This window comes from Eucalyptus grandis, chromosome 11 (genome assembly GCF_016545825.1).
Source record: "Eucalyptus grandis isolate ANBG69807.140 chromosome 11, ASM1654582v1, whole genome shotgun sequence".
NCBI lineage: Eukaryota > Viridiplantae > Streptophyta > Magnoliopsida > Myrtales > Myrtaceae > Eucalyptus > Eucalyptus grandis.
This window is the reverse complement of record NC_052622.1, coordinates 18,481,643-18,622,403: the sequence shown is the minus strand read 5'-3', so window position 1 is coordinate 18,622,403 and position 140,761 is coordinate 18,481,643. Positions and strand designations below refer to the sequence as shown.

Genomic DNA, 140,761 nt, shown 5'->3' with positions numbered 1-140,761 from the left:
AGGGGGCCGGAGCCGTTACCGCGCCCTTTCATTTCTGCCCGACGGCAGGGGTGCCGAGGAGGCTGGCCTGCTGGAGATCGAGCTCGTTGAGCTGCTGCTCGCGGTCCATCTCGATGATGAGGGGGACGACGAGGACGAGGAAGGTCGTGCCGGCGATCCAGGCCGCCTTCCCCGTGCTCTTCAGGAGCTTCTTCGTCACGAACGCCGCGTCGCCGGCCGCCCGCTTCCCCCGGGCGACGATCGGCGACTCCGAGATTCTGGAGACGATGCCGCTCCCGGCGGCGCCAGCGCCGGCGCCACCCCTAGGGTTCCGCTTGTCGGGGAGGGAGACCCCGCCTTTGCGCGCCGTGGACGCCATTGATCTCGCGGCGACGAACGGCAGCGATGAAGAGAGAGAAAGAAATGTGAGAGAGAGAGGAGGAGGAGGAGGAGGAGGAGAACAGAAGTGTGGAACGAGGGTTTTGAAGGGGGCCGACGCTTGAGAGGAAGAGAGGGTTTGGGCCGGTTCGAATGATGGGAATCGGTCCGTCCGGTTCGCTGGAGTGAAGAGACCGGGGCCGAAAAGTGTCACCGGTCGGACCGGTTCGCTGATGTGTGACGTACTGGGCCGGACAGGTGTCCTTGTCCTGCGGTTGTATGCCGAACCCTACTCGACCCTGGGAATGAAATCGAATCGAATCAATCCGAATGTATCATAGTAAACTTTGGTATGAATTGGTGCGGTTGTGCCTTTTTGCATGACGCACATGTGAAAGAATCATGACGTATCACAAAATACGTAACATTGTATAATGTGAAATACGTTATTAACATCGTGGAAATTATGATGGAGTGATTATTTTTTTAAATTGATTTTAATTGAAACAAATTTAATAGCTGATATTGATATGAAGCAAAATATATTTTTTCGTGCAATTTTGTCTCACAGAAGAGTGTAATTTTTAAGTACGTATGTCTCAATAATTGTTTATTTTTATGATAATGGATAAATTTCGCAACAACGATATGTCACTGGGGTGTTACTCTTCGAGATGTGTTGTCTTGCTAGAGATTCGTAGATTTTCTTCTTTGGTGCTAGGATTCTCGATTACTTTTTTTTTTTTTTTTTGGTGAAGTGGGATTCTTGATTACTTGTTCCTTGCAAATGTTAATTTCGGCATAAATTTAGTATGTATATATATGGAAATAAATCAAAGTTTTGACTCTGATTTGAAAACTCTGAACGTACTTATTTTAAAATATGGAGGACATGTAAAAAAGTTGTTACCTGTTTGAACGAAGATAAATATAAGTGTGTCATTTTTAATATATATTTTTAGGACATGTAATACTGATGTAATGCCAACTCAGCATAGTATCAGAAAAAAAAAAATCCTAAATTATAAGTTTCATTTATTTTGTGAAAAATATTTTCCTAAATTATGGCATTTGTCTTATGAAGAATGAATTGATTTGGAGAAAATATGTTCAATGAAAAAAAAATCTTCTAAAATAAGAGAAGATATTTTCTAGTTTTTAATTAAGAAAGAACATTGCACTGTCTGTTCTCTCTATTTTATTTCACACCCCTACTAGCCCACACTTAAAAAAAAATTGAAATTTTATTCTTTATGCTTTTTCTTTTTTTATTCATTCTTTCTTTTTATTTTTCTTCTTTCTTAGGTGGTCATTGACCATTGTTGGCCATGGTGACGACTAGCAACGGTTGATGATTAGCCATTAGGCGAGCCTAGCTCGCCAATCGCTAGATTGACAAACGTAAACCTTTGGCGAGGCCCAAGGTTGGTGAGCTTGGAGTTCACTTGATTTGGCTTGATTTGGCAAGGCTTGTGACTAACGAGCAATTGAAGAAGGAAGGGGAAAAGAAAACATAAAAGGAAAAAAATAGAAAGGAAAAAGGAACAAGTTGAAAAATAAAAAATAAAAATTGATTTCTTAGAAAAATAGAGTGCATATAGGAAAATTGAATTGAACTTTTTACGTTGAATGTCGAAAAATATTTTCTAATTTATTCTCAAGTTTTAGCCACATCATGGAAAAATATTATTATTTTCTTGCAAATTGACTTTTTGGAATGTCATATTTTTCATGAGATGAATAAAGCCTAAAAAAAAAAAGTAAAAGAAAACCAGTGACAGAGAAAAAAAAACTAGCCAAAGAGAGACTGCAGAGGGTGGGGGGATCGTCAATGGTCCTCTCACCTCACCAGTCGCGTGGTGGTGGATTTATTATCAATTGACTTTAACCAGCCGCGTAATCCACTAGTAAATATAATTTTGGAAATGGGGAAAAATCAGATTTGATCATCTTACTTGTCCTTCTCTCTTCAATATCGCCATCAAAATTGTAATTTACGAAATCAATTGGAAAGCCGATGTAAAAAACAACTACCATCACTACAAAATAAAGATAGCCATGGGAAATTTTGGCTAAATGCGTCACTATGCATTATTGCTCAATGGCGGCATAGGTCTTTCTCACGTCAACCTTTCAATTGGTGCCAATCCGATAGTAAGTTTTAATTCGTTGGTATTAAATATTCGAGTAATTATAATTGAAAATACTCTACAATCTGGGGAATTCAATTTAAAAATAACATGCCGAAGAATCGCATTAGAAAAGCAATGCAAAGAGATGCATGATATCAGCAATCCAAAATGGATGTCACGAGTTTGATTCAAATTGCATGCGATTTTTTGGACCGACTCATGCTACATCACCTAATTCCAGCGTTTGATGGGACTACCATGACAGGGGCAGCCACCCTCGTGAGTTGTTCGGGAGTAACCGTCGCTTAAGTTTTTTTCAGGGGTTTAGCTGGTGCGAAATTTTTACGGCAAGGGGCCGCTAAAATAAAATAAAATAAAAAGCATCTGCGAGAAAAATTAGAAAAAAGGAAAAGAAAGTACCTCTTTTTTTTTTTTTCCCATTATTTTAAATTCGGTAAAGAAAAATAAAATAAAAATGTGAGAGCTCTGTATTTGCGTCTGCCACACTCCCCCACCCCACCCTTTCGCATCCGTTCCAGAGAAGCCACTGCTGCGTATAACTTCCCTCCCAAAACCTCCGAAAGAAAAAAATAAAAAGAGGAAAGCAAACCCTAATCCTCAAAATCCTCTCTCTCTCTCTCTCCTCGCGGCCTTCGTTCCGGCTCTCTCCCGGTTCTCTCCCGGCGCTGCTCGGCCCCGCTCCTCTCCTCGCCGCCGACCTCCGACCGGTCCTCCTTCGGGGTCGGCGCGGTGCTCCGCGACGGTAATCTCGGTCTCTCTAACACGTCTCTCTCTCTCTCTCTCTCTCTCTCTCTGTGTCGGGACTGCGCTCGGGGTGTCTCGGCAGCTTAATTTGTGCGCGCGATTTCCGGATTCGTCGCGCCGCTCCTCTGCTTGCGGCTGTAGCCGCCGCAATGGTGGCCGTGTTGTGCTTGAGCATTTTGCGAGTTCTTTCCCGGTGATCGGCGCCGAGGAATTCTTTGGCCGGTTTTGGTTTTTCCCCAGAGGAGCCGAGTGAGGTGGGGATTCTTTAGTGTGATTGCTAGGTGTCGTGTTTTTTAGTATTGGGGATCTTTTCCTTGATGTCGAGGGCGGCTGGGGTGTCGAACTTTATGGCGTTTAGTTAGCCGAGGAGCTCTACATTCGTCATTCTATATGTGGGGCGCCCTTACCGTGTCACAGTTTGAGCACTCCTGCATTTAGCTTCTGTGCTAGAAAGATATGAAAGCGATGCGCTAGAAACTCTGCAATACAAGCAATTATGCGACCCTCATGTAATTCACTATCATCCTTTGGGTCCTGGTACCATCTCGCATCCTCGGCACTCTTGTATAAATGTGCTACTTTTATTGTTGCCGTGGAGTTTGTTTAAGCTCGGTGGTTTCATTGCGCGAGTTTCGCTCAATCTATTTTGTTCTATCAGAATTTCTCCGCATTCCTTTTAAGTAATCTTTCGGTAATAGGATGAGTTATGTTTCTGGTTTCCCTTTCTGTCAGCTATTTATTGTTAGCGTGTCTAGCGATGAATTTATGAAAAGAGTCATGCAAATACAAATTTGAGTTACAATCGGTCATATGCACTTTGTCTTTTGAAAATGACTGTCGTATGGTGCGATCCTCCAAACAAATTTCTGGACTAACTTTGCTACCGAAGGTGGTACTTACACGAAATTTATTTTGCAGTTTACTCCATACAGTCTAAAATTTGTCCATAAGCATGGGAGATAGTGAAACGCTGATTGCCCAAACATCTAGTACCATGGGATATTCAACTGCTGGGCACAATTCTATTGCTAGTGTTGATGGGGCTTCGAATATCATCCAGGAAGCTAATGCCATCAGTGGGGTTACAGGAGATTTTCCAGCATCTGCAACTTCAGCTAATGCTGTCAACATGGATTTGAATGCTTCTACTCAGGGACCATATGGGAATAAGACATACGAGGGTAAACCAACTGTTGGGATGGCTAATATAAATCAGGGTGTTGCTAACTTTGAGAATGCGGGAGTTGTTTCGTCTGGAGCTTCTGGTTATGATTCCTTTGCTAATGGTAGTATTACTAGTGAGGCTGTGTCCGCTGAGAATGGCAACAGTTCCCATGACGCAGGCGCAAGTGCAGCGGAGCCACCATTAGAAGATGGTTCTGGTATGTTCTCTTCTGCCTTTCTTATATTGATGTTTGGACTATTGGATGTTGTGTATTGGCCACTTGTGGGCGTCCATTGGTTTCTGTTATCATCTGCAGTCTCATGCAGTGCAGTGCTCTTTCTTGAGCATACGAACTAGCAAGAATTATTTTTGAGAAATGCCTATTCTTTACGGGGATTTAGTGGCACAAAAGTTTTTATGCTGTACACTTATGAAGGTTGTAAGGTATTCAGTAGCCCCAAATTGGTGTTAATCAATAGTCAGGAATGTTGTTTGCAGACATGTACTCTTTAGGACCAGGTTCAAGAATTCAACTTTTTCACATCATAATAGTGAGGTTTACATATGCTGGTGTAATGGTAATTGAGGTGCTTTTTGCTTGAATGAGCCTTAAGAGTACTAATTTATTGAAAGTTGTGTTAGCGTCTGTGGATCTTGCAAAGCAACTAGCTTGCATATCCTTTACCAGATAAAGCTTTCTAGCAGAATGTGAAATCAATGAGATGGAGTCCGTTTAAGGATCAGGTGAACTATGGCATCTAATAACTGATCTTTCCAGGAAGGTTTAGCTTTAATAAATTTTTTTGTATTGGGTCAAATTTAGAGTTTATGCCAAATTTTTTCTTTTACTGATCTTAAGTTTATTCATTTCTGTTGATCTTAAGTTTGAATGGCCTGTGTTAGTGAACTTGCTGGCATTGACATCTACCTTTCGATTCAACTGGCACTTTTTCTTTACTTCAGATGTGGCTTGTGTATATTGTTCATTCATTTATTTATTTTTTTCCTCGTAGATCCCTTTTAAATGTTTTTGGTGGTCTCTCTCCTCATGGCTTTCAATTTCTCTCCTAAAATGCCGTCAAAAGTTTTTGCATTCATTAGCTGAGGAGAAAATGAGTTACATTATTCCTATTCACACACGGATGTATTATATAATGGTTAATGATTTTGGATATCATTGCAACTCTACCCCTTTTCTTTACACTTGAATACCCCTTGAAATATGACAAGCATTGTTCTAATTCATTACTCTCCTCAATCTTCTCCTTCTGGGTGCATATATATAGCTAGAACATGGTGTTCTGAGAATTTGTATCATGAAGTTTTTTTCTGTTTGTTCTACAGTTCAGTATTCCTTCTATTGGGCATAGTTTATTCTTGATTTCATTATTGTTCTGGCTTTCTTCTGGTTCTGATATGCATCGTCTCTCCTTTTATCTGTAGTGCTTCCTATGTCTGGGGAAGAAGATCGATTATGGAGCATTGTGAGGACAAATTCTCTAGATTTTGATGCTTGGGTTGCTTTGATTGAAGAGACAGAGAAGGTTGCTGAGGTAAATTCACGGCATACTGGATATCGTAGGTTTTGACAGTGTCCATCTTTTTTATTGCATTGGTCTGAGTGAATTTTGCTGGACAGATCTGACAAGGCATAGTAGAAGCGTTTATTTATATTAGGACTGTCCCAGAGGTAAGAAAATGTTCTGTATCTGAGGGGCTTGTGAATGAATGATAAGTGAAACTTTAGCGAAACTTTAGCAAAACTATAGCCCCACCTAAAAGGGAAAAATTCATGAAAAAGGATTCACCAATGTAAGTATTTTTTGCCAAATGTTATTGTTCTCAAAGGACACCTCAAAATGCCCTTCCGAATTAAAGGAATATTGAACTTGAAACCCAAATCTTTTGGAATTCATACCCCTGGCTTAGGGGCTGCGGTCATTCTTTCAGTGCACCTACTGATATTTGGCATCGCGCAATTTCCATAACCTTTTTTGTCAGAAGGCCACTGGCTAAATAAAGCCATTGTGTAAATGCCTTTTTCTACCTTGATTTGATTCCCATCCCACCATCTCCTATGGCTGCAGCCAGACACGATTTACTAAGTTATTTTGGCTGTAGCCCATTGACTGTTTTTTCTCATTTTCCTAATAAGAAGACAAGTCCATAAGCCTTAAGGGAAAGGTATTACTTTTCTACTTTCCCGGAGGTCTATTTGCAATGTATTTTGACTTTTGAGCTCTCTTTTTGTACTAAATCCCAAAATTGACTTGATAGTATGAGGATCCAAAAGGCTTGTGTAAAAGGGGTAATCCTATTTAGAATTCTCCTTTATGCTAAACCAGATTATCCACGTGTAGCTTATTCTTCATGAGTAAAATTACGACACTTCTGTTTGTTTTTGCATTTTAAAATGTTACTATGCTAAGTCATTGGTATATTGTTCCGTGGTTAGTAAGTTTAGAAAACATAATACTTTGTACTTATTGTTGCTTGATCGAGGGGGATTGGATTCCTACTATTTGAAGCACTTATTTGTTGTTTATAATTGGGTATTGATCTGCTATTGGGACAGCCTTATGCATGCTTATGCACTTGGATATTTGCATATCAGTTTCAATCCTAGCCTTCTGTTAACTTATTATTCGTGACCTCTGCTTTGGGACTGCTACTATTCTTAGTGATTTGCCATGATATGATTTGCATTTAGTCTTTTTGTCCTGCCCTTTACCTGGTAAAGAATTTCCAACTTTGTTGGCTTAACCATTGTAATGATCAAATTAAAGAAGGTTTCTTTCCCTAATCTTTTATTTTTATCTCAAATGTAGGGAAATTTACTGAAAATTCGGAGAGTCTACGATTCCTTTTTGGCAGAATTTCCACTGTGCTATGGTTACTGGAAGAAGTATGCAGAGCATGAGGCAGCCAGCTCTACTGAAAAAGCTGTGGAGGTTTATGAGAGAGCTGTGCTGGGGGTGACTTATTCTGTTGACATCTGGTTGCACTTTTGCCGATTTGCCATCAGCAAGTATGAAGATCCAGAGGTCATAAGAAGGTAAAGCTCTTTTTTTTGTCTATCTGTTTCTGTGCTTTTGGGTTAGTTTTTTCCATTCCTTTCCTTTCCTTTCCTTTCTTGGTCACCTTGGTCATTTCCTTTTTTCTCACCATGTCTTAATATGCCTGGAACAGTGATGCCCACGTGTATGGAGGAACGATGGAATAAGAGTCATTTATTTTGTCACTATCTTTATTATAGATTGTGAATTTTAGGACATGTCTCTTAAATGACCTTTGGTATGCCTAAGTCTTGGTGTTCTTTCTTTGGAAGAAATGAGTCATAGTCATCTAGTGCCCAACTTATGGCTGTATTTAGCTTTCATATCGGTGCATCGATATGCAAATCGCTGCTGGGAAGATTCATCCAGTTATGGGCTAAGATGACCTTATCTCTCCTCAATTTGACGGACATTATATGATTTGTTTGAGGAAGGTAAATGTGGCATTTGTCAGCATTACACGCTGTTAGAATGAATTGTTCCTTCAATGTTAGTGCCGTGGTCGACCTTTTTTTTAATTTTGGAGTCAACAATTCTACTTATGTCAAGTCATTTTGCTTGTTTTGCAGGCTCTTTGAACGGGGATTAACTTATGTTGGAACTGATTACCTCTCTTACTCTCTTTGGGATGAATACATAGAATACGAGTATAGACAGCAGGACTGGTGCCGGATAGCAATGATCTACACAAGGATATTTGAGAGTCCAATTTTGTACCTGGATAAATACTATAACAGGTAGTCTTAATTCACCTTAATTTTTTTTTTTTGTAATATCACGTATACAAGTGTTTATACTATAACGTTATAAACTATATAGTACAATATATGATAATACGTGGTAGTAAAGGGATGCCAACCCATATACAAATTCAAGTACCGGGGAAGGAGTCCTCTAGGTCTAGAAAAGCGTTTAGATCAATACTCAGATGTTGCGCATACCAGAAGTTCAAAGCAAAAAGCCAAGAATCCGTGATTTTTTCAAGAAGGCTTTCTGCATTTGTGGAAAATTCTTTCCCTCCAAATCAGCCCCAAAGTTGCTAGAGGGATCATAACTCAATAAGGCTTGAGTTTGTTCATATCGATCCTTTGAGCAACATTTACTGCCTTTAGTTTTTCTAGCTTGATTGGGGACCCTTTTACTTCAGGTTGTGGGATCATTCTTTTTGATGCAGCTGAATCATCTGTCGTTCGTCTAATAATCAAAGCAGAGAGTGGTAAATAAAATAGAAAAGCCTGGAGAGAAGCATGTCTGGATCATTGCATTATCAAGTCAGAAGATAAGAATTTTCTTATGATTGAAAGACCTGTCGTCATAATTCAGGAGGAAGTTACTAAAGGAAGAGGATACAACATGTTGACATCGATTGTTAGCTCAGAGATGGTTGGCTTTTGTAGAGTTTTATAAACCCATTAATTACTCTCAAGGCTTTTTGAGTTATTAGTGTATGTTTTCTCCATAACAAAGATTATGATGAAGGATCAAAAGCATGATTTTCATTTAAAAAAAGAAAAGAAAAAAGAAAAGAAAAGAATGTTGTCTAGCATGCCTTCACCTGTGCCGGTCAATTTTTACTCCAAAATGGTTCTTTTTTCTCTTGCTTGGTTTTCTCTATCAGATGAATTGGTCGTCTATTTTTTGAGCAGCAAGTAATTTTGTATATTTGATCCTTATTGGATACTAGTTTTCTTGTTGAGCTTATATATTAAAATAATTAGCATTTATATGTTAGCTTTCCTCAAAAACAGTAGGAATTTCATTTTGGTTGCCATAACCGCATGTATGATTTTTTTCTTTTGTCTTGTGAGTCATTACTATTTGGCATGTCTTGAGATTGTCTTAGGTCCATGTGAAGCTTCTTTTCCTTTTATATTAAAATTTTTGTATTGTGGGCAGTAGGCTCTAATAATTTTTAACTAATTTGGTAACTTTTAGAAATTTTTTAGTGGAAAGATCTGCATTTTAGCTGGTAGTAAGCACTGTACTGGTTAAACGTTGTAAACTCTGTTCAAGGTATGCTGGTTGAGCCTTGACTGCAGTTCCTTATTTTTCGGAGTTTTTATTGATGCTTCATCTTAGTCCTTTATATGTAAGTTGTAGACGTCTGGCTTGTCAAAAAAAGTTTGTGGTTAATTTATGTTGAATATTCTTTTTGATTAAAAATGGATTTCTTGGGGTTCTATGCCATCCAAAGTGTGAATTCCTACAGTTACTGAAAATTTTGGGGTGACTGTTTCTTGAGCCCGTGTTTGTTAATTTTCTTTTCCTTCTTATTTTCATCTGATCATTTTAAATTTTCCAATTTGATATCCTGTCACTTTTTTAACAAATGAATGGATTAGCGACAAGCATATAACTTCCATTGATTTGTTTATCTGGCTTGAATGATGCTGCAGCTTTAAGGAATTGGCTGCCAATCGGCCTCTATCCGAGTTAAGGACTGCTGAGGAAGCAGCAGCAGCAGCCAGTATAGTATCAGAGGTTGTTGACCAAGTGAATGAAGGGGAAGTTCCTCCTGATGCTAGTGGGCAGTCTCCTAAACTTGTAAGTGCTGGCTTAACAGAAGCAGAGGAGTTGGAGAAGTATATCGCCATTAGAGAAGAGATGTATAAGAAAGCTAAAGAGTTCGATTCTAAGATCGTTGGTTTTGAAACAGCTATTGGGAGGCCGTACTTCCATGTGAAGCCCCTGAATGTGACAGAACTTGAAAATTGGCATAACTATCTGAATTTTATAGAAAGAGAAGGCGACTTTAGCAAGGTATTGTGATCTCTTGTCAATTTGATTATCACTATCATTTGATTTTTTAGTTGTGTTTTATGCATTGGCTTACAGTCAGTAATATCTGCTGCATGATATGCTTTTTTGGGTAAACCGTTGGATGAAGCTACTTTTTAAACGGCAAATTGTACTGAGACTAAAGCATGGGCCTACCATTTGGTTTCTTTGAGGCTAAGTATTTCAAACCCTCATTTGTCAGTGGACATATTAGGTTTGTGATGTCTTCCATAAATTCTGTTATTTTTAAAGTTCCAATGTTATGCATGCAGGTGTCTACTTATCTTCCTAACCATCTGTCTGTCAGGCAAGGAGGTTCCCTCCTTTCCTATTTGAGGGGCCTCTCTATTCTGCAACGGAGTACTTCTTATGCATATCTCCCCGTGCTTTGTGTTATTTGTCTCTTTCTCTGGCGTAGCATGCGGCGACGTGATAACATTATAATGTTTTGTGGTTGTCAGGTGGTAAAGCTGTATGAAAGATGTCTAATAGCATGTGCCAACTACCCTGAGTATTGGATAAGATATGTTAAATGCATGGAAGCACATGGAAGTATGGATCTTGCGGAAAATGCTCTCATCCGTGCTACTCAAGTTTTTGTAAAGGTATGAAAACATACTTCTTAGGGTCTAGTGGTGGAAACTTGCTCCTGCGTGATAGGATTTTCAGTTCAGCAACATATTCTCTATATAAAATGGTCTTAGCTATCAATTTTGGTCATGTACATCAAAGATATTTAGCAGTTTGACTCTTCAATCATTAGCATGTCTTTCGGCACATCTTATGTCCTATATATGCAGTGATGATTAATTGTGAGATCTGTGATGTGGATAATTCTTATTTCGGTCTTCTCTCAACTCCTGTCAGTCCTTGTCTGTGTTGCTAGTCCATATCCGAGTGCTCTTATGTGTTATTGTGTGCATGTGCTTGAGTACGTTAGCTTTTTAATGAACTCCCAATTCCATGTCTACACATGTGGATTTCCAGGCTGTTATAGGCCTGCTAAGTGCATGGGTTCCAGTGCTTATCCCAGCTCACTTTTTTTCTTTCTTTTTCTTCTCTCTTCCAAAACTTGGACACTTTTGCACCTTATGTGAGACTGTGCCAGCGTGTTGCATTCTTGTGGATTACTAAAGTATCTGTGCTAAAGGTCTAGGCAAGTAGAAATTGGTGATCTTATTTTTGAAAGTTACATGATTTGGAAGTTAGTGTGCTATTAGCAGTTTAAATGGAGTTATCTAGATTTCTTAATGGATTCATCTCATCTAGTTTCATATGACTCGTTTCATATGATCTGTGAAACAAGCTCCAGCAGCAATGTTAATGTATTGGATTTGAATTGCCTTGTTCTAAAAGAAGGGGCCTATCGACTAAAAAAGAACTGGGGGGCTCTATCTTGCTACTGGACATTAGTGCCCTCTATGAATCAGGGAGGGGAGGGAACAGCCATCCCTTGCCACCTCTCTATTTATCTCTGTCAACAAACAAACTTTCCTTGAATTTAGGAGCTGTATCCTGAAATTTATGAACTCTTGCAAATATTGAGGTTCAATAGAGTAAAACACCATTGCTAGTGACAATTTTGTGCAATGAGATGTTGGAGTTGTATTATGATGTGGAAAGGTAGTAATTCGACTTAAAGTTAGTTGATTTCTATAGTTAACTGGTAAGATACTTTGATTTAGGTTCTTTCTATTGGATATGATAATATCTTACTGCATAAAGACTACTAGAATCTAGATATAGGGAAAGGCAGGGAGTATATTATGGAAAGTAAATACAAAAAAAAATTGACGACTGCAAAAGGATTTTGATTTTAGAAGTAGACTGCTGTGAGCTTCCTATACTCCAGTTGAGCTTTCTGTACACCTGTTGACCAAGTGAGCTCTATAATTTAGAACTTCTATGCTGTATCTGTGTAGTTGGGTTATCCACTTGCGACTTATCATCGAGTAAATTTGCAGAGACAACCGGAGATCCACCTTTTTGCTGCTTGGTTTAAGGAACATAATGGTGACATAGTGGCTGCTAGAGCTGCTTATCAACTAGTCCACACTGAAATTTCACCAGGTCTTCTTGAGGCCATAATAAAGCATGCCAATATGGAAAGAAGGGTGGTAAGTTCATGGTTGTGTGTTTGGGTTGACTTATGCTTGGAACAATAAATTTTTTAGGCCTTTTCAGCATTACGAACTCCAGTTTCAATTGTATTAAACATCCGTCACCTTTTAATAAAAGTTTGAAGAAATTTAAAGTCTATATTTTTTGCTAATATATTTTATTTTGTTGAAAATTCAAGATAGAAATTAATTTTTTTTAGATTACCCCAAACTCGATCCTTATTTTTTTTGGTTGAATGGTGTCAAAATTTGTTTCTGTTTACCTCCCAACTTCAAAAAGCTGCATTTTTTGGTGAAGGGGGAAAGGGGGGACTGTTCAAAGAACTGTGAAAATTTATCTTTCAAACCTTAGCAACAAACTGTCTTTAGGTCTGTTTGCTAGACCATTGTTTTGAGGGTTCAGGTTCTCTCTCAAATAGATTCTGCAGAAATGCATGAATCATGTTTCTAGTAACCTGCAAACTTGGTATTTCACGCAACCATGTGAGATTTCTGGGATGAAATTAACTATTTTCCTTTTGATGAGCGTTAGTAGATTGACAACTTGCTGTATTAGAATAGAGCTTTGAACTCTTTAACAAGGTCGATTATACCATTTTTCTTTTGTGCAGTTTTGTGTAACATCAGTGTTGTTAAACATTCTTATGGTGATTGTGATAAGCATTTTATGGCTTCTGGTATTTCAGGGGAACTTGGATGATGCTTTGGCGGTTTATGAGCAGGCAATTGCTATTGAGAAAGGAAAGGAACACTCACAAGCTTTACCAGTGTTGTTTGCTCAGTATGCGCGTTTTCTGTTCTTGGTAGGTCTCTTGTACTATACATTTCTGCTTTTCTTACGACATAGTGCTGCTTATAATATGAATGAGTGCTGGGCCTCTCTGACAGGAAAAAATTAATTTTTTTGCACTCATAGGGAAGGGATATTTTCACTCAGCTTCTGTTTCTGTCAATTTTTAAATTTCCATTTAAATCAAATGATTGAAAATGGAGCAGAAAGGACTTATATGACTGAGGATGAGCTGATCGAACACATTATGTTAGACCTTGCTATCATCATTTTAATAACTGTCACTTGGTTTTGGAGCCTGTCTGAAATCATGCAGTGTGGAATCATGGGTTATTTATCCTTTGTCTCGAGCAAGAATATTCTTGTTTTCTTAAAGGGTGAGATAATCCAATTTACCTAGCTTTTGTATTCCTTTAGGGTGTTGTCAGGGCCTTAAAATTGCATTCAAATTTAGATGGAAAAGTGAGGCTCCAACTAGCCTGTTGACCAGAAACCTAGCAGATAAGGTTCTGAGTCATTGACATTTTTCACCTTTCTTGGTGTAGTCATTGAGAGAATTGGTCCATAGTGTGCAAACATAGTGTACTCTACACGTTTGATAATCTTAGTCTATGGAGCAGCTGATCCTTATGAAGCAGCTGTTGCCAGTCTGGTAGTGTTGCAATGTAATGGTCTTGTTTGCCGATAAATTCTGAGAAAGCTATTTTTCTGCTGTGTAGGTATGTGCAAATACATCCATGTTTGCTGTCACTGAATTTCACCTGTTTGTCCTTTCTTTGGAGTGCATATCTCTTCTTAACAGTTTATCTATTTCTTCTGATTCTCTCTCTCCTTTGGTAGGCCATGGGCAAAGTGGAAAAGGCTAGGGAAGTTCTAGATGAGGCTTCTGAACATGTCCAGCTGTCAAAGCCATTTCTTGAGGTGCTCCTGCTTGCCCTGTAACCGTGTAATTTTGAGGATCTTTTTAATCGTTTACTCTTAAACCAATACTAGTGCTGATTATTGCCTTTTTGGTTTGGGCAGATATTAATTTTTATGGAGACAGTGATGCCATTGCCGAAAAGAATTGATCACTTAGATACCTTGGTCGAGAAGTTCATTAATCCCAACATTGACAGCCCTAATACTGCAAGTATAGCTGAGAGAGAGGATGTATCTTCCATTTTTTTGGAGGTAAAAGTTTTAAGATTCTGCTGAACAGTGCATTTGTTGGATTGATTGTTGTCATTCTGGTACATTGTACTTGTTTTCTTTTTTGGTAGGATTTTCTGGAATTGTTCTAATATTGAAACTCAGGAAACTTACCATCAAAGTCTTTGTTTTTCATCGTCAATTTTCTGGAAATGACCTTTTCACTTGAAGCACCAGAAACGGGTTTTGTATTTCAGTTATCATTTTGAAATTTGCAAATGAACCACCACACCAAGAACTTCAATCATTTGACACCATGGACTCTAAAACTTAATATTGTGATACTGTTTCCTTGCTTTAATCTATTATATTTAAATCTTTATAAATTGTTTTGGCTAGCTTTCATTTGTTGAGAAATCAGAGATATAGTTTTTTGGAAAATGATTCTGATTGAATTCCTAATGGCTGAACATGGTGAAATTTTTTTATAATTTGGTTCGGTGATTTTCCTTTTATCAGGGCATGTTGGTTACTAGTTAAGCTGGAACACTGTAGGTGCTTATTTAATGCATTTGTTTTGCTCATTCTTGTACAAACCAAGATATCGCCATACGTCATGTTTCTATATTCAATTTGACCCCTGATTGGATTGGGTGGAAAAACCTACAAGGATCCTTTGCTTGGGTTTTTTGTTTGTTTATTCTCTTTTCAGCATCATCTCTCTTTCAAATTATGCAAACATGTTATGCATTTGCACAGGAGATTGAGAAGGGAATGCTCTGTTTTTTTATTGTTGTAACATTTAGGGAATATGACACAAATGGTCCCTTAACTTTGTCCCATTGTCCAATGTCGTTCTTGCATTTTTAACACATTCAATATGGTCCATGAACTATTGGTAAATATTTAATGTAGTCATTTCGTTTGCTCAAACAACAAATCAAACGTTATTTTGATGACGTAGATTATTATATGCCAAATTGGATTTTTAAAAATGATTAGTCAATAAATCCATCTTTTTATCCATCTACTTTAGACAAGGAAAAACAATTAGGCATTAATATGTCCATCTTTATTTGATGACATAGGATTATTATATCTTGATTAGAAATGAATATCTTACGTGTAGCTTTTATTTTTGTTCACTGTCCAGACTTGACGGATTCGAAGCCACTTCAGCAGATTTCATTAACTTGAATTAACAGAAGAACAATATTGAACATTTTCATATAGTTCAGGGACTAAATTGATCATGACTGATAGTTCAAGGATCACATTGAACACAATAAAAGTTTAGAGACCACATTACATCTTGGACCAAAGTTAAGTGTCCATTTGTGTCATTTTCTTTTATATTTAGGCTTGCGATTGAATGATTTCAAGGGTCAAAGGTGATGCTGGAGAGATTGTAGTCTGATTTATGAGTTATGCTGATCAAGGTCATTTTTTTGCCATTTTCTGCTGCAGTTTCTGGATTTAGTGGGAGATGCCGAGGCTATAAAGAAGGCTCATGATAGACATCTTAAAATCTTCCTGCACAATAGGATGGCTTCACAGTTGAAAAAACGTCAGGCGGAGGATGTTCTAGCTTCAGACAAATCTAAGCTAATGAAACCCGATGCTTCTGTTCCTTCATCTGTCCAGTCTTTGATGGGTGCATATCCAGGTGTACAGAACCAATGGACAGCTGGATATGGTGTACAACCACAAACTTGGCCACATGCTACCCAAGCACCAGCGCAACAGTGGAACCCCGCCTATGCTCAGCAGACGGTAATATACACGCACACAACCTATATCTTGCTCTGTCTGATATTGCAATTCGATTACTGTGGTGCTTGTTGGTCAATTTGTGACAAAGTACACGTTTACCTTTGGTTAAAAATACACTCATTCGCATCTCTGATCAGTCCCTCGGCTTGCTTGATGTAGTGTGCTGTATCCATATGATCTTTTTGTTGCTTTACAATATAAAACAAAAACCTTGGTGTAAAGATTTGTTGGTTGAAGAGATATGGACGTGCATGACATTTGAAATATTCCTTTTTCTGTTATACTTGCCTTTAGATGGGAACACAGGGCCTTTCGTGTGGACCAATCCTTTTTATCTGCTCCATAAGTATTTTGATTTTTAGTAATTTACCTTTTACCTACGAGGCAAAGCATTTGTTGAAAATGACGGAAGATAGACAATAAAATGTTGAATGCTGTATTGAGCTTTCGTAATGTGTAACTTGCATCGTCCTTGTCACGTATTGGCTGAATTCCAGTGAGTGCTTCAGTAATTAGATGGCAACTATGACCTTGCTGTTTTAAATGTTCTGCTTATTATAGTAATGCGGTATTGGCTCTTGGTATCCTTCTCATGGTATGAAATTTCTCCACCATAAAACAACATGATCATTTTGATCCTCACTGTCCTGGAATTAGGCTGCATATGGTGGTTACACAGCAAGCTATGCCACTCCACAAGCATCAACATCGGTGGCACAAAGTGCCTCATATGGGGCTTATCCTCCAACTTATCCTGCGCAGGTAGTGAAAACTTTAGCATTAAATATTGCAGTTTCTGCATATTTTGCTTGCTTATTCTTTATATCTGCAAGATTATAACGTCTAGAATTTAGTATGGAAACAAGTGGGCAGAAGATGCTTATGATGATCAATTGTATTGGTGGTTGCTTTTTGTTCTCTGATTTTGGGGTTTGTCATTAAGTCACATGTCAGTGTTACTAGTTTGAGTTTTATTAAATTTAATTGTTGGTATTTACAGTCTGTACTCCTCGTCTTGAACGTTATATGTTATTTCACGGGACATTATGACTTTGGAAGCAGCTGTCTAGGTAGCTTATCCTTGATTTGGAAGATGAGGCAATTGCTATTGGTTGTGCTTTGTCGGTGATGATGAACCACCAAATTGTATTTTGCTCACCTTCATAAGCTCTAGATTCCCGAAGTGTATTTGCTGGTTTTGTGTTCTTTTGAACAGTGAAGTCTCGGAGTAGTAGAAACGGCAGTTTCTCATGGGTAAATTAGTTGAAAGTCGTTTTTAATACTTTTGAGTTTGCTTGGAAGTGTCTGCCATGTGAAAAGACGCAATCATTCAAGAGATGTGATTATTCAGGAGAGTGACAATAGCATCGCTGTTCATTAACTACAGTCTGACTAAACAATATCGCTGGAAAGGGATATAAAGCCGTGGTCAATATTTTCTTTTTGTCTGTAAATTTATGGTGGTATTAGGAGCTGACATTTTGTGACAACGTAATCAGGCCGCTCCACAGCAGAGTTATGCACAACCAGTTGCCACAGCTGCAGCAGCCCCATCTCAGCAAGCAGCGGCAGCGCCTCAGGCTTATTATGGGACTTACTACTGAACAGGGATAGCAGCTGCAGCAGCATTCTTGTTTGCATGATTGTTGTATAGAACACCTCTTCCCTAGGTCTCACGAGAAGTACTGCACCTGTGGTTTTTCGAACACAGCAAGGGGGGAGAGCTAATGATGTCGATGGTAGAGAGCAGAAGAGCAAACTCTTGTTCTAGATCATGTTCGGATCTGAATGATTGCTGCGATCTGGTCATTTTCTTTTGATAGCAGTATCTGAGTTAGGCTGTACTTCGATATTCGTGGGGATGGATGGTCAATCAGTTCCTCCTCTTATTTTCTTTTTCTTTTTTCTAAGTTCCCGGATTGTTTAGCTACTGTTAGTTTATGTTTTTTCTGTTTCTTCCACATTTATGATTATTAGTGTATTTGATCCAAAAAGAGCGATGCACTTTTAACGTCGTGCTCGGTTCTTTTTTACATGTGCCGATGCTTTCTCTGGTTACGACTCTTTGCAGCCTATGTCTTCTCATGATCCAGAGAACTTTCAGGGAGAACTGAATTTCGGGACAGGTGGTAACGAGACGATAGATACGCGAGATGTAGATTCTTCATGGAGTGGCTCACGCTAGTGAGTATCTGACTGCTGATCTGACTGCCATCTTCTCGAAATGGGGTAGCCCTCGCTATAGAAGTCTCGGCTCATCTTCACATCGGAGATTGGAGCTCGGTACGGAAAAATCCAGAGCATCCAGTGACCAAATAAGAATACCGTACTCGAAATTAGGGTTTTGGGGGGACGGTCTACCACCCCGTCTTTCTCCACGACAGTGTCGGGAAACGGCAGAGGCTAGCTACGCGGGATTTGTCTCGAGCAAATAGGAACGTGTTCTAAAACATTCAAAATCACTGGTCAGAAGATAGCCCTGTCGCCCCGCCGAACGAAATGTACGGGACAATTAGCGCAAAAATCGTACCTAAGCCCTGCATCGTTCGACATCGGAGGGGGAATGCGCGGGCTTCATTTTTTCGCAATGGCAAAAGGGCAAAAATCCAACTCCTCTAAGATCTGTCTTGCCCAATTACGGAAAAATCAAAGGTCAGCACATGTCAGAGATTGACCGACCCCCTCTCCAATGAGATCCCAGATCCCTCCCCCTCCAAAAAAGGAAAAATTAAATGATATAAGAAATTTGCCTTTTTTCTGGGTCTGCCTCTTATGAAGTTATGGTAAACTCCAGATGGATTCCGATTTTAGGCCGGTTCCGCGAGCCCAAAACCCTCCCCAATTTCGTAATATTTATAAAAATTAGATTTTGCGCAGGGCCCGTAAAAAAAAAAAAAAACAAAAAACAAAAAGGGTCCGGATCTCCCCTCTCCCCTTCCTTTTTTTCCTCTTTTCCTTTTTTTTTTTGTTTAAATTATCTTTTCGCCTCATTTGGTTATCGCACGCCCAACGCTTTCTTTTTGAGAGCTGCTACTCTCTCTCTCTCTCTCCCTCCATCTCTGCACCTATCAACCCTAACCATCTCTCTTTTCTCTCTCTTCTCTCTCTCTGAGATTTTTAGGGTTTTTGCCTCTCTGCTGTCGCCCCCCTCCCCGGGCTCGATCTGGTCGTCTGGTCGGGCCTCTGAGCTCGAGCTCGAGCTCTTCACACCCCCTTCCCTTCCCCCTTTTTTATTTTTAATATTTTTTTTTGTGGTTTTGATGCTTCTGTTGGAGGCTGGGGAGGACTGAGATTCAGTGACGCCGGTATCGGTTCTGCAATGGCGACTTCTTACCCCGCTCCCGTCACCGCGATGCAGGTGATTCCACCCCCCCCTCCCTCGACGTCTTCTCCGTTGGCTGCGTCGGCGGCGGCGGCGGCGGCGGCGGCGGCCGCGGCGAGAGATTCCGGTTGATGCTTATTGAAAGGAGGGTTCTTTTTTTTTTGGGTTGCGCGCAGGTTGGTTCTTACTTCGTCGGCCAGTACTACCAGGTGCTGAAGGAGCGTCCCGAGCTGGCGCATCAGTTCTACACGGAGACCAGCTCCATGGTCCGGGTCGACGGCGAGAGCAGCGAGTCCGGGTCGACCATGCTGGTGAGTGGTGGATGCGCTCCAATCTCGTCCGTCGTTAGCGGCTCGTTCCTTCGTTCTATGCAGTCGTCGGAGCTCGTTTTCTGCTGATTGCGGTAGCTTTTGGCTAGTCATGTTCACCCCCCCTCCTCTCTCTCTATCTATATATATGCCTGGGACGCCCAAGTTCTGCTTTTTGCTGTTGTTGAGTGGTCCTCGTTCGGAGGTTTGTGCGGGGGTGTGATTTCATCTTTTCTCCCGAGTGCGGCGTGATTCCCTTTGCGGAGATCTGTAAATGTCCGCCGTAGGTTAAGACGTTCGGATACTTCAGATGGGCGCTTCTAGTTCATAAAAAAGTCGAGGATTTTAGTGGCTGAGAAATGGTCTTTGGCAGTTCCCTCTATGTTAGGCTGTCAGTGTCGCTTCTTTGTGGGGATGTCATTCTACTCTTCATCCGGATGGTTCCGTTATTTACTTGGTAAGTGGAGAAATCCCACATAAGGGAACGGAAGAATGTAGCGATCTGCGTAGAAAATAATCTTAAGATGTAGTCATACATACAATCCCCAGAGGTCTGTACATAAATTTTCGTACACAAAGTAGGAGCACAGAACCTTCTTCATACTCTCTATCTTGAAAATTGATGTGAAGTTGTTCTTGACAGAGTTTTTCTAGTGAGAAACATTACCCGTGTTTAAATTCTTTGTTCGTAAAGGTGGCAATGGCTGCTGGCTGTTTTTGAAGTCTTAACACTACCCATGGCACTTATGACCATATCTTCTTGGATCATTTTTGGCTGTGACAGGGTTTCTATTAATTCCTATTATCAACAGTAGTGGCTAAACCTTGAAAATCAATTTTCTTCCCCTTTTGCTTTATTCAACTTATGCTGAATTTCATTATTTTAAACTCGAGCATTATGGTATTGATATAGTTGAATTTGCTGACAATCTTCTCCTTTTCATGTGCAGCAAATCCATTCTCTTCTCATGTCACTAAACTTGGCTACGATTGAGGTCAAGACAATAAACTCTCTTGAATCTTGGAATGGAGGTATCGTGGTGATGGTCTCTGGTCTGGTTAAAACTAAGGACTCCATCGTCCGGAGGAAGTTTGTGCAAACCTTCTTTCTCGCACCTCAGGATAAGGGTTTCTTTGTCCTTAACGATATCTTTCAATTCTTCGAAGATGCAACAGTACCTCAGCACTCTGCTCCCATGGTATCGGAAAGCAGAATTGACGTGCAGTTAAACGCATCTAGCCCTGTCATGGATCCACCAGGTAAATATTAATTTCTTGTTGGGACATGATACATGCTATTTGGAATGTGTCAAAGTAGTGACTGCCAGACTCCCTCTGCCTTGGAGTTGCGGTGTGGTTGATAGGGTCTCCTTGTAACCATTAATGTCCCTGCTTGCTATCCTAGAATATTGCCCTTTATCTTATCCAAAATGTCAAATGTGTGTGCCTTTATATCATCGACATGAACAATGATTTTGATCCTGTCATTAATAAAGTAGGTGTATTCAGAAGATGTATACAGTATGGAAAAGGATAAAATCTTGGATCGGAAAATCTTTATATAAAAAGTTTGTGATTCTTGCAAATGATTTTCCCATAGTTAACGAAAAGTCTGTCACACTTGTTTAGAGGTGGTTTTACATGAAGAATTCCTGAGCCTTTGTTTTCAGATAGGCTTAATTCTTTTCTCTTGCTTTGGCGCATCTAATATGGGTGTTGGCAGTTCACAACTATGTTTTGGAGGAAGAGCCAAGGGAATACGTAAACTCAGTAAATATAGAAGATAATCTGGATGATGAATACAACCTCCAAGAACAACAGCACTACGATGAAGCTGAAGCTGAAGCTGCGTTAGAAAATGCCTATGCGGAGGACAATTCGATTTCGATTCATACTTTGGATGCTGTCCCTGTTACTCCAGATGTTCTGGATGAACCGGCGGAAGAACCTCAGAGGAAAACCTACGCTTCTATTGTATGGATCTGCTCTATTGTTGCTGCTTATCTTTGCTTGTCCTCTTATCCCGCTTTTATTTCTACTACTCATTTGATGCTATTTAGAGCTTGTGCATTATATGTAAGAATTTATAAAGTAATCACACAGGAAGTTTGAATCTAGTCATATCTGGTCTGCATGAAATGGTGACTAGATGGTATTTGGCAGAAGATTGTGGTTGTGCTTATCTTTATAGGTGTATAGTTGATTGAGCTGACTATTAAGTTAAGTACCTGTCAGGAGGTAGACCCAATTTGCATCTCTGACCCATTTTATTGTCAGCTTAATTTTTCTGAAGAGTTCGAATGTGGACTTTGAATCAAGTATTTCATCTGCATAAATGAAAGGATCGCTTTTCTGTGGTTGTAAATTTTTTTATAACTCTTGGTATCTGAAATTTCATTTAGCAATAAATTATTCTGCGGATCATGTTAAGTTGATGGTAAATGGTTAACGCCCTCATGTATGTGAGACATTCTGGGGTCACCAATTGGGAGCGGAGTGCTCATTAAGGAATTGTTTATAACTTGTGCTTTAGATTGGCTGGTTTTATGTTCAGGGCACGAGAAAATAAACTTGTCAAATACATGATGCAAGTCCAAATTAAGGGCTGAAGATGTAGCCGATATGTTCTTCTTCTTCTCTTTCTCTCTCTCTCTCTCTCTCTCTTTTTTCCATAATATAATTTTTACTATTTCTTTTTTTAATTAAAGTCATATTCTTTTGTTTTTGCTTGATGTGGTCTCAATTGGTCTATATGTTGTATGCTTGCCAGTTACGAGCTGCGAAAGCGCAGTCTGCTGCAGCAGCAGCAGCCACTGCACAGCCATCTTATGGCAGGACTCTTCCCAACATGTCAGATTGGGAATATAACCCACAGCCCGCAGCTCCAGCTCAGCTACCAAAACCCACACCTTATGTTGAGCCTGTATCAGTTGTTGAGGCAGCAGATGAGGGTTATGGTGAAGATGAAGGTTGTATTCTTATAATTTTTCATGCTGTTGCTTAATCATGTCATGTAATTGTGATTTCCTATTTCGTTCTAGGCTGCTTGGTGTTGATCATTTTGGTGAAGATGAAGGCTACTGTCTTTTTCTTTTTTCTTTTTTTTTTTTTTTGTTGGGGTTGGGGGGATCATAGGTTGCCATTATGTTTCTACAAGGGATTAGTTAAAGTTTACTGGGTTTTTGGTGAACTTTTACATTTAGACCATGGGAAAATTACTTATGCATTGTTTTGCTTTACTATGAAAAATATATTACATGTGATTTATCCAGTGAGTCATGATAGTTTTCTTTGAAGGTGTCTGCATTGTGGTGAATTGTATTTTTTTGAAGATTACATCTTTATTTGAGAAATGTATACCACTGTCCTACTTTATAGTGAAGTGTATATTAGATGTTGAAAACAACTATGTGGAAATGGGGCATTTCATCCAGTCTTAAAGAATATCTGGAAAACAGATAAAACTTCCTTGTGATTTGGAATTTTGATTTTCTACTTTACATCTGATTGTATATTTAGATAAGTTAGCTGGGAGGTATTGAATGTTTATCTACGTAGACCATTATTGTGCATTATCACTGGAGTCTTGTAGCAAGGCCCATTTTGAAGTTGGCCTTTATCATTTCTGACAGGTCTGTCGAAATCTGTCTACGTAAGGAATTTGCCCCCAACCGTTACGAATGCGGACATTGAGGAGGTTTTCAGGAACTTTGGCACCATCCGACCAGATGGTGTTGCTATCAAGATACGGAAGGTTCTGTCCCACTTAGCATTGACCTTTTTCTTTTGCTATGAGCCACTTGGCTTTGACTTAATATGTAATGTTGGAGGAGGCTAAAATTGGAAGCAACGTGCAGGAAATTGGTGTTTGTTATGCCTTTGTTGAGTTTGAAGACCTTTTTGGAGTCCAGAATGCATTAAAGGTAGCTCATCTATAACGCATTGCATGCGCCTTACAGAATATTTTTTTATTTAGTTATTTGCTTAGCATAGATGTGTTATTGTGGATCTATGTTTTTGGCTGTCATCCTTCTGTCCTTATATTAAGACCCAAATATTTCTCCACAACGCATTCTATTTCATCTGTTAAGAAACATGCTTGGTACACTTTATAGATGCGTTCCCCAGAACCGCTGTTGGGAAACCGGTTTGTTCACATGGTGTCCAACCTTTGGGTCTAGTGTTCAAATTTTTTCATCTCTGTTGTCGTGATAATGTCTCCCAACTCTTTTCTGTCTTCCAGTTGTCATCCAGTCTATTAGATGCCTAAGTTCTGGCTCTGGCTTACATTTGTGTAATGTTAAGAAATATACTCGATATAAATGATATATTCTTTTATTGAAATCTTAAACTTATGGGCATAATGGTTAGCTTTCTAATCCCTGATTATTGTGATGCATACAAGTGGCATAGGAACATATCAATTAAAATTGACCATGTAAGAATCAGAGGGGACAAATGTTTTCGTGCATGCTGTTGTGTATCTTATAATTGATTTGGTTACACATATAATTTACTTCAAAAAGTACATATGTTTGGAAAATAACATAGTTATAGTTTTTGTTTTGTTTTTAATTTGTAGGCTTCTCCTGTTATGGTGGCTGGAAAGCCAGTTTACGTTGAAGAGAGAAGAGCAAACACCACGGGCGGTGTTCGAGGTGGAAGTATGTGGTCTTATCTTTTTTGTTTTTCATGCCTTATATAACTAGCTGCTTTATTGTTTTTTCCTTCCTTAGTGGAAGTGTTCCATGATGATATGGTTAACATTTCAAAGTGTCTTCCAACATTGGTAGCAGTAGCTGTGCCTATTCATGGACCTTGGTGTATTCGGCTTTTTAATGTTCATGATTTTTATGTTATCCTAGAGGTTTTGCTTAGAGATGAGTCTTTTGCAGCATCTTCACCATCTGTGTGCAGGCTTGATCTCTCAGACTATTTGTAGGGTTTGTGTGTTTCACAGAGTGAGAGTATAGATTTTATGGGGTAACTATAGTTTACAGGTGAGTGGGTATGTGCAATAAAATTGGTTTGCAATATAATTTCCTGTTCATTTGGAGATAGAAATAAAGATATTGGTGATGTCACAATTAAACTGTTAAAGTGATGTTTGGGGTTTGAGTGACATTTCTCTGCAAGTGCTTGTAAATTTGGAACAGCTAAAGTCTTGATTATGTTTGACGAGTATCTTTTTGGAGAACATGAAGATAAGATTATGCTTATAAATCATCGTTACTTCTGCATTTGACACTTTCTTCGAATGAATGCCAGGACGAGGAAGAGGCAGAGGCGGATACCAATCAGAGGGCCTAAGGGGACGCCTGGGTGGTCAGAGTTTGGGCAGGGGAAGCAACCTGGATAATGACTACAGCCGTCCGAGGGGCAATGGCTCCTACTTCCGTGGTTCGCAATGAGTTATTCGTTCGACCTTTTCGAACCGTTATAGCTGTGGCCAAAGGCTCGTTAGGTTGCTATGGGTGATTCCATGTACGATGGTTTCCTGAAGTCGTGGTCTGTGCTTCTTGAGGTGTGTTTCTTCCTTTTTGGCATGATTAGATTGTTAAGACCTTTTTTACCTTTTGGCCCTTGCGGAGAGCTTAGATGAGCCTTTCCCCTTGAATGGTTTTTGTGATGCAATTCAAGCGGGAGTTTTGGGCCCCATTGAGCCTTTACACTGTGAGGGGTGTAACAAGATCCTGGAGTTATGGTCAACATCAAGCCCTTATAGGGTTTTTTCTTCTTCTTTTATTTCCTCGTATGTCTCCAGCAATATGCTCTTCTCATCTTCATCGCTGCGACTGTTTGTAGAGGGTACCTCTACAATGGAGAACAAGAGATTCTCAATTCTCGAGTGGTGTATGTGAGGTACTTACTGTGCTGTTTTTAATTATTAATGGAAACTGTTGATTTGACCTCTTCACGGAGTCGAGAGGCTGATGGAATTCCTACCTTGGCCAATAAGTAGCGAGCCTTTTGCTTGGCTAGCGCTGCAATCAATCTTTCGACTTTTTCACTGATTTTTCTGAAAGATCCCTTGAGAGCTCTGCCGCAGATTTGCTTTCCATCTTGTGCATGCGCATAAAAATCGTAATTAGAAGGCCCTTTCGTGCTTTACCAATCGGCGCGCAAGATTGTATGATCTTTACTATGATGCTTACGGAGTTTTTCGTTACAAAATTTTGAAGTGTGGGAGGATACAAGTGATTGTGATCGTACTTATTTCCTTGCCGAAATCAAAATTCACCGGTAAAGGGCCTTGCAGGCCCTATGTGCTGGGCTGGGCGAGGGAGCCGCAGCCCTCACCCGATCCGGGCAAGGCCGCGATGCCTAGAACCGGCGAGGCTGTTGTGGCCCTCGCTTGGTGTTGGTGAGGTTAGGCCGACAAACCTTATCGGCCTTCAGCCCCCCTATAAAGAACAAAAGGAAACAAATGGAAGACGTTAACGCCGCCCGCACCAGTACCCTTGATCCGTCCATTAGCATCGCGTTCGATATCCTGTTAAAAGTGCATCTGCGTTAACACGAGTTGGAGATGAGTGCACAGCAGATGTAACGTGGGGATTGACAAATTTGATAAATCAGAAGATGGATTTGAGTTAAGGGTACTGAAAGTTGGGGTGAATGTGCCGTGGAGCATGGTTCGGGATTTTTGTGAGATGAAAATTCATTTAGAGATAATATGTCGAGTGAAGTTGGACAATTCTGACCAAAAAGAAAAGTTCTACCATTGCATATTGATATACCTGTATATTTTGAGAAGAGCGCTCAATATTTCGATTAAGGATGGACATGGTTCAAATAGGTAGTTTCCACATTAGAACCATAAATTGTCCACTAAGGATATTGAAATCGTTAACCACCCTTTGATTCTATGGATCCACTCGAGAATTGGACCGCTAGTTCGATCTAATTCTCATGCGAGTCCATGAAACCGGTTCTATCAAACTTTACACAATTAGTGTGACATTTTTTAGCAAGCTGGAAGTAAAGCAAGAAACAAAGAATTTGCATATTCTTAGTTGCAATATCAATAAAAAAGATTGAACTCATATTAAAAGTTAAGAGTCGAGATTGTGAGTCTTGTTAAGATTAAGAGTTGAGGCTACAAGTGAGAGATAGTTAGACGACTTAGATGAGATAATAGTGAGATGAAATTAGCACTCAATTAATGGGTGAACTCCAAATTAAGGGTTTTAGGGTTTTATTTTCTTAAATTCTTTTTTGATCGGAAACTTTTCTTAAAAAATTAAATATGATCTTGTCCGGATGGGCGAATAAGTAATTTCACATTTAATCTATTGGTTCCAAGAACCAAACCGACTCCTTTGGAAACCTCCGCCGGTTCCGAGCCGGCTTCGGGCGATTCAGGAGATTCCTCGACATCATTAGGCCGACATTGGAGCCGAACACTCTCGATGGCTCAGCTGTAAGTTACACAACACCGACGGGTACAATAATTATAATAACGCGAGGGAATCGGAATCCTTTTTCCTTTTTGCAGGGCCAACACCGACCCCCGTGTCTTTTCCGTGTCATGTCGACGAAAAGGTAGATGGCGCTGCACAGCCTTGCCCCCTACAATGGCGCGCGTCACGTCCCTCTTCCCTTCTCTCTCTCGCAATGCCTCCTCATGGGCTCGGCCCAGATCCAGACGGCGGGGCGCGCTTCTGATCCGGCGCCGCGCCGCCGCGAAAGCCAGGGAGGATGGTCGGATGCAGGTGCCTGTCTTGGACCGGGGCCGCCGCCGGCGGCCGCCCCCATCGCCGGCCCGAGCCCTTCTCTCTGCCCGCCCCGATCCCCGAATGGCCGCCAGGTTGGTTGGTGGGTTGGTGCGGCGTCGTTTTTGCTCTGTTGGGTCGAATGTCGAGACTGCGAAGCGGTTTCTTGCTTCGTAATGCGATGGCGATGGATGATCGGCTCGTTTTCTCTGACTTTTCTCCTTGAGCATTTTGTTTTTATTCTATTTTAAATGTATATCTTTTTTGTTTGTTTCTTGGTTGGGTCATGGCAAATCTCCGGTGGCCTCTTAGCTTTGCTGGGATTGGTTCGTGGGTTGGTAATTTTGCCGATTGCTATTCTTCGATTTTTAAGTGGACGGTTGGATGAGGGCCGGGAGTGATCGCCCGGGACGAGAGACCCGGCCAATGAGCTGCTCCCAGCAGGCGTCTAGGATGGTGAAGAAGTCTGGGGATGAACTGAATTGTACACCAAATACGAGGAAACTGGAATTTATTCATTAAAGAAGTCGGGGATGAATCAAATTGTGCACCAAATACGGGAAACTGGAATTAATTCATAAAAGATGCTTTTTTTACATTGTTTTGTTTAGCATTGGAACAAGATACAAAATTGTAAGTCTTGGTATGACATGGGTTAAAGTGTATAATATCTCGAGTGAATTAATGGTGTCGCAATAATGATAGTCACTTTGCATTGTTGGAGGAGAAATGGGTTATTGGAGATGTTATTGATTCCAGAATGCGGAAACTTCCTTCAGCTTCTAGATAATGCCCATGGATTTTGATGGCTTTTTTGGGTCTACGAGTCAAGAGTGTTAAAACAGAACAAGAGCACACAAATGTCAAGAGTTTCTAGTTATATGTGAGATCGTCGCAACACTGCCTGTCAAATGTCAATGCCGACGTGCTTTGTTATATATAGCTAGAATCTGAAGATTTTTTGCTTTACTCCCGTTGCAATTTTCCACATGTGATTTGATTTCCAAGCACCTGAATGTATGTTCTTTCCCAAATCCTGTTTAGTAATTTGCTTGATTGTTTGCTGGTTAGTTATTGGCATGCTGTATGAAGAAAGCTGCTAGTTGCTGGTATAGCTATCTTGCTGTTTTTATCATGCTCGAGAAGTTGGTTCTCTGATGATGTTAGTAGTGGTGTGCCGCACTCTGTATCAAGTATTGCAGAAAATTGTTGCATTGTTATCGCACGTCTTATGGCATTCTGGCTTATTGACAAAAGAGCTTAACCTTTTCTCATTTCCTTTTCATCTCTTCATGTTTTGCTTATGATCCCAGGTCATGAATTTGCCAGTGGAAGTATAAATCTTGGGGAAATTGAAGTCTGTAAAGTCAAAAGGTTTGAATTTATCTGGGGTTGGGATTGGTCAAGTGATGAGAGAAAAGGTGTCAGTTTCTATAGGCCTGTGGCAATACCTGATGGATTTTTTTGTCTGGGGCACTACTGCCAATCAAATGATCGACCTTTGCGAGGCTTCGTGCTAGTGGCAAGGGAAGTTATTTCTTCTGGTATAAAACCTCCTGAATGCACATCTGGTAAATCACCAGCTCTTAAGGAGCCAGTCGATTACACGCTTATTTGGAGTTCAGATGATGGTGGCGCAGATGGTGGGGAAGGTGGTTATTTCTGGCTACCTCAGGCGCCTGAGGGGTACAAGCCTATGGGAATTTTGGTCACTAACCAGCCGGCTAAGCCTGCATTGGAGGAAGTCAGAGTTGTTCGGTCTGACTTGACAGATACGTGTGAAAATCATCACGTGATTCTCAGCATTTCAAAATATCCACTATTGCCATTGACAGTATGTAGCATTAGACCAACTCACAGGGGAATGCTGGGTAAAGGTGTCTCAGTTGGGACTTTTTCCTGCAGCAGCTGCTGGAGTTCTGGTGACGAACAATGTATTTCGTGCCTAAAGAACTGTAACCCTGTGCTGAATGCGATGCCAAACCTTGATCAGGTCCACACACTCATCAAGCACTATGGGCCAACCGTGTTCTTTCACCCAGATGAGGTGTTCTTGCCATCTTCTGTTTCATGGTTCTTTGAAAATGGATCGCTATTACACAGAAAAGGAGATCCCGTAGGGGAGCCCATAGACATAAGTGGTTCAAACTTGCCTAGCGGTGGGAAAAACGATGGGGAGTATTGGATTGATTTGCCTAGTGATCGGCGTAACAATAGCATCAAGAATGGGAACTTGGATTCAGCTAAGCTCTATGTCCATGTGAAGCCAGCTTTGGGTGGTACATTTACAGACATTGTGATGTGGATCTTTTGCCCCTTCAATGGGCCAGCCACTGTCAAAGTTGGCATGAATATTCCTTTGAGCATTGGACAGCATGTAGGTGACTGGGAACATTTTACTCTCCGTATAAGCAACTTCAGTGGAGAGCTGTGGAGCATCTACTTCTCACAGCACAGCGGTGGCCAGTGGGTGGATGCGTGTGATTTGGAATTTATAGATGGAAACAAAGCGGCTATTTACTCATCAAAAAGTGGGCACGCTAGCTACCCTCGTCCCGGAACCTACATTCAGGGATCGAAAATGCTTAGGATTGGGATAAGGAATGACGCAGCTCGGAGTGATTTTAAAGTGGACTCGAGCACCAGCTATGAGATTGTAGCTGCCGAATATCTGGGAGATGGTGTTGTTGGCGAGCCTTGCTGGTTGCAATATATGAGAAAATGGGGTCCGACTGTCGTCTACAATTCAAGAACCAAGCTGGACAAAGTAATCAAATCCTTGCCGGATATGTTCGGACACGCGGTGGCATACATATTTGACAAGCTTCCGATTGAGCTTTACGGCGAAGACGGTCCTACGGGGCCGAAGGAAAAGAACAACTGGGTTGGCGACGAAAGAAGCTAGAGGTTCAAATCTCCAACCCATATATGCAATTCTTTTTTGAATTGGTGCTGTTTGGGCAGCAAATGTCCTGGAGGCCATGCACCATTTTTAAGTGTAAACTGGCTTACAGAATCGTTGATGTCACTAGGTTGCATACGGAAGTAGTTGTTTTACATCAGCACGGTGAATATTATCAAAGTGAGTAGGAGTTTTAGAATGCTTTGCATGGTCGGTACAGTGCTGTCCAGAGCGGATAATGTAATGTAACATGAGACTCAAAGATAGGTGAGAAATATGATATCTGTATTTTGCGCTCGAGGTTACTTGTGTCAGCCATTGTAATGATTTCTCTTATAGTGGCGCCACTTTCTTAGCTTCCCTCTTTTCTTTTCTTTTAGATTTAATACTACGAAAACCCAAAGTGATTTACTTATGATAAATTTAGTTCAAATTAATTTTTGATAAAAAAAAACCTAAATTGATATATCAATGACAAATTTATCTTTAGTTAATTTTTCGTAAAATTTATTGTTAAATTATTGAGGTGGAGTTGATACCTATATTTTGGCGTTCTAATCATTCATTTATTGTATAAAAAATTGGAGATCGATTTTTAATCCATAAATAAAAATATTAAAATTAAATGGCATATAGCATATAGCATATAATTTTAGGAGCATATTGCTTTTATAATTTTAGAGCATATATTATATAATTTATATTTTCATTAATTGCATTAGACCGACGGATGGTTTTGAGCTTGAAATTCGACAAGTTGAGCCCGCAAGAGAAGCCGAAATTCGGCTGGCACTAAGGGGTTGTGGTGGCTGAAAATCACATGAGAAGGGCTTTAATTGGCCTAATTTTAACTTAATTCAGCCCATTCAGAGTTTAATTAGGGACAATCTTTAGGTTACTAGAGCCCATCACAGTAGAAAAGGCTTAAGTCAAGCTCATGATATTGAAGTTAACTTAGGTTCGCATCATAAATAGAGCGTTATGCCTTAGAAATTGGAGGTCGGCAAATTCTTTCTCAAACCAAAATAGAGACACACACATTGGGACACACATTGAGAGAGAGAGAGAGAGGAAGCTCATGGTCACACCTTGGCCAAGACATCTTGTTGCCGCACCGCCCTCCGTCGCGTCATCGTTTCCGCCGTTAGCTGCCTTGCGGAGCTCGACGGCGGCAAACCTTTTGCCTCGCCACGACAACTATCCACTGCCCCCGTTGCTGATCTGCTGCTCTTTCAACTGAGAACGTGAGTTTTGGTGCTGCACTCCACACCCATCAACCAGCATTCCGGCGAGAACTAGCATCCCAGCTCTAGAGACCAACATAGCAAAGCTTCTGCCGAGTTTGGCGCTGGTCTTTAGGCCCACCGTTGCTGTCCAGAACGATCGCAATTGGTCGAGCCTCCAACGAAGAACTTGTCTTCACGTCCCCGAAGGAGTGCGGAGCCGGAGATGACACCAACAGAGGAGAAGTCAGAGAGAGCGAGCGCCAAGTCGTGGAAATTGGGTGAAGGAGGACTTTGACCACCGTTCAAATGAGGAGCACGTTCTGTGCATTCTAAGACGACTCCAAAAGGGGCACGCCTCCACTATGAAGCCACGCTCGTCAACCGGTGCCGACACGCTAGCCTTGTCATGCCAAGCCGCCTGCCGCCTGCCGCCGCCGTGCACGAGTCGTTGCCGCTGCTCGCCGTTCATCGCTGAGGAGCTGGTTGCGATCCGGTCCAATTGTGCTTTGTCCAAGTTTGGAAAGAGTATCCTCAAATTAGGTAAGGTGCTTATCTTTATTGCTTTATTTGAGTGATTTGGTATATTTTGATATATCTTGTTAGACATTATACATATTCTATTGGTTTTTTAGAATATTACGTTAGATATTTACTTAAATAATGTAATATCTACAAAATCTTAAAATACTCCTCAAGTTAGGAAACTTTCTGAACTCAACAATGTACTTGGACAGCCATTTGATCTCTAACTACGAGATACGATGCACGGGATATGGAAAATCTCCCATTCTATCCAAAATTATTTGAACAAGACATTAATTTAAATGTGTGACCTATTAGGATAGTTGCATCAATAATTGTATGTCATTAGATTATGTTAATGTCGCATGACATAGGGATTGCATATTAAATTGCACGTTGCATGTTATGTTAATATAGATACATTTTTATGCATAATTACATTGTATTGCATGTAAATTATGTTTCATTAAATAAGGAAAAATCGTAAAAGATTGAGTAATTACATGCTAATTAAAAATCATATTTAGGGTTATTGATGTGAAGTTTAAGCTAACATTGCAGATCATTTTGTTGTTATGAGATAAGTATTGCAATTTATTTATTATTTTATTGGGTGTTAAATTGAAGAGTGCCCATCAGTATAATTACTTCACATGTTAGGGAGTAATAAATTGAACTCAAGTTGCTTGATAAACATTTTTAAAGTGCATTAATTGACTCAAAATCTCTTGTTTGTAAGAATAAAATAATTCCATTGTTAATTTACTTTGGGAGAGCCAAAACTAAGTTTAGGCTTAGTAATTTATTAGCTAAATCTAGGTATTTCACTTGAGGTTAGGTTGCGATAGGTGGAAGATGTGATAGTTGACGGATTTACCGGATTGGGGTTTTACTTTTCATTTGTCACAGGTTTATCGATCTGTAGTTTCTTATGGTATTAATCAAATTTAATGGAAACTAATTGAAAGTAAATTCATCACAAATATATCATTATGAGATTTTTTATAGTCAAAAAAATTAATTTAAGTTAAATATGTCACGGGTGCATCAATTTGGGATTTTTGATAATAAAAAATTAATTCAAAATATATTTGTTATAAATATATTAGTTTTGGATTGTTTTTTGGGATATTAACTGTAAAAGTTATCGTGATAATATTCTTGTGGCTAAGTAGTTTCGCCTTAACTAAAAACGGTTTTATTAACGCGTGTTCCTTCGTCAATGGACAGCGCTTTTTCCCTCCATACGAAGAAGACCTTCGCGTCTTTCCCAACCGCAACTGAATTCGGGTTTATTATTCTATTTCACTTGTCGGCAGAGCGCACGAAAGAACCGAATAAGTTCAAGACAGCGACGCAGGCGATTGATTTCTACGCTCACCGGCTGTACATTCGATTATTCATAAAATGTAATCCTACTCTCCCCTGACCTGGAGTCCCTCTTGTAACCGGCAAGTTTTTAGACACCACCACTTATTTTAATGAGAAAACCTCAGTCATGCGCAAAATGGACACGTAACGAAAAGTCATTGCGTGAATTCAAAATCATACGTGGATAATACCGCGGCCACTATCGTCGTGTAAGTTCGATTCTTTTTTTTTTTTATGAGATCCACAGGATCAAACGGTTCGGACGGGGCGGACAAATATCGCCCGTCGCCGTCTCGGACGCGTCGAGCTGTGGGGGAAATGGAAATGGCGGGCCCGCCCTGTCGGATTGTAGGTGGAATCACGTTAGTGTGCTGGTTGCTTTGCTGGTCCCCGCTCCTCCTAGTCCTGCTTTCTCAACTTTCTTTTCTGTCCCTATTTTGGCATCTTCCAGATGCTCCACTTCGTGACGACAAATGATCACATTTTGGAGCTCCTCCAAGGTTTCATGATTTGTCTTTTCTCTATTTATTTTTTATAAATTATAGACCATAAACCCCCGATTTACTAAAGTAAGTCGAAAAACGAGAGATTAATTCCATGCTAGGTTTCATCGAGTGTTTTTGTTTCCGAGCCAACTGGTAGTTTATGTTAAGCTCGATTTTCGAGCGATTAAGTATCATTAACAGATGTCTTGTAATTTGATGAGAAAAAAAAGGTGTTGGGTATGAACGCGGTGGCAATGTCATGAAAGTGGGGTTAGTCGTTCACCCTCCTTGTTCCAATCTTGATAAAATAAGTGGAATATAAAACACGCATTTTATTATTGAGATAGCTAAATAAGTACTTTTAGTTTATAGAATCTCGGGAATATTCGTTAATAAAAATAGTTAATGTTATGAAAAATCTCAAATTGGTAAATATATAATAATTTCACCTCAAATTAATTTTTTGACGACCAAAAACGTCAAAACATCTACATATATGAAAAATTTATCTCAATTAAGTTCTTGACTACAAAAAATCTCAAACTAATATATCTTTGACAAATTTATCTTTGCTAATTTTCATTAAATTGGATTAATACTACAAAAATCACAAATTAATACATCTATGACAAACATATGGTAAAACACTAAATCGGTATATCTGCTAACTCTTGTATGTCATCTAATTTTGTAATTTGATAGAAAAATTTAATGAAAAATTAAGTATTAATTTTGAATTTTCAAGGATAAAATTATCAATTTGGAGTTTTCTTTTTTTTTGGCATTTCAACTTTTAATAAAATAAAACTTGAAGTGGAGATGGAGCGACTCTTGGAACCGCCAGAGTCGATGAGGAAAAGAATGGGCAAACAAGACCAATCGATTTCGGGGGGGCGCATTGAGGAGACAAGGAGGCCCCACTCCCCCCCCCCAAAACATCACCCCCATCAATCTTCCCAACCCCACCATCTCTCCACCTAACTTCCTTCTCTTTCTCCATAATTCAATTATATATATATATATATATACATACATACATATATATATATATATTATATCATATCATATGCTACTTCACCAATTTGAAGCATCAACTTCTTTTTTATTTTTTATTTACTTTATATCTCACTACACTACATATGTTCTTTGATTTCTTTTCCTTATCCTGAATCAAGTTTTTCACACCCTATAAAGCTTGGCACATAACTTTACATAAAAATTGGACAGAATTTTAGAATTTTCGGTGGTGCTTGGTTATACATGGCATTTCAGCTCGTATCTACAAATAGTTTTTGAAAGTTACTTATAAAGGCAGCTCAACAACTTTTATGAGTCGCGTTTCTCATTCGTCGAAACGATTTCAATGATTGATGTATTCGATGTTTAATTGACCAAGTAAAAGGGTTACAGTATCGCACAAGGAACACGAGGGCAAACATTCCGTTGCTCGCTATCGGACTACCGTACGTTGAAGCAACAGTCTAGCCTAACAAATAAGTCTCCCTAAAAGGAATCGACATGACTTATGTCGAAGAAAGCTTTTTCTACCAGTTTGGTGATATGTCCATCTAGTGTAAAATCACGACTTAATGGAGCAATATTTGAGCTCCGACTTTTTGGCAAATTTTTGCTTAGATGGGGCATTTCTAGCTGTCTCCTCTCTCTTATCATTAATGATCACATCACTATTTTTTTTTCTCCTTTTCACTTTCTTATTAATGATCACTTTACTTGGAAAAAATATCCATGACTTTTTATCAATTCTATTTGAATTTTATCTATTCATTCATAATCAGATATTTTTTTTTTCCTTTCGACTTTGGGGAGACCCGTGTTGTCGGCAAACAGCCGTGCGACAACCATAACATCTTATCGTGTAGCAGTTCCATCCAAGAAAGAATTGAGCTTAGATAGCGGAACAGGATATTCCAAACCCAGTCAAAAAAGGGCGATCTTTAAAAAAGTTTAAATGATTCGGGTATATAAAATGATTAACGATGGAGAATTCTTTTACGTTATTCATCAAAAAAATATTTTTACATAACATAAAAAAGAATCGCAATACGAAATAATTTTAATTTTTTTTTGAAACCCCTAAAGAAAAAGAAAAAAAAAAAAAAAAAGAGAGCAAAAGAGAAGAAAGAATTCTCCTTGTTCGTTTCCGTCGCCCGTCGTTTCCCTCTCTCTTTCCTGTCACCTGCTTGCAGCTGCCTGCTTCTCCTCCTCCTCCTCCTCCTCCTCCTCCTCCTCGCCTTCAAATTCACTTCTCTCTCTAAAGTCCTCTCTCTTTCTCTCTCTAAACGCGTTCTTCTCCGCATCTCTGCAAGTCTCTCTCTCTCTCTATCTCCCTTCCTCCGCCGTCGAAGAAATGCAAGGAGACAGCGCCGGCGAGGCGGCGTCGCCGGCGGCGGAGCTGACCGGGTCAAAGGGGGACGACGACTACGTCGCCTCCTCGTCGGAGGGCTCCTCGACCCCGGACGAGCTGGCCCTCGGGCTGACCCTCGGGGTCGGCGACTCCCGCCCCTTCAAGTCCCCGCGGCCCGGCCCCGTCATCCTGACCGCCAGGACCTGCCTTCCTTCGTCCCCGCCTCCCCCTCGCCGCCCCCGCCGCCGCTGCCGGCGTCGGCGTCGGCGTCGTCGTCGTCGTCTTGTTCGTCCACGCTCAGCCGGGCGGAGGGCGGCGCGGGGACTAAGAGGGGCGCGGATTCCGTGGCCGCTCCTACTGCTTCCAGGTACTTGCTTCTGTGCTACTTCCGACGCGCGTGTCGGTGACAATTTGTGCGAGTCCTCGGCATGTAGGTCCGGTTCCGTGCAGTATGCTTGCCGATCGTTTCCGCTTGTAGTGCGTTTCGTCGAGCTGATGGTTGTCTGTTTTGGTTTTGGCATGTTGTGTATGATCTTTGATGAGATGAATCTCGTGGGTTGTAAATTCACATTTCTTGTGGCATTTCTGCCTATTTTTCTGTCACATGAGCGATGAAGGAACCGAGCCTCAAGGCTAGTTGTTAAAAAAATCATGATCATGCTGCGTTCAGGTAGCGAGTTCGTCTATTCAAGTTCTAGCGAAGGTCCCGGTAATTGCCCGATTGTTGTGGGACGGGCAACTGTCATGATCTTGTGAAATTAGGGGAGTCCTCCCCGGACACCAGTAGTCATGGGGCATTGGTTTTCCTTCTCTGATTTTGATAGATTCCTTGGGAGGAAAAGAATTTTTTTTTTTTTTTTTTGGTCGGGGGCAGCAGGTCTTTGGTACTTATCATTCGTGTCTCTGTGCTTGGTTTAAAGAAGTTGGAAGATCAGTCCAAGTGGAAACATTTCTTGAGCAATTTGGATATACCCTCAAAATGAAAGATTGCGGCTGTTTATCCCTTGTCTATAACAGTTATAGCTTTGGTTGCTGGAAAGGCCAGATTGAAGGGTGTATAATTGTTGTCCATTTCCTTCTGCGACTTTAGAGATAACCAAGGAGATAACGGAAAATGGAAATTAATGTAATGGGAAGATAAATCTAATAATTGAAATATGATATTTTCCACAAAAGTTTGCAGAACGTTGCGTTTGGACCAGGGGGATGTTCAAGGGAAGGAAAAAAAACGGAACTATTTTTAGGTATTTAAGTTGCAAGGGAAGAGGAGGGATAAAAACACATTTCCACTCTTTTCCTTCCTTTTGTTCTTCTGTATTCTTGATGAGAAATTCAGAAAGGTAATGACGAAGGAAGGCTAGAACCGCCTATGTTGAGTTCGGAAACCAGTACTCTGCACGTAGAAATCAGCATATCTTCCCTTCTACTTCTGAGAGTGAAATATAAGCTTGGTTATGAGGGGTTTTACTTGGGATCTAGTTTTTTTTTTTTTTTTTTTTTTCTTGTGTGGTTTCACTTTGCTGCAGAGTTGCCAAGTACAGGAGTAAACTAGCTCCAGTTAAATTTTCTTTCTTTGCTTCAGTTCCCAAAATTGAAACATAGAAATTCAATAGGAAGTAGCTCATTCATTTGTGGGAATCAAATTCTTGACCAGAGAAAATGGTGATATATTACTGGCCAAAATAACTACAGGGACATCTTATCTTTATTTTGATCTGTCATGTTTTCATTGCTGCATTTTAGTTGCAATAGCTGTTGACTATCGGAGACCATGAAATGTTCTTTGGACATTAATGCGGTATCTGATCTAGCAATTGAGCTAGTGTGTTTGAGTGGTTCATGCAAGCTTCCTTTCCCTTTTGTTCTACTTGTTTTCCCTGAAAAGTTTTTCGCCCTTGCCAAGAGGGCAGAGTCCATAAAATTGCAGCATAGGTGACCTTTCTTGGCCATGTATGAATATTGAGAGTTAGATGAATGGATGATCTTTGCATTTTTCATTTACATTAGAGAGATTTCTTATTGCATATATAGTTGACCATTCTGTTGGAGTTTGATATCGTGCACAGTTCTATCACTTATGTATGTATGTTTCCTGCTGTTACACAATTCTTGAGCAGTCAGGTAGTGGGATGGCCTCCCCTCAAAACTCACAGAATGAACGTCTTTATTAACACTCCAAAATCTACTTCAACTGGAGAGTTTGACCCCGTAGTTGAGAAAAATGATAGCAAGCTTGCTGTGTTAGAGAAGATCAATAATGCCAGAAATGACAAAAGCAGTAACTCCATGAAGGTATCGTGCCCCAAAACTTCTCCTTTTGTAAAGGTCAATATGGATGGAGTTGCAATTGGAAGGAAGGTAGATCTAAATGCACATCAATGCTATGAGAGTTTAGCAGAGACATTGGAGGATATGTTTGATCATCCCACTACAAAAGTCAACGCACCACGTAAGTTTTTCTTCTGTTGCTTGCTGATTTTGCATCAGGGCATTATGAATTCTAATAGTTGGTGGTCATTATTGGTCATCTTCCTATTGAAACTATTTTGAAGTATCAATACTTTCCACGTGATCCATTGCACCTTGATTGGGTCTCAACAATAGCCAATATAATGAGTTCAATTGGAGTTTGGGTTTATAGACCCTTTGAAGATCCTTGATCGGAACTACATGGACTTAGTATTGGTATATGGTTTGCAACCTGTGTAAATGTGGTGTGTTTGGATTATAGGTTCAAATAGGTTGATGTATCATGGATTGGTACGAGCAACAAGTGCCTCAAAATTGTTGGATGGTTCATCTGGTTATGTTCTTACTTATGAAGACAAAGATGGAGATTGGATGCTTATTGGAGATGTTCCTTGGAGGTATGTAGCCCGGTGGTACTTTCATTTTGATTGTTTATATTGTGTGTTACCTTATGCAAGTCCTGCACCAATTCATTTTGGCATTTGGCATTTTTCATATTTAAGCTTTGAAGCCCAAGTGGAAATATTTAATCATTCTTGCTGAGACCATGCCGCATCGGAACCATTGCCAGAAGCACTTTATGAACAAATTAAGTTGAATGAAGAGAAAGATTTCTTGAAAAAAGAAAAATAGTGCGCTCCTTTTGCAATTCACTATATTACACATAGGAGAAGGAGAAGCATTCCTTACTAATAATTCTTCTTTACGGTTCCCGCTCTTTTTTTTTTTTTTTTTTTCCTTTTGTGCATTTACTATTATCTTATTTTGTTGGCACTGTGCATAAGTTCTGTTTCGCATCTTTATTTTCATTCTACCCTGGCATATGATGGTGCGAGCAATTTTTGTTTCTTATGCAAAGGAGCAGCCTTCATATGAGTCAACAGGCCAAATCCTAGGAGAGAAAAGTATTCAGGAATTATTTATCATCTTAGATTCTGCATATTACATCAAGTGCCCAGATTGTTTGAGCTCTCTGGCAGCAAATTCAAGCTGCAGCATGTTAAAATTTGTATCGAGGACAGTTCTTTGACCATGAAAGTTGTGGTCCTCCCAATAAATTCTGTAAACGTAGTCTTTAAGTCATTACCCCTGTCACATCATTGTGAGTACTTTTGCAGAGCACAATTGAGAAATGACTAGTTGGTTGGGATTATTGGTACTTTGGCAAAGCACTATTGAGGATTGGCTGATTGGTGCCAGTACATACAAGAAAAGAATGGGAGTTGTATAGCCCATAGATACTTTCCTGGCTTCAGTATTTGTACAGTGCTTGTCTGGAATCTACTTGCTATCCTGCAGATTATGGATATCTTAGATTTTTTCCAGTAGTTCTGATGCTGTCAGTGGTTTTTGTTGCCAATTTGATGGCAATAAGAGCTGCTTCTTTCCTTTCTCCATCTAGAAAAGGTTTCATGGTGGATACATGTTGATTGATCCTACAAAGTTCTAGCAAAAGTAGTGACAAATCAACCTCAGGATTAGCTTCTGTTTTCCGCATCACCTCATAGATTAAGAGAAGAAGAGAACCATTATTTTAATACTCTATGGCTTTTCTTCTGGGATATTTGGGGTTGTGTGGATAAAAGCGGTTAGTGCATGACATTAGAAGAGCACCGACTAGGCGATGTAGTGACAAAAAATGTTCAACAAATTGATATCTATGTATGTGTTCTCGGTTAAGTTGTTCTCTATGCATGCCATCCTTTCTATCTGATTCTGGAATTAAACTTTTTATATCAGGATGTTCGTGAATTCTGTGAAGAGACTTCGAATTATGAGGACTTCTGAGGCTAATGGACTTGGTACTGAATTACAGAGTCAATTTTCTGAGACTTGATCATGTACATGGTTTTGTATGATCATGATATTTACAGCATTGTTGATGAGTGCTAACCTTAAGCTGGGTAGCTCTGAAGCTATCCAGGTCCCTGTAGAGCATGGTTGTGAACTTTTGAGTGAACGGTGTGTATAGCTTGCCCATTATACGGTTGTGGAAATGAAAAGACTGGATAAATGGAGCATTTTGAAAATCATGGTTGCTCCTCTTGGTGTCCCTTTTCTTTTTTCTTTTTTGTTGAGGTGACACTACCCTTTCCCAACTTTTGTCACTGCCGGTTAAATCAAACTTTGGAATGTCCTATGTATGTTGTGTGTACATATATTCTCGCAACTTATTTCTTGTTGATATGAGTGAGAGAGAGTGAGAGAGCGAATGAAGTTTTATTTGCTCTAAAAACGTACTGCTGCAAGAGGAGCAACCATGATTTAACTTTTGACACTACCCTTTCTTGTTGATATGGTTGCTCTAAAAATGTACTGCTGCAGTGATTCTGGACACGGACATATAAAATGAAGTTTTATTTGCAAAAAAGGGTACCTAGATCATATACCGGTGATCTCTACAGATATCAGAACCAGTAGCTACAAGCATTCAATTAAGAAATTCTACATACAGAGAAAAATTGAAGGAACTATTAGCCAAAAGGAACTCAAATGCTCAGAACTCAGTCCCTAGAGAAGGCCATTTACAGGTGACGTGCTGAAAACTGGCTTGTCTTTGCTAGCTTCATATATTGCGGCGCCATTGCTACTGCTCTTCCTCCGAGGCTTTGCCTCTCCGAGCATGGTTATGACATCCCTCATGGAGGGCCTATCTCTTGGTAGCTTTGCCGTACAAAGGAGCGCTATTCTGAGCACCAAAAGCATCTCTTCCTGCACATGCTTGCAGTTTCCTACATTGGGGTCTAGAGCTTCTTCCAGAGCTCTGTTGTCCCTGATTTTCCTCCGTATCCACTCGGCAATGTCAATGGATTCTCCGAACTCGGGGTCTAGAGGCCTTTTGCCTGTGATGAGCTCCAACAGTACGACACCGAAGCTGTATATGTCTATCTTTTCATCAACCTTCATGGTGTATCCGTACTCTGTCGGGGAACATCAAAAAATTGCAGCATTGTTAGCCAGAGGAAAGGTGATGAGCATATGTGATACTTTCATCACTTTTTAGCATTGACTAGTAGCTGTTTTGCAAGGGTAATACGATTATTAACTGGGACGCTGGAAAGATCTGATAGTTGATCAATTCAATGGAAGATTATGAGAGTAATAATCAACTTACCGGGCGCAATGTATCCATAGGACCCTGCCACTACCGATACTGTTTCGTTCTTCCGGAGCATCATTCTTGCCAAGCCAAAATCTGCAATTCTGGCTTCTAGGTTTGCATCGAGCAAAATGTTGGTCGACTTGACATCTCGATGAATGATCGGGGGATGGCAATCATGGTGGAGATAAGCAAGCCCTTGGGCGACACCAAGCGCTATATTGTACCTTGAGACCCAATCCACAAGCAGATTCCCCGCTTGTTTCCCGTGCAATGCTTCTCCAAGATTTCCATTTTGCATGAACTCATACACGATCATCATATTAGTCTTGTTGTGAAGAAACCCGAGCAAACGTACTATGTTCCGGTGCCTTAATCTCCCAAGTAGTCTCACTTCCCTGACAAGATCATCGTCGCTTGCTGCTTCAATATCTGTTCCAGATCTCCAGAGCTTTTTAACGGCCACAACAATGTTAGACCTCGGTATCTCGGCCTTGTAAACAGTTCCTGTGGCGCCGGCCCCGATGATGTTCGATTCCTTAAGGCTAGCTAGGATATCAGTACTCGTGAACCTGAGCTTTTGGAATGCCATGAGTCGCCATGGCCACTCTCCGCTTTCCAACTCAAGCTTTTCGCCAAAGCAACTTCCTTTTGACAAGTACCACCTTCTATAGAGAGTTCTCATGCCGAAAAGAGCTATGACAATCGCCAGAGCTGTCGATATACCGATGATCCACCCGGCAATGATGTGCTTTGTGTGTGAGCTCCTTCGACTCGACGTCAATGCCATACTTCCTGAGCAAGGAGGGAGGACCCCGCCACAGAGACCGGCATTTCCCACAAGATCTTCGGTATTTATGGTCCTTAACACGCCATTTTCCGGAACCGGACCTTTTAGCTGGTTGTAGGAAACATTCATCACTTCCAAGGCAGGCGACATCCCAAAATTCTTAGGTATTCCACCCGTCAAAGAGTTGTTTGACAGATCTAAAACTGCCAAAGTGGGCATCATTGCGATGGCGGTTGGGATCTCTCCAGTTAATAGATTGTTCCTCAGGTTCAACTTGACCAACCTTTCGCAGGAAGCAATGCTTGATGGGATGGTGCCAGATAACTGGTTTGAAGAGAGATCCAGCTCCGAAAGGGAAGGGCAATCTTGGAACTGGTCTGGGACTTCTCCCACGAAATTATTGTGCGAGGCCTTGAAGGTTTGGAGGTTGGGGAGGGAGAGAATTGTGGAGGGTAAGGAAGATTGGAAATTGTTCATGGAGAGATCAATGAAAGAAAGCAATGGAGAAGAGGCGATGTCATTAGGTATTTGACCTGTAAGACTGTTATTTGCCAGCTCCAACCTTTCAAGCTTCTCTAGCTTTCCAAATCCTCCCGGAATTGTCCCTGATAGAAGATTATTCTGCATACGAACCCGAACTAGGGAGGCGCAACTCGAAAGGCTAACTGGGATTGGACCTGAGAGGGCATTGTTGAAGAGGATGAGTTTGGTGAGATTCCCCCCGCTGCACAAGTTTCCCGGCACCTCGCCGGAGAAAGAGTTGGATGAGATGTCCAGCTGTTGCAAGGGCGAGTTCTTGCCAAGATCACTTGGCAATGGACCAGATAAAGAATTGTTCCAGAGCTTAAGAGCCTTCAATTGTGTCAACCCACCTATGCCCGGGGGTACCAGCCCAGACAAGTTGTTGCACATGAGATTCAAGAGCTGTAAGTTCTTCAGTTGAGCTATTTCAGCAGGAACTTCTCCTGATAACAGGTTGTCAGAGAGATCAAGCAATTGCAATGATGCAATGCTTCCTATCTCTGGTGGGATACTACCTTCGAAATTGTTGTTGAACAAGAGCATAGTTTCTAGCCGCCTAAGCTGCCCTAGTGTGGCAGGAATATGACCGCCAAGAGTCCCGACCGCCAGATCGAGACACCTTAAACTCGTGAGATTTCCGAACTCTGCTGGGATTCCACCGGTGAATTCGTTGTACCCAAGAATAATGCTTTCCAGAGAAGTGAGTTGGCCGAGCTCTCCTGGAATCTGGTCGGTGAGATTGTTCCCCGAAAGGCCGAGAAACTTCAGCTTCTGCAGGTTCTTGAAAGACTTCGGTATCGACCCTTGAAAGAAATTCCCTCTAAGGTCTAAGCTCTGCAATGTGCTCACATTGCCAAGATCCTCGGGAATCAATCCCGAGAAGTTGTTGCTCGAGGCATTGAGCATTGTCAATCCAGCTATTCTTCCGAAACCAGCCGGAAAGCTAGTAATGAAGAAATTCTGGCTGACATCAATAATCTTTAGCGACGACAGATTCGTCAGAGACTCCGGGAACAAAGTGAAGCTATTGCAAGAAATGTTGAGGAGGGAAAGACTCTGCAGTCTCTGTATGTCGTCCGAGATGTTCCCGCTCAGATTCATCCGTGAAAGATCTAGTCCTTCGACAGCTCCATTTGAGTTGCAGTGGACACCAGTCCAGTTACAGTGACCTGCACTGTTGCCTGCCGAGTTGTTGGGCAATTCCCAATCTCGAAGACTATTTATCGGATCGATGAGGCTGGCTTTTATCGATAACAAGGTCGCCGCTTCATCGGTGGAGGCAGAACCCAAACAAGAGAAGAGAATGCAGCAACAGCAGAAGAAGAACGGCTGCAAAAACTGAGCCTTAATCCGCATTTTCTTTTCTTTTCCTTTGCTGTTCACTGCACTCTCTCAAAACTTTCACTGCTTAATCGTATTCCACCATAATGGTTCGATGTTTTGGTGAAGCAGCTAGTGAAGGGGGACTGAGAAGTGGAGGTGGGAGGACTGCGAGTGATCAGTGAGTGCTTTGAAGCTTAGCTCCAAAGAGAAGACATTGCTTAAAGCAGATGGAGTTGGTATGTCGGGATCATGAATGTGAGGAAAAGATAATGATGATTGATTAGTTTTAATGCACAGAGAGAGAGAGAGAGAGAGAGAGCTCGTGAGGTCTTGGGTCGTGCAAACAGGCTGTTCATGTGCAAATAATGGACTGCGGAAGATTTTTGGACTCATTTGAAGCTTCCCCGACATTAAACATGGTTTGAGAATGTGTTTTTCTTACCACTGAGTGCTCTGTCCTTTTCAACCACCTCCTCCTTCTTCTTCTTCTTCTTCTTCTTCTGTCATGGTAATTAGTCAACTCATTGAAATGGCAATAAAGAAATCCCGTGTTCTACGCTTGTCTTTTGCCATTTTGTGGTGGTTTTTCCCAGTCAATTAGACAAAACAGCAATATAAAATATCAAAAGGAAGTGCTAGCGTTTGCCATATTATTAAAATCAGAAAAATGATCTCACCTTGTTTTTCTTTTGCTGCTAAAACGAAATTCAAGTGATTGAATAGATATGGGTTAACTACTTAATTCCGCTTTTAGAGAACTTGATTGTACAAAATAAGAATTGGAGGACTAAATAATTACATGAACAACAAAAGTTTGAGAGGACTAAAAATGGACTCTAATCCAAAAACAATATTAGTGACTTTGGTTTGTTCTTGGGTTTTCGGATGAATTTTGTTAACATCTTTTTTTGTTGTTGCCGCCATTGTCATCGTTAGATGGTAATAATATTTTATTAGTACATCTCTCACAATAAACTGAATTTATCTCTTTGATCCAATCAAAAGCAGGTTATCCGTGCAAAATACCAATAATTTACCAGAATTACTTAAGAACTGGTCGAGCAGGGTGTAGTAGCCCTAACAAAACTGCTAGTGTCTAGGGTGTCCTTTTCTAGATGCAGCAAATAATAGCATTTTCTATTATGGCAAAACAAAGTGAAAAATAGCATTTTCTGGCTGCCGTGATTTTGAAGCATGGAATGGCTGCTTCATGGACTGCCGTGATTGTTCTTATGTTCCCTTTAGACACCATAAAATGTGCGTAAAATTGGAATTCCAATCAGAGCCGCATCACCAAATGATTAAAGGTTTGTTACTATTGTTTAATCTTTCTTAAACTTTTTTCCCTATCAAAGGGTAACTTCTAAGTATGACAAGGATTCATTCAGGAATCATTGGACACAGATCTAACATTCCCATTAAAATAATTGGAGGGGCTTTGATATGTGATGATTTCTTTATTAGAGTAAAAGCAAACGGAGCCATTATCTTCGAGTGTCAATAATTCCACCGAAAACAGTTAGACTCTCAGGCACTGATTGAAATGATCACGTTGTGCTGAGGTTATTTTAATTCGCCCAGATCGGAGCCACAACCTTTTGATTACTGTTAATTTAGCTCCAAAAAATAAATAGAAATAAAAAAAGGGTGACTTTTGTTTGATTATCATTTTATAGTTGTCTGGCAAAAGATGGGAATCTATCCATGTTAAACAGGCAAAACCCCCAACAAGAGAAATACCTACGTCTATAATTTCCACTATTGTCTTTTCATGCGTATTACTGTAATTTAGCCTCCTTTTAAAATGCTAATTATTTGAGTTTTTAGAGGAACGCCGTCTAGTAACATATGTAATTACACATGATGAAGGAGAATCTAGAAAATGAGACATTGAATGGCAAGGTTTTGTATGCTTTGAGGGGGGAAAATGAAAAAGTACATCGCATTCCTCACCAGTATGTAAAGGAGGTATTTTCATTTGATATAATATGGCAGATTTAGCAAGGTTTAAAGGGGGGGAAACTCTAACAAATACAGATCTTTTCAGATTGATTAATTCAGTTTGCATCTAGTAAGTAGAGTGTTTATTAGCTACAGTGAGGCACGACCTAGGCAATGCTGGTTCAACATATACTTGCAGCTAATGTATAAATGATACCATTTTTTTTTTTTTTGCTAAAACATATATTGATGATTCCCAGAGGGATAGAAACTGAGAAATCCAATCTCAGGTTTGTTCTTAAAGTAGAAGGCAGCAGAAAGCAGGAAAGTGAGCTTCTAATTTCTCTTTTTTTCCTGAAAAATCAGCTAAATACATATAAAAATTAAAGAAAGAGAGGAAAGAAATGGAGAAAGTGATGCCTGCCCACCAACAGCCATCTTCTCCAAGGTTAGTTCTGAGAAAGTGGGTGACAAAAGAAACATCTTTTCCTTTATTTTGTTTTTAAAGAAAAGGATTGAGATTCACATGCACACATGTGGGTTAGTGCAGTTACAATTTAATATGCGAATTGATTTTCTGGGGTTGAAGGGTGGGATGTGCAATGGAGTGGATGGGGGCCATGTGAGGCCACGGCTGGGATCAACATTTCTGCAATTCCTATTATTGGAGAGAGACTCTTTCATCTGACATTCACTATAGATTATTAATTTTCCCCCCTTCTTTTTCCTGTCATTTACAGTTTATGATTGTATTTGTAGATCAAAAAATAATGGAAGGGAAAAAGAAGAGTTGGCCATGAACATTGAACCCCTTGTGATGTGCTTCTACACATGGCATTATACCCACAACCGGGCCTTTTAGTACTCGAGACAGCCTTTCATGATCCTAGGAAAAAAATGGGTATTTTATACTGTGGATGGATGTTCATGTTCTCACCACATCACAGAGAGAGAGAGAGAGAGAGAGAGAGAGAGAGAGAGAGAGAGAGAGAGAGAGAGGAGGCACATGCAAGGGAAGGAACTAACTGGTTTCGTATTACACTAGTAGGATTGATCAGATACCAAGAACAAGGGCCTTCTTGTCCTGTCTTTTGGCTTGTCTTTCTTGTGTTAGAAACCACTGTTGTAAACTCTACACCCTTCGACAAAGTAAAATAAAAAAAGAAAAAAGGCCTCTATACCCACATTCACAAATCTCTTTTCTATAGTAGTTTGGATCATATTGATACTAGACTTGAGCTAGGTCCACTAGGGAGAGATTTTTCAATAGGGAAAATCATTAAAAAAAAGTCCTAAATTTATTACAATTTTACCAATTTAATTATAAACTTTTTTTAGTTGTGCCAATTAAAGTATAAACCTTTTACTTTTTGTCAATTGAGTCTATTTAACTAATTTTGGCTGAAAATCATGGATGTTGGCCATCTTGACATGGCCGGCACATGTGTAGAAATTTTTAATAATTTTTTTGAATTTTTATTACCTTATTTTTTATTTTATTCTTCTCTTTTCCTTCTTTACTTTTTTTTTTATAATTATTATAATGGCTAGTGAGGGTCGCCAAGCTCTCACCTAGATCTATGTGAGGCTAGCCTTGCCATGGCCTTGCCTGCAGCCGCGATAGTTTAGGGAAGGCAACCTTGCTCAAATTTTGGTGAGTTTGGCCTTGCCCACAGCTATAATGGCCTTGCCTAGATCTAGGCAAGGGTGGGTGAGGGTGTCGTGGCCCTTGTCAGCCACAATAAAAAAGAAAAGGAAAATGGAAGAGAGAAGAGAAAAAAATAATTCAAAAAAAAAATAATTCATGTCAGCACTGGCCATACTATGTAGGATGACATGTATTTACGTAAGTGATTTTTAATCAAAATTGGTTGGATAGACTTAATTGGTATAACTAAAAAGGTTAATGACTAAATTTGACAAAATTATAATAAGTTTAAAAAATTTTAAATAATTTTCCCTTTCTCGGTACGTGCACATTTTTTTTTGCTAAATACCAATGGAAGTTTTTCTATATGGTTTTGTGGTTTATAATCTAGATGACCATCTAACATGAATCTCCTGAAATTTATTTACATACTTAACTTTCATCCATAGTGATCTCGAAGTTCGCATAAGTTGAATCTTTGCTATATTAACTTTTACCTGGACGAAGCTGGCTCCCGATTTGACACGGAATCAAGTGAGACCTAGGACCAAACAAGAGGGGCCTCCATGCCATTGCAAGTTCATGACAGAAAAGGTTGGTCCAACATCTGGAAGAGAGAAAGACACCAACATGGGGACATGTTCCTTGATTAACTTGGTATATCTGGGATTTGAAATATGGGGAAGTTGTTGCCTTGAAACCATTTCTGAGCATCTCAGTGAGTGAGACCGGTGGGTTTCCAGGCCCAATGAGACGGCCCACATCCCACAAGCCCCTTGTTTTTCCAGGTAGAGCATGGTGCACGCTGAGCAGAGAATCCCAGTGGCCAGATTTTATCTTCTCCACTCAATCTATCCAGAATCTAAGAACGTCTTTGAAGTTGAGTGAATGGTTGACAATTCTACAACAAGACAATTCCTCCTAAATCCCACACCCTTTCAAGACAAATCTCCCTCTCTCCCTCTTCCTCTCCCTCTTCCTCTCTCACATCAATGGCATCTCTCCAGTCTCTTTCTTTCTCTTCCCCAGTCTCTTACTACCATCAGCAACAGCCACGCACCCACTCAGGTAAATTCTTCACTCTTGTTCCTGGACTTCCCTTCCTCTTTGGAAATTTGAGTGCCGCATGTGGCGGTTCAGCTTTTCTCAAAGTGATATTTGGAGTGTCCTCTTTATCTTCTATGATTCTATTTGTGCTTCTGTGTTCAGTATCCGGTGACTGATCAATGCGGTTCAATTTTCATGTGATGTGCATGTTTTCATGAAAAGGAACAAGATTTCTGCTCATCTGAGAAGATGTTCTATATTTCCTTTTCATTTGCATTTAAAACTTTAGGCTTGGCATTACACTTTTTTAACTGAATTTAAGAGAGGCCTCTAGATGTGCTGGTGAACCAAGCAATGTCAGAGCTTAAGGTATCAGCTGAATGAGAATTTCGCACTTTTGTTGAAGATATAGTGGGTAAGCAAGGACTGTGGATGCTCCTGAAAGAAGAATAGTGCAAATGTAATGCGGCTCCATTGCAGCAGATGATTGCTTTCGTAAGAGTATCAACATTTCTCAAAAATACTAAAATAGGGGACATTGCTTTAACATTATAGAAGATAGAGATGGTGAAGCATTATACAATGCATTATGCTTGGAATTTTTTTGCCCTCGTCTGAAGTGGTAGAAATAGGATAATTGTAAACCTGGACTTTTAAAAACATAAAATTCTCATATTGAGAACTTCTTCTGACCAAGATTGTTCAAAATGTATGTGAATTTGTGCATATTGTAAGCCTCCTTGAGTCTAGATTTGCATGATGCCTGTAAATTTTGATTAATATGAACCTGAGATCTCAGGAAGGGAAAATTTTCTTGAATTGTGGATGGCAAGTGCTTGGAGAATGACATCATGTACCAAGAAAAAGAAAGGACAAATTAAATCTACCACAAAGTACAAACAACGGATAGAAGTTGTGACTATTAAAATGGAGTTACTTTTCTTAACAGATCATTGTCTTTTTATTGTGGTCGATCATCAATCCTTATCGATTGATCAGTCCATGAGTCATTTTTGTACCTCTCTCTCTCTCTCTCTCTCTGTGAGGATAAAACACCTATTGGTTGTACTTGGTATTACCTGATTTTTTGGACTCCTAACATGATCTACTTCATGAAGGGAACCTATTTTCATTGTGGGAATTTCACCTAGGCTTTACTGTTTTTGCTCCTGAAAGGTGTTGAAGTTGAAGTTGCATTGTATACCTTACTTAATGGATCCAATTCCTCTAAGAATCCTAAAAGACAAGGCTGCTGCAATTTTTGGCTGGAAAGGCTTTAATCATTTTGATTTCGAAATCCTGTTCTGCAATTCGTCACTGTTAATGACAAAATCATATGACAGTTTCTTTGTGACTGACTAAGAGTGACACTGTCATGGTTTGGTCCTTATCTCACTCTATTTTAAGCCGTATCACATTTAGTACAGCAGTTCTTCTTTCTCTTTTATATTACGTGACATACATTCAGTAGGATCAGAGAATTATTATACAAACTTTAAAGCATATAATGTAATGGAACCAGCTGATAGATACTTCTGTACACTACCCAGATGATTTTTTATGCTTGAAGATCATTAAGTGAAAAAGCTGAAATACAGTATTTTCTGGATCCGTACCCTACCAGTTCAGTCTTAACTTTGTCAATATTTTGAGCAATAAAAAGTTTGGGATTTAACTGTTAAAATATTTGAAAAATGCCAAGGAGCTCGAAAATATATATGAAGTGGTAGAAATAAGCTAGTTGTCATTAATGCGATAATTCTAACTATGTTCTGCTTTGGTCTCCAGGTTTCATATCTTCACCTCTTCATCGGAGTGCAAGCTCCACATTCCATGGCCAGACTTTGCATCTGCCTCACACTCAACGGGCCTCTTTAAAAGTGAATGGGAGGACATCTCGACCTGTTATTATGATGGTAAAACCCACTATTCAGTTCATTCAAGGGACAGACGAGCAGACAATTCCTGATGTTAGGCTGACCAAATCAAGAGACGGTACAAATGGTGTTGCTACATTCAGGTTTGAGCAGCCCTCTGTCTTCGATGCATCTGGTGATGTTGGCGACATCACTGGCTTTTACATGATTGATGAGGAAGGGGTTCTTCAGTCGGTCGATGTAAATGCTAAATTTGTCAATGGGAAACCAGCCGGGATCGAGGCAAAGTACATAATGCGGTCGCCTAGAGAGTGGGATAGATTCATGAGATTCATGGAGCGATATTCCAACCAGAACGGCTTGCAATTTATCAAAAAGTGAAACTCCTCATTTCTTCTCTCTGAAGGCCCCATTTGTCTTCATTTTGGCATCCTGTTTTTGGGTAGTGATTAAGGCAGTACTTAAGCAGATTGTTCCCGTGCGTATTGGCTCATGCAAAAGCAATATCCTGAATGTACGGTTTCCTTGCATGCTTCAGTGTATTTGAATTCACCGTGCATCAGGAACTCCTCTCCTTGCATCGGTAGCAATTGATGTAAGATCTCTCGAGAGAAGATTCGAATCAATGGGGGAGATGATGAGGAATCGACTGATGAATTTTTGTTACTGAGTTGTGCACTCCTTAATTGATCGTAGATGTTGCAAGATGGAGGGAAGCTTGAAACACTGAATATATGTTAGTTCCACTGAAAATGGTCATTGAAGCTGAAGTTGAACGGCTCATGCAGACCTTCCCAACCATACTTTTTAAGAGAAAATCACATAGGAAATTGAGGAAAGACTGTTACCACAACAACTGCAAAATGTTCTTTAGTGTCTCTCGCCTTCCTCTGTTTGCTTCTCTTCTTCATGGACACGGTGGTGCTAATATTGTTAGGGTAATCACAGTGCATAGCGTATACATCTTCCATGTCTTTTACGTAGAATCCAGTTCGGATCCTACTAGAATGAGTCTCGACAGTGCCATTTTCCCAAACTAGGCCTTGCCAATGACCAAAGGAGAGCGAAACCTCTGTTGTTCCATGACGATCCTGCGCATTAAGATTGGCGGTGTCACTGTCATTGATTTGCCTTTACGAAATTCCCTTAGAATCTCCATTTCTCAATCCCTGGGCTCTGGAAAATAGGCCATCCAATTGCTTGTTCCCCTCCACGAAATCATCATGCTCATTGAGTTCAACAACCATGTTCCTTCTCAGCCTTGCCACTGTCTCAATCACCGCCTCCACGGCCATGTCAAACGCGTCCTCTACGAACTCCAACTTCGCCCTTGGATCCGCGTACACCATCCCCGGAATAAGACTAATTACTTCCTCCCACCACGTTCTTCTTCTTTATGTCATCCTCGGGGATGGTAAACCAAGTACTTGGTACATTCTTTCCGCAGGCGCCGCGTGTATCGAGCGGAGGCAGACTCAGGATGGGGAAAGACGGCTACACAGCCTGCCAGGATCAAGTCGAAGGCCGACCTTCAGGTGTAGGAATTCCCCTGAGAATGCAGGCAGAACCGCAAGCCCTGGAAGACCACTAGACATACGGGAATAAGATGCAGCTTTCGGGTTTTGCCTATTTCTTATATCTCATAAGATGGGGACTAGTATTGTGCCCAGTCGGCCTGCGTTATATGTCTCTGGCTAAAGTCCGGGTCCGGGAGTCATATGAAGGAATGGAAAGGAACTTATTCTTGTAGAAAGTGGTGATCATACATATAATGGCAATGGTTTGCAAGGGCAACCGTACGCAGAAGAAAATAAAAAAATGAAAAGAGACGACATCGATCATTGATCTATAAGGGAATGAAAATGAAGTTTACATAGAGACATTCGACTAGAAAGAGCATAATGGGAGGGGATATGGAGTAAGACACATATAAGCAAGTATATCCGAAAAAGAAAAAAAAAATGCAGAGAATTAGATGAGAAGCGTAGTAAAACTCCATTTGTTTTGCAAAAAATGAATGATTAAATCTCGTGTTGCTTACAAAACTGAATGAACAAAAAAAAAATGTTTATCGTGCATGAAGATGGTTGACATACATTACTGTCGATAATGAAAATATTTTTAGTGGCTAAATCCTCCGTGCCAAAAGTGTTGGTATTAGGTTCAAAGCTTTCTTGAGGAACTTCTTGTATTATTGTCAAGAGCTTAGAAAACATTGACAATCGACCAACACAATGCGTACTTTTAACACGAGAAGAGTGTGTGACACGAAATGAAATATCCATGATGATAGATGAATATAATGAGGTATGATTACGTCCTAGTTATATCCCAAAAATGTCGGACAGAGTGGTGTATTTACAAAGAAAACTGATTATTCTGCTTTGCCTGATGTGCTGAGGACTTGTTGACTTGGGGGGGCTCAACGGACTGCTGGGATCATGATCAGTTGTATTATGAAGGTAGTAATCATGATGATCTATGTTTATCATGAGGTCACTGTATTTGCTTATACTTTGGTTGGTATGAAGGTAGTAATCATGATGATCTATGTTTATCATGAGGTCACTGTATTTGCTTATACTTTGGTTGGTATGAAGGTAGTAATCATGATGATCTATGTTTATCATGATGTCACTCTATTTTTATACTTTGGTTGGTATGAAGGTCACTAATCATGATGATCTATGTTTATCATGGGGTCACTGTATTTGCTTATACTTTGGTTGGTATACACGATAGTGATTATGATCCACATATATCTAAAAGTTAAAGAGATGATCACTCGGCACGTCCATACCGGCCCTCCAATTGTGGCTAATTTGTTGACCAGACGTCCCCTTCCCTAAAAAAAATTGTATTACATTTTCTCAAGCTAATGGTCCTAGACTCATCGGGACAAAATGCACTATATAACCGAAAGCCCTTCCCCAAGTTCAGCCAAATTTATCGTCAGAACCTTGCGGCGCAGGTTAGTATGGGCGGGCTGTGGTCTAGTAAATGTAACAGATTGAACTTCGAACGCTTCTCGTCGACGCAATCCATGTCTCACCAAAATTTCCCGTGCCCTCCCTTTGTGGTTGGCTAGGCGTTGCAGACGTGACGAACCCATTTTGTCAATACTAAAGAAAATGCCAATACCCTTCTTCACTGCACGCCTTGACGATAGGATAATGTTTGGAGAAAAGCAACTATGAGCTCTCTTACACATACACATTTTCATGTTTTATGACTCACTACCAATCTATTACTTTAGAAAGCAAGGCCTTTCTGCTTTTTCAAGGATCAGCCGAGTTGGTTAAGATTCAAAATTAAACTGTATCTCAAGAAGCGTGGTCATAGTTAAGTCTCATTCAAAAGAACATTTTTGGGCTCCTTAAGGGCAGTGGCCCAATCGGATCACTTAAAGTGCTTTAGAAGGTTTAGAGACCCGGCCGTCATACGAAAGGAAAAGAAAAAACAAGCACTTTCTCTGAATCTCCCAGGAGCAGGTGCACCGCCATTCATCTGTGTATGTAGCCTCAACTTTATTTCTTTCCTAAAACTGTGATTTCAATATGAACAAATGCAGCTCAGGGAGACGGTGTCGACTCTTCACAGTAACGAAACATCATTCGACATCAAGAGAAGAAACCGAGAACGATAAGCACACGATGAGAAACTGAAAAGGTGAAGAAACAAGACTCGAGAATGAATAGCCCCTACTTCTTTTTGTGGTAAAGTGTAGACTACAGCATCAGAAGTAGCAACAAGAGGAGCAATGCAAACACTAGTAACGAGACCACAAAACTACCAAGCCCAAACCTCCACTTAATTCTCTGATGCCTCCCCCTCTTCTTGTGCGCATTTGTCGGTTTTACGTCTCCAAAATACAGAGAAACGCCCGGGTCACCCATCCTCACATCGCTCCCGACCAAAATGGAATTGCTCACCCCCTGAACGTTGCTGTTTATGTAGATGTTGACGCAGCAGTTGTCTTTGGACTCGCCCGTGCAGCCGCGGTGCACGAACATTGCTGCCCCGAAACCCATCTCTTCCAATTTGACATGGTCGAACGAAGCGCGGCTCGTCTCCGGTGCCATCACCAGAGTTCTCTAGATAGCATGACTTCGATCTCACTCCCTGTCGATAAGCCCGTGTCTATTTCTCTTTATACTCATCTTGCAGAAGGCGATTAATATTGTGCAATTTTACTTTGCTCCAATCACAAGAAAAGCCTGATGCTTCCTTGAATGACTTGGAGCACACTCCTGCTCCAATAATATATAATCAGAAGATGAGCCAAGAAACTGGCGAGCAAATGAACGCACGTTAGATGGAGAGGGCGGTTCGGTCATTACCCGACTATCCGATTGAATTGTGCATTATCTGGCCGTCCCACATTTCATAAGTCCATCGAAATGTTCCTTTTTGGGTTTATGATTTTTCTTAACTGTTTCCAGTGGCGGTTAACTTCAGTCGCTCGTTCACAGCAATCTTCTTCTCTTTGAACCAATTTCCTCTCTCTCTCTCTCTCTCTCTCTCTCTCTCTCTCTCTCCATCCGCCAAACCGAACAAATTATCGAATTGATTGTAAACCTGCCTGACGTAAATCTGCCCACCACTACTATGAGAAACTTTGTCCCAATGTCCAGGGAGCCATTATACAAACTTAAAGTGACTCTTATTGAAGTGGTTGGAAAGACAAAGCGGCTGGTTAACACTCAGTAAAGGATCAAAACTAGAAGAGGCCACAATGCCTTCCATAATTTACAAAATCAAACTACTGGAATGAGGTTCAGATATCATGTTCCCCAAAATCTTATTGACACGTCATCTTATGATTGCAGGAGACGGGTAGTGTTCTTCCATTCAGAATCTCTCGGCTATTATGAATAAATTGAGGTGGAAAGACATGTTGAAAGATTTCCGCCGGGTTTTTGGCAAAAGAAACATTCAGAAATAATACAGTGAAAATGCCTCAGGGGTATGCATCTGGAGATACTCTTTCACTGACAGTAGAGCCGAAGTTTGGGCCACCCTTACGGTATGAGATAAGAAACTCGACAGGGTATCCTTTCACCTTGTGCGGCACAATTCCAAGATCATTGAAAGTTAGAGCTGCAAAATCCACCAACACATGATTATAACACATACATTATTAAGCAATGAAATAAGCTAAATCTGGCAAACACAATGAATGATACGAAATGCATAGAGAACTAACCATCTTTGGATACAACCGTATCCTCAGTGAGAGCATTTATTTGATCTAGATTGAAGATGTCAGGATTAGGCAGAGGAAACGGAACTTTTTTCAGTAGTAGTTCTCGAGGCATCGCAAAGGCCTGAAATCATGAAGATACCACAAGTTAGAATTAAGTCAAATTGATTAATTAGCACCACAAACAAAGAATGAAAAGAGAAAAATTAAAGGCCAGAAACTAGTCTTTTTCTTGTACAGTAAGCCAGAGCAATCATTTAAGATGGCATAGAAAAATAAACATCATCAGGTGAAACTCTGCACAATAGTCGAGTATTCAACTTATTTTCCCCATCAATTCTGCAGAAGTTACATCAATGTGCCAATATGGCTAAAAGATCTAAAGAGAGACCACTTAAATGGGACATCGTCAGTGCCAAATATCTGCAGCTGAAAATAGCACCATGCCATAACAATGCTAAATGTCATGAAAAATGCAAGGATAAGTTAAGAAAAGAGCTCAAACATATACGATATATTTAGCTGGGAATGTAAAACTGTGCAAATAGGACCTTGTGAACTTTTATTTCATGCATTTGAAAACATAATCGGGTAGAAATGATTAAGCATAGTGGACTTGCAGATAATTGGAACTGATTGATTCATGCATCCATGTTAACAAGCACATACATTCTGACATAACAAATAGGAAAGTAAGGTAATCCATAGTTCTTGTCCATATATTTCCTTATCGAGATACAACATGAAGGAAATGGTTATTCTGCGGCAATACCTTAGCAATGGGGAAAGGAACTGATACATAACGAGGCCATTCACGGATCATATCATACATTAGCTCCGCCTGCAGGGTGCTTGACTTTCAGTAAACTAGCAAGCATTCTCAAATCTTAATAACCGTAGAAAAATGGAGAAAGATTACCAGTTCACGAACAGTAAACACGTCAGGCCCACCAAGCTCATATATCTTGCCCATGCTACTGCCATCATCTTTCAAGGCCGAAACAACAGCAGCAGCCACATCAAAAACATATACAGGTTGAATTCTGCAAAAGCAAATGACCAGTAGCAAAATCAGATTTATTAAAGTACAGATCCAGGAATCTCTTTAAAAGGCATTGCATCATGAGCGAGAAGATCACTATAATCAAGTCTTACTTGGTAGATCCACCCCCAATAAGTGGAAGAAAGCTGTACTTTTTGGCAAAATGTGCCCAAGTATTCAAAATACGATCCTCTGTGCCAATCATGACAGCAGGTCTCAAAATTGTTGCCTGCAGATCAAATCTCAGATCTACTGATAAAAAAAATAAAAATTGATAAAGCTCATATCTCTATGTTTTCTATGGGGTGTATCTGGAAACAAGAAAGAGCAGAATGAAGACTGTACAACATCATTCAACAACCCTGAAGCTCACATTATTTTTTCAGGAAATAGAAAATTATTGCCAAGGATCAAAACATGCATAGCTTCTACTAATAAACAAGTATCCCTCCAACCAATGCGGCAACTTGAGGTATAATTCTTTTTTTCTTTTTACAAGAAAGAATATATATTAAAGAAGTAGCAAAACTAGAAAAACTAAAGAAAGGAGAAAGGAGGTAATGAAAACAGCTCCACATAATAGAACATTCAAAAGCAGTTTTTGATTTGTTGACGTAAACTAAGGTACCTACTATTCTGTCTGGCACCAATTCTTCAACAGCTTCCTAAACTAAAATTTGTACGATTCATTAAGAAATTAGATGCCATCATCTTTCATTGACTTTGAGGGTCTTGCAGGCATTCCCAGCACTTCAAAAGCAGACAATTATGCCCTATAACATTGTACACTATTTAAGGGAAGCCAAAAATCCCCAGCCAAAAGTTTAAGATAATATCCAAAAACCTATGTATTAAGACTGTCTCAAAGAGTAAGCAAGATTGGTCATAAGTAGGTTTTACTTATTTATTTATTTTCCTGGGCATAGGTTTGATTGTACTTGACACCATCATAAAAAAGTTGATTTAACAAAGACAAATATATGGTTGATCAATGACAAGGGCGCACATCATATACACAAAGGGTTTGACTCTCCCAAGCACAACACATTTTCATTTTCGAAAGCAACAATGACTGAGCAGAAGTTAATTCAATGGTCTAACTCTGCATCCTCCGACAAAGCTTACTATTAGAAAATTTCAGAACACTATTAGCATTTATCAGCAATTGCCCTTTGCATAAAATGTTGTTCAGAACATCCAAGTCTCAACGTCAATTCTTGGTTGTATTATTTGAACATAATAGGTTGGAAAACTGAGCAACAGAATTATGAAAGGAAAATAAAGTTTGGGTAGTTATTGATGCAGCAGGTTGTTCAAGTAGGAAACAGTGTGCTCACCTCAGGTAGCTCTCTCAAAAGAGCTGCCTCCCCAGCAGCTTTAGTCTGAAGAAATTTTGATGGGGAGGAAGATGAAGCACCCAAGCAAGAGACTTGAATATATCTCATGATACCACCATGTTCTTTAGCGATCTGCAGTGAATAAGGCAGATGATATACAGAAGCAGAAAAAAGTTCATAAAAAAGTTCACGGCGGCAAACCACCCACCCACCCACACCCACACACACAAACACAGAGCGACCGAGGGAGGAAAAAGAAGAGGGAGGGAGCGGGTTTGGGTTTCGCAAAGGTCTGCATTGGGGTCGGATCATTAGAAGTCAGGTTTAAATCACGACACTGATATGTTGATCATGTCAGACTCACAAGCCCTGGAAATAGGCCCCCACAATTTGTGCGAGAATAAGTTTAGGCGTAGGGGGGAGATGACTCATATAAAAGCAAAACTCCTAGGAAAGCTGTCATACAAAGCATTGAAGGTTTTAAAACAATTCAAGCACTACCACAATGCATCAACATCCTTTATAAAATGACAAGGGAATCATAACAATAAATTGCCTTGTCACAGGACTAAAGCATCAAAATAGGACCCTAGTAATGTAATTTGAGAGCTTACATTTGCAAGTACTTCAGCCATAGAATGGTTCACTTCTTCAAAACTATAATTTCTTGTCTCATATTCCCTTCCTGCCAAATGGAAGATTTATATGTAAAAGAAACCCCAGGATATGCATTATTCACAAGGCAAAGAAACAAGGAAATGCGCAAGTACCAATGAGATTTATAACAACGTTAGCTTTTGCCATAACTGCCTTGATAGAGCCTTCGTCTCTTGGATTGAATTGCATCGGCACTATCTGAGCAAATCAAATACAAAGATATATAAGATTCAATATCTGAGAAGGACAAAAAGGTGAAAGACCAAAAAAAAAATGTTAACTTTGATGAACATAAAATATCAGTGTGTACCTGCCCCAAATCACCCATCAACTTGAGATGACGATGGGAATCCTCAGAACAACGAAAAGGGACCAACACTTGTGACCCCATTTTTGCTGGAAAAAAGAGATAAATTTATCACCTAGGAAACTCCAGATATTGTTAATTAAGCACGTCCTCATAATCTTTAAAAGAGTATAACAACCAGTTCCTAGCTGACCCTACTTTGACGTTGAAACCAATCAATTTTGACTGCTTCGACCATGTGAATGAATGTAAAATAATGCAGCATACCCAGTGCCAGCAAACATTTACTTGACATGAATTGTCTAAGAAGCTACTGTTTTGTGAACTCACCAAGTTGTTGCACAACATAACGACCCAGAAAGCCGGTTGCTCCAAAAACCGTAGCCACTATGCCACTGCAAAAATTCCAGGTCAAATGACCAGGATGATGAAACACATCAGAAAAATGTAATGATAACTGAGCATGGTGAAAAGGTATGCTCACTGCAACAGAAGATTGTCTAACTACAAGCCCTAAAAGATTTCCACCATCTGATCATGGCAATAGTTCATTTACCCTATCCTGTAAATACTCCGTACATGAGCATAAGTATCGTGCCAAGAAAGAATGGACTTTTTATCTTGCCCTTCATAAACTCGACAAAACATGAGATGATGAACGAATCAAAATTAGTTTTTGGAATGCCATACTGCGCCTCATTTGCTGGACATAGTGGATTCAGTGTAAAACACTTAGCATAAAATCGGCCCACAGAAGAAATTCTATGGAAATCCACAGTTTCTCTAGAAATCACTTAAAAGCCAACGGGAAATGCATGCTTCCATCAATGCCGGAAGCACACAATTTCAGTATCGACAATCCCAATATGCACCGCCTATAATCTAAAATAAGGACTGCACTGACTTCCGCAGATGCTCCTCGCATTTTCCTATCGCCCACAGCAAAAACATCCTCCTCCACCCCAATTTTTCACACACTACCCCTCACAAACCAAACAGAAAACGAACGAGAGCACGACCGGAGGATAGAGCAATCACCTGACGGAAGATCTCCCGCCGGTCCCCTTCCGCACCAGGTGCCCCACGCCCTTGGTAGCGACCGTGGACACGTACCGCCCGTCATCGGCTCCGTAATCTGCAAAAGAAAAAGACCAAATTTCCGATCCAGCGAACTTCCGGAAAGCTCCAACCGCACTAATCGGAACCGCCGCCGGCGAAGATCGGAGGACCGACGGGACGACGGGCCGGCGAGGAAGGAAGGAAGGAAGGGGAATGCGGGTTCTTACAGTGGTTGCAGAGCGGGTAGACCGATTTGAGGGAGTGGACCGAGGATTGGTGCCCTAGGCGCCGCGAGATGGCCTGCATCGTGCTCCTCCTGCCACACCGCGACTGCAGAAATGGAAGGCGAAGAGAGAGAAAGAGAGAGAGAGAGAGAGAGAGAGAGCACTGAGAATCGAAGCAGAGACCAAAGCGAAGCTCAGAATCGAGGAGGGGCTGGTTGGATTTGGGCCTGCGAGTTGCGGGCTTGCTTCAATGGAATGGGCCTCCGACCAAAGAAAAAGAAAGAACGAGATGGTTCTTTTTTTGGGGTCGGTACAATGATTTATCTATGATAAATTCAGGATTACCTTCCGTGAATTCCCATTAAATTTTACATTCAAAATTGCTGAATTGAATGATACAAAAAAGTTGACGGCTATTGGCTATACTAGTTTGTGGCTTCGATGGCAACTAGATCAACGCGTTATTGCTTCAAGAGAAGTTCTTATCGAGATTCACTATGAATCTTTGGGAACTTATTATGAAATTTATGGGCACTATCTAATACTCATTGGTGCCAAGCGTGAGGGAATACTAGATGTTTGGTAATCTCTCCACCGACCAGAATAAAAGATCCCATTGAAGCGGGTAATCCCATGCATATTGTATGCACATCGGGCTGTACAAATTGCATAGTATCATAAATAGCTATTCTGGGGATTACCCATCCATAAGAGAGTTTATAAACATATATAGATCCTTGTTATCATTCTCTATACTGAGATAAATCGATTTTCGCCGGAATGAAAAAGACATATATGGTAGATTCGTAAGCATAGAATATGACCCTAATCAAAATGCATCCATTTATCTCATACACTATTTTACATCCTAAAGGGGCTATAATTGGAGATAACATTGTTTCTAGTACAGATGAAAATGGGAAATGCCCTACCTTTGAGTGTGGTTGGTCCATAACGATCAAAGTCAAATCGTGAGCCTATTAATGAAGCAAATTCAATGAAGCAACAACTGGTACCATAAAGAAGCTGGCCATAAACTAGAAAGCCTTGACCAATTTGAAAAATCATATCACAAATGTACTAGTTGTGGTGTTTCATGGTATAATGGAAATTAATAAAATATAAATTTGTTATAGGTGTATCAATTTGAGATTTTTGATGATCAGATAAATTTATCATATGTATATCAATTTGAGATTTTTTTATGATATTAACATTTTTTAACATTAGTGTCGATGTTGTTTCGTGGTATAACAGAAAATAACTAAAGGTAAATTCATCACATATGTACTAATTTAGGATTTTTGGTGGACAAAAGATCAATTTAGAATAAATTTATTACATATGTATCATTTTATGATTTTTCATAATATTAACATTTTTTTTTGGTATAAGGGAAATTAATAATATCATATGTGAATCAATTTGAGATTTTTGGTGGTTAGAAAATTAATTTGAAATAAATTTCTTACGTATGTATCAATTTGAGATTTTTCATTATGTCAACATTTTTTTTTCTTTAACATACATCTTCTTAACATACGTGTCGGAGTGTAGTGCTAATATTGAAACATGATTGCTCTTTAACTCGTGTCGGTACGCGAGTCAAACATAACGCGTCGTGTCGGGGGGGTCCAGGCTTATCTCCTGCAGTCCGTGCCGTGTGGGAGCATTACACCCCTTACGACTGGTCGGTCACGTCACGATTCACGTTCTTTATCCACCCAGATCAGCCACTGCCGTGCAATCCGACTGTGATGTCTGGTGCGCAGAGGGGTATGCCAATGCCAACTAGGACTCTTCTTCTTTCCCTGCTCGATAGTCAACGATTCGTGTTTGTTAATGCTTTCCTTATGAACGCCCTATGACGGAATCGAAATGCCACCGGGCTTCGCTATCCTCCCCGTCCCATCCCATCCCATCCCATCCCACCAGACGTGCCGGCTTTCTTCATCGTTTTTCGTTTTGAAGGAAGTTCATCATCGACCCAATCTAATGCGTTTGTTCTAGCTTTTGAGTTCTGTCAAGAACACGCGATTGGGCTGAGGTTAGCCAGTCAAGCCAACTTCCTTAGGCTGTCGCAAAGATGCAGATGATGGACTTCACAGTATGCTCAGCTTGAAGTTCCCGTCGCGCCTTATGACATACATGCAAACTTAAACACAAGAAAGTGGACGAGAATCATAGTTGCCCCAGCGAAATGACGGTGACGTCTCGGACGGGAAAGATTGGAAAGGAAAAAGCGGATTCACTGAGTTGCCATACAAAGCACAATTAAGCAGGGCACAAGATCAGAAAGACTGAAAAAAAAAACTGTACTGTACTACCCTCAAAATGGGTTTCTGGCCACTGGACTCTAGTGTATTCACAATGACTAATCCAGCACTACAAAATTTCGTTGCAATATTGGAACGACATCGTGCACCAATTTACAATCTACTTTTATTGCAAGATCTCAATAATTACCCCCCTCCTACTCTCTCCCAATTATTACCCTGCCTCCGACCGATCCTTCTTATTTCGGTAGCCATTGGAACGAACATGCACGAACTTCCCCATGCTGCCGCTCCAAAGAATGACTTTCGTGTGATTTTTCCTGGCCACATGTGATAAGTTGGAACCAGAAAAGCCCCCCCCTTTTGATCCTTCTCAGTTGCATGTTCTTATGGGCTGAATGAAGCAGCGCCACCAAATGGAGAAGAATCGGGTGAGTCAGTCTGGATTACCATTTTTGATGCTCCAAGTCCTTTCAAGGCCTCCAGGCATGCTGCGCAAACTAAAACTCGGGTATGCCACTCGACCTTGATGAATATTCAGTTACCAACTTTAGAAACATGGATGATCTGTCCTCTAATAGTCGTGCTGGAGTGTCAAACTCTGCTACTCGACCTGGAGAAAATCTCAGAAGGTAAGTACTGAACTGCGGAGACACTGCTAATGATTATCTTGCTTATGGTACACTGATGATTTCAACTGTGAATGCATGTCCTGACAGAGAGAAACACCAATACCCCAAAAAGAAAAAATAAATGTAAGGTGTCTTCATGTTTCCTAGTATCTAGTCACTGATAAAAGGTCCTCGTCAAAATTTAACAGTTCATTCTTGATTATTCAGACTGAAGCAGGATCACAATTGTGGGCAACAAGTGCTAGAAGTCTCTATGTGGATGCATTCTTGTTTCCCATTATTGGATTTTCCATTGCATTGGAGATAATATGAGGCGATGGCATCTTCTACTTTGCTATGTTGAGGGGATTCAACTTGGCGGGATCAGTTCACTAGAGACATCAATGATTAGAACTGTGCAGTAGGGTTTTGCTATTCCTTGGGAAATTGCACTCCCCCTATATCATAGGATGCTCTTGACTCTCTGTCAAAGACTCAAGGTGCCATAAGATGCAAAACCCTTCTACACGGTTGTAAATGTGAACGTTCCTCTAATGGTTCCTTAGAAACAAATATACATGTTAAAGCCTTGAGCATCCTCTGGGTTCTTAACTTGAAATATAAAAAGTTGACATATTTAACGCGGCTTAAGCATTGCTAGTCAGATGCCGTGACTTTCTCTTTCTTTTGTATTCACTGTTTGTTCTTGCCTTCTTTTTCCTTAAAGTGGATGATCAAGAGAAAAAAGGGCTTTGAGAGAACCTGGACATACCTTCATTGAGGACTAAAACCAGATCACTGTCAATAACTGTTGGAATACGATGTGCTATGGTGCACACGGTGCAATCCTTAAACTCTGTCCGGAGAATTCCCTGGATGAGGTTATCAGTGGCTGTGTCGACTGAAGCAGTAGCTTCATCAAGAACCAATATCCTTGCCTGCTTAAGCAAAGCCCGACCAAGAGAAACTAATTGCCTTTGCCCCACACTCCAGTTATCTCCACTTTCAAGAACTGAATTGAGATTGAGCAGATTGATCATCTGAATACAAATCGAAATAAAAAAGTCGCAAATACTTCTATGGTGGCTACCCACCTGGAGTATCAAGCTTTAGCTCTTTCTCACGCACTATCTCCCCAAGCTGAGATTTATCCAAGGCCTGCACTAAATCAAGTTTAAGGGTTATTAACTCTAGCCTCAAGAAGTGAAAATTCAAAGGTTATTGCAGTGTTGATGCTTCACAAGCATATAATTCATATTCAAAACTGGATTTGACTGATGAATGGATGGACACACAAATTATGAACAAGTGCTCGCAATCAGAATGATAGATCATGAGCCTTAACAGGAGCTACTACAGGAGCATAGAAAATAGCACAGAAAGTCATGGGAGTGAAATCAATTTGCATCATTTATTGCAAGCAAATTTTTTATGGTACAATGAGGTCACTCCAATCTGATCGAGATGTAATGTGGCACCTTACCTATGTGCCCACATCCATGCTATGTCAGTTTCCAGTCGGGGTTTTAGATGACGGTCATTGCTACCAATCATATGAAGTAAAATTCAACAAGCAAAGTCATAAGCATCAAGTATAATGGTGACTTCTGTTTACATGAAAATTTCAGAGCTTTACATTCACAATGATTAGTTATGGGCCATGCAGATATGAGATTAACCTTAAAAAAGATATGGCAAGCAAAAAGAACAGAACCTGCCAAATTTCAACATCTGAATGCTCCTCAAGGGGATCGAGATTGCCCCTTATAGTTCCTTCAAATAATGTCGGATCCTGGGGTATGATACTCAAGCGACTTCGAAGGTCATGGAGCCCTACTTTAGATATATCGATCTTGTCTATAATGATTCTCCCACTAGATGGTTCAATCAAGCGAAACAGGGCCTGAATTAAGGTTGATTTGCCGCTTCCAGTACGCCCGACAATGCCGATCCTTTTTCCCCCAGGAAATGTGCAGTTTATGTCATGGAGCACCAAGGGAAGACTCTCCTTGTAACGTACCTGCAGAAAGTTGTGACAATCAGCATCTCGTGATCAACATTAGGATACTCGGGAGTTAGAAGAAGCTTGCTTAAAAAGTTGAAACCTTTTAGGCTAGAAAATTCCACTAGCGGATACCTTCCCTGCTCACTCTCCCCTCACACTTTCCAGTATAAGATCAAGATGGTCACATTTTAGTAAATATTTCAAAGACAACGAAGTCTAATATTAGCAGTCAGATCGAACACGACAACCTATTTTTTATGTATCGCCAAATAATCACAATAAAAGGGTAAAGGCAACTGACACCATCCTTTTGGTTTTTTAAGATACAAGCTTCAAATAAAGTTTCGACAAGCAAATTATAATATAATCAACAAGGTTTTCTTAAATTACAGACTGCTTTATGGACACAATAAAAGACAGATTAAATGCAATATCAGTCTAGGTGATATTATATTTTACAAGCAATGGGGGCCAGTGGCCCTCACAAGCAATTGCCTGTTGGTCAAACCTGTCTCGTAAGTTTTCCAATATTAGCTGATCAAATAGGAATAGGGCAGGAGTAATATTTAACACCACATACTCCCAAGCTTCTTGGAAAATTCTAAATGAACTATGCATAGGACCAATTCCACAAAAAATTAATTCTAAATATCATTTAAGCCTATAATAACCCGTTTTATGAGACAACCAGACACAAACTCACAAGGGTGGATTTCTTTCTTTCTTTCTTTCTTTTTTTTTGGGCTCATGGTTGGATTTAGACCCAGCCTTTGTGCACCCAACACAAACCCCCGGCAACCGGGCTGATGGCCAGTTGGTTGATGAAAATAGTGTATATATGTGGCCCCACCAAACATCAGCAGATAAAAACTCAAAACTCTGAAAATAGAATGTTAACAAGAAATGTAGGTTCTGTATACCTTCAAATCAATTAGTTCAATCATCCCACACTCTGGCCATGTAGATGGAGGGCGAGAGTCCTCTATAACTGGCGGAGCTTCACTTGGGATTTGACAGTACTGGTATATTCTTTCTATGGAAATTATTTTGTTCTCAAGCTTGCAAAAGCTAAGTATCCATCTTGAGAGGCGGGCATTCAAGTTTAGACCATAAGTCACAGCAAGGCCAGCCATGCCTATGAAAATAAGAGAGAAGCAAAGTATGTCAAAATCACATCTTTATAATACGTCCCAAAATCCTATCCTACCTATTAAAGTTCCATTTAAGCCACTCAACATAAGAGTGCATAATAGTTTTCCCAGCATTAAAACCTCTTTTTCTCTAACAGCATTGGATTGATGGGACTAAAGGATACACAAAAGGAAACTTTTTAATCTAAGTTGAAAATCCACTGAAAATCAGGAAAGACAAAATCTACAGAGAACTTAATCAGTCTCAAGATTTTACTGGTTCAAAGACACCACAGGTTAATGGTTGATGCTGAAAATGTGCTCAAGCCACCACTTGTAAAGCATTGTTTTGTCTGATCCACACATGCTCCAAAAGAAAATCTTCAAAAACTACGTAAGATTGATTGGGGATAAGAAGAAAAATTCAATACTTACTAGGATCAATAGTTCCATGTGGAAAGCTGATTAGTAGAATCATGCAAAAAGCGAACACAAAAGTGGAGAGTAATTCCATGCGAAGGCAAAGCCACTCTATTGCTGCAATACTGTAAAAGAATGGGCGACCAAAACAGTCAAGAAGATGAAGATTCCTCTTCATAAATCTCTTCTCTTGCCCAAAACCTCTTATTGTGGCGGCTCCAGCAATTGATTCCCCAAAAAGATGCATGATTGGAGATTTCTGGATGCTTACAATACGGACAAGTTCCCTTGATGAAGCCATGTAGTATTTCTGCATTCAGATACTCTTCAGTTAAAGTGACATCAATCGCTCAATCTTGTTTCTTCAGAAGAACAAGAACTTCTATTCAAATTGGCACAAAGGGGGTGCCATCTGAATCTGAACCTATCTATGTATAATCACAATAATAACAAGGGAAAATTCACCTGCTTCTGTTATTTACTCATGACTTCCCCTCTCTTAGAAAAAGATCATATAAACGAGCTCAACGTCAGTCGCATATGTTCAGAACACAAAAATGTGCGACAGGGTTAGGACTTAGCAGGAGAGAACAAAATGTTAAGTCGATCAGTGCCAGGTAGGCCTGGGTTGAGATATTGTTTAGATTTCATGCCACCATGAGACAACTTTGAACAATCCAATTTCTTTGAGGCCTTAAAAATCTCTTGCCATCACATTCTTGTAACATCATAGGAAAAGGGTTATAATTGTAATGGCCACTGGACTAGCAGATACAAATAACTTTGCATTCCTCTGTTTGGTACTCAAAAAATAAGGCAAAAGTTGTAAGTAAATGTTAAAGCAGAACTCAAGGTCACCTGCATCCACAAGCAAGCCACCGCCATTGGGATGACAAGAAGAATCACTTGCCAGGTAACTTTAGCCATTACACATACAATGCCAATAAGCTGTATGGTTGTTGAAGCAAAACCGCCAAGTCTAAAGGGAATGTCAAGATCCACGACACTTTGATCAACCGACACCTAAAAAGAAAGTATGAATCCCATTCATCAGTCGGCAAATACACCAACAGTAATAACCAAGCAGGAGAGTCTCTCAAGTCTCAAGGTCTAACTCTCTAGAAGGTACGTAACAACAGTCAAAGGGCATGCAAGTTTCTTGTAAGAAAAGGAAACATACACGATTCAAAATCCGTCCGGCTGGTGTAGAGTCAAAGAAAGACATTGGAGCACGAAACACACTTGTCAGCATCCTCGAGAAGAGCTTCTGAGCTGCAGCAAGCCCAAATGTAGCCACGAGAACAGCCCTTACAAATATAAACCAAGAACTCCCAAAAGCAAGTGCCATATAAACGATCAGGAGCACCATGGGTCTGACTTTTGGTTGGTCTCCTTCTGTTTGGGGATTTGCCCAAGCCATCCACCAGTTACTTCCAATTTGAAGAAATTGAAATAACGATTGTGCAATAATTATAAGTGGAATCAGTAAGCCTTTATATGCAGCAGCCATATATGAGAGATAAACTGTCATACTGACTCGTCCCCGCTCTCTTTCCTCTTCCTGAACAAGCTGCTTTTTTCGTGACCGCTTTGCTTTCTTTTTCTCTTTGATTGCTTTCTGTTCAGGGGCTGATATACCCTCGTGTACTTCTTTTGCCAAAATATCAACGTCATTGCCTCCTGCGTTGCATTTTTTCCCAAGTATGATAGAGCCAGGCAAATTCTCATCTGAATCTTCTGATGAGTGGTTTGGAATGTCTAATGCTCCAATTGCTTCATGGTGAGCTGAGACCAGTGTTTCAAAATCAGTTCCTGCCTGTAGAAGATCATCATATTTTCCAGCTTGAATGATGCGCCCCTCCTTTAGGACCTGCAGAAAAGAAAAACGAACGTACAAATAAATGTGATGATCGGAGATCCATCAAGAGTTGACATTCTAATATGTATAAAATGCTAATAAGCATGTCCTTTCCACCAAGCGCAGGAAGTGCTTCAACAATCCTTCTCCAGTGATGACAAGCTATTATTGCTCCTTCCCAATAAAGAAAGAGAAATCACAAAACAAGTATTTTTCACTCGACGGGAAAGGTGTTTTAACCCACTCACAGGAAAAAAGGCTTGTAGCTTCATGTAAAGCAATTTAAAGTTAAAAGTAGTTGTAAAGCAATTTTATACAGTAACAAAGTTAAGTGCAAAACCTAGAGAAGAGACAAACACAGTTAAACAACAATTTCATACCAGTATCATATCTGCAGCAGGCAAAAATTCAACTTGATGGGTCACAAATATCACAGTCTTTGTAGCTAGTGCTGTTAAAATGTATTCCTGCAGTGAGATCAACATGTTCAATAAAGATCCATCAGCTTAAAGCAAAGGAAAGGCAATGCACTCGAGAATTTCAACCTTAAACAACTCTGATCCTGTATGCACATCAACTGCACTGAATGGATCGTCAAGTAGATAAATGTCCGCATCTTGATAGAGCGCCCGAGCAAGCTGTACTCGCTGCTTCTGCCCACCGCTCAAATTTATGCCTCTATCACCAATGATGGTCTGATCTCCATGGGATAAGAGCTCCAAATCCTTCTTTAGTGAACAAGCATGGATCACACTTTTATATCTTGCTTTATCCATAGGGCTACCGAAAAGAATGTTCTCTTCAATATTTCCAGATTGTATCCAAGCTGACTGAGAGACATAAGCTGCAGAACCGCAAATTCTGACCTGAAAAATCATCCATCATGCAACAATTAGCACAAAGTTTCCAACATAATGTGAGCATTTGAAAGAATCTTAGAAATATCAGTAGCTAGTCATACTTCACCGGCAACTTTTGGAACCTCTCCGAGGATACAGGAGAGAAAACTTGACTTTCCGGAGCCAACCATGCCACAGACAGCCACCCGCATCCCTGCTTCCACTTTCAATTGAATTCCCGATAGAGTTGGTCTTGCGGAAGAGGGGTCCCAGCAGAATTCGCCATTTTTTATTTCCACAGCAATCTTAGTGGTACCTTGTGGAAGGACTATAGTTGCGTCCTCCTGCAATTCTTCATCCTGGAGGAACCCAGAAATCCTGTCAAGTGAAACTTTTGTCTGAGCCATCATTGACACCAAGTCTGGAAAATTTCTAAGAGGGTCTTGGAGAATTCTGAAGGTCGCCAATGCAGAAAGAACACTGCCAGCAGTGAGCTGCTGAGACATCAATATAGAAGTACCAAAAGTGACGGCACCAACAAATATGGGAGAGCTCCAAAATATGAATGTGATAAAAGCTTGAGAGTAGAGCGCTTTGCGGAGCCACTTGAACTCAACATTCCTCATCTCCTCCAGCTTAACTCGATATCTGTCCTCCCAAGCCTGCAACTTGAGAATCCTCATGTTCCTAAGACATTCTGATGTCTTCCTCATTCTATCATCCTTGGCAGCCATGAGTTTATCTTGATAATCTTCTTGGATCCTAGCCACTGGGACGGTGACAATGATGGACACGATGGTGGCAACCAGAGCAGCAACAGAAGCAATTCCAACGTTCTTATATAAAATAGCTAAGGCAAGAGCAATTTGCATTGGAAGCATCCATATGTCATGGAGATACCATGAGAAGTCCCCAACTCTCTGGACATCTACTGCCATGTAGTTAACAATTTCCCCACTGGTATGGCTTTGCTTTGCAGCACTAGAGAGCCGAAGGCCTTTTCGGTACACCATTGCTGTTAAAGCTGATCTCACATGCATTCCCAGGATATCAACCCCGAGATACCATTGCCGGGTCGTTAAAGTCTCCACTAGCTTCGCACCAAAGAATATCCCGGCCAGGATGTAACCTTCATGACGGAAAGTCTCCTTTCCAACAAGGTAATCCACGAAGTAGCTTATCAAGAATGGACCAACGTATGAAACTAGAGTGTTCAAGCCAGCAAAAATGGCATTACATGCTGCTTCTCTCCAAAATGACTTGAGTATCGCCCAAGCCAAGGAAGGCTGCTTCGAAGGATTTTCAGCCTTCAGTTTCTCCCAGTTTGATTTTAACACCTTATAATTGGTCTTGGCTCGATCATTTGGGGCGAGAAGGGGGATGTCCCTAAGCTCAAGTGGTCGCTTGGCACCAATAGAAAGAAGTGGGTTCAGCCAAGAAAGAGTGGCCAAACTAAACAAGCCGGCATCATTGTACGGGGTAACTTTCGCAGGCCCAGCTTCTTCCTCGAGAAGCAATGGCTCCCGAATATCAGAATTTCTACTTGTTTGCACCCCAGTATCGCCCTTAGCTGCAACGTAACAAAGGAAAGCGAGAGCAGGGGCACAAGCGAAATTTGCCACGACATGTGAACTCCAATGCGCAGAGCCCTCTACCAAGAATGCTCTCACATCAGCATGCAGAGTCAACAGACAAATAAAAAATGAGGCCAGCCACCATACCCTCAACAACAGAGGGAATTTCTCGGGCACATTCAATTTACAATGGACAGCCGAGAAGCTCAGCAAGAACCAAGCTAAACACTGAGCCGCGGGCGAGCAAAGACCGGACCAATCCGCAGACTTGCCACTCGAGGCCTCTCTGATCAAGCCAGTCCCATCAAAACCCAACACCAGAACTTGCACAAACAGCACATAGAAACAACTAAGCACCGATAGCTTGAACCCGTAACCTATCTTAACCACGAAGATCTCCCCATCGAAGCTCCGACTGATCGGGCTAGAACCCGCGATAGAATCGTCCTTGGCAATCCGTATCCGGCCTATGCAGACCGATATCTGCCTCACGGAGACGACGAAGAGGAACACCAGACAGAGCGTCAAATTGATGCAAACGGAGGACAGCTCCAACACGGGCAAGCCCCGGATGGTCCTCAAGAGCGGGGCATTATTACCATGAGGCGGCCCCGTGGCGACGGCTGACGACAGGAAGCCAATTTATGGAGCCAAAAGGGGACACCCATCATTGAATAAGCTCTGCCCGCGGCGGAGAGAATTGAATGCGGGAGCCGCAGCAGGAGTGGCAATTCTAGTTCGGCGGTGGGCGTTGTATTGGCGAGTTAAGCCGGGAGGACGAGGAGTGAATCGGTGTGAGGAGGGCATTTCACCATCTGAGGGATTACAGAGAAGGAGCAACAGCTGCGTTACATGGTGCTAGAATCTCAAGACACATTGCACATGAAGGGGCAGAAGATGCCAACGGGTTTTTACCGGCACGGAACACGAAGGGAGAGGGCGAAAGACGGTCAGTGAGAGAGAAAAAAACAAAGAAAATTATTGTCTCTCTCCCCCCTCGATTCTCCTCTATCTCTCGCAATATTACTCCCGTACGCAGAGGAAGGAGACAAACCAGACTGCGCAAATCAAATCTGAAGACAACCCGTAACGAAAAAGAACCGAAACAAATCACGAAAACGTAAGAAACCAATCAGGAAAACGACCCGATTACTGATAATGGCTGGATGGAATTTGAATCTTGGCCAAGGTGGGTGATTGGCGAGGCAAGACTCGTAATAAGATATGCAATAGACCCACCCGGAAAAAGGAGGGGTGAGCTTGTTGCCGAGGGAAAAAAGCTTTCTCCAGCTGCACTACACAAGCTACAACAATATGGAAAGAGAATGGGACGACAATCATCAGCAGGCCAAACTCCCTCTCTCTCTCTCTAAAATGCAAATGCATATGCATAGGAAAGAGGAAAGAAGAGAGAGAACAGAGAGGAGACGGAAGACTAATATTATTGCGATATAATTGATAAAATTCGATATAGTTCACGCGTATCGGTCGACAACATGCTAATTTGCTTACGTACCTTCGGCGCGGGGGCACTGCCCACTTCCGTGCGCTGCTTTGCTATATGGCTACCATGGAGGAAGGGTAGTTGCGAAGAACGGAAGGTGGACGGCTCCTTCTTCTCTCTTCCTCGTTGCACACATGAACACAACACGTAAAGTTCGAATTTTTATTTTCTTGAACTGCTCTTCTTCCCTGGATCTTCTCTCTTCTTGGTTTGTTTTTCTTCACACCTTTATCGAGCTCTGGTGCAACTCAATCTCGCCGTAGCGGAATGGAATATATATAAAATAGGGTCATGGGCGATCGGCAGTCGTCGGTCGAGATGAGGAATAACTTCGGTTTTGCGCATGTTGGCAAGATATCCAAGATGGAATGTAGAATATTACCCCTACTTATATTTCCCTATGTTTTGGTGATTGCGATGTGATGCGATATCCAAGGACTATCTCGAACACAAGTTCTCCATTTATCTAAGGACGATCATCGCCCATGTGAGGAAAGATTATTGGGAAGTAGACATTTCTATAAATTTTTTAGGATCCGACCCTTATGCCCGTGACCATTGGATCATAGAAGAACAGATCTTCGTCGTTCGCCGAAATTTTTTGAAGTGTTTATGAGATGCGATATCTTTGTGTGGAAGGTATGTTATAAATTGCACTGAGGCAGTTGCCTTTAGTAGTGTTTACATCCATGACCGTTGGATCACAAAAGAACAAATCTCGGTTGTTCACTGAAAGTTTATAAAGTGTTTATGAGATATGATATTTTGTTTGGAGAGGTAGATAAAATGCGTTGACGCTGCCTTTGGTACAGTGGATCGATTTTCCCCGTGGAGCCGTAGAAATCCCTGAATGGAATTATGGAGTGATAAGTGCACTTGGCTATGACTTTTAACATGGTGAATTGATTTTTCGTGGAACCGTAGAAATTCCTAAGTGCATTTATTGAATAAAAATTTAAGAAATGGAATGATTTGCATAATATCTTCTTCTTCTTTTTTGGTCAAAAGAAAATTTCAATTCATTTCTCATAATTCTCAAGAGGTTCATAGAAGGCTTTTAAACCCGAGTTAATCCTAGATAATTGTCGAACAAAAGCAAACATTAGAATACAAATACACTCTCGTTCCTCAAGAATATATCTATCATCATGAACATTCGGCGATTGATCACTAGATTTAGTGATGAGTACATGTCGAAATCCTTCACTCCATTTTAAATGGTTTGCGATGCGCATCTAAATTCAACATTCTCATTACCATCGTTGTGTAGAGACACCAATGTCAATATGTTCAAAGAACACATATAAAATACCTTAAGGAATTCCCAGATCTAGACCTAAATCTAAATCAAGAGAGTAAAAATCCTAGATCTAGAAGAAGCCTAATTTCAGATCGGTCAGGGACATCCTCCTCGGCCACTATCGATTGGATGAATGTCTGAACTGGTCTCTACGTCTACCTAGGATCAGCTGTAGAAATTTTTTCACCTACACAGACTCCTAAATTAGATTAGGAGAAAAAAAGAAAAGACAATAAAAGCCAAAATAATAATAATTAAAACTAAGCAGGTTGTCGGCTTCAAAATTTAAAGCGTGGAGCTTAGAGTTTAAATTCAAGAGGGGAGAGTTTTTGGAATGTTGGCAAATCCCCTCATAAAATCTTTTGAATTTCCATATTTCTATTATTTTTCCTCCTGTGTTTTCCAGAATACAACTTAGCATCTCTGTGTGGATATGCATTAATGAAAAGACACCAATGCCCTCTCGAAGAAACACACTTGAGATACTGTAATCCCTCAAATCTCTCTCTCTCTCTCTCTCTCTCTCTCTCTCTAAATTGTAAGTTAGGAAAGTAGATAAAAAAAAGTGTTATATGATATGCTATACATATATCATTGGCCGTTTTCTAACAAGCAGGCTTTTAGGAAAAATAGTTTATCTAACATGATATATGATATAAATCAAGAGTTGAAATACTAACATGCTCTCCTAATATCTCATGTCAATTTCTGAAAAAAGGTAAATCACGTATTTTACATCAGGTAGAGTGATGTACAAAAACCAATTGATGTAATAAAATTCTCTTAATCCGAAGGAATATCACCTAATGAGTGAGCCTTATGTTATGGAACGTACTATTAAACTTGTGAATTTAAGTAAAATGGAAAGCAAAATCCATACGTACGTCAGAGAAGACACTAGCCCATCCTCTTCGACCAATAAGTTTTCATAATTCAATTAGTCAAGACTTGTCAAATCATGTGAATTTCCATCGTCTATACGCGTAATGATGTGGAAATTCCGAACTTCTGTCTAGTCAAATAATCTAGGGAATCGAATTCTTGTGCCCTCGGTAGGATAATGGGGGGTGGAGGGAATTGATGAGAACACGAGTCGGAAGCCATGATGGCCATGCTTTCTGAGGGTCACTTTCACCAATAAAAATCACCACGATATCCACTATTTTCCTATCTTATTTTGTTTTGTTTTCTGGTCAAATGGGCACTGAAAAGTATAGTGGAATTTCATTTTTTTTTTTTTGTGTGTGTGGTCGAAATGGGCAGGGGCCGGAATGCATAATTAGGTCATGAGGACCGAATCAGCAGCAAAGGTCATTTGCATGCATCCATTTCCATCCCCCACCGAAGAAAAGAGGAGGGGGTGGTAAAAGTCAGTCGCTGCCAGCCTGCAGAGTCGGACGATTTGTTTTCATCCTGGCATTGAACAGTATCAGTTACCCCACTTATCGACGTCCCAATCTTTGGCATTTTCTATGAAACACCAAGACATCGAAAAGGCGAAAGCAAAAGCTAGACAAAAAAGAAAGAAAGAAAGAAAGAAAGGTGGGCGGAACAGTAGCATCATGAGTCACGACCGGTCTCTCGAAGTTTTTGCCTTTTTGCAAGCTAACCTAGGCATGCCTTTGGGGCAAAAAGAGAGAAGGGAGAAAGTTGCCCGTGCGTTTGCTTGATTAATTTCCACCCCACCCTCCTTTTTTTTTTTTTTTTTTTCTTTTCCATTTATGTGAGGAGGCGCTTCCTTATTTCGAGCAATTAGACCGGACGGGGAGATGGCGTCGTTGTTGATGAATGTTGTTGGAAACCTAGTACAATCTGACTCGATTGGATATAGTTTAGTAGTGGTCAAGTCGGATCCCATAGTCGAGAGTCGTTGATCCGATCTATCTGTGTTTGAGAAGAAATATTAGAGCTTGTTCATAAAGTTACGTGTGGAAAAGAGAGACATGTGTTGGCGAGGGGGCCAAGAATTAAATTATTTGCCTAGACCAAGTAACAGTTAATATAAATCGGTCGTAGATTTTTGCTTATTAAACAAAATAGGTGGAGCTAACGAAAGGAATTAGTTGCAAAATTTTATAAATTTTAAGTTTTGATTAAACGAGTTGGATGCTTTTATTATGCGATTGCATAGTAAAAGCATGTTCTAAGACTTTTGGTGTTTACTTTTTCCTATTTATTCTTTTCACGAGAAAACTCCTCTCAGGCACGTGATTATCACATTGGGCCAAATATCTTACTAATCTCTATTTATGTGTCATGTCAACGCATTGTGAATAATTGAACTCTAGCCATGTATTTAATTCACTTGTACGTATCTATTTCTTAAGGCACTAAACTAGCTCACAAAGTCAACAAAAATGAATATTGGCCGTTACAAATTACGAAAGAAATATTTGCGTAGAATTTGAGATATTATGGACACCCACATGTTAAAAGCAAAGGTCAATTTCTTTTTTCACGTTCGTAGATCATTAAAAAAGAAATAGTGAATATAAAATACTATTCTATTTGATTGTAATTCAATTTGATTGTAAAGAAGGGGAAAAAAGAAAAAGAAATCTAATTCTTACTTTTGCGAGAATGGAAACTTAGAGAGAAAATAAGAGATTCTCGGGATGGGTAGCGTGTCTTTTAAAAATACGAATATTGGAAGCATTGAAAAAATAAATTCGTTGAACTTTTCATATAAGTAAAGTTCGAGGATTAAATGCTAAGGTAAGAAGGAAAGTCACGTGGGTTTATGGATTTGATGACAAAGATCCCCCGTACTTAATTATATCCTGTAAAGTAATAACATCAAGTTTCGAGAATAAAAAATACAAAATTTTCTTGGGTGCTCCTTTTGAATAATATGGTTTTATTTGGTGTAAAAAATTGCAATTATGGATGGCTCATCGATCGGAAATATTTGGCCAATTGACCACCAAGATCGACCCAAAAAGGTGGGAGCCGCACATGTACTATGGGAAAAATTTTTTAAAAAAAAAAGTCATACTTCTATTGCATTTATGCAAACTTAATCATAAACATTTTAATTTAGCCAATTTAATGTTAAATCTTAAAAAATTCACTAATATAGTCCATTAGATCACTTTTTGGCCAAAAGTCAGGTGTCGGATGTAACACAACGCTAGCGTGAATAATTTTTTTAATTAAAAAATTATTATTATTATTATTATTTTATTATTATTATTATTATTATTATTTTTTTTTTTATACTTTTTCTTTTCTTCTATTTTTCCTTCTTTTCTTTGTTTGTTTGTTTTTTTTTTTTCACAATGGCTACGCAAGAGTTGTTGGAGCTCACCAGCCACTAGGCATCGTTGCTGTGGCTGGCAAGCTTCAGCGATCCTTACTGGCCACTTTGAAAAAAAAAAAAGGAAGAAGGAAAAAGGAAAAATAAAAAAAATACTTCAAAAAATTAAAAAAAAATCATTCATATAAAATGTGAAATTTTTCAGCTAAAATTAGTTTGATGGATTACATTAATAAAATGTCAAAATTTTTATGATTAAATTGACCAAATAAAAATGGCCAAGGTTGAATTGACACAAGTATAATTGATTTAAGATTTTTTAATAATTATCCATATACTATGTATGAGACTTTTCATGCAAAATAACAACGAGAATGTGTTGGGCACACCTACCATTCTATATCTCTTTTTCTTGAAAAATTAAATAATCAAGATATCCCGAAATGGAGAAAGAGAAAGGCCGATCAATAGGGACCATGCCAAGCTTAATGACCTCCTTACCGATAGTCATCCTCTCCAAGCACGACGGTTGAGGATGCTTTTGGCACACCTACTATTCTATAGTTTGTTTGGAAAATTTATTAATCAAGATATTTGAAATCGGGAAAGACAAAGGCCGACCACTAGCCATCACCTCAGGCTCAATGTCGACTGAGCACGACTTTGAGGAGAGAGATCGAGAGAGAGAGAAATTGGCTAAATCAAAGCCAAAATCTGGATAAGGGGAAATCGAATTTCTATTTAGAAAGTCAAAAATACCCCACGAAGAAGACGTAATCTTGACCTATGTGCGTCGCTAATGAATAATTAAAAGAAGTTAATTCGTAATTTGATTCCCTCACCTGATCTCAAACTCCGGTCCCATCATTCCTTTGACCTCTGTTTTTTTGAAAAAAAATTTCCTTCCTTTCTAGGAAAAAAATTAGGATGGAAATAAAAAAGTAGGAAAATTTCGCTGTACGTAAATGTTTCAGTCGTTCGTATTTGGTAGGTTTAACTATCACTATCGATCCGATGCGACATGACCCTAAGTTGGACCAGCATAAAGCAATCTCTCTCTCTATTTGCATGGGAATATGATGGAGAGATTCTCATGCTCTTTCTCCTCTAGAATATTGCCTTATAAAACCCATTGATCTATCTGATAATTTGTGTGTAACTATCCAATATTGCAGATTTTCCTAATTTTCCTCTGAAGAAAAATATTTTGGATACAATCCATGAGCCATGTTACAATATGTTAACGGATGGTGGAACGATTCAGATTTATCATGAACGGAAAAAACGATTAGTTTTCATCGTTTCAATATTAATAAATTGGGCAATGTCATAATATGATGATCAGCAGATCTGGGGTTTCATACTCAAAAAAGAAATGCAAATCTAAACACTGAATTAGCAAGTAAGGCTCTTGCTTCTTAATAAAAAATTAGCAAGCTCAAGCAAGGCTGATTCGGATTTCATGTCTTTTAGAAGCACGAGGTGTGAGATGGAAATCTGTTTCGACGTTGTCTCTTGTAGTTGTGGGGTTATGAAAAATTAAGCTAGCTCCGTGTGCACAACTTATTTTCAGTAAATATGGATATTATTGGTAATTATGATTAATTACAAAAGAAGTATTCATTAAAAAAAAGAAAAAAAGAAAATTAAAGGATGGCAAATGGTTGGCGAGGGGTAGGTGGCTTGAGTTGTTGAACATTGAACGAAAACTGCAGGAATTTTGCCACTTGTGGCCATGAGAAAAGAGCCAATTATAATTATAAAGGAGGAGATTTATGACTTAAATAAATCCTCAAACTCTTTCCTCTCAACTCCGACACGTAAAATTCAAAAATATTCTCACTCGGGTTGGGAACAAAAATTCACTCGAGAATAGCGGTCGTCGGGGGAAGGTAGACTTCCCCCATCGATAGGTAAGTGTCACGGATCGGTAGTTCCATGACCGTGGAATAACCCATGCAGCACTTGGCGAGTGAAATTCGCAAACTAGCCTCTCTTCTATAGTTGTTCCAATGAATAATACAGGGAATTGCTTTTTCATATGATGTTGTATCATGCCTAATTTGGCTAGAGCATCTAATCCATCGAGAGAGATAGTAAATTTCTTTAGGTTCAATAACTAGTTTTGGCCTGCTATGACCTCATTAGGATAGCGGCATTAGCTCCCGATCAGTTTGTGCACATGAGACCAACCTCTGCCTTCAAAGCTTCTAAGTAATATAATTCTTTTATCTTAGAATTCCTAACATCAATTGTCTTGATGCCACTCCCATGAACTGATTGAGTTGATCTTCTCTACATCCTCACTCTTCACTCAATAGCCCCAAGCTTTACTCCCAATGGTTCACGGGTATGGGAGAATTACGGACCATGACGAACTCCACCACTCAATTTCGCAACATGCTCATTGTGGCTATTCTGTCGCTTCCCTACGTTTCCCTAACCATCAATGCCACTCCCCAAGACTTACATAGATGGCAACGCTTGCTCAATAGAATAGACCACCCGTTTTATTGCTTGCTTCCCCTGATCAAAGCCATTTGTGAATCTCCAATCATTTGTGCTCCCCGACAAGTGTGGCACACCTAGCCAACTGCACCCCAGTGGTGGCACATTCTTTTGCCTACTAAGCTCAATCTGATCTTTGCAAGCCAACCGAGGGTTCCCCCTTGATGGAAACGTGATTGTAGACCTCTTCTTAAGATTTTCCCATTGATCTAAAAATGTTATTTCCATTCAGCGAGTAATTTGGTTCCTTTCTATGCCCCCTATTGCCATCCTAAAAACTAGATGAGTGCTGCACGTTGTCCAAGCCTCTATGGCCTCGACGATCACTCTCCACCCTCACATGATCAGGAAGACCACAGGTTTTTCCTTGAATCACCCACCTACTAGAAAGATCCTTAGTCTGATACCATTTGTCATGAGTCAATAGTTCCTTGGTCATGAAATAACCCATGAGACGCCTAGATTAGTCTTCCTTCTATAATTGTTTCAATAAACAATACATCGAATAGCTTCTTTATACGAGGTCATATCACGCCTAGTTTGGTTTGAACGTCTAGTCCATCGAGCAAAACAATAGATCTCTTTAGGTTTAACAACTAATTTTGGCTTGCCATGACTTTATTAGGAGAGCGGTATCAGCTCTCAACCAATTTATGCATGGGAGGCCAATTCCGCCTTCAGAGCTCCTAAGTAATATAATTCTTCTATTCTCGAACTTCTAGCATCAACCATCTTGACACCACTCCTACAAACTAATTGAGTTCATCCTCTTTATATCCTCATTCTCCACTTGATGACCCCAAGGTTTGCTCCCAAGAGTTCATTGATATGGGAGAATCACAGAGCGTGACATAAATATAATAGTCTTTTGTGCTTAGGGTAAGACGGTGAAATTCGAAAGAATCTCCTGCTAGATCAATCTATGTTACGCATAGTATCTTTCAATCGACTTGTTAGTATAGTATCTCGAGTTTGGGTTGCCGAACATTGAATGAAAACGGCAGGAATTTTGCCACATGGGGCCATGAGAATGCAGCCAATTATAATAATAATAATAATAATAATAATAATAATAATAATAAGAGAGAGAGAGAGAGAGATCTGGTAGGTGTTGAACGAAATCCCGAGCCAGCCACATAATCCTCTCAATGCTTGATAGAGATTAGCTTAGAACCTAGAATTTGGTTGCTAACCATTTAGCTAATGACAACTCGTCAAACCTTAAAGGGGAACACCCACCAAAAAAAAAATAAAAATAAAAATGCAAAAGCCGACACTCTAACATGCCGTAGACCAGTATTTCAAATCTGTATTAATGACCTGGAAATGAACTTCAATCACAGCCATCCTAATAAACAGAGTAGGGCCCTCTATAGTTATTGTGGACGGAAACGTGACGGAAGATATTTTTAAGTGATTGATACATATTTTAGATATTAGTGAGATGAAAGAGAATTTGGAGTGCCGACATCTTGCGGGGATAAAGGTTAGACTTTTTAATGAGATTAACCTGATCATAAATGGCAATCTCTAGGATTGGCATAATTTGAGAAATATTCAAGTCACGAAGTTAAGGTCGTTCATGCGAATACTATCGGTTCTTCCAAATTGCTTCATCTTTCCCAAAGTGTCTCTTAGAAGTTGCTCAAGCCTTGATCTTCTTGGACTCTCCTTCCCTATTTCTCGAGTCCTTTCAAGAACATCCTCTCTCTCTTTGTCTCCATCCTTCACATCTATATCTATTTTCCAGAGTCTCCATCATTCACATCCATATCTATTTTCTTGTTTGTGGAACGGATGAGGCTAAAACCATCATGTTTATTACTCTTCCCCTCTCTTCAAAAAAAAAAAAATCAATCCAATTTAGGTGGGTGGTTCTAAACCTAAAATCAGGAACTTGATCAAAATTCACCGGTTTCAATTTTATGAAACTAGGAACTAGATCGGCGCTTTTCGACATTACCTAAAACCAGGCTAGTTCAGTCTAGTCCAATAGATCCTTTTGTACCCTGAATTATTATATACAAAGTTGGATTTAAAAAATAATCAATTAGCATGTGAATCCCTTTATTGGTCCACTTTAGAAAAGGGAGGAAAAAAAATTAAGGATTTCAAATATTCCACATGATGAATATATATATATATATATAAAATCAACGCATAACTTTTTTTCTTCACCATTCACGTTCGACTAAAATTCATATATCAGGTGCGCATTTCTCCATTTTCTTAGAATGGAGGGTGCCCGAATGTCGGCAAGTTGCCAATAGTCTTTGGCCGGGTACCAAACCTTAAAAATGGGCGACACCATCATTGATGTGAAGTCAGAGGATGCCCCTTATCGAAAAGAATATGAACCACCTTATCACAAATTCTCAGGCAAAATCCCCCAAATTCCGAGAAACCTATGATGATGCGTCTCCGATTTTTCTTTTAGAGAAATTCGTGTGCGCGATTATCTTGCGGATATCCCATGTTGGTGGAACACACATCAAAAGCATATCGGAGGGACAAGTTGGTTTGGAGATAAAGAAAGCATATAAAGATTCAACCATGGAATAATATAATATAATCAGTATAATGCCTGATGTAAGATCAAAATGGAATTCCTCTTTGGGATTTCATTTAGACCCACAGGAGTTGTTAAGTTGCTTGATGATGAAGGAACTCGTTGAGGAATTCCGAGAAGAACAAAAGCTTTTTCTTTTTCTTCTTTGTCTCATTTTTATTTTAAGTGGATCTTTTTTCTTTCATTAAATTCCACTAAGGTTAAAAGTAATGCATGCTGGACAGCATATGCAAGCTTTGTTCTAGACAGAGCACGCTGTTTTCTGATATATAGTTTGATAATTGCTCATCTTTTGTGGATTCCCAACAAGAAAAGGGAAACTTTTCAATGAAGTGGTCCACTAATGACTCAGCGGGCTTGCAATGTTGAAATGGCTACATTAAATACATACTAACTTTTAAAATCAAGGGTACAGTTTTACGTTATCTTAACAAAAATCGACAAAACTAACATCGTATGTCTTTCGTGTGCTTTGTTAAAATGACACGACTCGACTCAGTGACAAAGAAAGTGCAAGCTCATTGTACTTGGTTTGTCATTCTAGAGGTATCCGCACTAAATTCTGAAATCATATCATATTCATAAAATCCATTAGATGAAGCAGTTGATATCGGATAATAAAAAAATACAAGGAAGGAGTCGGCGATTCATGTTTCGATCACAGATATTAATTCCATGGATACTAATCCTTTTTTGGTTATTGTTGAAATATTTCACATTACTTGTTTATCAGGTTCATATGCTCTTTATCTATAAAATTAAACTTTTTCTCTTCAGACTTTCTAAGAGTGGTCTTCTAATTTCTCCGCTATACACAAAATGTAAGAGAAAATCACCATGCGAAAAGCAGAAAAACAAAACCCTATTCAATTTCTAAGAAAATCTACTGAACAGAACCGTGTAAAATAATGTTTCTGCAGGTGTCATGCCCAACCTTTCTATCCCTTTCCGACCACTTTACTCATTTGTCTATTCATCCATGTATTTACGTGATTTGTTTATCGATGCATGCCAGAATGTAGTGGGCGGATTGGACTGGCAAAAGCACGGAACAGCACACTTGTGAGCTGTAATATGCACTGGAGATGGGGGGGTGTCGCGTTGCTGGGTTGCTGTCGTTTCTGTGCGAAACGCTCTCAAGTCTCTCCACCTGCGTCCACAGCTTCGGCGAGGGACGGCAGGCCGTTCCAAACGCATACGTCCGAATCGCTCACATGGCGACGCCGCTCTGTCTCTCCCTCTCTCTCTCTCTCTGTGCAACGCATGAAGTGTACAATATATGCAGGCATGTGCTTAACATGCAGACCGTCTGTGGTGGTCGTCCCCCCTCTACGTGGCTACTCAATTCTCATTGTACAACCTCCTTCTATATAGCAATAAGTATTAAGTTTTTTTTTTTTTTTTTTTTGTTTTGGGCTATGATAATGCAATTTTTCATTTGGTCGGATGTCGGTGGCGACGATCGGCTTGATTCATTATAACTTCAACTACACGTGTCAATCATTTCAATAGTGATCGTGTGATTTACACTTCACGCTCAAGAGAATCCTAACCACGATAATTAGTTACAAAAATATGAATAATTCTGATTAAATGTTGTACCCATTAATCATATATTTGACGTGACAGATAGGGTTGGTCACAAATTTGTGACCCCTTTTTTTCGAGACTCGAAAATATTTTTTTATTATTGATTTTTTTAATAATTCAGGGACTCGGGTACGAGTTATTAAGTTTGCAATTGATAAGGAAAATTCTCTTTCGGGTATCAGTTAATTAAAAAGAGTTAAATTTGTTATTATTGGGTGACCTAATACATGTAGGTTTTGTGGTGTTACAAGCTCACTACTATATCTCTATCCTTGGCTCGTGAGGCCAAGCATGACGTCCGTGTTAGCGGTTGCCTCAAATCTTGAGCTAGACGATTCTATCTCGTGGACCCGCCGCGCCTACTGCCCAACCTTGAATCTCTACACCGACAGGTTCGACAAGGCTTCCGAAGACTCCATCGGAAGTCATATGGATCATGCCCGAAACGATATTTTAAGAATCATTATCTTCGTATTACGGCCACAACTCAAAAACTTACATACATCATCAAGACCTGTCTTTTTCTCTTAACATCTCAGGAAAGAGAAGTACCTAAATTATTCCAAAAAAACCAATCAATTCTGTCCGATATATACATATATGTACCTAGTGGAAGAGAGAAGGACAGATGGTGGCCTCGTAGTCGTAAGGCAGCAACTTGGTACATTCTCAGAATCCAATACATAATAATAAAATGGACACTGACCAACCTTCAGAACCAGATTCTCCATCACCGTGCATGCATCGAAGTATTCCTTAGGACCTTGGGAAAAAGCACATATTCCAAAAACACTTCCTTGGAATATCTCACTGATCTTCTATTGCGCAGTCCCTTCATTGCCAAATTTGAGGAAGACAAGCAAAACACCAAGATATCCATCCTACTTTGTGGATAAAATAGACTCCCTCGCATGGTACTTAATGCATTGGACCTCAATATCCATGGTTTATACCATTATCGGTTCCACTAGCAATACCAATCTTTTTGTTGAAAGTTAGTATATATGTGGTATATGCGATTATATTATTAAAGTGGCAAGTTTAAAGTATAGCTACTTGGAACTTTTATATTGAGATTCTTGCACTAAATACAGGTTTAACTAAAAAGGTTTCGAGACCTTTATGTCTGTATATTAATATTGTGAAAATTTTGACTGTATTCTTCTGCATAAGATATTATTCAGGTCCTAAAATCTCGTTATCGAATCTGGCTTTTTATCTTCTGATGACCGTGTGTTTAAGACTAAGATTGATTGCAGGCGACTCAAAAAGTTATGCTCTAGAACGACCCGAGAATCAATTGCGTTGTGGTTCAGCCCCGTCCTCGAGGCGAATATGGTATTGCATAAAACAGAAGATATTCCATGTAAATGTCATATTGCAATTATGCTAAAGCAGCGCAGATCGTCCAATGTATGATGCTTACAATGTCGACATGATTGCTGTCAAATATCGTCTTGACGAGACCAGTCGTTCTTCTTCTTCTTCTTTTTTTCCCGAAGAAAATATCTCGAATAAAAGCTGAAGAGCAAGCTTCGAAGGAATGATACATATGCGCTTTGCATGCATGCCTGCCTGCCTGCCTACCTTTCTTTTTTGGTGGAAACAGGGTCCAATTACAGAATCTCTCAACATCAACGAATACATCAAAAGAAGAACATACCAAAAATAATCAAATAATTCTGATGTACTCGGAGGCTTCTCCTTGGCTTTCGCTCGTGACATTGGAATAATAATGATAATATTATTTTGTTGTTTTTATCTTTTGGCCACGTTGCATTTATTCTCTTGGTGCTCCACTTCATTTATGAGAATAAAACCAACGCCCTCAGCTTCCACTTAGTGATTCATCTTCCACCTTAGATTCATCTCTGGTCGCCGTGCCCCCGGCTTTGGCTTTCGGTTTCTTTTCTATCGCCACCATAATTTCGTACGGCCTCTCTGCTCTTGTCTCAGAGATGCTCCTAGCAAGGCACAGGAATATGGCGACAGCAGCTCGGACAAAATGCAGCTGATAAGATAATCTCTACTTGACAAAAACAGTGGCAGATTCTCGAATCTCGAGGTCCGTCGGACCTGATATTTTGTATAAGATGATCGGTGAGGACGGATTGTAGGGCAACATGCAGATTCCACCAGACATAAGCTTCCAAATTCAAGGGTAGTTCTTGTTTTTCGCGTGCAAGAACTTCACTCGGTGACAAAGTTTGTTCCATGATGCCCTCCCAAATGAAAGGCAACAAAGAAAGATAAACGTGACATGTCAAGAAGGGCCAAATCCAACTAGAGTCTAGAGTAGAGTTTAGAGTACCCATCCCCCACATTGAGTGAATGGAGGAAAATCATTTCACATTTTACATATGTATGGAGTTAATAAAACACAATTATTGGGGAAGTACCATCGTCAAATTTGCAATCGTTGAAACAAAATTTATAATGTCAAAAAAATAATAATTTCTCATTAGGTACCTCGTTAGGTATTGCTTATTGTATGATATGTGTATGAGACTCGATTGTTTTGACCGACTTATTCTACATATGCCCTAAAAAATGAACTTTCTTTGCGGGAATTTCTTTTCCAGCTTTTTCGATGAAAAGAAAGCAGTCATGTCTTGATAACTTTCGTTAAGGAGAAAGCGCCCGTGGTCATCGCTCGGCTGTTAGCTCGTACCCCAACACCCTAAAGATCAGACGGGATGAGTCTCATCAATACTCATTAGAGGTACCTAAGACAATTTATAGAATCAGTTTACAAAGAGCATAAGCTTGCAAGTTCCCGAATTCTTGAACTTGATTCACTCCTTCGATTACCTAACTACGATTTGCCGCACCGTAATGTTTGGTAAGTGCACTTCGTGATGCGATCTTAGTATCAGTAGCATTGCTCGACTCAACTTCACCTGCTATCGCCCTCTAATTCAACTACGATATGAGGGACCAAGAGATCCATTACTTGTTTGGTCAAGACAAAAGAAATGGTCGGGCCAACTAGGCCTGTGTTCACTTTTTATTAAGCCTAGAGATCTCAACATTGGAAATGGCTGACAGAGAGAAATGCAGATATAGGCAAACCCAGCCCATCAGGAATGGAAATCTCTAGTTCATTTTCGTGAGAACAGAATTCGTTTATTTGCTTATTGCCTCTTCTGCCTATCCCTCTTTTCTATGATTTCTTTTTCCCTCGGATTTCATGATTTTCTATACTAGGGAATGTTGTGGGAAATGGTTTTCAAGACCTAACTCAGAGGTTGAACCTGACTGGACAATCAAACTCAAACTTCTTTCCCTAATCATTCACATTCTCAATGGATACAAGGATTGTACTATTAGTAGCTATGCAGTTCATGCACTGATCCTGTTCTATTGAGGCCGGTTGATCGTTAAAAGATTGTAAGTGCTTCAGATTCGCATAAACAAAATAACCTTTTTCTTGCACTTTTGGCTACCTGCGGACTGCAACCAGGATATATCATGTCTAAGCAAATTGCTTGATGAATTTTCTCCCTGTAAAAGAGAAGCCTTGTGGTCTCTGCAAAAATGGAATTGATACTGAGATTATACATGGCACAAATACATCTTAGTTATTTTGAATAGTAGCCAGCAGCTTAGATGCCTCGTCCTGCAGAACCTTCCATGCTTCATTAACATGTCTCTCTTCTGTCAATGGAGCCCCAACTGCAAAGCGTAAGATGTATGTACCCGAGAGAACCTGCATCATTACAATACGTAAGATGGTATTTATCTTTTCGTGAAAGCATGAATGCTGAAAGGCGCTCTTATTTTTGGATGGTGCAACGAAACCAGTGAACTTACAGTGTGAGAAATGAAGATTTTCCCAGTAGAGTTTACTGTATCTAACAGATCACGGTTCAATTTGTTTCCTTTATCTCCATCATTGTCAGGAGAGAGAAGACGGAAACAGACCAATGAAAATATCCGAGGGGTGACAACCTGCTTGTACAATGTAATAAAGAAGTATTATAATTGGTAAAACATTAAGCCTTAGAGATAATACTCTCTCTCTCTCTCTCTCTCTCTCTCCGTAGTGTGCAAATATGCATACATAGAGGTCTGGCTTTGACATGCGTAGACGGTGTCAGATTAGTCAAGGAACACAAACCACACTCTTTGAGAAAAACATTCGCTAGTAACCAGACAAATGATTACCTCAAATCTAGGGTCTTCGCTGACAAGATCTTCAAACTGTCTGGCCAGCTCAATGTGGTTTCTGATGTACTGCTGAAGATTTTGTACACCATACAGCCGTAAAACCATCCAAAGTTTCAGTGATCTATGAAGAACAAAAGAAATCAATACAACGTGATACATATACTGACAGGCAAAAAACTAAGAAATTATTTCATGAACGATCCTTGCAGTCCCATGAGCACATCACACAACCAAGCACTTGTTGCAAAAATGTCAAGAAAATCCACCTAAAACGACGCCCAAGAGGAATTTGCCAGTCTCTGTAGTCCACAACCATGTTTGCTTGTGATGCCTGCAGATAGTCTTGTCTGCCATAAAATAGGACAAAAAAGATGCTTCCACATTTTCCAGTTCGAATTAATTCTATGCAGCACTACCAACATTTAAGACGGATGGCTCAATAGAGATAAGACATATGTAATACTGTCTTATCCATCTTGTAGTGAGCACGACAGTTCCAGAAGAATATAGATTCTACTGAAATCAGGAAAATGCAAGACTAAAAGAATTCATATTTGTGCAAAATGCCAAATGCCATAGTCCTAGAGATGATATAAGAAAAGACCTAATCTCCTTAGTGTCTCACAAGACGTATGGTAGTTGCTTCAAAAACTCATGAGGACATTGTAGTGAAGAAACATATCTAAGAGCTATTCAATCGAATTAGTTCTAGAAGAATTGCAGATCCTCTTAATCTGTACCTTACTTATAAAAATTTCCAAGTATAAATGGTGAAAATGCAACTTTTTCTGAAGTAAAAAGCAATTTCCCTTTCTCTTGCAAGACAAGTGAAATAAAAAAAAAAAATTAGCCAAGATGTAACATGTAGACTACATGCTTGTGAATCTTTGCATTTGTGTCTTAACATTGGGGGAAAAAGTTCTGGAAACAACTGCAGCATAAAGGAGAACGCAATAATGAAAAAAGAGAGGGTTGTGATGAGCTAATACTATATCTAATTTTCCATGAAAATTCAAGGAAATAGTAACACATCAATATCATGAAAGTTTACCTTGTTCTTTAAGAACTCTGGATTGGTAGAAAGGGCCTGAATCAACGCCTTTCTGTCCTGATAAAGAAAACAAAAAGCATTTGAAAGAATAGATAGAGGCAAATGACATGCAATTGCATTATTTAATTAAGAGAATGTTCCTCGAGGATGTCACTCTCCAAACTCCACCTAGATACTGAATAACCATAATGATAGAGGAGGTCAAAGCTCAGCAAATTCACATATATCTTTCGAGACTTTGTACAAGCGAGTTTTGTCTGAAGAATAATCAAGAAGGATTCCAATGGTAAGACTTAAAGAGTGCACAATAAGGAACTTTGACGATGGTTTACAGATAATGGAAAATGACTTGATGGGTCAGTGTAGCAAATTGTGTAAAAGAAGTATTAGCAACAAAAGTATTGGCCTGGTCATAGGAAATAATATTTTATCGTGATTCCTCAATCCTCATAACAAAATTATACCACCCACGTAAATGCACAGCCAGTCATCTTCCTGAGTGACCCATGCCAAGACAAACAAGCTACTTGTTTGTTAACAATGTTTCCCACATTGCTCCCCATCATTATCTCATATAACTTTCCTCTCTCTGGCAGAGTTTCGTACAGAGTATATGTCAACTTCAATAAATTTAAAGTGCTTGATTATATCTGTAGGAGGAATGAAAGCAAGATGCTACCAATGTTTTTCCTTCCCCAATGGGGCAAGATCTATCTATTCAGAAGATGCACATACTACTATATAACAAAGGAATGGGTGGCTCCATAGATGCCAAAATTACCAATGAACTTTGTAAATATACTCATCCATAAGATAGATCAATCTCAGTTGAGGTGTTGCATTAGCATGAGAAAACTACACAAAGGAATCCTTATAGAAAAAAGATGAGCCAGTGAATCATAAATCTTGGGAGCTCAAAAGCTCATGATAAAAAGGATTTAAATAAATATCTTCTCAATTGGAAAAACCAAATAAGAAAAAAATCTTTGTCAATCCTGTCACTATTTATAATCTGACTGATCATTTGAGTGGAAAACACAGTATTCCCTAGAAAATGCATTAGTAGAAAAACAAAATAAATTCGAGGTTCTTCTCAAAGAGCTGCATGCTCTATCTTCTCACAGGTTAGCCACTGATCACGATGCAAATGACTTGTTCCACGCCATCTAATTTTGCATTAAAACAGTAACATGGATAATATCAAAGGATGTCTCCAATAAAATCTCAACGGAAGATAATTTAAACATGACAAGTTCACTTTGACTACAGAATTTAGACGTGCTCGCATGGTTCAAAATAATAAAACAGAATAGGGCAGTGTAAATGAAGATATAGACATGTTGGAGAGTCACCTTGAAAACAAGGATAAGGAGCATCAATCCCATAAACAGATGACAAATAAGACAGCATATGGCTTACTTTTATCCAGAGTGCTGAGCAATCAAAATTTGTCAGAAACCACTTGTGTGCATTCATGTTGAATGAATCAGCTTCTTCAACACCATCAATGTAAGGCCGATATTCAGGACAAATACAAGCACTTCCAGCATATGCAGCATCAATATGGAACCACATTCCATTTCTCTGAAAAAAGTAATAAAATTTGTTGAGGTATTATCCCACATCGATAGATAACATATCTTAAGTACTCTTTATATTCATATGATCTGCTTTATCTATAGTTTAAGCTTTTGGATTAGCCTTTCTAACATGGTATTAGGGCCAGTGCTATCCCTTTCACTAATATGCAAGGTCAAAATTCCATGTGAATGTGCGTAGTCAAAATTTCACGTGCAGCTTGTAATCCGGCTTGCAAATGAGTGAAGGTGTTGAAGTATTATCCCACATCAATTATCTATCAAAGGTTCCTAAATGCACTTTATATTCATGTAGTCTCCTCCACCTATTAGCTTAAGTTTATGGGGTGGACTTTCTAACAAAATTCCTCTTCACATATGCGCTTGTCATACAATGAATGAGTCATACAACCAAACGCAAAAGAATATAACATTGCTCAAGTAAACCCTGATCTATTCAGTTGTCATACTACACAAGAACACTAGTACACTTATGTTTGATAAATGGATAGTTCATTATAAGCAAAAAAATACCATGAAATTTTGGAGTATATATTTGACACTGGCTACCTCAACGAATGAGGTAGTAAGGATTGAAACTAAAGGTTAATAAGAGTGAAGGAACGGGTTAACAGTGCACCACCTTATGGTGTCCTGTGTCCATTTTTAGTAAAGAAGCAACTGCATTCAACAAAAAAATTCTCACCTAATTACAAGGCAAAAATTCAAATTGAGAAAAGAGATGCAGAGTATCCTAAGTTAAAAGCTTGACAAAGAAATGGCTTTTGTCCAAAAGGCATATTCTTCACCCAAAAGCAGCTTAGTCTAACAAAACAGGATTCAATTGTCTATTAAAGCCATCCTCTACAGCATAAATTCATGGACCCCAGGATTTTTGGAAAAGCTAGCTCTTAATTGCTTCATATACCAGAAGACGGGTTGCATGATGGGGTCAACTTTGAGCAGTAAGTTTAACCTCTTGGAAAGTGGCACTGAGTTGAGCATTTAAGGTATGTAAAGCTTAAAGAAGTTATAATACTGGATACCTTAATACATTTCAAACCAGGTTTAACAACTTAACCAAAATTAAGACCTTCATAAGAAACACATAGCCATTCAAATTCAGATGCATCACCTTAGCTACTGTTGCTAGTGCAGGTAAAGGGTCAACTGCTGTGGAAGACGTGGTACCAACCTGAATATGAATGGAAGATTCTCAACTTGACAGATATTTTAGTGTATGTAAACAGGAAATAAATTCAGAATTAGATAGAATTCACTAGCCAAAATCAACAAATGAAACTTTGTTTGGTAAAAGGATAGTAACTATAACCAGTCAGACTAAATGAAAGAGCTTGTTCCTTTTGTGAATTCAATGCCTGTATCTGAATGCAGAAGAACTAAAAAACTAAAAGGAAGCATTCAAAAAAAAAATGTTGAGATTTTAAAAGGATTTACTTCACTCCATGTATACGTCTTTTGAGTTATGCTCCTGTTTGAGACAAATGCTAAGCAGTCCATCTGATAGTCCACCATAACCTACTATGGCAATTTGACATTTTTGAACCTTTGAATAATTGCTCATTATTTATTATAGACAATTTTTACTGATAACAAATGCATCCTCGAATACTAAATCTGGCAGTTTCAGTACTATTTTCTTTATAGTAAGAAGCCCAGTGGAGAACTTGTCCCACACCTCAGTCACGTTGCCACTATAAAAACTAACAGTTAGGATTTATCAAAAAGACTTCAGCATACCAAGTTGACTGAAGGGACAAGAAGAGTCCATTAAAACTTCCACACTGAAACACTTATCTTTGCATCTACTGATAGTTCTATTAACAAACATGTAATATCATTGCAAATTCATGGTGATACTGTATATGGCTTATATGGCTGTCACAATACAATTTGTGCATATGGAAAGTATGCTTTTCAGAAATATTGACCTAATTAGCATACAAAAAGCAATTTTTTTAAAGTTATGTTTCTCTACTATCTTGACCAGCCCAATAGAGACTCAGCCTACAGTACACTTCATAGCTTAATATGTAGCTGCATTGAGAAGTCAATGGACAAAAAGCAACATAAGAACTAATGTCAAGCTTCTTACTGTAGCACACAAAAGGAAGGGAACTAAACCAGTGGATATGTCCTGAGAAATCACTTCATTGAGTAAATCAGGAGAGAGCGCGTAATTGGTAGAAGCATCTGTTTTTAGAACCCTGCAGTTCTCTGGATAAATACCTCCTATCTGCCATGAGAAACAAAATGCTCAATGAACTACAAGTTCATAGACTGCCCAGTAAATAGTCTTTTGTAGGAAAATAGATGATCTACAGAATCGTTTTTGCATCTTCCACCATTTCTTGGTGTATGCTCGGCAGAAGATGCCTTCTATGTCTTCTGCATACCGCTCACAACCACAATGTCGTTTCATTTTCCAATAAAATAGTAACAAAAGATCTAAACAGCATAAGGCCGAAGGAGGAGAAACATTTAGGTGAATATATTTTAGGGCATCAAGGGTCCGAGGATAGAAATCCAGCAACTTAAAAAGGGATGAATTTGTTTAATCAAATGCAATATCTCAAAGCTATAAAGCTCTCTTTACAGGAATGCAGAAAATCATCCTATCCAGTAGAAACTTAAGAAAGCTTCCCTTCATAGATAATATTCTTGTTTAACTTTCTATAAATTTGAGCCAGTACATTAAATTGATAACACTCTTCTAATTGTTTGAGCATACTTTTTGAAAGAAAAGCACAAGAGTTTAATACCAATATTAGAGACTAAAAATTGAAAGTAAAACTTTTCTGCTATCCTCAGAAGTCTTGGAAAAACCCAATCATTTACTTCATAAATATTGAACCCTACATTTCTTGGCCTCCCTGTTAAATCCAAACACGATGTATCCTTGTAAAGATTTAACCAAATCCAGTAAAATATGGCTCACAGATCTACTCTCCCTGTTTGACCAATTCATGTTTCAGCACTAAAGCCTCCTATCCAGTGTTGTGATATCAAATATCAGCTGAAGACCAAAAGCAGGTCCTTAATGAATTAGTAAATCAAATACTTTAACTAGTAGATGAACCATAGAGATTAGGTCCTCCTAGGTGAACAAGCCACTGGCTTCTTTCATGGGAAAATTGTCTAGTGTCATCCCCAGGGATATACAATTGAGTGCATACAAGAGTACCTGACATGCTTTTTGCAAGGCTGAGTGGGTCTGGTCAGAAGAATAAACAACAAGCTTATCGAGAGAATTTTTCCCTATTCTGCTTAAGAACTTATCTCGAGCAGCCAATAGAACTACTAGAACAGCTTCACTTGCAGTACCCTGTATTACTCCACCACCCGGTCCTGCATCATCATACTTGACAGTAAGCTATTCCAATATGGCATGTACTTTTTAGACTTTTGGAAAGAGGAATTCTGAAGGCTTTGAAATATTTGGCGCATGTCTTAGAATACAATACAGTTTTCTAAAAGATGAAAATATTAGCTTTAAATGCAGAATATGAATTTCTCAAAGTGTTATTGCATTCTAGTCACTGCATGATCAAGTTAATGATGCTCATTCTTAACTCATAGTCAAACAATTTGAAATAACTTTGGAAAAAGATAACAACTTTCCTTTCCTTAGAAAGCAGAAATCATCAATTACATAGACTGGAAAGCCACTCTCCATGATACTTAAGGGTGATTTCTGCGAGTTTCATTTACCAATCACAAAGATAGTTGATCTCTTCGACTCGTTAAAAGATTCATCTGCCTGAGTCCAAATAATTATTAAGAGAAAAATGCAGTAAATTGTCATTGCCTCGATTTTAGATGAGTGCGGTCCCAAGAGCATGTTACCAAACAGAGATTAAAAAAATAAATAAAAGGTCACCAATATTCTTATAGTCGTCTGATATCCCATATTTTTTACTATAGTGCTCATGCTAAGTAAGCTCATAACAGAGAAAAGAAAAGGCATGCAATTCTAGCTTCTCATTGATCACATGAAATAAGGAAGGGCAGGGAATGTCTTTCTTTTCATTGGATGTAGACCTTGTCATAAAACTTCCGACAATACTGTACACTTCACATGTCAAATGAAAACTATTCATGCCATAACATTGAAACAAAAGAAGATGCAAAAGTTTGTTTGATTTCTTCTTCAGCAACATCATGAGCGAGATATGAAGATTGTTAGCATACAAACTGACCTGTCGAAAGGAAGTCATCAGGCAGATTGAGAAGTTTAGCGAGCCAATCCAGAACTATAATTTCAAGTTCTGTTGCAGCAGGAGAAGTAATCCAACTGAAACCAACTATGTTGAGGCCAGCACTGAGCATCTCTCCCATGAAACCCGCAATACTGCTGTTGGAAGGATAATATGCAAAATAATTTGGACTCTGCCAATGAGTCACCCCAGGTAATATTTTTGCCTGTACATCTGCAATGACAGAATAGAGAGAAAGATACTTTGCTTAGATTTAGATCAACGGCCTCTTCAACTAACTAATCCCATGGGAAATGTTACATGGTCTCTCTGTCTACCTCTATACACATATAATCAGCAAACATTCATTTGACTGCACAAGATAGATACTCATGAAATTTTGCGAGTCATGTAATCTGGAATTCCAGGTGACAATGTTGCTGCAAGTACAAAATTACAACTGCCCATGTTTGACCCTTCTAAACAAGAGCAGTAGGAGAACCTCACCTTCAAGAACTTGTTGCAATGATTCAGGATGGTCAGGTGCAGAATCTGGAAGAAGTTTACGTAAGTAGCCAGGCTGCATGGAGAAACCAGAAAGACTTTCTTGGTATAACTCTGATAAGCTTAGAGAAAGAAACAAATATTTTATGCCAACTCGTGGTGCAGATAAATGAGTCAATGGGCATTTCAGTTTAAGAAAGAATCACTCCATTGCACCGGATTAGCATTCGATGGAGACCTAGGGTCCAGGAAGGGTAAGTCCCCTCCCATGCACCCGCCCCCTGGCTCTGCTTCAAAGTCTCTTGATGCTAAACAAAAGAAAAAAGAACCATATACTTTCATCCTTTCAGACTTCCAGGCAAAATTTTTCCAATCGCCTCGCTTTTAACCCAAAGTTCTGGGAATGCTATCACTTACGTAGAAGTCTATCTGTCATCAGCAGTAGCACCATTTATGAAAACTAAAAGATACTTGTACAATCATAATAAAAACTCCACACGTGTAGTAACCCTGACTCTCTCTCTCTCTCTCTCTCTCTCTCTCTCTCTCTCTCTCTCTCTCTCTCTCACGCGCACACACAGACTGTCCAATCAGTTATAACAAGGTAATGCAAACTGAAGGAGGAAGGGAATGAACGGAAACCTCGACTTGGCTGAGGACGGGGAAGCTCTCGATGGACTTGTAGTAATCCGCAATGAAATCGACCATCCTGTGCGCGCTCTCCCTCAGTTGCTCCGCATCCATCGGCTTCAACCTTTCCTCCCTGCATTCGGCAACAGCCAAAAGCAAAGGGACAAAGGATTGCATTAGCATCCCACACACACACACACTGACACTCTTCACCGCACGAACAAACTCGAACAGCGCAAGCTCCTGGGTACGTTCGAAGCAACGCCGCGGCCGCGACTTACATAATTCGGACGAAGCACGGCGATGGAGAACTCAAGAACGGGGCTCTTCTGGGTATCCGCTCCTGCGAGAAATGAGCTTTATCGCAATCGCTATCTCTCCCTCGTGACAACTCTGACTGGCGGACGTGCGCGCAGGGAGATGGAGGGAAAGACGTGGACGTTCGGGGATGACGACGATATGTCGGGACAGAAGGTTGGTTGGAGGGGAATCGTATGGGACTCGATGGTCATTTTACACCATTTTATTTCATTTTGGGTTAATACCCCAAAAAAATCCCGAATCGGTAATACTTGTAATAAATTAATTCTAAATTAATTTTTTGATAACAAAAGCCCCAAACTAATATATATATATATATATATATATAATAAATTAAATTTACCTCAATTAATTTAAGTTAAATTTAACTATCAAACTGTTGAGTTATATAACATGTGGTAATTGATAAGTGTATTATTTTGAGATTTCACTCTCCGTTTGCTACCTGTATACTAGTTTGTGAATTTTTTTGGTATTAATCTAATTTAACGGAAACCAATATAAAGTAAATTTATCACAATTATATCAGCTTAAGGCTTTTGGAGGTTAAAAAAAATTAGTTTACGGTAAATTTATCACGAGTTTATTGATTTGAAGTTCTTTATGGTCAAAAAAATTAGTTTGAGGGTAAATTTATCTTAGGTGTACTAACTTAGGATTTTACATGATATGTTTAGTGTATACATAAGCAGAAGTATTTGTAGACCATGACCAAATGAAATCAAAAGACCTATTTCATTTTACTACTAATAATATTGTAAGTAGTCTCTAAACTTTTATCCAGCATGAGATGTCATCTCTAAATTTTTTATTGATGCACTTAGAACCTGAATGTTGGTTCGATCATGTCTTCGAATTATTTCAAAATTGCTTCATGCTCACCTTGTTTTAATAAGCATTAGTGTTGAGATTCAATTGTTTGAAATAATTAGATGCGAAGAAGACCTATTAATCTCGGGAAAAGTGCCAAAAAAGTCCTAAACCTTTTGCCTTTGTGCCAATTTAGTCCTAAACATTTTTTCGGTGCCAATTCAGTCCTAAACCTTTTTAAGTTGTGCCAATTTAGTCATTTCCGGCAATTTTGACCGGATTTTGTTGACTGGACGCCGGCCGGCTGACGTGGACAAATTTTAATAATATTTTTTATTTTTTTATTTTTAAAATATTTTTTATTTTTTTTTTAAAATTTTTTTTTTTTTTATTTTTATTTTTTTTTTAATTTTGTCTTTTTCCTCCAGCCGGTTGCCGGGGTCCGGCGACCGCCGAGGCGATCGCCGGCGAGGTGAGGCTGACCTCGCCGGATCCGGCCATGGGCGATGGGCGAGGCTCGCCTCGCCGGATCCGGCGAGGTCGAGCCTCGCCGGCCCTCGCCCGACCTCGCCCATGGCCGCCTCGCCCATGGCTCGATGCGCGAGGGCCGGCGAGGCTCACCCTCGCCGGCCCTCGCCCTCGTCGGCGGTCGCTTCGGCCGGTCGCCGGACCTCGGCGACCGGGCCGGAGGAAAAAAAGAAATTAAAAAATTAAAAATATTAAAATATTAAAAGTATTTAAAAATATTTTAAAATAAAAAAATATTATTAAAAGTTGTCCACGTCGCGCCGAAGATGCCACGTCAGCCGGCCGGCGTCCGATCAGCAAAATCCGGCTAAAATTGGCCGGAAAGGACTGAATTGGCACAACTTAAAAAGGTTTAGGACTAAATCGGCATAAAAAAAAAGGTTTAGGACTAAATTGGCACAAAGGCAAAATGTTTAGGACTTTTTTGGCACTTTTCCCTATTAATCTCAAGTGGTAGTTTGCCCGAAAAAATAAATCTTGAGCAGCAGCAACATATAAAGAGAAAACTTCTTACCCAAAAAAAAAAAAACATATAAAGAGAAAACTAAATTAAAAAAATTCTAAACCTATTAAGTAGATGCCAATTCAATCCTAATCTTTTTAATTTGACTAATATTTTCTTTGAATATTTTAACAATTAGCCAATGTAGCCTTTCTGGCCTTTTTTTATGTCTGAAATTACTAATGTTATCTTATGTGGTATGGCGAATTGGTCACATTGAAAAGTTTAAAAGTGGATTGATATCCATATTATAGATGTAGGATTTCTTGGTAATTTTCGCAACATATACCGTACGTGCACGAGCTTTTGAAGTTGGTCGCTTCCCTTGAGGCCCAAAAATACCCCCCGGATTTCTGCTAAAGCAATTATTTGTAAATTAATTAAGGACCAAAGTGCAATAATTGATGCCTAAGTAGCAATAGAGAATAAATAGTCTTCAACCAATTGGAACGAACGAGAAATACGGAAATGGCATAGAGGTAATTTTCTTGAACTTCAAGGGCACTTTTTGCTTCGCCGGCGGGCGAGGAGGAGCGGTGGTTCGCTCTCGTGATCGGAGAATCAAATTATTTTCCGTAGCTTGGAAAGCGCCACTTGTATAATCGACGAGGTTAGCCAAGGGCTGCTACAAAGCAGGATCCACAAAGAGAAATGTTGTTATAACACTTTGTTGAGGAGTGTTTTAGTTGGGAAAAATAACACAAACGGTTTATGAACTTTAACTCAACGTGTAATAGGTTGAAAGTGGTTGGCAATCGATGGGACAATGGTACTTATAACCAAAGTGAGATGCTTTACGGGTGTCTATAGTCGTTTTAAGAGTTGAAACATCATGCCTGTAATTCGTCCGATGCTCCTCCTAGCATCACTATTCCTTAGCTTCAAATTGCGTCGCCCCTAGCGAATATCCCCTTAACGGCAAAGAGCTTGCTTATCGAATTGGTATGCACTAATTCTGTCTACTTAGGAAATTTATAAATCTGACGCAAACAAGAACAAACAACATATGTAAAAGCATTGTAATGTTGGGGACACACAATAGAAATTTGATACCTTTACTTGGGAAAATTGTCAAAAATGAGATTAAATCTAAGCCAATCAACATATCCAAGTGTTATGAGCTAATTATGATATATTAACTAATTCATAATACATCAAATTTTGTATTCTGACTTTTTTTTTTAACAAGCACGTGCATCTCAACATGATTTGTATTGGTTATTGCATGATATGTCTTTGAACTTGAATGGTCTTAACTGACCTATTATTCATTTGATGAAAAGCACTCATAGTAATAGATCATCTGGTGGTGCAGTTAGCTTGTAACCATGCACCTTAAGCTTAATCTATAGAACCAATTCACAAAGAAAGCAAGCTAGCGAATCCCTAATCGCCTGAACACGGTTCACTTGTTTAAATACCTAACCATGATTTATAGCGCTATCTAATTAGTGCATTTTGTATGGCGGTACATGCCACGTCAGTTGTTGACGCAGTGCTTCGGAATCACTAAATATTTCCTCCCAGTATCCATAGCATCTGTTGAGTTGTAAATAGACAGATTATATGGTTGTAAATACATAGGATTTTTTAGGAGATTTTTGATACTGATTTGATTCTGATTAAATTCCACAAATCATGGGATTATAGCTGTTAACCCACAAATTGTGGGATTTTAGCTTTTCTCCTTTTTTAGGCTTTCTTTCCTTTATTTTTGTTTGGTAGGATTTATTTGTGTATTAGCCTATAAATACAACATTGTAAAGCACCAAAAGATACGAATGAGAATAACAATTTTTCTCCATCTAAAATTTCACATGATATCAGAGCTCTAGGTTAGATTCCTAAATTTAAAATTGCAGTCTTCATTGCTGCGCTTTTCAGCCTTCGTTGCTATCTATTATTCTCTAGAAATAGATTTCTAGTTTTCTATTGCAGCCTTCATTGTTGCAGTTTTTCTGTTTTCTTTGCTGTCTATTATTCTCCAAAAAATTCTTTCTTCTTTACATAGCTTTCATAGCTGCACTATTGCCCTTGTTCTCTTCTTAACATTCACTCTCCAAAATGGCCACATTTGAAATCACACCCAAAGCCATAGATCCTATCATGAACCAATCTAGGGAGGTCACCTCAACACACATGACAGGTGATCTTCATAATATCAAGCCAACCTATAGATTGAATGAGAAGAACTACCTCAAGTGGTCATAATTTGTCAAGACGTATCTGAAGGGGAAAGGAAAACTCACCCATTTACTTGGGATAAGACCCAATAATGGAGATCCTAATTTTGATGCGTGAGATGAGGCCGATTCTATGATCATGTCATGGATATGGAATTCCATGGAACCAGCCATAAGCAACACTTGTATGTTTCTACTAACCACAAAGGAGATCTAGGATTCCGTTCAACGGACGTATTCAAAGGCTCGTGATGCAGCCCGGGTGTATGAAATTAAGGTGAAAACCAGTGGACAAAGCAAGGAGGTAAAATTGTTATCAAGTATGCTAATTCTTTGTAGAACTTATGGCAAGAACTCGATCATTATCAAGTATTTCAGATGTGGTGTCCAGATGATATGTCCATTCTAAAGAGTTTTATTGAAAAAGATCGGGTCTACGATTTCTTAGCCGGGCTTAATTCTGAATTTGACCAAGTCAGAATTCAAATACTTGGCAAGGAGGAAGTGTTATCATTGGAGGAAACATTATACTTGATTTGGGCGGAAGAAAACCGTTGATCCGTCATGCTAGAACCGCAAGCTATAGAAGGGTCAGCCTTGACAACTAGAAAGGTTGATGAAAATGGTGACTTGCCAAGGAAAGACAACCGGGATAGCTTGTGGTGTGTCTACTGCAAGAAGCCCATACATACAAAAGAACAATGTTGGAAATTGAATGGCAAATCAACTACTTCAGGCCGAGAGTGGGTGAATCGAGCAACACAGCCAAGGCCTCAGGTCCCCCTAACTGAGAAAGCTGGTCAAGAAGAAGTTCAGGAGAAAGCAACCTTTAGTAGTGAAGAAATTGAGAAATTAAGAGGTTTGTTGGGGCCTCTTAATAAACCCTCTAGTGCATGCTCACTAGCACTTTCGGGTAATTCTTGGGTTATTGATTCAGGGTCTACTGACCACTTGACTCGCACCTCATCCCATTTAAGCACTTATACAACTTATCCTAGCAATAAGAAGATTATTGTGGCAAATGGGTCTCTTGCTACTGTTGTAGGGGTTGGAAATGTTCCTATCACACCTAATCTTGTCCTTAAAGATGTTCTTCATGTCCCTAAACTATCTGCCAGTCTTATCTCAATACAGAAACTCATAGAAGATCTTCATTGTCAAGCTGTTTTTTACCCATCTTACTGTGTTTTTCAGGATTGGGACTCGGAGAGGAGGAGTGGACTTGCTAAGGAACAAAATGGACTCTACTACCTTAAAACACCTCTCACTACAAGAAGGATCATGAATAATCCGTCTTTGTCATATCTTAACTTCAAATAAAGAAGCCATTTGGCTTCATCATTTTCGTTTTGGTCATCCGTTCTTTCAAGTCTTGAGAATTATGTTTCCATCATTGTTTAAAGATCTGAATATTAAAGACTTCCATTCTGATGTTTGTGAATTAACCAAGCATAATCGTGTACCATTTCCTATTAGCAATCACCGTAGTTCTAATTCTTTTGACTTAGTCTCATTCATTATTATCAACAAGGAAAGTTAGATCCTCTTGCAATCAAATGTGTGTTTCTTGGTTACTCACAAACACAAAAAGGCTATAAATGTTACCATCCTCCTTCTAATGTCACTTTTGTTGAGAATAAACCATACTTTTCACAATCTTTAACTTCAGGAGGATTTTTTAGTCATGGAAGATAAGGACCTTTGTGTCATTGATAACTTAGATTCATCTTCCAATGTCCCTATCAACAAAAAACTCATCCATTGTTGCTTATGAACCTATCTTGAATCCTATCTCTTGTCCACCACAATCTCCCACACACTAACCTGTCTCTGTTCCTATTCCCCCTAGTCCAACTCATATTCATGATTCCAAGAGATTTTCTCAGGTGTATTCAAGGAGGACAGCCGTTCCAACACAAGAGCATGTCCAAAATACCACTATGGGTATTGTCAATGAAAGCACAATAAGTTTCAAATCTCCTTTGGATGAACAGCTTAGTGATACACCTGAGAGTGATCTTGATTTACCTATTGCTATTAGAAAATGGACTAGAGAGTCCACCAAGAAACCGGTGTATCCACTATCAAATTATGTGTCCCTTAGTAATTATCATCATCATGCAGAAACTTTATTGTGAGTTTAAACACAATTGATGTCCCTAACACCTTGTCTGAAGCACTGTCAAAAGAGAAATGGATGAATGCCATGAAAGAAGAGATGGAAGCACTCGAAAAAAATAAAACATGGGAAATTGTTGACAAAGCCAAGGGGGAAAAATCTAGTTGGTTGCAAGTGGGTATTCATTGTAAAGTACAAGGCAGATGGCTCTCTCGAGAGGTATAAGGCAAGATTGGTTGCGATGGGTTACACTCAAACATATGGAGTGGATTATCAAGAGACATTTGCACCAGTGGCTAAAATGAATATTGTAAAAGTTTTATTATCTTTAGCTGCTCATTTTGATTGTGAACCTCAACAAGATAATGTAAAGAATGCATTTTTACATGGAGATTTGGAAGAGAAAATCTACATGAGCATCCCACCTGGTTTTGAAGGAAAGGAAACACCATAAAAGGTTTGTAGACTTAAGAAATTATTATATCGGCTCAAGCAATCACCTAGAGCCTAGTTTTGATGGTTTGCTAGAATCATGAAGGCATCTGGGTATAAACAAAGGTAGAGAGATCATACAATGTTCACAAAACACTCGGACATGGGGGAGTTACAACATTGTTGGTGTATGTTGTTGACATAATAGTCACAAGCAATGATGAAAGGGAGAAATAGTGGCTGAAAGAGTGCTTGATTAAGGAATTTGAAATAAAGGAGTTAGGAAAGCTACGGTATTTTCTGGAAATTGAGGTTTCGTACTCTAGGTAAGGGGTCTTTATTTCACAACGAAAGTATGTGATAGATCTTTCGGAAGAAATTGGGAAGCTTGGTTGCAAACCAGTAGCTACTCCAATAAAGCCGAACCAGAGGCAAACATAAGCAAAAGAGGAGGCAATAGTGGATCAAAAATGTATTAGCAAATTGGTGGGAAAGTTAATTTACTTTACTCATACCCGACCATATCTCCTAAAGAAGTTGTCAGCTTGACTAGTCAATTCATGCATAACCAAAAGAATCACATCTACAGGTTGTTCATCGAGTCCTACACTACTTAAAAGGTGGTCCAGGAAAGGGAATACTTTTCAAGAGGAGCCCATATCTCAAGCTCAAGGCTTATACAGATGTGGATTATGTAGGCTCAATGGTTAACAGGAGGTCTACAACTAGTTATTGTACCTTCCTTGGAGGTAATTTGGTAACTTGGAGGAGTAAAAAATAGAATGTGGTGGCAAGATCAAGTGCAGAATCTGAGTTTAGGGCAGCGACTCAAGGAATATGTGAGTTATTATGGATCAAGATCATTCTTGATGACTTGAAGGTTGAGTGGTAGAGTCCTATAAAGCTATTTTGTGACAATAAGTCTGCAATAAATATTGTTCATAATATTGTGCAGCACGACGGGATGAAACATATTGAGATTGATAGGCACTTCATCAAGGAAAAAACTTGAAGAATGATTGATTTGTTTGTCTTATGTTCCTTTAGGATAGCAAGTGGCGAATATCTTGACCAAAAGGCTTAATGGTGGAAGTTTTCATGAGCTAATTTCCAAGTTAGGAATGGAAGATATCTATTCAGCAGCTTGGGGGGGGAGTATTGATATGTAAATAGATAGATTATATGGCTATAAATACATAGGATTTTTTAGGAGATTTTTTATTCTGATTTGAGTCTGATTAAATCCCACAAATTATGCGATTATAGTTGTTAACCCACAAATTGTGGGATTTTATCTTTTCTCCTTTTTTAGGCTTTCTTTCCTTTATTTTTGTTTGCTAGGATTTATCTATGTATTAACCTATACCAGAAGATATGAATGAAAATAACAATTTCTCTCCATCTAAAATTTCATAGATCATTACCTAACTCATCCTCACCAATTGCGAAATAATGGATAAGCTGGTGCATTGTCTGTTTAATTAAGACAAAAGAGAGTTCATCTTGGTCTGGCCTACTAGGCCTTTGATATGTCAGGTTGAGCCTGGAGATCTTTAAGAATGGTAATGACTAGCTGAGGGAAATGCAGAAGTGAGCAAATCCAGCTCATCAGGAGCATAAATCTATGGTTCATTTTTGACAGCACAGACCTTATTTATTTGCTTGCCGTCTGTCCTGCATGTCCCCCTTTTCTCTATGATTTTTGCCTCTCGAATTTTTCGAATTTTCTAAACTAAGAAATGTTTAGGAAAATTGGTTTTCGCAACCTAAACCAGAGGTTGAACCTGACTGGACTATCAAAACTTAAGACTTCTTTCCCTAATCAAAACTAAGAAATGTTTAGGAAAATTGGTTTTCGCAACCTAAACCAGAGGTTGAACCTGACTGGACTATCAAAACTTAAGACTTCTTTCCCTAATCACAACTTTTCTTTGCATAAATAATTTCACATCCTTAATGGGTATAATGATAGTACTATTAGGAGCGATATGTTTCAAGCACTGTTCCTATACCCTCTTGTATCGAGTCCGGTTCGTCACTAAAAGATTGTAGGTGCTTTAAAACCGTTAACAGATTTTAATATGATTAAATCAGTACTGGCTATCCAGAGGACTGCAACCAGGATAAATCATGTCTAAGAAAATTGCCTAATGAACTTTCTCCCAGTAAGAGAGAAACCTTGTGGTCTCTGCAAAAAAAGAGTCGATCCTGAGATTATATGGCACAAGAACATCTTAGTTATTCTGAACAGTAGCCAGCAGCTTAGATGCCTCGTCTTGCAGAACCTTCCATGCTTCATGAACATGTCTCTCTTCTGTCAATGGAGCCCCGACCGCGAAGCGTAAGATGTAAGTACCCAAGAGAACCTGCATCAGTATGAAATGTAAGATGGCTTCTTTTCTTTAGGTGGAAGCACAGAAGACAAAGGGCATTGTTATCTTTGGATGGTTCGACGAAACCAATGAACTTACAGTGTGAGAAATGAAGATTTTCCCAGTTGAGTTTACCGCATCTAATAGATCACGGTTCAATTTATTTCCTTTATCTCCATCGTTGTCAGGAGAGAGGAGACGGAAACAGACCAGTGAAAATACTCGAGGGGTGACAACCTACTTGTACAATGTAATAAAGAAATATTATAATTCATAAATAACAAGCTTTAGAGATAATTCTCTCTTTCTACAGTGCACATATATGTTTACAAATTGAGGTCTAGTTTGGGCGTGCGTAGGCAGAGTCTCATTAGTCAAGGAACATAAACGGCAATTTATGAAAAATCATTCACTAGTGACCAGACAGTTACCTCAAATCTAGGATCATTACTGACAAGACCTTCAAACTGTCTGGCCAGCTCAATGTGGTTTCTGATGTACTGCTGAAGATTTTGTACACCATACAGCCGTAAAACCATCCAAAGTTTCAGTGATCTATGAAGAACAGTAGAAATCAATACAACGTAATCCATTAGCAGATAGGCAAGAAGCACAAGAAATTATGTACAATCCTTGCAGCCCCACAGGCACATCACATAACAAAGCACTTGTTGAGAACATTTCGATAAAATCCACCTAAAACGACGCCCAAGAGGAATTTGCCAGTCTCTGTAGTCCACAACCATGTTTGCTTGTGATGCCTGCAAATAGTCTTGTCACTGTAAAACAGGGAAAAAAGGACAATTCCACTTTTTCCAGTTTGAATTAATTCTTCGCAGCACTACTGACATTAAGACGGAGGGCCCATTAGTGATAGGACATGTAGTACCCATCTCATCCATCTTGTAGCGAGTACACGTGGATTCTACTGAAATGAGGAAAAAGCGAGACTAAAAACATTCATGTTTCTAAAACACCGAAATGCCACAAGACCTAACCTCTTTACCGTCTCACGAGACGAATGGCAGTTTTTTTCAAAAACTCATGAGAAAATTGTAGTGAATAAACTTACCAAAGAGTTATTAAATAGAATTAGTTCTAGAAGACATGCAGATCATCGTGATCTGTACCTTACTCATAAAAACTTTCCCAAGTATTATAGATGGTAAAAATGCAATTATTTCTGGAGTAAAAAGCGATTTCCCTTTCTCTTGCAAAAAAGATGGAAACATGAAACACAAGCCAAGATGTAACGCGTAGACTACATACTTGTGAATCTTTTCATTTCTGTCTTAACATTAAAGGTTTCGGGAGAAAGTACTGGAATAGCAGCATAAAGGACAATACAAAAATGATAAAAGAGAGGGTAGTGATGAGCGAATGGTAGACAGACTCCATTTCTACTTTTCCAAACGACTTCAAGGACATAGTAACACACCAACTATCATGAAACACTACCTTGTTCTTTAGGTACTCTGGATTGGTAGAAAGGGCCTGAATCAACGCATTTCTGTCCTGGTAAAGAAAACAAATAGCATTTGAAAGTAAAAATAAAGGCAAATGACATGCAATTGCACTATTTGGATAAAATAATGTTCCTCTGGGATGTCACTATCCAAACTTAACTAGATATTGAATAATCAGTGGTCAAAAGGATGTCAAGAATCAGCGAATTCACATATAATTTTTATGACCTTTTACCAGTGGAGTTTTTCTGCAGGATTGTCAATATGGTCACTTATAAGAAAGATCAATCTCAGTTGTGGTATTGCATTGACAAGAGATAAACTATACAAAAGAACCATTCCTATATAATACAGACAAGAAATCGAATCTTATATCTTCTTAAGGGTACGTTTGATAACGATTTTATTCCCGAGAATAGATTCTGATCAGAAACAATTTTTTTTTTTATTCTGTTTCCAAGAATAGATTATAAGCATTTTAAGACGTTTGGTAACCGCTCCAAAATTTCTAATTCGGAATAAAATTGTGTTTGGTATCGTGCTCATTGATTTCGTTTCAAATTAATTTATTTTAATTTTTATACTTTTTTCCTTTTTTTTTTTTTTCTTTTTTTTTTTTTTTTTTCTCCTATTCTTCTTCTTCTTCTTCGGGTTGGTCACTGGACCGGCAACCGGCCATATGAGGCCAGTGACCTCACCAGAGCGTCGCGGCCCTCGGCAAGGCTGGCCCTCGTCGGCCGAGCCTTGTCGGGGTTGGGCAAGGCCTGCCTCGCCACTAGCGAGGTTGGGCAAGGCCCGCCTGGTCACCGGTGGGGTTAGGTGTCGCGAGGCTTGCCTCTAGCAAGCTCACTGGACCTCGCCCTAGTTTAGCGAGCCTCCGGCGAGCTCGTTAAACTGGTTGCCGACGACCGGCGGCAACGGTGGCGGACGGTGGCAGACGGTGGCGGATAGCAACCCCACGATTGAAGAAGAAGAAAAGAGAAGAAAATAGTTGGTTTTGATTTTTGATTTTTTGGATTTTGGAACAAGAATCGCATTTTTTTTTATTCTTGATTCTACTCCCAATCTGTTCTCGAGAACAAAAATTTTACCAAACACGATTCTGTTCCTAAATTGATCCCGGGAACAAAAAATCAGATTTTAGCCTGTTTGGATGGTTACCAAACAGGGCCTAATTGGACAACCAAAAAAAAAAAGCTTATTTCAATCTTGCTGCTATATGTTATATGACTGACCATTTGAGTGGAAATTACAATAACATTATTCTGCAGAACATGCAGAATTAGAAAAAAAAAAATGTACAAGTAATAACATTGGTGCTTGCCCTATGAGGTGTTCATAGTGTTGCATGCTGTATTTTCTCACATGTCAGCCACTGCTAACGATGCAAAAAACTCATTTTAGTGCCATCCAATTTTCTTTAAAACAGAACCATGGATTTATATTAAAGGATGTCTGCAATAGAATCTTAAGGGAGGACATTAAGCACGACAAGTGTACTATGACTGCAGGACTTAGACCTGCCTGCTTCTGTTCAGTATAATAAAACAAAAAAAGGCAATGTAGACAAATATTTAGACATGTAAGAGAGTCATCGCAAACACAAGGATAAGGAGCATCAATCTCATCAACATATGACATAAGAAAGCATATGGTTTACTTTTATCCAGAGAGGTGAGCAATCAAAATTTGTCAGAAACCACTTATGTGCATTCATGTTGAATGAATCAGCATCTTCAACACCGTCAATGTATGGCCGATATTCAGGACATATACAAGCACTTCCAGCATATGCAGCATCAATATGGAACCACATTCCATTTCTCTGAAAAAGTTCATAAAATTCCTCATTCAGAGATGCACTTCTCATACAACGAATGGATCATACAACCAGAACGCAAAAGAACCTTTATGTTAATTAAAAGATTGCTCTGGTAAACCCTGATCTTATCAGCTCTCATAATAGACAAAAACACTAGTTGACTTATGTTTGTAAAATGAAGTTCTTTATAGGTGGATAATAACAAGGAAAGAGCAAAAATACAGTGAAATGTTGGAGGATACATTCGATACTGGGTACCTCAACTAAGGATGGTCAAATTAGGAGTGTCTAAAAATTATAAGAGTGAAGGAAGGAGTTAACGGTGCACCACCTTATCCCACCATGGGTTCATTCTTTAGTAAAGAAGCAATTGCATTCAACAGAAAACCTCTTACCTTATTATGAGGCCATAATTCAAATCAAGAAAAGAGATGCAGGGTATCCCAAATTGAAAGCTGGACAAAGAAATGGCTTTCGTCCAAATGGCATTTCTTCAGCCAACAGTGGCCCATCATGAGCTAATAGTATTAACCTAACTCCTCAGGATACAATTATTTATTAAAGCCTTTTAATACAGCAGAAATTTACCGACAAGGAGTTTTGGAAAAGCTAGCCCTTAAATGCTTCATGGGAATGGGGTCAACTTTGAGCAATAAGTTTAACCTCTTAAAATGTGGCACCGAGTCAAGCATTTAATATATTTAGAGCTTAAAGAAGGTATAATGCTGGATCAACCTTAAGATATTGCAAACCGGGTTCAACAACTTAGGCCATAATTAAGACCTTCATTCGAAGCACCTAACCATACAATACCAGATGCCTCACCTTAGCAACTGTTGCTAGTGTAGGCAAGGGATCAACTGCCGTTGAAGAAGTTGTACCAACCTGAACATAAATTGAAGATTCTTGACTGATATTTTAGTGTATGTAAGCAGCAAATGAATTCAGACAAGATAGCATTTACTAGCCAAAAAGAAGAAGAAATCTTGGTTGGATAAATGATAGGAACTAAAACCAGCTGGACTAAATGAAATGGCTTGTTCCTATTTTGAGTTCACCACCTAATAAAGGATATCTTAGCTTCTTTAGCGTGTCTGAAACTTGATATCCTAGTCCTAGAGAGCAAAAACTTTTGGACGAAACGAAACTCAAAATGAAGCAATGTTGAGATTTCAAAGGATTTTTAAATTGCATAATGTGCTCATGTTACTCCATATAACTGTCTTTTGAGTTATCTTCCTGCTCGAGACCAATTCTCCATTTGACATTTTTTAACCGTTTGATAATTGTTCATTATGATTATATTAGACAATTTTTATATATCAAATGCATCCTCGAATGCTTAATCTAGCAATTACAGCACTATTTTCTTTGGGCAAGGAAATCTGTGGAGAACTTGTCACTAGCCCAAGTCATTTCACTACTTTAAAATCTAACATATAAGATTTATCAAAAAAGACGCAGCATACCAAATCAACACAAGGGGCAACAAGAGTCCATTGATTCTTCCACACTTAAACTGTCTCATCCTTGCTTCTAGTAACAGTATAATTAGCAAACATGTAATATCATTGTAAATTTATGGTAATACTTTACATGGCATATATGGCTGTCAAAATACAACGTGTATATGGAAAGCATGCTTTTTAGAAATATTGACCTAATTAGCTTACACAAAGCAATTTTTTTCGGTTATGCTTAGCCCAATAGGAACTCAGCTTACAGTATACTTAATAGCTTAACATATAGCTGCATTGAGAAGTCAATGGACAAAAAGCAACATGAGAACTAATGTCAAGCTTCTTACTTACTGTAGCACACAAAAAGAAGGGAACTAAACCGGTGGATATGTCTTGAGAAATCACTTCATCAAGTAAATCAGGAGAGAGCGCATAATTGGTAGAAGCATCTGTTTTTAGAGCCCTGCAGTTCTCTGGATAGATACCTGCTATCTGCCATGAAATATAGAAACAAAATGCTCAACTAATAAAGTTCATAGTCTACTTGGTAAATATCTTTAGAAGGAATGATCTGGAGAATCATTTTTGCATCTTCTACTATTGATGTATGCCGCGGAAGAAGAAGCATTCTACTTCTTCTGCATCACCACTCACAACCACATTGGTGTTTTATTTACCAATAAACTAGTAAAAGGAGATCTAAATAGCACAAGGAGGGAAGGCGAAACGTTTAGGCGAATGTATTTGAGGACATCAAAGGTTCAAGGATTGAAATCCAGCACTTTAAAAGGGTAAATTTGTTCAATCAAATGGAATAGCTCAAAGCTATAAAGCTCACCTTACAGGATGGCAGAAAGTTATCCTGTCCAGTAGAATCTTAAAAATGCTTGCTTTTATAGATAACATTCTTGTTTAACTTTCAGTAAGTTCGGCCCAGTATATGTTTAACACACATATTTAAGACTGCAAAATGGAAAAACTGAAGGTTTTCTGCAGAACTACTCAGAACTCTTGGAAAAACCCATTATCGTTTCCTTTATACATATTGAACCCTCAATTTCTTGGGCTTCCTGTTACATCCAATGACAAGATATCCTCGTAAAGTTATAACCAAATCAAGTAATATATCACCCATAGATCTACCTTTCTGGTTTGACCATTTCTTGTTTCAGCACTAAAGCATCCTATCCTGTATCGTATATTGAATATCAGTGGAAGACCAAATGTATCTCCCTAATGGATTGGTAAATCGGATATTTAAACTAGTAAATGAACCATAGAGATTAGGTCCTCCTAGGTGAACTAGCCACTGGCCTCTTTTATGAGGAAATTGTCTTGTATCATCCCCAGGGATATACGAGAGAGTGCATGCAAGATTACCTGGCATGCTTTTTGCATGGAGGAATGGGTCTGGTCAGAAGAATAAACAACGAGCTTATCGAGGGAACTTTTCCCTATTCTACTTAAGAACTTATCTCGAGCAGCCAATAGAACTACTAGAACAGCTTCACTTGCAGTGCCCTGTATTACTCCACCGCCCGGTCCTGCAACATCATACTTGACAGTAAGCTATCCAATGTGGCACAAGGTTCTGGACTTTTTAGAAAGAGTATTTTTTTTTTTTTTTTCAAGGTTTTGAAATATTTGGCATGTCTCAGCATGTCAAATATACTGCAGCTTCCACTACTTTATTTCCTTGGTTTTGATGATACAGTTTTCTATAAGCTGAAACTTTCAGCTTTAAATGCAGAAGATGAAATTCTCAAAGTTTTATGCATTATATTCACTGCATAATCAAGTTAATGACCCTCGTTCTTAACTCATTATCATACAATGTGAAATAACTTTTGAAAAATATGACACCTTTACCTTCATAAGAAATCAGAAATCATCAAATATGCAAACTGCGAAGCCATCCTCTATGAAACTTGAATTCTGCGCTTTCCATAAACTAATTCACAAAGTAACTGATCTCTATGACTCTTCAATTCATCCAATGAAGTCCAAATAATAATTATTAGGGGAAGATGCAGAACAATGTCATTTCCTTGATTTTAGATCAGTGCTAGTCCCAAGAGCAGTTTACGAAAAATAGATTAGAAAGAGTAACCTTGTAGATAAGGACGTTTCCATATTTTTTATACTAGAATGCTTATGCTAGGTAAGCTCCTAACGCAGAAAAGAAAAGGCATGCATGATTCTAGCTACTCTCTGATTGCATGGAATAAAGAACGGCAGGGGATGTCTCCCTTTTTATTGGATGTAGGCTATGCCCATAAAACTTAATGGACACCACGTGAAATGAAAACTATTCGTGCTGTACCACTGATGCCAAAAGAGATGCAGCAGTCTGTTAGGTTTTTTCTTCAGTAATTCATCATGAGCAAGATAAAAGTGTCTCTTCTACTGACTCATTTAATCGGGAGAAGTAATTTTCATTTTCATGTCGTATAGTAATTTAACAAAAACCAGGCCATTTGACACCATCAAGATTGTTAGCATACCCGTTGAAAGAAAGTCATCAGGCAGATTGAGAAGTTTAGCAAGCCAATCCAGAACTATCATTTCAAGCTCTGTTGCAGCAGGGGAAGTAATCCAACTGAAGCCAACAATGTTGAGGCCAGCGCTGAGCATCTCTCCCATAAAACCCGCAATACTGCTGTTAGAAGGATAATATGCAAAATAATTTGGACTCTGCCAATGGGTCATCCCAGGTAATATTTTTGCCTGTACATCTGCATATGATATAATAGAGAGAGATACATTATTTAGATTAACAGCTACTTCAATTGACTTATCCATTGGCAAGTGTAACTGGTCTCTCCGTTTGCCTCTATATACAATATAATCTGCAAATACCCATTTGACTGCAAAAGATAGATACTCTCGTAGTTTTGAAAATTATGTAATCTGGTATTCCAAGTGAGAAGTATTGCTGCAAGTATAAGTTAAGAATCCATATAAAACTGCCCAAGTTTGACCCGTCCTGATCAAATAAACAAGAGCACTGGGAGAACCTCACCTTCAAGAACTTGTTGCAATGATTCAGGACGATCAGGCGCAGCATCTGGAAGAAGTTTATGTAAATAGCCAGGCTGCATGGAGGAACCAGAGTGACTTTCTTTGTATTACCCTCGCTTGCTTACAGAAAGGTAAAAAAAAAAAAAGCTTTTCTCTTTTCCTGTTATACCATCTATGGGAAAATTTCGTCCCAACACATGGTGTGGATAATAGAGTCATAAGCATTTCAATTCAAAGACAAGGTCACTGCTTCACCACACTGGATTAACATCCAATGTAGACCTGGGGTGCAGGGAGGGTAAGTCCCTTCTCCCCTTCAAAGTCTGTCGATGCTATGATAAAGGCAAAAGAAACATGTATTGTCATCCTTTCATATCGCTAGGCAAAAATATTGCATTCGCCTCGCTTTTAACTCGAAGTTCTAAGACCGCTATCGCTATCTGTCATCAGCACCATTTATAAAAATAAAAGATGCTCATAACCATTTACCACATAAACTCCACATGCGTAGTAACAATCTCTCTCTCTCGCACCTGCGCGCGCAATGTTCAATCAACTATAACATGGAAATGCAAAATGAAGGAGGAGGGAACGAACGGAAACCTCGACTTGGCTGAGGACAGGGAAGCTCTCGATGGACTTGTAGTAGTCCGCAATGAAATCCACCATCCTGTGCGCGTTCTCCCTCAGCTGCTCCGAGTCCATCGGCTTCAACCCTCCCTCCCTGCATTTCGCCAACAAACCAAAGCAAAACAGACATGAGGACTGGATCATCATAACCGACACACGCGCACACAAAACGAACTCGAACCGCACAAACTCCCAGGAAATGTAGGAACCGTCACGGTCGTTGACTTACATGATCCGGACGAAGCAGGATGTCGAGAGGGAGGAAGCAGAGAGCGACGAGGCGAGAAAAGAACCGCGCGACCGACGTCTTTGACTTTCAGCGACAGTGTCTATATAGCGATGTTTGCAGGTGCCGGGACGAGGGAGGGAAAGGCGTGAACGTTCTGGCGACGGCGACGGCTGTGCTGGGAAGGAGGCCTTTCTTTGGGCGCGGAAATTGCGCTGACTTAGCTACATTTGACCGCGTGCAGCCAAAAGGCCAAATGCCATTTGATTACGTGCAGCCAAAAGGCCAAATTCCATTTGACCTCATCGGCCCATGTGATGCCATCTGGCATCAGTAGTCCCTGCGAACCTGCCATATCGTTCCTAAAATTTCAATTTGGTATGCTTGAAACCCAAACTTTTATTTAGGCCCCGTTTGATTCAGCTTCTCTCAGGGGCTTTGAGCTCTTTAAAATCTCTTGAGAAAAATATTAGACATTTGACAACCATTTTCTGAAGCTCATTGGCCAAATGTCAACATTGAGAAAGTTAAAAGCTCACTTGCTTTGAGTTTTCTATTTTTGTATTTTGGAAATGCAAATCCACTTTTATTGTTCACTTGTCAACCCCTTTTTTTTTGAGATTGACTGTTCATTTTCCTCTTCCCAATAGTTGCCGAAGGTTGGCCACCGCCGCCCAAGGGGTGGCATGACCTCAGGCAACCCTAGGTGACGCCGCCTAGGTCGCGTGACCTCATGCGAAGTTGTCCAACGGCTAGATCTAACTTCAAACAATTGATCAACAGTAGAATTTCATCGGATTTGATTTTAATTTTTTTTAATTAATAAAAGCCCTTTACAAATGCAAGATTTATCAAATGGTTCTATGTTAAAATCACTTTCCAATGCATTTTAAAGTTATAATTTGCCAAATACTAAAACATTTCCAAAAACCCATTTACCCCAAAAGTATTTATATTTTCCCAAAGCCATTTCCCTTGACCGAACCAAACAGGCCCTCAATTTTTAGCATTGCCCTGAACTTTTTGGTGATCCGGTCGTGTCTAGCATTAACATTAGAAGTGAGAAAATTTAATATGTGAATTTCACATGGACCTATACTTGCAAAACGGCAATAGGCATTCCTTTTCGATGTGTACTATTCACTTAAACAATTCTTCTTCTTGGAACTCATTCACTTAAACAAATGTCCTCACTCACTCCTATTAGATAGTGACTGTAGATCTGCTTATATTCGTGAGGCTTGTATAAAGACAAGAAGAACAAGGAAAACGACACTAAAATATTATGCTGGTACCAGGTGCGGAGTAGTTGGACCAAACCCCCCCCAAAAAAAAAAAAACCAAAACAAAAAACTAAAAAAGGTGCGGAGTGCTTAATTTCATAATTCCCTTCCCAATTGACATGACAAAGATTGAAAATTTGAAAAATTTGTTCAAAAACTTCTAAACATATCATATGATGGCTAATTTAGTTATAAAATTTTCAATTATGTTAATTTAATCTTAAGCTTTTTGATGATTTATCGATATAATTTTGAACTTTTTAATTGTGCTAATTTAATCTCCAATTTTTTGACGATTTATTAATTAAGTCATTCTAGCCAATGTTGGCCAAAACTCACTAATATAGCAATTTAGTCAATGTTGACCATCCTCCGCGATATAGTTGACACTAATGTGAGTAATTTGTGCAATTTTAATTTTAATTATAATTATTTCTTTTATTTTCTTTTCCAAATTTGGGCCAGCGAGGATGTTAACCAACCTTAGCGTAGTTTGGGAGAGGGCATCACAGCTCTCATTGGAAGAAAAAAAGAACCAAAAAAGCAAAAGAATAACAAAACAATTTAAGAAATTTTAAAAATTACAAAAATTGTCTACATCAATATTATCCATCCTATGTGACGTGATTGCTAGTCATCTTACGTATCATGTTTTTATTAACCCATGTACGACGACCGACGTCGATTACACTGTTACACTAGTGAATTTCAACCAAAATTATCGAAATGATTACATTAGCAAATTGTTAAAAGAAAAATTTAGAACCAAATTGACTCCTATATATTAGGTTTATGACCTTTTGGACATTATTCACTTTAAAATTTAAAAAAGAAGATGACATGATTATTATTAGACTGGCGGTTTTCCCCATTTTGAAACTTTTTTCAAATCAAGAATGACATTGAGCAGTTGAAAGCAACTCCAAGACTTAATTCGACCATTTGAAAGTTCAAAGATAACGTTAAACCAATTAACAATCCTGATCGTACCAATTAGAAGTTTAGGAATGGCATCGTATATTTCACAAAATAACCTTTTGCTAATGGTGTTATTATCCCTTTTGTATGCTGCCATGAAACTCGAAATGACAATTCTCTCACGGCCCATCCAATGGTCGATAGTAATTATTTCCACGGAGTATATAATCGTTTTAAGAGTCTGAAACATCGGACATGTAATTCATCTGTTCCCTTCCTAGCAATCACTGTTCCTTAGCTTCGACCTGCGTCTGACAAATGAATCTTTCCTTACTAGGGAGAGCCTGTGTATCGGATAAATATGCGCTAATCTTGTCTACCAGAGTAACCTATAAAATCAAGTACGCAAGAATATATGACAAGGAAAATACAGAGACTGAGCCACGACTGTCATATAAATCAATGCACGCAATTCATTTTGCTTTTGGCCAAGAATAGAGCATGCCAATAGGACAGAAGTGTACCGACCGCAACAACCAACAGTGTGTAAACCGAAAAGGAGAGAACCATGACTTTTGCCTTCAAGCTTTTGGAATCACGTCGACATTATTTTGTAAATGTTCTTCAATTCATGCCTAGTAGTACAATGCTGAAGATTTACCTCCTGGAGATTCCAGAGATCTCTTTTTCCATGCAAAACCTTCCTTAAAATATTCAGGTTCATGGCCTTGAAGTTTCTTTTTATTTTCCCAGGAATCTATAGAAAAGAATATGCTGTAACAAATTTCTACAGTGCAAGATTCTTGAAGATCAAGCTCCCTCACTTGTCCAACATTCTGATTCATATAAACCTTACTCCATCACTAAGGACTGATCTTGCAGGTATTTCTGTTCACTGAATTGTCTCAGCAGTTTCCTTTCTATAAGCTTGTAGCCTCTCTTTCAGTTTCTTGCTCTCTTCGAAGTTAGCCTTTCGTTTCACGGCTTTCTGTAAAAAAATTTGAAATCATGCAACAAATCAAATGAAAGTTCACAATATCTGAAGTATAACCTCATCAGTATAGCAAAGTCCCACCTCTGCCCGAAAACAGCGATCAAGCTTTACTTTTAGGTCGGTACATTTGCCGAAAAATTTTCCAAGGGGATGGTCTAAGTGACACTGTTGAAACTGTTCAATTATCTGCAGCAATAGAAAACTTCAATCAGCACATGTCCATTTTTCCAACTAAAGATTGAACGATTGCTACTGGGATTAATGCAATTAGGTTATGCATTTTGCCTGATGATAAGCACCGTCAAACTATTGAGTAAGTGTTGAAAATAATATGCTTTATGGAGTGCTGGCGCTGGCACATATTTTTCAATGTAAGAGTTGGAATCCCAGCAAAATCATTAGTGGATGTCTAGTTTTCTGATGAAAATGGTTATTGCCAATATAATTTTCTCGTTCTTAAGGTAAACTCAGATAATTTTCTTTATTGGTTAGATCACAGAGAGACCTCTTTCAAACTGTTCAAACTGGGAACGGCAACATTTCTTGGAATCCCAGCAAAATGACTAGTGGATCTCTAGTTCTCTGAACAGATTCATCATCCTTGATGAGATCAAAGTACAGAATCCACTAACAAGCATACAGGACAGTATGATCAGAAAATGAAAAGATCAAGCCAGTCATCCAAAGAATTACAAAATATTAAGGAGACTCTAAATTTCCTTAAGAAGAATATTTTGGCATCAGATCAATCCAGTCCAATAGTTCTTTAATAGGACACATGATACAGAGGATGCAGATTTTTATTGATTTTAACCTTTTCAAACGGGTCCAAACAGAATCACCATGGTGTTATTTCCAGCATGTTGACGACAAGTGCAAAAATAGGATGATAACATCTAAAACATCAAGTTTTTATAATACCTCTTAGAAAAGTGTGTTTTTCTTCCTTGATGCTATTTGTGACGTTACTAAGAAGAACGCAAGATTGAAAAAGTGTAGGCTTACTAACCTTACATTGAAAGACGATTTGAGGTGAATCTTGAATGAACTTTCCCACTTATCTTAAAAAGATAAATACAAAAGAGATAACACTACCATTTTTTACCAACTGAGCTCTACAGGAGCGCTTTCATGCACATTGAGCTTATTTCAGGCTAATTAAAGTAATGACAAATTACTTTTTTTCACAAAAAGCAATAGGTTTTAGCCTACCTACATTCCTTGCTTAAACACAGATGAGGTAAGAAATGGAGAAGAGATATCTAAAGAGGTGATTCAAGATCCCAAGGACTGAGAAATCTTCTCATATCTAAGCACGTTAACCCTTGATCACTTGAACCCATCAAATATCTCAAGCAGAAACAGCAGACAGCAGATAGCAGGAGCATTTTTAAGTAGTGAAGTAATCTGAAAAGCGATATTGACTTACTTCAGCACACATTGGATGACGGTGCAAAGTTAGAGGGGGATGCATCTTGTCCGCGACTCAAGCAGCCCTACAACACCAAGTAAAAGCATGATTTAATTACAGATCACCGACAATAACAAATCGAAAAATCACAGACCAATTATCTTTCCACTTAGAGGCAAATATGGACAAATAGGCATTCCATAAAATGGAGTATTACGCCCAAAGGAAACTAGTTTGAACAGAACCAAAAAACTTGAGAAAAAGAAGTGAATACAACAAGAGGAAGTTCCATTGTGACCTAATAGGCTGTTGCCTGAATTCAAATCCTACAATATCTTCATACTATACATGTCTTTGTGGCGCGGGGGAAGGAAACTTGAAAGACAACATCTTTAAGCTAAAGGTGACTGGAACTTGTGCCTGTAAAGTTATACTGCATAGTTTGAAGATGTTACGCTCTAAGAAATGTTTCCAACACGCAGGCATTGAAGATGTATTTCTTCGCATCACTTCACAGCAAATTTTCGAACATCAAATCTCTCTCTCTCTCTCTCTCAGTTCTGAAACAACAAGGCATTTGAGAGCAGAATTTCATCATGATTAGGAACCGGACGTGGAGCAAAACCTTTAGGACGCCACACGAATGCGCATTTCGTCTTTCACATGTTTAAAGAAAAAGAAAATCCTTAAGACCGGTTGATAATTCGCACGGCGGCATCCAACTCTTATCCGAGGTTGAAGGAAATGAAACAAGCCAAGCCTAATCAACCCGACTTGAAAGAAAGGCATAAGCATAGAATTCCAACGATTGGACGGCGCAGGTTCATTCTCGCCATCAACGGATCGAGCTCCAACACATCTCAATCGGCAAGCATCGACATTGGTGCCGAATCGGATTCGAACGGGATAGAAGCACTCCGAGCGGCAGGTTTCTCAAACCAAGCAAAAATCCATTCAATCAGACTGCGTATCAACGGTCTCCTAGGTCGCCGGAGAACCGCCTGAGCAGACTCCACGACGATTCGCCAGAACAATCAGGGGAAGAAATCGGAAAGCGAAACTCGCCGGACGTGGTGATAATTTCAGGATAATCAACGAAGGAGGCCGGAAGGGAGAGAGAGAGAGAGAGAGAGTACCGTTGGTGGCGATACCTCTCCAGTTCAGGCGGTTGACGCGGCGGTGGACCGGAGATACGTGGTTGCGCCGGCGAGAGCTTCGGGCGGTCCTCGCGCCGGAGGCTCGAATGGAGGCACGGCACGGCTGAGGTGAGCAGCGATGCACAGGAAAATTCGAGAGGTTATTTTTCACCGCGGTTTGGAATGTATTAGATTCAAGTGCTTTCCTTTTTTTTAGGGCACTTCCAAATGAGGGGCAAAGTTGCTTATTTTCTCAAATAAAAATATAACGTGATCATATCAATCTAAAATAAATGACTCGAAGTGAATATGATTGTTTTAAATAAGGGCTTAATTTTGCTGACCAGCAAAGAATTATGATCGAAAATATTTTCATCCAAATTCATTTTAAATTTATATTTAATTAAATTGGATTAAAAATAAACAAAGCCAAAATAAAGGTGAGAGGGCTCCTTCCCACTTGAAGTTGGCATCGGCGGCAATAGGCAGCAACCCTCACTAGCAATAGGAGAGGGGGAAACCTCTCCCAGATTTGAGCGAGGATTGCCGGCCTTACATAAGCTTGGTGACCTAGCATCCTCGGACCTCATTGCCCAAATCTAGAGGTGTTAGGAGAAGGTTGATGCCCTCTCTCATTCCTAGCAAGGGCCATTGGCCCTTGCCTTAGTGCCGATGACTTGACGGTTGTAGGCAAGAAGGAGCCTTCCCTCTCGTGCATGTGTCTATTTTAAAGTTTTAAATTTTTTAGTTTTTCTTTAAGGGAAGAAAAAAATTGAAAAAGAGAAATAAATAAAAAAAATTTAAAAGACGAAAGTATCTTTCACCAACCAATGAGTTTGGACTTTTTTTTGAAGACTGATATAATTACTTTAGGTAGGTGCATTTCAAATATATATCTAAAAAAATGAGGACATTTCATATTTTTATTTGGAATTTTTTCCTTTTTTTCCGTCACAATTATGGTAAGGGAAATTGTAAAAATAAATAATAAAAAAATAAATGACCGCACATGTCAATATTTATGTAAAACCAATAAACATTGTTAGTAAGAGAAGTTCAATTGTTCAACCAACTCTTATCTCTTATTTAATTGTTGAATTATACATCCTGATAATTTGACACTATTCTATCTTCGTATAAATAAAAATGATAATATTTATATATTTAAATGTCTTTTTACTAGATTTTAAATAGTAAACCCAATCATTTAGACCACATTGAATTATGTCTCGTTCTGACACTTCCGTCTATTTCCAATCAAATCTTTAATCCTTTATGGGGCCATGACATGAACTACCCAAAATTAAATTAAAAGCACGTTTGTTTGGAGAAAATTTTCACGACAAAAAGAGAAATATTTATAAAACTTTTCTCCTTTATGGATTAGAAAATTCACTTTTCTTTCGCCGGAAAAATTAAGTGGATAAATTCATGGAATTGATAAAAGTCTAAATTAATAAAAATTAGAGGGACAAAACATATAAAAACGCCATTTTTCCGTTTTTCTCCTGTGCACTGCCATGGCGGTACCTCGTTGAAACGCCGCAGGACGGAGAAGAAGAAGCTGCAAGACAACTCTCTCTCTCTCTCTCTCTACCTTGAGTGAGCTCCGGCTATGGAGGACGAGGCGGAGATATACGACGGCGTGAGAGCTCAGTTCCCCCTCACCTTCGGCAAGCAGTCCAAGCCCCAGACTTCCCTCGAATCCGTCCACAGCGCCACCCGCCGCGGCGGCCCTGCCCCCCGCCCCGCCCCCGCCCCCGACCCCGCTTCCTCCTCCTCTCTTCCCTCTACTACCTCCGCCGCCGGCGACGCCGGCGCCGGCAAGAGCAGCGGCCTCCCTTCTCTCTCCTCCTCCTCCGCAGCCTGGCTCGAGGGGCTCCGGGCCGGAAACCCTAGGGCCGGCCGCGAGGCCGGAATCGGCTCCCGCGGTGGCGACGGTGAGGACGGCGGTCGTGCGATGATAGGTCCACCTCGCCCGCCGCCGGGATTTAGCGCCAATGATGATGGCGGGGACGAGGACGGCGAGGACGACGATGACGACGGGGTTATGGTTGGCCCGCCGCCGCCTCCTCCTAGGAACCTTGGAGATGATGATGACGATGAGGAGGAGGAAGAGGCGATGATTGGTCCGCCAAGGCCGCCGGTTGTGGATTCGGACGAGGAGGAAGAAGAGGAAGAAGAGGAGAATCGGTATCGGCTACCTCTCAGCAATGAGATCGTGCTCAAAGGCCATAATAAGGTATCGCTCTATCTCTCTTCCCTGTTCCTTCCTTTGCAAAGTTCTTAGTTTTAATGATTTAACATGAAGATATTCATCTGGCTCCTCATTCGGCTGCGGTGCAAGCATGTTAAGCAATCGTATTGTCATTGTTCCTGATATTTGATCATGTTCTCGGCGACTAGGGTAGTGGAGTTAGGTAAAAGTCCTGTGATTGGCTTCAAGTGATTTGCAGGAAGTATGTAGCTTTGTAGCGGGTCAGCCTTCTGACATTGTGGTTCTGACTTGCTGAAATTTCTACTCAAAATTGTGATTGACAGATCGTATCTGCTCTTGCGGTTGATCCCACTGGTTCTCGGGTTCTATCTGGCAGTTATGATTACACTGTACGGATGTTCGACTTTCAAGGAATGAATTCTCGCCTATCATCATTTAGAGATTTTGAGCCAGTTGAAGGTCATCAAGTCCGTAACTTAAGCTGGAGTCCGACGGCAGACCGATTTCTGTGCGTAACTGGCTCTGCTCAAGCTAAGGTAGCTTTGTTGGTACTCATCATTTTCCTGAAAGCTGTGAATTCTTGGCTCCTCTGACAATTATTCTCCTTGGTGTCGCAGATCTATGATCGTGATGGGCTTACATTAGGTGAATTTGTGAAGGGAGACATGTATATCCGTGATTTGAAAAATACTAAGGGCCATATAACTGGATTGACTTGGGGAGAGTGGCACCCTAAAACAAAGGAGACGATTTTAACATCATCTGAGGATGGATCTCTTCGCATATGGGATGTGAATGACTTTAAAAGTCAAAAGCAGGTTATTTTCCTAACATCCTGACTTTGAGGTTTTTGAAGATACGGTTATTGAGTTGTTGCACTGCTGCACATTTGTTTTTTCCCTTTGACGGTCTATTCTTTTATGCTCTTGATTGAGCTATTTATGCTAAGATTATCTAGGAATATATCTCAGGAGTTGAAGCATTGACTTTTAGTGTACGTTGTTGACAGCTCGTTTACTTCAATTGTTCAAGAAGGTTTGATGATGAATTATTGGTTTATTTCCTTTTTTGTTTTCCTTTCCTGCATATGTATATGTTTGCTGGGCAATCTTCCTTAGTTTCCACTTGATCCAGCTGACTTGTGTGTCGTCAAGATATATGAAGAAATGAGTTCTGGCAGGCAGAAAATAAGTGACAGTCTTTATTTGCTCCTTTAAGAATCACAGCTTTCAGATTTTAAGATATAGTTCCCTTAAAGCATGGAATCAATTATGATGGATAAAATCTACCAAAGATAATTCTAAATAAGAAGGTTCTACTTTCCCTTTAACTCCTACCAGCAATAATTTTCATCATGCCCCTCCCATCTCGATCTTGAGCTACCGCTTTTACCTCAATCCCTCTCTCACAATGAAAATTCTGTTAGACTTTTCTTGTGTTAATGCATGAGTTTCTTCAGTTGTCCATAAAGGGCTAGAATCGGACCTTTTGCTAACTTATTGATATATAGGTTATTAAACCAAAGCTTGCAAGGCCTGGAAGAGTACCTATGACAACATGCACTTGGGATCGTGAGGGCAAATGCATTGCAGGTGGTATTGGAGATGGTTCAATACAGGTATTATGTTCCACTTATGTCATATTGCAAGAAATGATGCTAGGGTGTAAGATTTTATCCTTCTGGTGTGATGGCGATTGTTTTCTTATATAGTGATCTACTACTCACTGATTTTTTGTCAACTGACGGATTTGACAGATCTGGAACCTTAAACCCGGATGGGGAAGCAGGCCGGACATTCATGTTGAGCAAGCTCATTCAGATGATATAACTGGGCTTAAGTTTTCCAGTGATGGGAAAATTTTACTGACAAGAAGCTTTGATGATTCACTTAAGGTAATTAGATGGATATGCCTGAAGCTCACATCCAGTTTTGATTATCAATTACTTTCAATTTTTCAAGTTTATCTCATCTTCTTATGTTTAATGCACATTAGGTGTGGGATTTGCGCCTTATGAAAAATCCCCTCAAAGTTTTTGAAGATCTTCCAAATCACTATGCTCAGACAAATATTGCATTTAGTCCTGACGAACAGCTATTCTTGACTGGAACTTCTGTTGAAAGGGAGTCTACAATTGGAGGCTTGTTGTGTTTCTTTGATCGATCTAAACTTGAGCTTGTATCAAGAATTGGGATTTCTCCTACTTGTAGTGTCGTGCAGTGTGCCTGGCACCCCAGGCTGAACCAGGTACTATGTGTAACTTTATGCTAGTTTACACTGGAGAAAATACTTATAGAATTACTGCACAGGTGTATACACTTGGGATCTTTTGCTTTTTTCCTTACTAAGATGTGACTAATGACCATTCCATCTTCATCATTGTCTTTTGCTTTTTTATAGATCTTTGCAACTTCTGGGGATAAAAGCCAAGGAGGAACTCACGTTCTTTATGATCCTACTCTCAGTGAGAGAGGAGCTCTTGTTTGTGTTGCTCGTGCACCAAGGAAAAAATCTGTGGATGACTTTGAGTTAAAGCCTGTCATTCACAACCCCCATGCATTGCCTTTGTTCAGGGATCAGCCAAGCCGTAAGCGTCAACGTGAAAAGATCCTCAAGGATCCATTAAAATCCCACAAACCAGAGCTTCCCATGAATGGACCTGGACATGGTGGAAGAGTTGGTGCAAGCAAGGGAAGTTTATTGACCCAGTATCTTCTTAAGGTAACTAAAGAAGAATTTCTGCTTCTTTTTCAATTTTTGTCTATTTTGGTTAGGTTGTCAGGGTAACTGAGAATAATTGCTACTTCTGCTTGCAGCAAGGAGGTATGATTAAGGAGACGTGGATGGATGAAGATCCTAGAGAAGCTATACTGAAGCATGCTGACGCCGCAGAAAAAAATCCAAAGTTCACCCGTGCATATGCTGAAACCCAGCCAGACCCTGTTTTTGCAAAATCTGATTCTGAAGATGAAGATAAATGATGTCCTATCCTGCAGTGCTTCTTTTGGATCCTTGCTGCCGTCATTGGACACGTGAGGAAGAAAACTGGTAATGTTTGGAATATAAGTGTCAATATGCAGTTGACTGTGCTAGTTGATTGGTTTTGTCTGTTATCTCATGGCTACTTGGTAGCATTTGCTTGATTCTATATTTTGTTGGATAACCAGGGATCGGACTACTGATACAGCAAGCAAATCATCTGTTGACCAGCTGGAGTGTCAACAAAGAATGGGTTTTCTTTACTCAATTAATTTGACTGGTCTGCTGGGTTCAATTAATCGAGACATCAACTCCGAGTTCAAAACCAGGAATTCTCTAGGAAAGTATCTCTTGCATTTTGCTGGCCTTCTTCATCATATGATGTGCAGTTTACATTATTATGGTTCGAGTATTATTTAGCTGCCCTATCTTAAGTCATGGAGGCTTTACTTTGCTGAGAAATGTACCTTTAGCGATGTGATGCAATAGCAGTCTTTCATATTTATGTGGTGTAAGAGACGGAATCAATTGTTTAGCTTCCTCATCAGATCAATTAAGTTCATGCAACTAAGCTTTTCACTGTAATGGAGGCAGTTTCTGCTACACGATGTGCAACGATCTGCCAATGGGGCATTCGACAACTGCAGCAGTCTTTCTGTTGTGCGCATGTGCATTTGCATCCTTCTTTTTTCCCCTATAATACTAGTTTCTCTTTGGTGGTAATATAGACATGAAAGAAGCCGGTTGAAATCCCAACGATCCTAAGCTTCGTTATTTTGTCTTTCCTTTCATTTTCGACTCCGCCCTTGGCATTTTGGTGCATGCAGTGGCTCTGATTAAGGAAAACTGGAACTCAATACGGTTACTTTGGGTTGATTCAGGGTGCTTGGCAAGCAGTGTTTCATAAGTCATGTTGTTTTGACTATTGACAGTAAAGAAAGTGGCGGAGTGTATTCTCTGAGTTATTCAGAACTGAAGATTGGAGGTGGAAAAAACTACTAAAAGCCGGTGAAAGGTGGAGATGAGCTTCTCTAAAGCTGGGTCGGTTTCTGCAATCTATTTTCCCTAAGGGGGCCACAAAAGAGCACCAAAAAAAAAAAAAAAAAAAAAAAAAGGAAAAGAAAAAGAAAAGAAGAGGTTGCCTTTCAAAACAAAAGTACACCCTGAGGATCAGCCGATTCCCTAAGCTAGAACTGACTAATCTGTCTCTTCGAAAGTTTGTCCCGTTTTCATGAATTCCCAAATCTACATTGATCACATTGACCAAAGATTTACTACTGCAATCAATTTAGCACATGGAACTATAGTAAGTAGCCTAATGTTACATAAAAGAAAAATATTTTGTTTGGGATTTTTACACACTTTTAAATCATCCTGACATGCATCGTTAGTAGCGTCAAAATGAATATTTTCTCACTAAACTTTATTTAACAAGTGTGTTGAGAACGCTCACTAATGTTAGTAGCTTCAAAATTGAATATTTTCTCATTAAACTTTATTTAACAAGTGTGTTGAGAACGCTCACTAATGTAAGATTCAAAAACGTCAATGGAAAACTAACATACCAAATCATCCCTGGTAGCTCATGTTGACATTCTATGCTAATTCAATTGAATTCTCACGGCCAAACTTAGAATTGATTATCCATAAAGCCTTGAAGAATTCAATGAGAACGGTATGGATCAGACCAAACCACACACACACATATAAAGGCATGAACAAGTACGGCTTCAGCTTTAATACTCCATCGTAACCATCATTTCATATAGGATTTAAAGCATCATCCAAATAAGTTTTCACAAAGATATATAGAACAGCCTGTGTACAACATAAATAGATAAATGCAATGTAGGAATCGATCATTTCATAGATCCTCACTGAAACTGTCGACTCTTCAAGAAGGAAATGAAAAGGATTCAACACTGAGTAGAACAGAACAACAGGAGAAAAAAGGGTTGTTGAAATTTGCTATAAAGCAATAGCACTACACTACGTATAAACAGAACTGTGCATGGCACAGAAAGTTCTAACATCTTAATTCCTTTATTTTGGAGCTATTTTGAGTATTGTGAACTCCAGTTGAATGACTGATCAACTATTACACTTAGGAGATTGATCGCCTTGATATAGAAGGGAAACGGTGTACATAACCACGCTTCTTCCCCGAAGGCGGCTACACAAGAATTTCAAGCTAAAAAACGCCTAAAAAGCCCAACATAAAAGTCAGGGATGATGATCGCTTTCCTTAGGCAAGACGATGCACTGATGAGCAATAGTATCTGCAGGCCCTTGACGTACAAAGGAGCAAGGGAGTCTACGAATATGCTAATTTACATATAATGGATTTTATACCCAAGAGTTTGAGCGATGATCGCTCTGCTTTAAACATAAGGCGTGGTCGGCGGCAATTAAAGAGGAACTGACCAGAGGCGCTGCATCACTTGGACTATCGTTCCTTCTCCTTCAAATACTGATTTTGTGTGCATATGGGTTTTTAAGCCCAAGTTGAACGCCAAGTTAGTAGTCAAGGGATATGCTCAAATAGCAGAAATAATTTCCTTGGGACTTTCTCGCCAGTTGTTCGACCAAGAAGCATAAGGGCAATCCTCATCTTGCTACCGTTAGAGATTGGCCCGTAAAACAATTAGATGATAAAAATGTCTTTTTACTTGGCTTTTGTCGCAACCTGTTTGTAGGGAGCTACTGCCCAATTTTGAGGACCAAAAACACTCTACTTGTATTTGCATATCAGGGAGAGTTTTGTATGGCCTCAAGCAAGCATCAAGAACATGGTTTGACCATGTTAGCTCGTTCCTTTTGGCATTCTGTTTCCTTTTCAGCATTGCGAATCCTTCCTTGTTTATTCAAAAATCACATCAGGGCGTCAACACTTTAAAGATTACTTAGATATCATTCATTTTGAAAAATTTAAGTATTCATCTCTCCAATTAACCAAAATGATAATATTAGTGTACTTTATATGTCAATTAGTGTTACTTTTCATGCAAGGATTAAATATATAAGAAAGTATCAGTGAAAAAAGGTGGCTCTTGGAACACTAGTGACTATATGTTCCATTTGTGCATAGAATTACTAATCTCACGAAGCCAGAAATGCATTTCAGAACTTATTTCACAAATTGGGAATTGGAGATGGGAATTTGGGATTCTCCATCTCCAATTTCGAATTTGAGGACAAATAATGAAACTTATTTATTGGGAAAAGTGTTAAAAAAATCCAAAACCTTTTGTATTTGTACCAATTTGATCATAAATCTTTGTGCCAATTCAATACTTTCTAGCTAATTTTGACTAGATTTTGTTGACTGAGCATTGGTCGATTGACGTGGCACGAATAATATTTTAATATTTTTGAGTTTTTTATTTATTTTTTATTTTTTCCTTCTCCTTCTTCTCCTTCCTCTGGCCGATCGTCGAGAGGCGAAAGCCGACAAGGCTCGAGGCCTCACCAATGGCCACAATGGTGGCCTTGCGTTAGGTGGTGAGGCCTGACCCTCACTAAATCTAATGAGGGTGAGCCTCGCCAGCCCGTGTGCAAGAACTCCCTCGTTGCGTAGGCGGTCTCGAGCTAGCCTCATGTCGGCGAGGTTGAGCCTCACCCATGACCGGTGAGGCTTAACCCTCGCAAGATCTGATGAGGGCGAGCCTCGCTGCCCAACGCAAGGCCACCCACGGCGAGGCTTGCCCTGGTGGCCACTAGCGACAACTCGAGCCTTGCTAAAGGTTGTCCACGTTAGCACTGATTGTACCACATCAACCAGCACCCATTAAGCAAAATCTGACCAAATTTGATGGAAAGAACTGAATTGACACCAAGTAAAAATATTTAGGACTAAATTGATACTAAAAAAAGATTTATGACTAAATTGGCATAAATGTAAAAGGATTAGGACTTTTTTTAACACTTTTCCTCTTATGTATCAATCAAGGGAGGAGGACTCTAGAGATGTTGATTGAATCACAAACAGATTCTTGAAGATGCTAACATCAATGGATTGACAGCTTGTATAATATAAGGATCATTTCATTTATCACTGATATTATTTCCTTATGAAGCGCTACACTTCGTAATATTTTTATATATGGAAATCATCTCTACAATAGCACATTTTCTTTTAGGCCGCTCCATCAAAGGGACAATTTGTTATGCTTCCCCTACATTCTATCTGAAACTTAGAACGAGTTGTTAGAAGCACTATATGTGCCATTCGTTGTCCATTTCAAGTTGTCTTCACATTGGCGCCCTTGTTTGGAGAGGTGGCTTGGAATTAGGTTTCTGGAACGTTAACCGTCTGCGGATGCGGTCGGCATTCAAGGCTGAAAGCATACTTCTAACAAATAAGTCTTCTCGGACTTCCAATGGTGCTTCCAGTGACGGCCGTCTCACCTTTAACTTGGAATTCAGTTCCCTTTTTCCGTCTTCTGCTCTTCACATTCCTCTCCTGCTTCTCGTTTTTAGTAACATCACACTATGTTTCACACCCTCCGGCCGTTTAATCCTTACATGCTCATTGGGTCTGATTGGCGCCTGGGCCAACGTCTATCCATCCGCAGGCCTTAATACCACAGGGACTACCATAGCATCTGCTCTCAATACTATAGAGTTCCCTGCGGATGGCTCCAGCATAATCCCGGTTCTTGTGCAGAGCCATAATGGCACGACATTCATCTGTGGCTTCTATAGCCAAGCCTTTTCGGATCTTCACTATTTTGCCATTTTGGTTATTCCAACTGACCGGCGCTCTATCAACAACAACAGCAACAGCGTGACTCCAGTTGTTGTGTGGTCTGCTAATTGGAACCGTCCTACTGGATACCTTGCCATCCTGAAAGTCACAATAGAAGGAGATTTGACTTTGAAAGATGGCGACAGCTCGGTCATGTGGTCAACCCAAACTTATGGTAAGTCTGTTGTTGGCATGAACTTGACTGACACTGGAAACCTTGTGTTGTTTGATAAGAACAATGCTGCAGTGTGGCAGTCCTTCGATCATCCTACGGACATGCTACTCCTGGGTCAGAAATTAAGGTTTATATTTGCTTTCTCTGACTACTGAAGGTTAATTTGCTAAGATAGAGGCTGACCCTCCACAGGTTTTTTACCTTTTCTGCATAAAATTTCCAAACACAAGCAATGACTATAATTATGTTGAATTCACCCTAGGGCATCTTGAGCTGTTTGTGAATTTCGTGAGAAACGATTCTTTGAAGTCTGGTCATGTTTCAACTGCGACTGTGCAGTACTTGAAGTTTGAATCTGATGGACATCTGAGGGTGTACGAGCAGTATACAAATGAGTTCTTCATGGCACGTGATCCTCTAACAGACTCCATAGGGCATTGCGGTTATCCAATGGTTTGTGGGAGTTATGGAGTCTGTGAAGATTATCTTGGGTGCTCATGTCTGGAACTCCACTTCAAGCCAATAGATCATGCAAATCCTTCACTTGGGTGCACTGACATTCCTTTGTCTTGTGAAGCTTCGCAATTTCAAATCTTTTTTGGTGTTGCCGGGCTTAGTTACTTCAATTTCAAGACAGATCCCCAAAAAGTCCTGGATCTTGGAAATTCAGATGTGGAGAGTTGCAAAAATGCTTGTGCAAATAAGTGTTCTTGCCAAGCGGCTCTTTTTAAATTTCTAGGAAATGGCTGTAATTATTCACGGTCATGCTACTTATTGTCTCAGGTATTTTCCTTTACACATGATTCTGATGTGGATCACCCTACTGGCCTTTATCTCTTTATCTTAAAGTGCAGAATACCACGAGTGAAGCTGCTGATTCTCCCAATATAGTTGAACCTCCTATTTCTCCTAAAAACAGAAAAGGGACAAATGCCGTTCTGATAGTAATCATCACTTCGAGCCTCGGATCACTCCTAGCCTTCATTTTTCTTGTAGTCGTCATAAAAGGCCTATACAGAAGAAAATGTGTTGAAGATGTCGAAGAGGAAAAAGGTGTTGACGAAGTTGAAGAGGACTATCTTGATCAAGTACCGGGAGCACCTAAGAGATTCACCTATGATGATTTAAAAACCATTACCAAGGATTTCAACAAGAAGCTCGGTGAGGGTGGATTCAACTCTGTTTATCAAGGCACTCTCCCTGACGGCAAAAAAAGTAGCCGTGAAGCAGCTCAATGGTTTATGCCAAACTAAGAAATCTTTTCTTGCTGAGGTTGAGAGCATTGACAATATCCACCATGTGAACTTGGTGTGACTTATTTGATTTTGTGCTGAGAAATTTCACAGGCTGCTTGTCTACAATACATGTCCAAAGGGTCCCTAGATAAATGGATTTTTGTAAATTAGATGAGTCATTCGTACTTGATTGGCAATAGAGAAGGAAGATCATTTTTGACATAGCAAGGGGCCTATGTTATCTCTATGAAGAATGTAGATGGAAGATAGTCCACATGGGTATTAAGCCACAAAATATACTCTTGGACGAAAAATTTAATGCCAAGATTACAGATTTTGGCTTGTCTAAGATAGTTGATAGGGATTGAAGCCAAATTGTGACCAAGATGACTTGAACTCTGGTCTATTTGGCCCCGAATGGCTTCATGCAGCACTTACTGAGAAAATGGATGTTTGTAGGATCGAGCAATAGGGGTCGATCAAAATCCAAGGGAAAGTTCAAAGGAAGATGCTACGGGTGCAATCAGGAAGGGCATACCAAGAGATTCTGTCCAAATAAGAACGAGAAAAAGAAGAAGAGCTCGGATGAGGCAAGTATAGCTGATAGCATTGAGACCAATGATGGGGACGTCTTGTCCATATCGTTGGGGAAGGACATCTTTGAAGATTCGTGGATCATGGACTCCGGATGCACTTTTCACATGTGTCCTCATCGAGAAGCCTTCGATGAGTACAAGGCATATGATGGTGGTTCAGTTCTCATGGGGAATGATACTTCGTGCAAGACTATGGGTGTTGGAACCGTGAAAATCAAGATGTTTGATGGCATGATTAGAACCTTGGCAGACGTGCGTCATGTTCCGGGTCTAGGGAAGAATTTGATCTCATTGGAAGCACTTGAATCCAATGGATGCAAGTACACGGCTCAAGGTGGAGTCTTGAAGGTGATTAAGGGAGCTCTGGTTGTTCTTAAGGGACAGAGGCACGGGAACCTATATCGACTTATAGGAACCACAGTGCAAGGTGGAGCATTTGTGTCCATGGATGCTAGCACAGAGATAGATAACACCTATCCATGGCATATGCGTCTTGGGCATATGGGAGAAAGAGGATTGATGGAGCTTCACAAGAGGAATGCACTCCAAGGTATAAAAACATGCAAATTAGATTTCTGCAAATTTTGTGTGTTTGGAAAACAATGCGGAGTTCAGTTCAATGCTGCAACTCATACAAGCAAGGGCATGCTCGAGTATGTACACATAGATGTATGGGGTCCTTTATCGGTAAAGTCAAAAGGAGGGAAGAAATACTTCGTGACGTTCATTGACGATTTCTCTCGCAAAGTTTGGATCTACTTCATGCGACACAAAAGTGAAGTCTTTGAAAAGTTCAAAGAATGGAAAGCTGAAGTTGAGACTTCAACGGGGAAGAAAGTTAAGTGCTTGAGATTGGACAATGGAGGAGAGTACAAATCGACACTATTCATGGAGCTTTGCAAGAATGAAGGGATTAAACGTCACTTCATAGTTCTGATACGCCCTAACAGAATGGCATAGCGGAAAGAATAAACCGGACCTTATTAGAGAGAGCTCGAAGCATGAGGCTACATGCGGGACTGAGCAAGGAGTTTTGGGCAGAAGCTATCTGCATGGCATGTTATCTTGTGAATCGGTCTCCATCAACTGTAATCAAATGCAAAATTCCATAAGAGGTATGGACTGGTAAAATTGTCGATTATTCTAATTTAAGAATATTTGATTGTCTTGCTTTTGTACATGTGCAGAGCTCGAAGCGCTCAAAGTTTGATCCAAAATCAAAACAATGCATATTTCTCGGTTATGAGAAAGGAGTGAGGCTACAAATTATGGGATCCAAGTGAGAATAAAGTTTTGACGAGCATGGATGTTATATTCGATGAATCTACAATGTTAAAGTCAAGCCGCGTGCCATGCGCGGCTGCTGAAGAGGAGAGTGATAAATCTATCGTTAAGGTGGAGCTTGAAGCTAGAGAAGCTGCAGAGAATGGTGAGTCATCCGATGAAGCTCCATAAGTCAAAGAAACGGTAGAAGTTCCTCGTACCATTGTGGCAGGTCGAGGAAGGTGCACTCCCAAAGCACCGGAGAGGTATGGTTTTAAGGATATGGTTGCTTATGCTTTGAAAAGTGATCACAAAGAAAAGTGGATGACCACAATGATGGAGGAGATGGAGTCATTACAAAAGAATGAGACATGGGAACTCATGAAGAAGCCCAAGGATTGGAATGTCATTGGTTGCAAATGGTTCTTCGAAGAAAGGAAGCAGCAACGAAGAAAGAGCAAGAGAGATACAAGGCTCGACTTGTTGCTAAGGGCTATGCATAGAAGGAGCGGATTTATTATGATGAGATATTTTCCCCGGTTGTAAAACACACATCAATTCGTGTTTTGCTAGCTATGGTAGCCATGTATGACTTGGAGCTTGAGCAGTTAGATGTGAAGACGACATTCCTTCATGGTGACTTGGAGGAGAAAATCTATATGGAGCAACCCGAAGGCTTCAAGGTGGAAGGGAAAGAGGATCATGTTTGTTTGCTCAAGAGATCACTTTACAATTTTAAGCAATCTCCGAGGCAATGGAATAAAATGTTTGATTATTTTATGCTTCGTATTGGCTACATGAGGAGTGTGCATGATTCTTGTGTCTACTACAAAGTTTTGGATGATAAATCGCTTATTCTGTTGATGCTTTATGTTGATGATATGTTAATTGCTGCAAGAAAAATGAGAGACATTAATTCCCTAAAGTCTTAGTTAAGTAGTGAGTTTGATATGAAGAATCTTGGTGCTGCAAAGAGGATCCTTGGCATGGAAATCTTCCGAGATAGACATGCAAGTAAGCTTTGGGTAAATCAAAAGAAGTATGTTGAGAAGGTCTTGGAGAGGTTCAACATGGGTAAAGCTAAACCGGTTAGTACACTCTTAGCAAATCACTTCAAATTATCTGAGAAACAATGCCCTGTTTCACATGAGAAAGTTGTAAAGATGTCTCGAGTACCCTATGCCAGCGCAGTGGGGAGCCTCATGTATGCTAAGGTTTGTAGCAGACCGGATTTGGCTCATGCGGTGAGTCTCGTCAGCCAATACATGAGCAATTCGGGTAAGGAGCATTGGGAAGCTGTTAAATGGATCTTTCATTATTTGGCTAGAATTGCTAGAATGAGTTTAATGTTCAGTTCCAAGGGAGGATCGATCAATTTGGCAGGTTATGTTGATTCGGACTATGCTGGTGATTTGGACAAGTGAAGGTCCATCACGAGATATGTTTTTACTCTTGGCGGTGGAGCTATTTTGTGGAAGGTAATGCTTCAACCTACTGTAGCATTGTCTACAACCGAAGTTGAGTATATGGCAGTAATTGAGGCTGCGAAGGAGGGAATATGGCTGATTGGTTTGGTCACAGAGTTGGGGTATAAAGCAAGAAAGTGCTATATTATATTGCGATAGCCAGAGCGCAATATGTCTTGTGAATAATCAAGTGTTCCATTCCAGAATGAAACACATTGAAGTTCGGTACCACAAAATTCGAGAATTTGTGGAGAATGGGAGCATTGTTTTGAAGAAAATCCATACTAAAGATAATCCCGCAGATATGCTCACGAAGACGGTTACTTCAGAGAAATTCAAGTCTTGCAGGGACTTGATTTCTCTCACTCATCATTGAAGTTGATGGAGGCCGCACCAATCCAAGTGCGGGCGTACCTTTGCGAAGGTACGGTGGAGGGAGAGATATATTTGTTTTCTTGGTTGAAGTGGAGGCTTGTGGTTTATTCAAGCCAAAGGTGGAGATTTGCTAATGTTGTCTTGAATTCCACAATATTCAATCGGGAAATCTAGGAATGCTTGAAGATTGTTGGCTATTTGTTTCCTAATATATTTCCTAGATTTGGGTTTCAAATTTGATAATATCTTTATGGTGGAATTCCTTTCCTACTAGGTTTAGGAAAGTGGGGATCTAAAGATCTATTTATTTCAGCATTGTACCTTGTACTCTTGACATAAGCTCAAATAAGAAATCGTCTCTCTCTCTCTCTCTCTCTCTCTCTCTCTCTCTCTCTCTCTCTCTCTCCTGTGGATGTAGGCGGATCTTTCGCCGAACCACGTAAATTTCCGTGTTCTTGATTATTCTTGTTTACTTTTCTCATTTAGTTAGGGTGTTCTTCCACACAACAAAAGTTTCCATGAAAGGGGTCGCGACAAGTGAGATGAAAACATAAACCAAAGTCATCAACCCGATGCGGATGTACTCCGGTGAAGTTGGAAACCATTATCATCAATTTTGAATAGGCAAAGTCCCAGAAGCAAAGGAGATCTTGCTGTCCAAGCAGTTATGTTTGTTTTTTATGTAGCCCAAGGCCGGCTACTCAAACAACATGAACGGAAGAGTGATGAAAATTTAGGTACAAAATTGAGCAGAAATTTCTGTCCGTGCTAGCTCTAGAAAATGGGCATAACTTTGTTGATTTAGATTGGAATGACCTGATTCCTAAGCGAAAAGAGCGGAGACTCTAAGATCAACTTTCGTGGTTTGAGTTTTCTTAGACAAGCACCGTAGACTAGTCAAATTTTGATGGAAGTGGACGAAATGGGAATGGACGAAATGAAGAAAAGGATAGAAACTTCAATGGTTGCTCTTCTAGGCCTTCGAGGAAGTTGAAATGACATCGATTCTTCAAGACTGGCAGCTGCAACTCTTCAAGGATGCAGGCTTTAAAAGCCCCAACTCTTCAAGGAAGAAATGAAAACTTTTCTAGGTTTTCAAGGGGTTGAACTCACCAAGGTTCAAGGGAATTGCACAAAGCAAATTTTCATTGATCAAATTCAATCTGCCATATACAAAGGTCAATGACTTCTTAAAGTGAAAACAAGAAAATACTAGATTCAAACCTATAAACTAGTAATCATTTATGTGCATAGAAACTAGAAACTATCAAATGTACAATATTTCCAATACTTGTGGCTCTCCAAAGTCTTGATGTAAGCTTCGATGCATAGGAATGACAAGTCTTTATGACAAAATCAAAGATGAGGCTTTATTGATGAGGGACTTTTTGGTGAGAGTGTTGTCGATCTTTAATGCACGCTAATCTTCTTAGTTGAACGAGTTGGTCTTGAATGTAGGCTGCAATAGTTTTTGTCTCAATGGAAGACTTTCTCGTTATTAGGACTGCACTTGGCTGCTTAAATTAAAAAGGCCTCTAGTTATCAAGATTAATGTTTCAATGCTCCAGCATGAATCTTGCGGAAACATTGTAATTCCCTTCCCCTGCCAACAATTTAAGTGAGGTCGTGGCTACAAAACTACTTCTAACTAACACAATTAAAGCTTTTAACAAATTATAGACGCACGATACTGATAAACTAATCTCTAGCTCTAAACGAGGTTTAACTTTGATTAATTTTATAAAATAACCTAAACAAATGCTAAAGTAAGATTAATATGCATAATGACCGCATTCATGTTAAATCAGATAGTGTAAGTGACCGAGCTAATTGATACTAAACAGAAAGATTGGCAATGAAATGTGAATATATGTGGCAACAAGCAAAGACGTGGCACCGATATTTAATGTAATGCAGAAGAGGAAGAATTCAAACAATTTTGGTCGAGGAAAAATTGAAAAGGATCCGACGCGTACGAGGAACAACTTTAACTGTGTAAGGAAAGGAATAAATATCTCAATTCTAATGTGCTTAACGGGATCCATGACAAGAATCCTGAAAAGTCTTCCATCTTGGCAACGCTCCATGTCCTTCTCATTAAAAAGATGATTGTCAAAATTATCTCCCCAACAATTAGAGAAGTCACACTTGGCTGCTTAAATTGGTGTCCTCTACTTGTCAACCTTTGATATTTCTATCATCAAGGAAACATCACAGGAACATACTATGAAGTGTCAGAGCTGGAAATTATGCGTACAGACATGAAAATTCTTCCCTTCTTTAACGAAAATAACTAGAGTAACGGACTCAGCTCCTGTCACCTTTCGCATAGGTTTAGGTCCATGCACATACAAACCGTGAAAATCATGTCAAACTCGAGGTTTCAAATTCTTTTGCTTCTGGTTTCCCTCACGGTACAAGCACCAGGAGCTGCACCGGGACTTGCAAGGCCTAACTGTGTTGAAATGCGGGGAACGTCACCATTCCCTTCCCCTTAGGAATAGGTTCAGAATGTTTCTTGGATGACTGGTATAAGATTGCCTGCCAGCAAAACAAGATGGTTCCGATACTTAATAAGATTGGATTGAGAGTTCTCAATATTTCACTCCCCACTTTTCGTTCAGATGGGGATGGCATGATAAAGGTCAGTCTTCCAGTAATTTACTCAAATGCAGGCTGCCAAGGCATTGGACTTTCGGTTGTGACACTGAGGCAACAGTGACTAGTAAAGAATCAGCTGGTATAGTCCTTACATCAACCGGTTGTAGGTCGAAATGTCATAGACAATCGGTAGTATTAGAAGGATATTAATATGCTAATTCAGTAACTAGTACAATTGATAAAAGTGGACATCTTGATGGGTTATCAAGCTTGCAAATTATGCAGTCTCTTGGGCATCAAAGAAGAAATTATGTATAGCTCATTTAACAACGGAATATAAATTTATAGCACTATCGGCAATGGATAAAGAGGCTTAATGGTTGCGTAATTTGCTATTGGATACAAAGTTGTGATCACAACCAATGACAGAGATAGTTTTACACCGTGATAGTGAGGCAAAAATGTCTAGGGCATATAATAAAATATACAAAGAAAAGTCTAGACGTATAAGTTTGCGACTTGGGTATGTTAGACAATTAATTACTAACATATTTATTTCAGTTATTTAGGTTTGGATGAATAATAACTTGGATGATCCATTTTAAGGGACTATCGAGAGGTTTAGTTACCAGTACTATGAAAGGAATGGGTTTAGACCAATCGATAATAGTTTAGTGGAAACCAACTTGACAATTTCTAATGAAATTGTCAAAGTTTGATGGGTAACAAGTTGTTGTATCTTGACAATAATTGAGTACCTAGGCACAAGGCTAGTATTCATGAAAGCACTCTTAATAAAGTTTAGGTTTTAGCAAGGTAAATCTAGGGTAATAAATTAGAAGCTTCACATACATGAACATAAGAAATCGTTCTACTTCTAGCAAAAGTTGGATGAACTTTGGTAAATGCTCATGAGTCTAGGAGACAGACAAAGCCATAATAGTGCTAAGGCATAGGAAAGTTTTAACCGAATATGTGTAAAATCATATGTGTGAAATTTCAATTAACAAAGAAAATTATGATCTAGAGTTCTATCTAACACTAATTTTGTTAATTAAATTATTACACTAATTGAAGGTACAAAGCTTAATAGGTAATTTCCTATATGTATGAATTTATGTAAATTAATACAAATAACAAACTAAGTGGGGGATTGTTGAAATGGTTTGTTATCTATAAATAATTAAGAGAAGAGATTGAATTGGATATGACAAGAAGGGATTATTGACATGAAAAGGAGTGATAATTGATAATGAAAAGTGGTGATGGTTTGATAAGGTACCTCCTATTTCTAAGAGATGTATTGTTTGGTTGTCTAGAATCGAATCACACATTGTTCATATCAACTTTCTCTTCTATACAACAATCTCTTCTTCATAATTTGCCTTAGTTTATTTTCTCACATAAGTTTGACAACATATTTAACATGAAATTCCAAAAAGAAATTTGTAATTACTGAACTCGTGTTTTTGTGACTTTCGTGTATTATTCTAAAGATATTTTGCTTTAAACCAAGTAACAGTAATATTAGGAGTAAATAATACATTTAGAATAGTCATTGTCATCATGTATCAAAGTACCAAAAACTTATAAACAGGTGCTCGTATTTTCATTATCAATCAATTTTTTCTCAACAAAAAGAGCTGTGATTTGATTTCTGTTTCAGAAACATGATGGAGTCAAATTTATTAAAGTAATCAATCTCAAGCGTATCTCAAATTATGAAGGGGTGCATGATCGTACATGAAAGTCCTGACCCCTTCTTCCACTTAAATAGTAATAATTATGGGAGACGGCCCATCTCCCCTTTCTCCATAGGTTTAGGTCCATGCACATGCGAACGTGAAAATCATGTCCAACTTCTTGTTTCAAGTTCTTTCCCAATGTTTGAAGTTATACCAGCGGGAAAAGAAAATCATGGATAATAACGCTGATTAGGTATGGACTCAAGATACCCCATTTGATAATGTCCATCGTTAAGCGAAAGATACTCATGTTCACGGTGCATAAATTTTGGTGACTGAACATTCTTTGGATATTGGTCCAAAAATATATTTGGGTAGAAATGTTAAACTCTGTCTTTTTTTTTTTTTTTTGGCCAAAACATAGGCTCTCTAGTCTCTCTCTTCCCTCATTGGTACCATGGTTAATTTGCTATATTAATTTTTAGCGATTATTATAAAACAGTGACAAGAGTTGTTTCATAGCATGATCACGTCTAGTCCAGAGCACTGGTGAATTGATTAGACTATTTAAAGCAAAAAAATATCTTTCAGTATTCTTCAATCCCGGTGCATGGGACGCAGTGTCATAAACATGCCTCATGATTTTTTATTTTTTTTTTGGTCGGTCATGCCTCATGATTCACGTCTACCTTTTTTTCTGGTGGGCCAATAATATTCCCAAGTGCTGTCATCGATGGCTTGCGCAAATAAAGCATTGGGCTTGTTGCACGATGAAAGTGATTTTTGCTCCAATAGAAAGAGAGATTACGACACTCGAACATCGCACAACCACGATTAAAAAATTAGAAAGAAATCACTTTTGCTTTAATGAAAGTGCGATTGACCATGAAATGTGAATATACGTGGCAATAAGCAAAGACGCGGCACAGATTTTTAATGTAGCACGGAAGTGGAAGAATTCATACGATTTTGGTAGAGACAAATTTGAAAAAGACCCGACGCGTACGAGAAACAACTTTAACTGGGTAAAGAAAGGAATAAATATCTCAATTCTAACGTGCTTGACGGGATCAGCGACAAAGAATCCTGAAAAGTCTTCCATCTTGGTAACGCTCCAAGTCTTTCTCATTAAAAAGATTATTAACAAATTATCTACCCAAGAATGAGAAAAGTCGCACTTGGCTGCTTAAATTGGTGTCCTCCACTTGTCAAACTTTGATATTTCTATCATCAAGGAATCATCCCAGGCAGATACCAGGAAGCGACAGGGGTGGAAATTATGCGTGCAGAACATGAAAATTCTTCCCTTCTTTAACGAAAAATAACAAATCTTCCCTTATTTAAGGGGCTCAGCTCCTGTCACCTTTCG

General features: G+C 39.5%; 13 protein-coding genes across 26 annotated transcripts in view; 6 read left to right on the top strand and 7 right to left on the bottom strand.

Moving 5' to 3' along the window:
* Positions 1 to 457, bottom strand: part of LOC104425231 (mitochondrial import receptor subunit TOM9-2) — a 681-nt gene extending 224 nt beyond the window's left edge. Inside the window, exon 1 of the mRNA XM_010037861.3 lies at positions 1 to 457. This exon is cut by the window's left edge and continues 224 nt beyond it. Within this exon, the coding sequence (XP_010036163.2) occupies positions 29 to 358 (330 nt within the window). The 5' untranslated portion in view covers positions 359 to 457 and the 3' untranslated portion in view covers positions 1 to 28.
* A 2,548-nt stretch (positions 458 to 3,005) lies between these two features.
* Positions 3,006 to 18,102, top strand: LOC104425229 (pre-mRNA-processing factor 39). 6 transcript variants are annotated; one of them, XM_039304248.1, is made up of 14 exons: positions 3,006 to 3,252; positions 4,315 to 4,636; positions 5,863 to 5,972; positions 7,248 to 7,474; positions 8,045 to 8,212; positions 9,872 to 10,235; positions 10,715 to 10,858; positions 12,218 to 12,370; positions 13,060 to 13,176; positions 14,004 to 14,084; positions 14,187 to 14,336; positions 15,762 to 16,067; positions 16,725 to 16,829; positions 17,567 to 18,102. In XM_039304248.1, exons 2-14 carry the CDS (start codon positions 4,384 to 4,386, stop codon positions 17,669 to 17,671), a joined length of 2,283 nt encoding a protein of 760 aa, XP_039160182.1. In that variant the 5' UTR covers positions 3,006 to 3,252; positions 4,315 to 4,383; the 3' UTR covers positions 17,672 to 18,102. The 6 variants fall into 6 exon arrangements, with proteins under 6 accessions (XP_039160182.1, XP_039160183.1, XP_010036161.2 ...); XM_039304249.1 differs by having other exon boundaries at positions 3,006 to 3,261; XM_010037859.2 differs by having other exon boundaries at positions 3,016 to 3,252; positions 4,173 to 4,636.
* A 941-nt stretch (positions 18,103 to 19,043) lies between these two features.
* LOC104425228 (nuclear transport factor 2) lies at positions 19,044 to 25,608 on the top strand. Its single transcript, XM_010037854.3, has 9 exons — positions 19,044 to 19,425; positions 19,566 to 19,700; positions 20,648 to 20,957; positions 21,421 to 21,671; positions 22,468 to 22,666; positions 23,330 to 23,451; positions 23,555 to 23,620; positions 24,280 to 24,361; positions 24,966 to 25,608. The coding sequence occupies exons 1-9, from the start codon at positions 19,387 to 19,389 to the stop codon at positions 25,106 to 25,108; spliced, it is 1,347 nt and encodes a 448-aa protein (XP_010036156.1). The 5' UTR covers positions 19,044 to 19,386; the 3' UTR covers positions 25,109 to 25,608.
* A 1,699-nt stretch (positions 25,609 to 27,307) lies between these two features.
* Positions 27,308 to 30,614, top strand: LOC104425227 (hypothetical protein). The gene is made up of 2 exons (XM_010037853.3): positions 27,308 to 27,507; positions 28,726 to 30,614. Exons 1-2 carry the CDS (start codon positions 27,399 to 27,401, stop codon positions 30,315 to 30,317), a joined length of 1,701 nt encoding a protein of 566 aa, XP_010036155.2. The 5' UTR covers positions 27,308 to 27,398; the 3' UTR covers positions 30,318 to 30,614.
* A 3,143-nt stretch (positions 30,615 to 33,757) lies between these two features.
* LOC104425226 lies at positions 33,758 to 40,896 on the top strand. The gene is made up of 5 exons (XM_010037852.3): positions 33,758 to 33,795; positions 35,973 to 36,650; positions 38,401 to 38,732; positions 39,015 to 39,150; positions 40,493 to 40,896. Exons 1-5 carry the CDS (start codon positions 33,758 to 33,760, stop codon positions 40,587 to 40,589), a joined length of 1,281 nt encoding a protein of 426 aa, XP_010036154.2. The 3' UTR covers positions 40,590 to 40,896.
* Positions 40,897 to 41,091: 195 nt separating this feature from the next.
* Positions 41,092 to 44,833, bottom strand: LOC104425225 (MDIS1-interacting receptor like kinase 1). The gene is made up of 2 exons (XM_010037851.3): positions 41,868 to 44,833; positions 41,092 to 41,673 (listed from the first exon to the last, which is right to left on the bottom strand). The coding sequence occupies exons 1-2, from the start codon at positions 44,518 to 44,520 to the stop codon at positions 41,264 to 41,266; spliced, it is 3,063 nt and encodes a 1,020-aa protein (XP_010036153.2). The 5' UTR covers positions 44,521 to 44,833; the 3' UTR covers positions 41,092 to 41,263.
* Positions 44,834 to 48,909: 4,076 nt separating this feature from the next.
* On the top strand, positions 48,910 to 51,670 carry LOC104425224 (photosystem II reaction center Psb28 protein). Its single transcript, XM_010037850.3, has 2 exons — positions 48,910 to 49,144; positions 50,912 to 51,670. Exons 1-2 carry the CDS (start codon positions 49,069 to 49,071, stop codon positions 51,379 to 51,381), a joined length of 546 nt encoding a protein of 181 aa, XP_010036152.1. The 5' UTR covers positions 48,910 to 49,068; the 3' UTR covers positions 51,382 to 51,670.
* A 3,971-nt stretch (positions 51,671 to 55,641) lies between these two features.
* Positions 55,642 to 60,994, bottom strand: LOC104425222 (NADH dehydrogenase [ubiquinone] 1 alpha subcomplex subunit 9, mitochondrial). Its single transcript, XM_010037847.3, has 12 exons — positions 60,833 to 60,994; positions 60,585 to 60,681; positions 59,877 to 59,941; positions 59,550 to 59,635; positions 59,353 to 59,437; positions 59,197 to 59,267; positions 58,583 to 58,714; positions 57,359 to 57,474; positions 57,123 to 57,246; positions 56,976 to 57,044; positions 56,207 to 56,327; positions 55,642 to 56,100 (listed from the first exon to the last, which is right to left on the bottom strand). Exons 1-12 carry the CDS (start codon positions 60,909 to 60,911, stop codon positions 55,961 to 55,963), a joined length of 1,185 nt encoding a protein of 394 aa, XP_010036149.1. The 5' UTR covers positions 60,912 to 60,994; the 3' UTR covers positions 55,642 to 55,960.
* Positions 60,995 to 63,057: 2,063 nt separating this feature from the next.
* LOC104425220 (ABC transporter C family member 5) lies at positions 63,058 to 72,184 on the bottom strand (the record flags this gene model as incomplete). The annotated part of the gene is made up of 11 exons (XM_010037845.3): positions 63,058 to 63,718; positions 64,489 to 64,728; positions 64,811 to 64,874; positions 65,431 to 65,736; positions 66,642 to 66,856; positions 67,287 to 67,581; positions 68,130 to 68,294; positions 68,452 to 69,141; positions 69,510 to 69,596; positions 69,675 to 69,995; positions 70,091 to 72,184. Coding segments are annotated over 11 exons (4,590 nt in total), but the record flags the coding sequence as incomplete, so codon positions are not given.
* Positions 72,185 to 87,530: 15,346 nt separating this feature from the next.
* LOC104425219 (tyrosine decarboxylase 2) lies at positions 87,531 to 96,878 on the bottom strand. Of its 8 annotated transcripts, none has more exons than XM_039305597.1 (13): positions 96,651 to 96,861; positions 96,431 to 96,551; positions 95,792 to 95,864; positions 95,288 to 95,518; positions 94,273 to 94,436; positions 93,184 to 93,324; positions 92,203 to 92,262; positions 90,910 to 91,074; positions 89,491 to 89,547; positions 88,706 to 88,770; positions 88,437 to 88,560; positions 88,083 to 88,220; positions 87,531 to 87,978 (listed from the first exon to the last, which is right to left on the bottom strand). In XM_039305597.1, exons 2-13 carry the CDS (start codon positions 96,530 to 96,532, stop codon positions 87,847 to 87,849), a joined length of 1,452 nt encoding a protein of 483 aa, XP_039161531.1. In that variant the 5' UTR covers positions 96,533 to 96,551; positions 96,651 to 96,861; the 3' UTR covers positions 87,531 to 87,846. The 8 variants fall into 8 exon arrangements, 5 of the variants coding, with proteins under 5 accessions (XP_039161531.1, XP_010036146.2, XP_039161532.1 ...); XM_010037844.3 differs by having other exon boundaries at positions 96,700 to 96,860; XR_005547844.1 differs by lacking the exon at positions 87,531 to 87,978 and having other exon boundaries at positions 88,204 to 88,220; positions 88,706 to 88,786; positions 96,700 to 96,878.
* An 8,492-nt stretch (positions 96,879 to 105,370) lies between these two features.
* On the bottom strand, positions 105,371 to 114,493 carry LOC104425218 (tyrosine decarboxylase 2). The gene is made up of 13 exons (XM_010037843.3): positions 114,314 to 114,493; positions 114,058 to 114,178; positions 113,456 to 113,528; positions 112,938 to 113,168; positions 111,814 to 111,977; positions 110,785 to 110,925; positions 109,799 to 109,858; positions 108,812 to 108,976; positions 107,144 to 107,200; positions 106,382 to 106,446; positions 106,117 to 106,240; positions 105,785 to 105,922; positions 105,371 to 105,679 (listed from the first exon to the last, which is right to left on the bottom strand). Coding segments are annotated over exons 1-13 (1,473 nt in total). The 5' UTR covers positions 114,316 to 114,493; the 3' UTR covers positions 105,371 to 105,547.
* A 2,473-nt stretch (positions 114,494 to 116,966) lies between these two features.
* On the bottom strand, positions 116,967 to 120,256 carry LOC104425217 (COX assembly mitochondrial protein 2 homolog). Of its 2 annotated transcripts, none has more exons than XM_039304359.1 (4): positions 120,053 to 120,256; positions 118,935 to 119,001; positions 117,587 to 117,691; positions 116,967 to 117,499 (listed from the first exon to the last, which is right to left on the bottom strand). In XM_039304359.1, exons 2-4 carry the CDS (start codon positions 118,977 to 118,979, stop codon positions 117,404 to 117,406), a joined length of 246 nt encoding a protein of 81 aa, XP_039160293.1. In that variant the 5' UTR covers positions 118,980 to 119,001; positions 120,053 to 120,256; the 3' UTR covers positions 116,967 to 117,403. The 2 variants fall into 2 exon arrangements, with proteins under 2 accessions (XP_039160293.1, XP_039160294.1); XM_039304360.1 differs by having other exon boundaries at positions 120,068 to 120,248.
* Positions 120,257 to 121,567: 1,311 nt separating this feature from the next.
* On the top strand, positions 121,568 to 125,890 carry LOC104425216 (WD repeat-containing protein 70). Its single transcript, XM_010037839.3, has 9 exons — positions 121,568 to 122,294; positions 122,594 to 122,806; positions 122,888 to 123,088; positions 123,781 to 123,888; positions 124,027 to 124,164; positions 124,266 to 124,517; positions 124,671 to 124,991; positions 125,087 to 125,318; positions 125,438 to 125,890. The coding sequence occupies exons 1-8, from the start codon at positions 121,668 to 121,670 to the stop codon at positions 125,249 to 125,251; spliced, it is 2,025 nt and encodes a 674-aa protein (XP_010036141.2). The 5' UTR covers positions 121,568 to 121,667; the 3' UTR covers positions 125,252 to 125,318; positions 125,438 to 125,890.
* Positions 125,891 to 140,761: the final 14,871 nt, after the last annotated feature.

Coding starts and splice junctions, on each gene's coding strand:
- LOC104425228 (XM_010037854.3), top strand. CDS start 19,387: ATGGCGACTTCTTACCCCGCTCCCGTCACCGCGATGCAG. Junction 21,672..22,467: donor GGAAAACCTACGCTTCTATT/GTATGGATCTGC, acceptor TATGCTTGCCAG/TTACGAGCTGCGAAAGCGCA. Junction 24,362..24,965: donor GGGCGGTGTTCGAGGTGGAA/GTATGTGGTCTT, acceptor AATGAATGCCAG/GACGAGGAAGAGGCAGAGGC.
- LOC104425229 (XM_010037859.2), top strand. CDS start 4,207: ATGGGAGATAGTGAAACGCTGATTGCCCAAACATCTAGTACCATGGGA. Junction 14,085..14,186: donor TGTCAAAGCCATTTCTTGAG/GTGCTCCTGCTT, acceptor TGGTTTGGGCAG/ATATTAATTTTTATGGAGAC. Junction 16,830..17,566: donor CTCCAACTTATCCTGCGCAG/GTAGTGAAAACT, acceptor CAACGTAATCAG/GCCGCTCCACAGCAGAGTTA.
- LOC104425218 (XM_010037843.3), bottom strand. Junction 113,529..114,057: donor CTGTCCTCAGCCAAGTCGAG/GTTTCCGTTCGT, acceptor TCCTCCATGCAG/CCTGGCTATTTACATAAACT. Junction 107,201..108,811: donor GCTCACCTCTCTGGATAAAA/GTAAACCATATG, acceptor TTTCTTTACCAG/GACAGAAATGCGTTGATTCA.
- LOC104425226 (XM_010037852.3), top strand. CDS start 33,758: ATGGCGGGCCCGCCCTGTCGGATTGTAGGTGGAATCAC. Junction 33,796..35,972: donor CGGATTGTAGGTGGAATCAC/GTTAGTGTGCTG, acceptor AACATAAAAAAG/AATCGCAATACGAAATAATT. Junction 38,733..39,014: donor TACAAAAGTCAACGCACCAC/GTAAGTTTTTCT, acceptor TTTGGATTATAG/GTTCAAATAGGTTGATGTAT.
- LOC104425217 (XM_039304359.1), bottom strand. CDS start 118,979: ATGCATCCCCCTCTAACTTTGCACCGTCATCCAATGTGTGCTGAA. Junction 117,692..118,934: donor GTCATCCAATGTGTGCTGAA/GTAAGTCAATAT, acceptor CTATTGCTGCAG/ATAATTGAACAGTTTCAACA. Junction 117,500..117,586: donor ATCGCTGTTTTCGGGCAGAG/GTGGGACTTTGC, acceptor ATTTTTTTACAG/AAAGCCGTGAAACGAAAGGC.
- LOC104425216 (XM_010037839.3), top strand. CDS start 121,668: ATGGAGGACGAGGCGGAGATATACGACGGCGTGAGAGCTCAGTTCCCC. Junction 122,295..122,593: donor TGCTCAAAGGCCATAATAAG/GTATCGCTCTAT, acceptor TGTGATTGACAG/ATCGTATCTGCTCTTGCGGT. Junction 122,807..122,887: donor CTGGCTCTGCTCAAGCTAAG/GTAGCTTTGTTG, acceptor TTGGTGTCGCAG/ATCTATGATCGTGATGGGCT.
- LOC104425219 (XM_010037844.3), bottom strand. Junction 93,325..94,272: donor CCTTGCAAAAAGCATGTCAG/GTACTCTTGTAT, acceptor TTCTCATGGCAG/ATAGGAGGTATTTATCCAGA. Junction 92,263..93,183: donor CCTTCCTTTTGTGTGCTACA/GTAAGAAGCTTG, acceptor ATTCATATTCAG/GTTGGTACCACGTCTTCCAC.
- LOC104425225 (XM_010037851.3), bottom strand. CDS start 44,520: ATGCGGATTAAGGCTCAGTTTTTGCAGCCGTTCTTCTTCTGCTGTTGC. Junction 41,674..41,867: donor CTATGGATACATTGCGCCCG/GTAAGTTGATTA, acceptor GTTCCCCGACAG/AGTACGGATACACCATGAAG.
- LOC104425224 (XM_010037850.3), top strand. CDS start 49,069: ATGGCATCTCTCCAGTCTCTTTCTTTCTCTTCCCCAGTCTCTTACTAC. Junction 49,145..50,911: donor ACAGCCACGCACCCACTCAG/GTAAATTCTTCA, acceptor TTTGGTCTCCAG/GTTTCATATCTTCACCTCTT.
- LOC104425227 (XM_010037853.3), top strand. CDS start 27,399: ATGGTCGGATGCAGGTGCCTGTCTTGGACCGGGGCCGCCGCCGGCGGC. Junction 27,508..28,725: donor GATCCCCGAATGGCCGCCAG/GTTGGTTGGTGG, acceptor TTATGATCCCAG/GTCATGAATTTGCCAGTGGA.
- LOC104425222 (XM_010037847.3), bottom strand. CDS start 60,911: ATGCAGGCCATCTCGCGGCGCCTAGGGCACCAATCCTCGGTCCACTCC. Junction 58,715..59,196: donor TGGCTGAAGTACTTGCAAAT/GTAAGCTCTCAA, acceptor TATTCACTGCAG/ATCGCTAAAGAACATGGTGG. Junction 57,045..57,122: donor TGTTTACTGTTCGTGAACTG/GTAATCTTTCTC, acceptor AGCACCCTGCAG/GCGGAGCTAATGTATGATAT.